This window comes from Enhydra lutris, unplaced genomic scaffold (genome assembly GCF_002288905.1).
Source record: "Enhydra lutris kenyoni isolate GAN:26980312 unplaced genomic scaffold, ASM228890v2 scaffoldscaffold21, whole genome shotgun sequence".
Classification (NCBI taxonomy): Eukaryota; Metazoa; Chordata; class Mammalia; order Carnivora; family Mustelidae; genus Enhydra; species Enhydra lutris.
The window spans coordinates 8,418,920-8,563,098 of record NW_019154105.1 but is presented as its reverse complement, the minus strand read 5'-3'; the positions used below and the strand labels follow the sequence as shown (position 1 = coordinate 8,563,098).

The 144,179-nt window shown below is 39.1% G+C and overlaps 2 protein-coding genes across 3 annotated transcripts; both read left to right on the top strand.

Moving 5' to 3' along the window:
* The first annotated feature begins 8,555 nt into the window (after positions 1-8,555).
* LOC111149086 (probable bifunctional methylenetetrahydrofolate dehydrogenase/cyclohydrolase 2) lies at positions 8,556-11,249 on the top strand. The gene is made up of 2 exons (XM_022505999.1): positions 8,556-8,712; positions 10,967-11,249. The coding sequence occupies exons 1-2, from the start codon at positions 8,573-8,575 to the stop codon at positions 11,076-11,078; spliced, it is 252 nt and encodes an 83-aa protein (XP_022361707.1). The 5' UTR covers positions 8,556-8,572; the 3' UTR covers positions 11,079-11,249.
* A 15,079-nt stretch (positions 11,250-26,328) lies between these two features.
* Positions 26,329-138,454, top strand: LOC111149085 (methylenetetrahydrofolate dehydrogenase (NADP+ dependent) 2 like). Of its 2 annotated transcripts, none has more exons than XM_022505998.1 (7): positions 26,329-26,509; positions 27,296-27,418; positions 47,618-47,770; positions 48,913-49,020; positions 66,573-66,665; positions 110,864-110,989; positions 138,134-138,454. In XM_022505998.1, exons 1-7 carry the CDS (start codon positions 26,356-26,358, stop codon positions 138,244-138,246), a joined length of 870 nt encoding a protein of 289 aa, XP_022361706.1. In that variant the 5' UTR covers positions 26,329-26,355; the 3' UTR covers positions 138,247-138,454. The 2 variants fall into 2 exon arrangements, with proteins under 2 accessions (XP_022361706.1, XP_022361705.1); XM_022505997.1 differs by lacking the exon at positions 138,134-138,454 and adding an exon at positions 111,948-112,221 and having other exon boundaries at positions 26,356-26,509; positions 110,864-110,987.
* The last annotated feature ends 5,725 nt before the right edge of the window (positions 138,455-144,179 follow it).

The window sequence follows — 144,179 nt, the reverse complement described above, 5'->3', positions numbered from 1 at the left end:
TTTTACATATATTTATATATATTGCTATTAAATTCACTATTGTTTTGAAGATCCTTGTTACCATGCTGCTGAGGTATCTTGGTCTATAGTTGGTCTTTCTTATTATGTTTTGATATCAGGGCAATGGTGGCCTTATAACGTGAGTTGGGAAGTGTTCCTTCTTCTATTGTCTGAGAGATTTGCATAGGGTTGTTATTACTGCTCTCTTAAATGTTTGAAAGAATTCATCAGTGAAACCCACTGCTTGAAGATTCTTTGTCAGATGGTCATTAAGTACTAATTTTTTAATTTAAAATTACATAGATTTAAAAAATCTACGTACAAAAAAGTGGGGGTCAGTTTTAGATGATTTGTGTTTTTAAATAAACTTGTTTATTTCAATAGTCAATATACTGCATTAAAGCTGCTTATATTATTACTTTATTAATATTTTAATGCCTTTAGCATCTGTAGTAATAACCCTTCTTTCATTCCTTATCATGACAATCTGTGAGCTTATGAGGGAGTTAATTTTGCCCTACCTACATTTACTAAGTTAGCCTGCCACAGTTGTGTGAGCACTTGCAGGAGACATGAGACTCCTGGACAGAGACAAAGAAACTTGTTATGGCAAGAGTCGTTGCTAAAAATGACCAGTCTAGAAGGGAAATGAAGAAAATAATTCCATTTATAATAGCACCAAAAAGTTCACATGACATAATAGTAATAGACTTAACTGAGGAGCACTTGTACACTGAAAACTACAAAATGTTGCTGGAAGAAATTTAAGACACAAATAAACAGAAAGACATCCTATGTTCATGGAGAGGAGAACTTAATATTGTTAAGAGGCCAATATACCCAAAGCAGTTTACATTACTAGATTTAACGAAATGCCTATCAAAGTCCTAAAGGCTTTTTTTTTTCCCCCAGAAATAGAAAAACCCATCCCCAAATGCATATGGAATCTCAAGGGACCTTGAAGAGCTAAATAATCTTGGAGGCGGAAAAAAGAACAGAGTCGGAGGTCTCACACTTCCTGATTTTAAAACTTATTACAGGACATGTTGCTAACTTGGATTTGCATATATTACTTATATCCTGCTACTGTGCTAAATTGTTGAGAAACTTGCTGTTCTTACCTACACTCCTCTGTACTTAAAGTGTTTTTTCTCCTCCTGGCTGCTTTAAACATATTTTGTTTTTCACTTTGCCATTGGTTTTGAGTAATTCGATTATGATTTGGTGTAGTTTTCTTCAGGTTTCTTCTGCTTTGGGTTCACGGAGCTACTTAGAGTTTATACTTTTCACCAAATTTGGAAAATATTTTACCGTTATTTCTTTAAAAAGATTTTTGTTCTCCATCTCTTCTCTTTTGGGAACTCCAGTTATATTTGGTGTCTTGAATTTGTCCCAAGGCTCATTGATGCACTATTATATTTTTAGCCTTTTTAAAAAAATACATTTCAACTTTGATAGTTTCTATTGTTTTCAAGTTCACTAATCTTTTTTTCTGCCACATCATTCTGCCAGCTAGAGGAAGGGACAGACCTATGGCCATATAGACAGATCATACAAGAAAGAAGTGTGGGGCACCTGGGTGGCTCAGTGGGTTAAGCCTCTGCCTTTGGCTCAGGTCATGACTCAGGGTCCTGGAATCGAGTCCCACATTGGGCGCTCTGCTCAGCAGGGAGCCTCTTTCCTCATCTCTCTCTCTGCCTGCCTCTCTGCCTATTTGTGATCTCTGTCTGTCAAATGAATAAATAAAATCTTTGGAAAAAAAAAAGAAGTGGAATTGCAGATAAGGAAGATTGAATGGATAAGTAGTAAGTGCTTTTGGTGCAACTAGTTGTACATTTTTTTAAAAGATTCATTTATTTGAATGAGAGAGAGAGAGAGCATGTGCAAGATCATGAGTGGGGGGAGGGGCAGAAGGAAGAGAACCCTCCTCATGGAGCAGGGAGCTGGATGTGGAGCTCAATCCCAGGACTCTGAGGTCATGACCCAAGTCAAAATCAAAAGTCAGACACTTAACGTAGTGAGCCACCCTGGTGCCTCGATTGCACATTTTTTAAAGAAATTTTATCTCTACTCCATGCCGTGCATTGTAATAATTAGAGATTTAAACATGAAAGTCAAAACTTCAAAAGCTCTAGAATAAACTAATAGGACTACATCTCTAGAATCTTTAAATACGGAAGGATTGCTTGAACATTACAGTGAACTCCGACCACAAAAGAATAGGTTGATCAATCTGACTGCTTGTCACACATGCAAGTGGCAAAAAAGTACTGATATTAAAAACATAAACAACTCTTATATCAATAAAAAATAAAAAAACTCTTTGAAAAAGAGAAAATTAAAATGGCTAATAAATTAACGGATGTCTCACACATTAATGGTCAAGAAAATATAAATTAATACCTCAGTGAATATTTTTTGTTACAAAGTAAACTGACTAAAATTTAAAAGACTAATAATACAAAACCTTGTGGGGCACCTGGGTGGCTCAGTGGGTTAAAGCCTCTGCCTTCGGCTCAGGTCATGATCTCAGGGTCCTGGGATCGAGCCTGAGATCGGGCTCTCTGCTTGGCAGGGAGCCTGCTTCCCCCTCTCTCTCTTCCTGCCTCTCTGCCTTCTTGTGATCTCTGTCAAATAAATAAGAAAACCTTTAAAAAAAAATACAAAACCTCGCTAAGGTTGTGGCTCAATAACTTTTATTCACTGCTATTGGGCATGAAAATTACTAAGTTAACAATAAAATATTTGTCACTAATTTTTATGTTTAAAAACTTTTTAAATTGTGGTAAAATATACATAACCTAAAATTTACTGTCTTAACCATTTTTAAGTATATAGTACTGTAGTGTTAATCACAAACACATTGTTATATAACCAGTCTCTAGAACTCTTTTCTAGAGTTTCTACTTTTTTTTCCTACTATTTTCCTACTCCCCTTTCCCCCACTACCTGGCAACCACTGTTCTACTTTCTGTCTTTGCATCTGACTACTCTGGGCATCTCATATAAGCAGAATCATACAGTATTTATCTTTTTTATGACCAGCTTCTTTTATTTAGTATAGTGTTATCAATTTTCACCCAATTATAGAACGTGTCAGAATTTCCTTCCTTTTAAAAGCTGAATAACATTCCACTGTAACTCTATACTACATCTTGTCTATTCTTTTGGGTTTATACCTGGAAGTGGGACTGCTGGATGATACTGTAGTTGTATTTTTGATTATTTTGTGTGCATACACACAAGGAGGTGGGGAAGAGCAGAGGGAGAGGGAAAGAGAGAGTCTGAAGCAGGCTCTGTGCGCAGCATGGAGCCCAGCATGAGCCTCGATCTCATGACCCTGAGATCATGACCTGTGCTGAAATCAAGGGTTGATGCTTAACTGACTAAGTCACCCAGGCATCCTTGCATTTTTCTTTTTTTTTTTTTTTTAAGACTTTATTTATTTATTTGACAGGGAGAGAGCGAGATCACAAGTAGGCAGAGAGGCAGGCGGGGGCAGGAGGGGGGATCAGGCTCCCCGCTGAGCAGAGAGCCTGATGCGGGGCTCAATCCCAGGACCCTGAGATCATGACCTGAGCTGAAGGCCGAGGCTTTAACAACCACTGAGCCACCCAGGTGCCCTGCGTTTTTCATTTTTAAAGGAATGTCCATACTGCTTCCTACAGTGGTTGTACCATTTTACCTTTCCACCAGCGGAACTCCAAAAGGGTTCCAATTTCTTCACATTCTCACCAACGCTTGCGTTTTTGGTTTTGTTTTTGTTCTTTGATGACAGCCATCTTAGTGGGTGTGAGATGCTGTGTCATTGTGGTTTTGGTTTGCATTTCCCTAATGATTAGTGTTATTGAGGTAGTGGTCAGAATTAAGCTTGTGCTTGCAGCTAAATTTAGTTTAGGAAAGAAAAATATAAGAAAGTCTGTCTTAGCATTTAAAAACCAAATCCAATTGTTTTTGATTATAGGGCCATAATTTTTCATATTCAGTGCTTTGGGGGAAAGCCTTTTCTTCAAACAATTCCTCTAATCAAAGTTGAAAACATTTTACATCCTCTGTGGTGCCTCAGATTCATAAAAATCAACATTAAGTTGATCAGTTAAATCAACATAAGTTGATCAGTTAAACAGCTAAAAATGGCAATATCACTCTTGTCCAGTGATGGGCCAGACTAATTTTCAAGGGAGTTACATTGCTGATGACCAGGGCACCATCCAGAAACCTGGGGAAAATTTCTCGTGGTACAACCCAGCTGACTGATACTAGCTTCTCCATTTGTAAGAACAGTAGGCATAATGCTCTGCAGGAGTGTTTTATTAATTGAAAAGAAAAGAAAACCAACATGTGTCAGAAAACTTATAGTCACCCAAAACCTGGCAATAACTTACATTTTCTGGTATACTTAAAATTTTTGTGAAAAGTTCAGTTATGTACTCCACATCTCTGGCAGGAGTAGTAGCTCTGACCAAATCTCCTCAGAAGTGGCACTGTGGGAATTCTTTGGGCATTTCATTCCATTCCTGCTGAGTCTAGGCCCAATTCATTCATTCATTCATTCATTCATTCAGCAGATATTCCATAAGCACTTAGTGTGCTACCCATTGGGCTAGGCTCTGGGGATAATGCCATGGAGGACACATTGAGATGAGATAGTAGGTAGCCTCGTTGGTGGGGCTACCTTTAGATGACAGGGGAGTGTCTTCCTTGGCTAGATGCAGGACACTCAAGGACACTCAAACCCTCCTCTGTCTCCTTGGATACAGAAAACAAACTTTCATATAAAAGATAGCCTCCCTATATTAAGTAGTAAAAAGACATCCTTATCACCAGAGATACTGATTTTAAAGTAAAAAAAGCTGCAGAAATAAATCCTATTACTTACTGGTCTACTACTTCAGCCCAAACATCTATTTCCTTATCCTGTGAATTCCTCAACAATTTATCATCTCTGTCTAAGACGTATACAAACTCCCTGCTTTGGTCACTTATTTATGTCTCAATTTTATAAGCAGGTCTCCGTGCACACATAATAAAACTTGGTGGTTGTAGTTGTTGTTCCTCCTGCTAACTCGTCTCATGTAAATTTAATTCTTAGTTCAGCTGGAAGACCTTGAGGGTAGAGAAAATGTTTTCCTTCTCTTCACAATGATAGTTTCTTCTGAGTGGAATGTAATTTAGGTTGCTCGTTAGTAGGAAGTATATACTGTTTATGCGTGAGGAGAGAGGAAGAGGTGCTGTCTGGGCTCAGCCTGAGGTAGAGGATAGGGAAGAGCATTGATCAATATATGTCCATAGGAGACAGTCACATATTCATCACAAGGCCAAATGATTAAAGAAAGATTTGAATCAATGTGGTTATGTTTTGAAATGTGGTGGTGTAGGAGCACCTGAGTGGCTCAGTGGGTTGGGGTCTCTGCCTTCAGCTTGGGTCATGATCCCAGGGTCCTGGGATCCAGCCCTGCATCAGGCTCTTTGCTTGGTGGGGAACCTGCTTCTCCCTTTTCTTTCTCTGTCTGCCTCTCTGCCCACTTGTGATCTCTGTCTGTCAAATAAATAAATAAAATCTTAAAAAAAAAAAAAAAGAAATGTGGTGGTGTAAATGCATTCCTTATAAACCTTCATAAATTAGTTTTCAAGAAATTACTGAACACCTACTCTTTGCTCAGTGCTATGCTAGTATAATGGGGATGTAAAAGAAATGGACTATGTGGTGCTTGACTTCATGAAGGGCATACCTTCTTCCATCCCACATAGAGCACAGAACACTGCCTATGTTGCTAGACTTGTAACTACTGGACTGGAATCCCTGGAATTCCTTCTGTGGGATGATCACTCCTGCCTGTTACCCTAGCCTAATCAGACTGCAACTGCTGGGGACAAAGCTACAGCAAGATGAATGTTAGGGTAACTGGCTCCTTGTAATGAGGAAGGCTACATACCAGAGGAACCCTGAAATGTCTCATCAATTAGAGAGATGGAAGGTTATTGTAAGATTTGAGGAAGGGTAGAGGTGAAATTTACATAAAACGGTATTTTGGTAGGCTCAACGGCAGAAAAGGGCTGTGTGTAAAGGGGTCAACATCAGGTTGTGTGGAGGCTGAGAAAAATCAAGGCCATCTCACCTCAGGTTTAGCCTTAGCATAAGTACAGCCATCTTAGCTCAGGCAGCCATCTCAGACCCCTGTGCCCAAGGGCTGAACTTTCCCCTACTTTGCTTTAGTTCCAGAGACCCCCACCCTGCTTTGGTTCCAGGAATCCCCACCCTGCTTTAGTATCAGGAACCCAAAAATACCCCTGCCTTAACTAAGCTCGGAGTCCAAGTCCCTACTCCGCTGCGTCAGGTATACTTGGGCCCAAGCTTAAGCATGTCACCTCGGGGTCCAAGTCCCTACTCCACTGTGCCGGGTATACTTGGGTCCAAGCTTAAGCTTGTCAAATAAACCCTCGTGTGATTGCAATGGTGCTTGGCTCCTTGGTGGTCTCTCAGACGTGAAAACTCGGGCATAACAGTTGGACTGCAAAGTGGACCCAGGGGCCTATTCCTTGGAATTGATAAAGTCAAGATAGATATGGAATGTATTCAGAAATCCCTCATCTGAAGCTTTTTTTAGGTAGGTTGGAAATAAAGCCTGCTTCTTTGTTTGAAATGGACTTAGATCATGTCCAATAGGAAGAACAGGACGTCTCGTTCTTATCAATATGATATTAAACAGCAACTTCTCTGACAGTTATGATTTTAGAGAAAAAAGATTCTAAGTAAGAAAGCAGTGGTCAAAGAGATTGTGATACTTCACAGCTGCAGCCTGACCATGAGAGAAATACTCTTTCCTTCATCTCTGCAGCTGGTTTGTATCTGTCTCTTATTGGGGTCTGTTATTTGTTTAAAAAAAAAACCCAAAAAACAAAAAACAAAAAAACAAGGTAACAGGTCCGAAATGGAGTTGCTTATGTTAAGCCCCACGTCATCAAGCTGAGACTTAGTGTAGAGGCCAAGGACAGGACACCTCAAGATGGGCCACTTTGGTATGAAAATTATTTTGACTTGAAAACAATCCACACACAGCCAATTGAGAAAAAGCTTTTCACTTCCCCCTCAACTGCCAGCTTTACCAGCAAGAGAGCTACTAATAGAGATTCTTCTTTAAGAAACTTATCTGCATAATATGGCACTTTGTTTTCCGAAACATCTCCTTTCACCTTCCTACTAGTGGTCTCTCTCCCTTTGTATCCTCAGACCCCTACCCCTGTCCTTAGCTCATATAAGCATCATGTTGCCTGACTTTGGAATTTCCATGTCTGTGTGGATTCTCCATATGCATGCGATTAAATTTGATTTTGATTCCCCGTACATGTGGTCCTAAATCTGATTTTCTCCTATTAATCTGTCTCACATCAATTTGATTTTAAGTTTGTCTAGAAGGACCTCCCTAATTCTTCTTCCCCATTAGTTTCTTCCGTCCTAGATATGGCATCTTAAACCAGCAACCAGGAATCACCTGGTCAGCACTAGTCAGGTATTGTACCATCCCGGAAAGGAAAGTGATTTTGCAATAACAAACCCACTTTTTTTTTGCTAGTATAACTTTCTTCTTCCTGCTCCCTTCTAGCCAGAAAAGTCTATCATTTTGCATAGCTCCTCAGAGCGCCTTTCAATCTGCTAGATTGGATGCTGCCAGATTCAAATTGATTTTTGCTCAAAGAAACTCTTCATTTTTAAAAATATGCTTTAATTTGTCTTTTAACCTATCCCAGCGTAGTCTGATTTTTATTTTTTCAAAGGGATTTGATAGTTTGCTTTCTCCTTAGTTGTCAATTCACCACACAATGCAGGCTCCTAAGCTGTGTTAACTTGGTCATCAACTCTGGAAAATGACAAACATTGGTCAATGCATATCCTCCCATAAAGGTGGAGCCACCTAAATCCAGAAATTCAGGCCTTCTTCAGCTAGGTCCCCCTCCTCCCTCCACACACTCACACCTTTTTTCCCTCTCCAGCTCCCAGGTATCCCGAGGGCAGCAAAGGAGTAAGAAGCAAAGAAGCGGTTAACGTGCTTCTGGCTTTAAATCAATTCCACAGAGCGTCGGGGGTGCTAGGACAGCTCTGGCTCGGGTGAAAGGGGGCACGGTGCGTAGGCTGATCAGTTCAGACGCCGTACCTGCGCCCTCACTACAAGAAGACCAGAGGTGTATGGGGTGGGTGAGAAGTCACGCCGCTAACCGGAGTCTCAGGGACACATTCCCTACCCCCGCCAGCCGTTCGCGTCCCGCTGGGCGAGCCCCACCCCTCTAATTTCCCTTAGGCCCTGGCTCCGCCCCCAACAGGCCCGGAATTTCTTCGGCCCCGCCCCCGACCGGTTCCGAGCCTGTTTCCTGGCCCCGCCTCCCGGCGTCCTCTCGTCTCCGCCCCCAGGCCTGAGGTTGGCTCCCGGCCCCGCCCGGGCATGGCGCCCGAAGCCCGCTGCTGGAGCGACCGGCTCTCCAGCCCGGCCGGCTGGGGGCGGAGCCCGGTGTGCAGCGGCGAGGACGCCAGCGGCGGGAGGTGGAGCCTCTGCCCGGAAGCCGGCGATCTGCGGCCATGGCAGTGCCGGCGTGCGGCTTCTCGATGCTCGGTGGCCGGCTTGGCCGCGTGCGGGCGCAGGGCGGGAGCGCGGTGCTGCCGGGGCTTCCGGGAGCAGCCAGGCGCGTGTTCCGGGGCTTTCGGAGCAGCGGCGTGAGGTACGGGCGCCCGGGACGTTCACTGCCCTCGGGTGTGGTTGCGGGCGCGTGCGAAGCCGCCGGCTGCGGGCGGGTTGGCGGGGCGTGGGCCGCGGGCGCCCGCCAGGCTCTCTCGCGTCGGGCCCGAGGCTAGGCGGCCGGCGGGGCGGGGGGCGAGGCCTGCATAGGTTCCGGACTTGGCCTTGAGGGCCTTGCGGGCGGGTCGCGTCGACCTCAGTCGGGCAGCTGGGACGCGGTCGGCTTTGAGCCGAGGCGCCAGAATATTCCCACTTCGCCGGAGGCGCAGTGAGTGCTTTAGCGGGACGGTCGCGGCCCGGGAGAGACGCCGTGGAAACAGGTGGTCCGGTTTCGGGCAGCTGCCTCCGTTTGGGTTACGGTTTGTTTCCTAAGCAAAGGAGCGAGCGTGGTCCCGATGGTTCACGAGTGTTCGAGTTCCTGAGTTCCTTTGTTGATTCTGGGGTCTTTTCTAACTCTAAAATTCGTGATGATTTCACAAATTCAGATGCTGATCTTTTTAGGTTTTTTTCTGTATGGCGTTTCCAAAACCTCTTCAGTCTAAGATTGGAATAGTCAATCCTAGAGTCGTTGCATGTCTTTGGACCCTGTTGCTGGCCAGTGCACTGCACGGACAGAACGGGGTATGGTTTCACTCTTCCGCACGGCGGTGGCCCCGAGCTCTTCGCCTTTCCGCCTTCTGCTCGTTGGAGTTGCAGACTCAGACTGGAACATCTAAAAATACATTCCCTTGACCCAGAGTCAGCGAGTCCAGAAGAGATGCTGTTTTCAGACTCTCTGGGCTTCCAGTAACACGTGTTCACTGCAGTTCTGCGCGCTCAGAGATTGTGTCTCTTTCATCTTTTTGTATCTCCAGTGACCAGCGCAGTTCCTGGAAGAAAGTAATAATCAGTAATGTGGAAACGTGGCTGCTGCTTATTTAATTTAAATTGATTAGCTCCCATTTTATACACGTTTAGTTCTCAGACTTGAGTGACTAAAATAAGAAAATATATTATTCCCAGTAGTTTCTGTTGATTTGGTCTTCCACGAGGATATAACTGATTCTGAGTTCTGCTGAATGACTCTCCGGTGTCTGAAAGAATTTGCCGGTTGGTTTGGAACTGTACTACCTAGGAAAAGCAGATTCTGTAGATTCTGTTTGAATTGCAGAATTAAAGGTATTATAGTATATAATATACTATATAATAGTATATAATAGTATATTGTATTATAGTATATACTATATAATATATAATAGTATATTATATAATAGTATATAACTATAATATAATATATAGTATATAGTACGTACTATATACTATATATAATATAGTATATAATAATAATAGTATATAATAGGGACTATAGTATAGTCACTTTTTTTTTTAAGGAAGAATTTCTTTCTTTCTTTCTTTTTTTTTTAAGAGTATTTGATAGAGAATACAGCACCAGGCAGAGGGAGAAGGAGAGGCAGGCTTCCTGCTGAGCAGAGAATCACTCTTATTTTTTCAATTTCAGTTGTTTTAAGGCTTCTTTTCAGAGTGAGGATAACCTTTTCCAGATTGTATAAATTGATGAATTTCCCTTTGTCATCTTGATCTAAAGAACCCATCACCCATCCTCTCCATGTACATTGAATGGGGAGTCCAACAGTTACAACCCAAACATTTCCTGGAAGCCACTTGCTTCATACACATGTGCAGGAGCAAAGGGATAATTCAGATCTTTTAAATTGTATTAATGGTCTCTTTATAATTTAAAATAGTTGAATGCAACAATTGGAAAGCTATTTTTTTTAAAAAGATTTTATTTATTTATTTGTCAGAGAAAGAAGGAAGGAGGAGGCGAGACAGGGGAAGGGGAAACACACTCCCCATCCAGCTGGGAGCTATGCAAGGGACTCCATCCCAGGACCCTGGGGTTATGACCTGAGCCAAAGTGAGCCACCCAGGGTTCCCTGGAAAGCTGGGCTTAGTATAAAGAAGTATTACTTCCAACTCAGCTGCTTTGACCCCCCATTTGATATAGGTTATGACTATAAAAATAAATAATATTTTTTGGTAGTTTTTATTTTCTTAAGGCAGTGCTAATCAAGTTTGGATAGGGTGGTGGTTTTGACATCCTCTTGGCACTGAATACTATATATGAAAGTGAGGTTGGCTGTCAGGTAGAAAAACACCTGTGGACTGTTGGGTCTCTGGTGGGGAGGAATTCGGACAGTGTGTTGATGCTTATTGGTGTCTCTTTTCTCTTCTAGGACCAGCAGAGAGAAGAGATTCCATCTTCCAGAGGTCGCCACTGTCTGCCTCCCCACTTGTCCCCATCCTCAGTCATCTTTTTTAATATGTAGTTACACGTTAGTTGTCTAGTTCTTCATAGTGAATGTGGTTTAATCTGACATCAATCCTATTGATTTGAAATTTGAGCCTTAGTGTTATTTTTATTGAAAATTATCTTTGAGTTTGATAAACTCTTTCCCCAGTATTGACTGTTCTACATTAACAGATTTTTTTTTTAAGATTTTGTTTTTATTTATTTGACAGAGATCACAAGTAGTCAGAGAGGCAGGCAGAGAGAGAGAGAGAGAGAGAGAGGGAAGCAGGCTCCCTGCTGAGCAGAGAGCCCGACGTGGGGCTCGATCCCAGTACCCTGGGATCACGACCTGAGCCGAAGGCAGAGGCTTTAACCCACTGAGCCACACAGGCGCCCTACATTAACAGATTTATTGCCAGTTTCTGAGCTACCTAGAGCCTTAAATGAAAAATGAAAAATAATTTTTTATTATTTTTCATATTTTTGTTTAGATACCTATACCGAGAGAACATACAAGTACTTCTTTAGTGAAGTTTTTTCTTTAATTGGAATTTTAAGAAATAAGCTTTGACAAAATTTGAAAATTACAAAATGTCGAAGTATTTAAGTTTTCTCTCATTTTTAAGATTTACAGTGAATTTCTTATTTCCTCATGAGAAATTAGATCTTATTAATTGGAAGAACATATATTTACTGTCAAAGAAATAAATAAGCCCTTACATTTGTTGCAGCTTATTGTTTCATGAAATAAATGATTTGAACAGCTAAAACATTAAAAATAAAAAAAATTTAGTGATTAAAGTTTTACTATTTTTGCCTTTTTATGTGAGTTTACAAATCAAAATGTCACTAGATTACAAACATCAGTGCATCTTTGGCCCAGTGCTTTCAGGGTACACAGCTAGGGAGCAGCCTTTCCCATTTGAAAGGGAGGTTACGCACCTTGTACATTAATGCCATGGTCAAAGCAGATTTGCAGGTATCCTACAACAGGGACTTTCCAAATGCTGCTTTAGGTCATCCTGCCTGAACTCATTTTCAATAATTAAATGGCTATCCTAAGCATTGGTTCCATGTTTATCCTGTTGGAAAGTGATTCCTAAAGTCATTAATTTGGCAGATCGCTTTTGTCCCCTTCTCCTGCTATGATGCCTTAGTATTTGCAAAATTTTGTGTCCAGCCTACAGCTTTTTTTTTTTTTTTAAGATTTTATTTATTTATTTGACAGACAGAGATCACAAGTAGGCAGAGAGGGAAGCAGAGAGAGGGGGAAGCAGGCGCCCCGCTGAGCAGAGAGCCCGATGCAGGGCTTGATCCCAGGACCCTGAGATCGTGACCTGAGCTGAAGGCAGAGGCTTTAACCCACTGAGACAAACCTCACTTTTCTTTATGTCTCATTGCCAATGGCTTTATAATTTTTGCAGGTAGACCAGCATTAAAAAAAAAAACAAATGTACAATTTTGGAGATATTAAGAGATAATGATTTATCTTAATTAAATATTCATGTGGAGGGAGTCGTTGAATTTTATAATTGAAAAAAGACCAAATTTTATTAGTAAAGCTGTTCATTTTTATTCGGACTCTCCCCTCTAGTACTCATTCAGTATTTCTGACTCTGCAATAGAATTATTTGATGTAAAGATCCTTTTATCCTCATGTGAAGCTTGAAGGATTCAGACTCCAGTTAGGACCATTACTAAAGCTGGTTTTTTATAGACTGATTTCAACCAAGATAAGAGTTAGTTCCAATGAATAGCAAAAGCAGTTTCTCAAAATCATATTTTGTTAGGAAATGTGATAGTTTGGTTTTCCTATCTTAATTCCTTACCTATCTAAGGAGATAGCTGTCTGATTATAATGTTGATTTCTAAGCATTTTTTTTTTTTCTAAAGATTTTATTTATTTGACAGACAGAGATCACAAGTAGTCAGAGTGGGAAGCAGAGAGAGGAGGAAGCAGGCTCCCCGCTGAGCAGAGAGCCTGATGTGGGGCTCGATCCCAGGACCCTGGGATCATGACCAGAGCCGAAAGCAGAGGCTTTAACCCACTGAGCCACCCAGGCGCCCCTCTAAGCAATTCTTAATGTCACTTTAAATTTAGAACCTACATGTTTTACCGTTTAGTATCTATATCTGAGTTTTATGTCTATGTCCCAGCCGTTCAGCGATAATGTGTTCTAATGTAATGTCTTCAAAATAAATTTTGATTAAAATGGGTCAGTAGATGAAAAAGGACTAGTAGTAATCTCAGATCTTGTTACTCAGTCATGATGTTTGGAATAATTAAGCAGTTTCTTTAATGACCTGAATCTTTGTTTTTCAGATGTTATCTTTTCATTTTAAAACCTTGATTGGATGATTAAAAGCAGGAAAAAACAAAAACACTAATAATTTTCCATGGTAACATACTCTCCTAGGATTCTGTGGAGCCCAGTGGTAGATTTTTAAGTAGTTTGGCTTGGAAATGATTAAGTTGTAGAGGGAGGCTTAAGAGCTTGGCACTTTGGAGAAATTTGAACTGTCAATGAGTGGGATAAATTAATGATTAGTGATAAATGAGATTTGCTGTTAGGTGCCATTTGGACCAGATTAAATACTTAAAAGATAGAAAACTTTGGGGCGCCTGGGTGGCTCAGTGGGTTAAGCCTCTGCCTTCAGCTCAGGTCATGATCTCAGGGTCCTGGGATCGAGCCCCACATCAGGCTCTCTGCACAGCAGGGAGCCTGCTTCCCCCTCTCTCTCTGCCTGCTTCTCTGCCGACTTGTGATCTCTCTCTCTCTCTCTGTTGAATGAATCAATAAAATCTTTAAAAAAAAAAAGATAGAAAACTTTGTGGTCAGAATGGAACATATAAACCTAAGTTAGTGTCAAAGAACTCAGGGTTGGGTGTTCTCCAAGAACACTTTTCCAAGCTGCGCCGCTTAACATTACATCATGTCCGTTTTCTATGTTGTTGTTTTTACTAACATTTTGTTGGCTGCGTTCTCTTACATTAAGTCAGTTGGTCATAACTTACGTAACCATCTTGGTATCATTCAGGTCTAGTTCTTAGAACATAGGAAATATTTTACTCTCAGATTCAGGTCATGATTTGTCAACATATCAGCAAGGTTGTTTGTTCACTTAATGATCTGAAAATGATCAATGATCTATGTTGCTTTCTGTAATTACTCACAATAGAAAGTGTACCTAGAACCAAAGACTATCCAGAGGTTCATAATTCTAAAGTTAGGGCATATATAGTTTGAAATAGATGTCCGTCTCTTCTCCTATGATCCTCTTTTGTTTCTTAAATTCCACATATGAGTGAGATCATATTAAACAAGACAAAATCAGAGAGACAAAACATAAGAGATTCTTAATTATAAGAAACAAACAGGATTGCTGGAGGGGAGGGGTGCAGCAGGATTGGGTAACTGGGTGATGGACATTAAGGAGGGCACATGAGGGCACTAGGTATTGTAAAATGTTGATGAATCACCTCTGCCTCTGAAATTAATAATACATTATGCATTAATTAATTGAATTAAAAAAAAGATGTGCCCTCCCTGCTTTGATTATTTATGAGTAATTGCAACAAATATTAATTGCCTTTAATCCAGTTGTGTTGTTGAAAAATAAAATCTTACTAGTATTCAGTGAACCTTCATTCTGCTAAATTCTTTGCTGAGATTTTTTGCATTAGTGTATCATTTTACCCTTAAAACAGCTGAAGTGGACTATTACTATTCCTAATAGATTGGGTGATTGAGGCTTGGAGAAACCAAATAACTTGCCCAGGTTAACAGAAAATAAATGGTGAAGGCAGGATTTGAACCTTAATGATCTACACAGTGCGTTGCTCTATAAGCAGTTTTTAATTATTGATGTATCTCACTATTGTTCCTCTTTTTGAAAACATTGAATCTCGTAGTACTTCTCTGAATCAAGAAAGCTAATTTCGCATATAAATCTTAAAAATTTTCTTGTCAGAGTCCCTTAATGAAGGGTACTTTTTTCTTTTTTTAAAGATTTAATTGATTTATTTGTCAGAACAGGGGTGCACAAGCCGGGGGTGCAGCAGGCAGAAGGGGAGGCAGGCTCCCTGCTGAGCAGGGAGCCCAACATGGGGAGTCTCCTGACCTTGAGATCATGACCTGACCCAAAGGCAGACGCTTAACCCACTTAAATACCCAGGCATCCCATGAAGGTTATTTCTTAACCCGAGACTTTATGAAATGTTTTAGGGGATCCGTTAACTCAGATAGGAGATCACTAATCCCTAAAAAATTTAGCATTTTCTTCAGTTGTAAATGTTGGCAACAAATCACAGTAATTTTAGCAAGTATTTGAGATATTGCCAGTAAAAACCACAGATACTTAAATATGAGTGTTTAGGTAGCTTCCAATGTTCTAATTTATAGGTTAGGGACCTGAAAGAGATAAATTGCAAAATTGAATAACAGAATTATGCAAAATGAGAACTGGGCTTTAGGTTTTGTTTATATTGGTTTACAGAAGTATAATTTCTGATAAAATAACTTTTGAGGTGTTACAGTGTAGTATTTAGGATGGGAAATGAAATGTTTTTAAAATTACATAAACTTGATATTCCTAAGTATTCGTTCACTTTCAAAAAATTTATTTCAAAAGGCTCCCTAGTACTAGTGATTGGTTTTATTCAATATATAATTTTGCCCTGGTTCCCTTGGGTTTCATTTTGTTGTACTAATCAGACTGAAAATCTCTAGGTGAGACTGTGAAATACATGGTGATTAAGCTATGGTATGACCTGCAGAGAAATTTGAATTGCTAATGATTGTATTAGACTTTTTTTTTTAAATCTTTATAGATCATAAAACAATCCATTGCAGCTCTAAAGTTGTGGTTGAAAATAATATTAAAACCTAGATGCAGAAAAAAGAGCCAAGTATATACATTAAATGTACTGCAGAAATTGGGTAGATTTTATTTGTGGTTATTTTACTCTTTTTTATGAAGGAGTATTTTAATACCCAAAAAAAGTAGTTTTTTTTTTTTCCTTCTATTTGCTACTTTAGTTAATTAAATACTACATTTTGTTCTAGTACCCATAGATTAGGATGGTTATGGTTTATTTCCTAGAAAATACAGAGAAATAAACAGGCTCATGCAAACAACACGAAATGATGGCTCGTTGGTGGTTTGTGTATGTCACCATCTGTCACTTAGGAGTGATTTTTACAGATCAGCAAGTGAACATTTAGCCAAATCCCTTTCTATAAGTTAAACAGGGAACATTTCCATTACATAGATAAGGAAATTGCATTCCTTTCAGAGCAGTTGAGAGACTGGTCCAACCTCATTATAGCTTGCTATGACCAAGAAAGAATTCACTGGATATGTAAACAAAGGCATTTTTTTTGGCAATTAAAATTGCAGTTTGGGAGATCCAGATTCAGGTAGAAATCTGACTCCTGTTCTGAGGGAGACAAAGAGGGGACAGAATTATAAAGGCTAAAGGTCACAAGTGCAGTTCTCATTTAGGTCCTCAATGCAAAACAGATTGAAAGTAGGTTAACTGGGATTGGTTGGGTTAACAAACAAATAAGGGATTTGAAGTGAGGAGGTTAAAGGTTAAGTCTAGGCTGAGGGCACGTAGCTGGCAAAAAGTTAAAAGAGTTCCTCCAGTGAGGACCTGCTAAATTCCTCCTATAGCCTTTCCACACAATTTTAAAGAGACTTTCTTAGGCATGCTTGCTCCATTTTGAAATCTCCTTTTACACTATTAATGGTGAAACGGTTGATTTCTGGCTGGAGGTAAGTAATTTGTAGTGCATTATCCTGCCCTACTACTCATCCCCACCACCCCCTACTGTGATTTATTGCTTTTTGGTGAAGCCACATTAGTGCCAGCCCAGCAATGGGAGGAGAATACTGAAAGGGAGAGCTCTTTGTTCTGCCTTTTTTGGCGGTCACTTGCAACATTACCTATTCAGGAAATGTCACCTGAGCTAGTAATGACAGGGGCATTGTGTGAATCTTAGGGGTCAAATTGACTGCCCTTGTATTAATGGCAATGTGACTATATAAGTTTTATACCAAACCACATTTTCAAGAGTAAAAGATGTTAAAATAATGAAAATTTCATGGGGCACCTGGGTGGCTCAGTCAGTTAAGTGTCTGCCCTCCGCTCAGGTTGTGATTTAAAGGTCCTGGAATCCCACCCCACTGTTGGGTTTCCTGTTCAGCACAGTCTGCTTGTTCTCCTCCCTTTGCCCCTCCCCCTGCTTGAGTTCTTTCTTTCCCTCTCTCTTGCAAATAAAACAAAATTCTTTGAAAAATAATGAAAATTGCATATTTGGAATATTTTACTTATATTTTAGGACCTATAAAAGAGTCCTGTTCAAAGCTGTTTTCAAAATTAACATTTTAAAAGGTAATTTATATCCTTATACATTAAAACAATTGAGAAATTTTGATCTTTCTATTATATTCAATTTTTTATGTTAATTACGTGACCACTAAATTCAACACACCCTGAATTCTTGCTACATATTCTTGAATCAGTTTCTTAGCTATATCTTTAACACCTTGACACTGATCATTTTCTGGAAAAAAAAAATCTTACGCTTAATGTAAAAATTAAATTTGCTGCTGTAGGTTTTTTTAGAAGTTTTAAATATTCTTTTCTTTAGACAGTGTATTTTTAGTTTTCAAAGTATTTTCTCTACAGATGCCAGACACTCAGAGCAAGCTACTAAATGGAACATAGTCTCAATTCTAGTTTTTTCATGCTGGAATGTGAAGATATTTTAGCCTAAATATTTTCACAATTGCTGTCTTTGTGTCTCCTTTCAGGGTCTCCTTTGGCAAATATTTACATTAAATGTCATCACAGAAGTTGTTTCTTTTTAGGACTTTTAAAATATTTTGTCATGTTTGTTTATTTTTAAATTTTTCCATGTTTAGATGCAGTAAAATTACACGTCTTCTCAGTTATATGCTATTACATTCCAAAATATAAATGCATTCCACGAAAAATAGCTCCATCAGAAGATTCTTCCCACAAATTAGAATATTTTAAACTAGGATTATAGACGTATTTGTTTACTAAGGCTGCCATAAACACAGCACCACAAAGTAGATGGTTTAAAGCAACAGAAATTGAGCCTCACACTTCTGGAGGCTAGAAGATAGAAATCAAGGTACAGAGCCTTGTTCTCCTCTCCTCTCCTTGCTGGCAGTCCTTAGTTTTCCTTGGTCTGTAGCAGCAAGGCTCCAATGTCTGCCTCTGTGGTCACGTGGCCATCTTCTTGTGTGTCTTCACGTGGAGTTCTCTGTGTTTGTGTCTCTGTGTCTTTTCTAATAGGGGTGACAGGCATGTTGGGTTAAGGGCCCACTCTACTCCAGTATGACCTTGTCCTCATGCTACATCTTCATTATATTCGCAGATACCTCATTTCCAAATAAGGTCACAATCATAGGTGCAAAGAATGAGGATTTGGGAGACACAATTCAACCCACAGCAATAGACTTTCAGAATTGCTTTTGTATCATTTAAGCCATTATTGTTCAATTAGTTCTCATATTGCTTCTCATGCTTTTAAAGGGATAAATTTCTTCCCTTGCTTTTGAAGGGATATGATTTCTGTTTGTAAGCTTTGGTTTCAGTGACTACAGTTCAATTCTCTAAAAGTTACAGATCTCAAGTCCCCTTTTTTGGTGTATTTTTTTAATGTGTTTATTAGCAATTTTCAACAGATTTTGAACAAAATGAAACAATCTTAGGCCTTTTAGGCTAATTCACAAAATAAATTTTCAAACATTTTTAAAATCTGACACAGGCAGTGAGGAGAGTACATTCTGCCATGCTGAGGTTTTCTTTCTTTTTTTTTTTCTTTCTTTCTTTCTTTCTTTCTTTCTTTCTTAGAATGAACCTAATAAGGCTTGCAATTGAGTTACAGTATCTGGGCTTATGTGTACATTTTTTGTTAATTTTGTTTTTGATTCACACTTTAGTTAGTACTAGTTTGTAGCTTGTTTGCACATAGCTCTAAGGGTTTCGGGCTCATATGCTTCAAAGGTTTCTTCATATTGAAAGGGACTGACCCTCTGTCAGAATATTAGAGTGGGCACTCCTGCTCTGAGAGCGATGGGGTCCTAAAGAACAGGCTCTTCACTGAGACTCCAGAATCACTTTACCCTTGAATACAACACTGTGGGATTTTACTGTGCTTGAAAACAACGCTGTGGGATTTTACTGTGCTTGAATACAACGCTGTGGGATTTTAAGTAGTAGTTTATAGGGAGTGTGCTTGGCAGTTTCTTAGCTGGTTTTTTTCACCAGCTGAGGGTCCTATCATAGAATCATGATGGGAATTTGTCAGAGTTTGTACCTTTTGTGCAGACCCGAGGCAGAAACGGTTGAGTTTTTCATTAGAATTAAGAACTTTTCATCCCATGTAATCATAAACTGAATGAAAAGACAAGGTGCATAATGGTGATACCTGATACAAAGACCTAACTGATAGAAGATTGTGTTCAGAATGTGTAATTAACTCCTACAAATTAGACACAGGTTAATAATTCATTAGAAAAATGGTCAAAAGTGATGAACAGTCATTCCATAGAAGAGGAGCCCCAAATGGCCCATTAGCCTGTAAGACGTTCAACCTCTAGTAATTCGGGAAATGGATATTATTAGCCCAGTTAAATGCCATTTAATTAGTTAAAAATTTTGACAATATCAAGAAAGCAGAACAACAGAAACTTTTATACCCACTGGCGGACCTGCGAACTAGCGCAGCAGCTTTAGAAAACAAGTTGGCATAAATTGAACACACACATGTATGCTATAATCAGCAATTCCATTCTGGTGCGTATACCTTTATGGAACATATGTATATATTTTACTTTATGTATCATGTATGTTAGTGTATCTTTAATGTTTAGAGTTACACACATTGGGTGATAAAGGAAAGCAATGGAATCATCAACCCGCATTTCAGGATTGTGCTTAACTCTGGGAGAGGCTAGGGTTTGGGTAGGAGAAGGTTACAGAACGATTTTGGTAGTTATGGTGATACCGTAAACTGGGTGGTAAGGTTGTTAGTTGTATTATTATTTTTCCTTTTTATATGTTTTATAGATATTTTCTATCTGTTCTTAATGTAGTTCAAGAAGATCTCTTTGGATAACATCTAAAAAACATTTTAAGATGGCTAAATATCCGGAGTACTCCCTCCCACCATTTTATGTTACGTATTCCTTCTTCATCTTTAGCCATATGTGGCACATTTTAAATTAAAATTATGTACCTACAACTTTTCATCTCATTTTTTCACTTTATGCAGAATATTTTCACTGCTGTAAACAACAATACTGCTGTTTTTAGAGTTACTCTTTTCAATGGCAGCATAAGAATTCCAACAAATTATAATACAACGAACAATTCAATTCTGATAATTCCATAAATATTTAGTAAACACATACATGTGCAAAATACCCTTTGGTGTTAAGAGCATTGTAATTAATGTCAACTTCCTGCCCCGCACAGCTTTGAGTATAGTGTGTGCGCATAGGGGCCTGGGGCACTGGTTTCAACAAGGATTTGCCACAGGACAGAAGGGTCAGAGTTGGGTGCTGTGGGGCCTTATAGCAGAGGCAGTTCCCCGGGGAGAAGGGGTCAGAGAACATTTCCCAGGGGTCTTTCTAAGCTGTGACTTGAGGAATATATGGGAGTGAAGGAGGAACAGATGTGCTAGGATGTTGGGGAGGTCAAAAGGAGAAGGAAGGGTGTTTTGGGAAGAGGGAGTAGCACATGTGAAGGCCCGGAAACAGCAACCTGGCCCAGTGGATAAGTTGGAAGGCAGCTTTGTGTCATGCGGGACTTGGCGAGTGTAGTGTTCTCTAGAAGTGAGGCAAGAGAAAGCTCATGCAGGGGCCTGTGAGGTACAGGAAATTTGGATTTTAGTTAAAACTGCCTTTTCTCAGTTTTTCTGGTCCAAATTTTGGAGTCATATTTGACTTCTTTTCCTTGTCCTCTGCACCTACTTTCAGTAAATCCAGTGGCTCCATGCTCCGAATTAACTCAGATTCAGACTACTTTGCACCTACACTCCTACCCTCATTGTCCAAGGCCCCCTCATCTCTTGCCTGGGATACCACACTCGCCTCTTACTGGTGCCCCCATTCCCATCTTGCTCGCACAGTCTGTCTTCCACAGTGTCTTCATTCCAGTGATTGAATAATGAAAATCGGGTCATAGCACTCCGCAAAATCACTGAATGGCTTCCTATCTCACGGTGGAAGCCGACATCCTTTTGAAGGTCTGCGGGACTTCATGTGATCTGATGTTCCATGACTTCTCTGACTTGTGTCCTGTCCTGGTACATTTGTTTCTACGGCAGCCACTAACCTTCTTGCCATTCATCAGCTGTGCCAGTCACACTCCTGCCTAAAGTACTGCTCTGTACTTCCTTTGGCCTAGAATTATTTTGTCCAGATAGCCACATGACATATTCTCTCATTTCCTTCATTTATGATAAAATATCACCTGTTTCATCTGAGAAGAGACGCCTAACCCATCCATATAAAATGACAATTAAGCCTTGTGCCTGGTTAAGCGTCCAGCTCTTGGTTTTGGCTCAGGTCATGATCTCAGAGTCTTGAGGTTGAGTCCTGAGTCAGCTTGTGCTCAGCAGAGTCTGCTGGAGCTTCTCTCTATCTCTGTCTCCCTTTGCCCCTCCCCCTGCTCACACTTATGCCCACTTTCTCTTTGAATGAATGAATGAATGAAATCCTTAAAATGACAACTCTGGCTTCCAGATATGCCCTTTCCCTCTGTTTTTCACACATGAAATGTTAAATATTTGCCTTTTAATAATTTGTCTTCTTAAAAAAAAAAAACAACTGTCTTCTTCATCTAGACTATAGTTCCCATGAAAGTGGGCAGTTTGATTTGTGTACTGCTATTTATATTTCCTAGAATAGTGCCTGGTAGATTGGATGTTTTCAGTTGGTATTAATTAAATTAATAAACAAGGAGCTTGAAGTAAGGAGTTTTAACAGAGAACTGGCATGATTACATTTGGAAAACCACTCTGGCTGCAGTGTGGAAAGTGGATTGGCAGAGATTGACTTGAGCCAGAGAGAACTCTTAGGAGCTGTGTGCTTCTGTGCCTGAATATTTGCACTGTTATTGATAGTCAATATTTTTCAACAATCTTCATGTTGACAAATCTCATTTTCTTATGCACTGAAGACTATGAGAGCCAGATTATATGTGTGTTTGCTGGTCTTCCAGCATGTGGACTGATATGGGCATCCACACTTTGGGCCTCCGCTAATGCCGGGTTGCTTCGTTTATCCTTATGTCTTATCTCCCCCGGAGCCAGGCTTGCCGAGGCTCTGCAGGGACTGAGGAGATTGATGGGCTGAGCCAGCTGCTACGAAAAATCCTCAAAGTTCCTATTTAAAATTGGGTGGCAGTCTCCTGGGTGTTTGCCCATAAACACCAACTCAGCCAGGCTCTAACATGTCAGCTATAATTAGCAAGCTCACTTAGCACATCAGTGCTATAAAGTAAGCCCTGTCATTCTCTCAGATCCCAACGTACAGGGTACGGTCAAATTTAATCTGTAGTAGATTGTCTCTATGGAAACGAGGAATGAGTTTATGCCATTGCCAACTCTGACATTTTCAGGGTCACACAGCTTTTTAATATTCTAAGGCATAATCATCCTGGATTTTGTTTGTGATTGCCAGTTTCACAGTAGCCTATGAACCAATTACTGTGTGTAACAGAGAATCAGCTAATAAAAGATGTCAGCAGCAGCATTTCTATGCATGTGCTATAAAATGTAACATAGAGCTCAGGTGATTTTGTAATTTAAAACACAAATGCATGTTTTTAATGATAAAAGTGAATTCTAGTATATTAGCAGATAAACCTGCTTCTATATAGTATTTTACCCCAACTGAATATTGTTGACACAATTTAATTTATGGAAAGTATTTATTTATTTATTTATTTATTTATTTATTTATTTTAAAGATTTTATTTATTTGACACACAGAGAGATCACAAGTAGAGAGACAGGCAGAGAGAGAGAGGGAAGCAGTCTCCCCACTGAGCAGAGAGCCTGATGCGGGGCTTGATCCGAGGACTCTGAGATCATGACCTGAGCCGAAGGCAGAGGCTTTAACCCACTGAGCCACCCAGGTGCCCCAGAAAGTATTTATTTTTTACCACCTCTTAGAAATGAGTCATGCTGGAATAGGTTGCCATATCTGCAGCCTTTAGTATTTTCTAATGTAAGAGGACCTAGTTCTCTTAGAATTAAAAGGTCACTTAAATAAATTAGTAAAATATGGGTACTAGAAATTCATAGTAAATAGTGAAAAAAGTTTGTTATTTAATCTTGAAGATAAAAATTTAAACTCAGAAATAAGTATTGTATCTTGATTTAGTCTATGATATAATTGTGCACTAATGATTAGAATGTACAAAGACACAAATTATAAAAGTTCACTCAAGAAATAATAGATAACCATAAATAGCCCTCTATATTAAAGAACTTAAATTTGCAGTTTTAAAACTTTCCACAGTGAAAGCTCCAGGACCAAATGGCTTCATGGGTGAATTCTACCAAACATTTAAGGAAGAAATAATACCAATTCTGGATGAACTCTTGTGGAAATTTGAAGAAGATGGGATATTTCCTAACTCATTCTGTGAAGGGAGCATCACCCTGATACCAACACTGTACCAGAGACATTACAAGAAAAATAGACAAACACCTCTCGTGCACAGAGATACAAAAAATTTTACAAAATTTTAGGTTAAATCCCCAATATCTAGAAAGGATAGATACATTATGGCCAAGTGAGGTTTATCCCAGGAATGCCACATTGATTTAACATTTGAAAATCAATGTAATTCATCATATTAACAGACTAAAACCAAAAAAACATGTGATCTTATAATTATCTCTATAGACACATAAAAAAGCATTTGACAATATCCTGATATAAAGTCCCATCAAACTAGTGATAGAACTAAGTCATAGAACTAAATGTGTAACCTGAACCCATAAAACTTCCAGGAGGAAACATTGAAGAAAACCTTTGTGACCTTGAGTTAGGCAAAGCTTTCTTATACACATCACCAAAGGCATGCTCCATGAAAGGAAAACTGAATGAAAAACATCAAAATTGAGAACCGATCTCCCAAAGACACAATTAAGAGAATGAAAAGACAAAGCACAGACTAGGAGAAAATATTTCAAATCATATATTGGTAAAGGACTTCAGCCTAGGAGGTATGAATAACTCCCAAAATCAGTAATAAGGAAACAACCTATAGAACGATAGGCAAAACATGAAATTACACAGTTCACCAAAGAATAGAGGTAGGTGATAAGTAAGTACCTGAATAGGTGCATAGCATTATTATTCATTATGAGAATGCAAATTAACAGCACAATGAGATACCACCACATAGCCCACTGAATGTCTAAAATTGGAACGACCAGCCTTACCAAGTTATGGCAAGTATGTGGAGCAACTGGAACTCTCATGTACTGCCTGTACAAATGTAAAATGGTACAACCACTATGGAAAACAGATTGAGAGATTCTTAAAATGTAAACATACCTAACATACGAGCCAGCCATTCTGCTCCTAGACATTCGCTCAAGAGAAAATATGTGCATACAATGGCTTGTGCATGAGTGTTTATTATAGCTTTATTTGCCATGAATAAATACTGGAGACAACCCAAAATACCCATCAGTAATTGAGCAGATAAACAAATTTTGATATATCCATGCAACGGAAAACTACTCAGCAATAAGAAGAAATGAGCTGTCAATATATGCAGTAACATGAATGACTCTTAATTATGCTGAGTGAAAGTAGCTGGATGAAATGGAGCATGTAGTGCATGATTCCATTTTTGTAAAATTAATGATGATTCAAACTAATGTATAGTGACAGCATATCAGGGGTTGCCTGGGGATAGGGAAGGGGGTGTGGCAAGGATGGTGGAATGGTGAGATTACAATGGAGCACCAGGATTCTTTTGAGGGTTTCATTTGCTTGATTGTGGTGACAGTTTCCCAAGTAAACACGTATAGTAAAACACCAAATAGCATGCTTTAATATGTGCCATATATGTCAGATACTTCAATAAAGCTATTATAAAATTAGGACAGTGGAACAAGATTGATACACTGAATTTGCCATAATTTTCCTTGACTTGAAAGCTATGGGATTTTTAGTGAAAAGTAGATATATTAGAAACAAAATTCAGTTTACCTACAGTATTGTTTCATCAGTTTACTTCCTCAATTGTTTACCTATGGGAATGATTATTTCAAAACTATACTTTTGTGTTGAAATGAAGAAGTGGTTTTCAAACACGGTTATGCCCAAGAATGTCTGGGGATTTGTTAGACTTGCAGATTTCTAGACTGTTCTGAATCATGGGGTAGGAATCTGCAAGTTTATCAAGCTTCTCAGGCAATTTTAGTGTATGTATCTATAGACCACATTTCAGAATCACTTCTTGGTAGAACAATGTTCATGTCAAAATTGTCGGAACTTGGATGGACACTATGGATCACTGGTGTCAGACTGAAATGGAATATTCTTGAATATTCTTGAGACTGAAATGGAATATTCTTGGTATACACACACACATATATACATACACACACACATATATACATATACATACACATATACATATATGTATATATATACTCCAACCTCTTAGGACAGTTGACTTATTTGAAAGGGGTAGCAAATTTGCATTTTGTTTGTGTTGGTTGATACTCATGATGCCTGCTCCCACTAGAAAATAAAAACTGTACATGTGCTGGAAAGAATTCAGGTGCAATAAGGTTTCCTTTTCTCCTTTTCCTCTTCTGCTTCTTCCCCTTCTTCCTTTTCCTTTCTTCTTGATATTCGTTGATCTGCCTTTGGTGTTTGTGAAATAATCATGTGCTACATACAGATGTTGCTTTCACCAGACCTTTCAATAGTGAAAGGACAGGGGCAGGAGGAAGAAAGAACCATCTTATACTTTATCAGGTACCTTAAAAAAAATGAACACATAGTAAGAGTAACCTGAATTCACCACTTTTAACTTTGAGATCACAGAGAGCAAGAAAGCCTTTTCAGTATATGCATTTCTTTGTGCCTTTCTGGGACTGATTGATGGCTGCTCACTTGAACAGTCATAGATGTGTAGTTCACTCTTGTACCTCTTACCTTGATGTGACTGAAAGTTCCTTATTGTATTTTTAGTACTGTACTTATTCTTTTGTTTTCCACAGACACAATGCCGTTATTATCTCAGGAACTGAAATGGCCAAACAAATCCAGAAAGAAATACAGGCAGGTGTGGAGTCATGGATTTCCCTTGGGAACAGAAGACCTCACCTCAGTATCATTTTAGTGGGGGATAACCCGGCAAGTCATACGTACGTCAGGAAGAAGATCAGAGCCGCCTCCGCTGTAGGTGGGGATGCATTTTCGTTGTTCTTGTTACTAAATCATGTGTTCTGGAAGTATCACACTTCAAATGTGATAATTATCAGTGATAATTATCAAATAAGTGCTATTTGAATAACATTTACTGTTTTTAACTATTATTGTTAGAGATTCATTACCAAAGTTTATGTTCATTTCTTAATCTTTTTCTTCAACTTTCCTACTGAATTCACTTAGCGTGACTTCAGATCCTATGGTGACATGTCAGGAGAACACTGCACATTTAAAGGGCCCATTTTTAGGCACAGCATAAGAAATTTGGTCAATGGTATTTTAATAGGGTTGTCCGGTGACAGGTGGTAGCTGCACTTGTGATGAGCACAGCAAAATGAATAGACTTGTCAGATCACCAAGTTGTACCCTAGAAAAACCAATGTAATACTTGTATGTCAACTATATTGCGATTATTTTTAAAAGGCCCATTTTTATTATATCTGGTTGATCAGATAATAAATCTGGCCAGTTCACTCTGCTGTATTGGTATCTTTACTGTATTCAAATCCACTAACACTAGTTTATCACCAATAAATGCAGTGGGCTACTGGGCCAAAAGAACCCATGTGAATCATAAGAAGACATCTGAGCTATGTGAGAAATCCCTTTTAATGGTGCTTTGAGCATCATTTTGTAGAAGGGCCTTTCCTTCCAGTCGGACGGGAGGAGAGGAAACCAATTGCACATCATGTAAGATACCATGAATGGAAAACCACATCTTTGTTAGTCAAGTGACTTTCTATATTTGTTTTTCTTCCAGGGATCTGTAGTGAGATCATTCTAAAACCTAAGGATGTTTCTCAGGAAGAACTTTTGGACATAACTGATCAACTGAATATGGACCCAAGAGTCAGCGGTATATTAGTTCAGTTGCCACTACCAGGTACCTAAGGCTCTTCTACATGTCTGCTTTGGTTTTAGGTTAAAAGGCATCTTTTGACATTGTATCGTGACACCACAAGTAATTTAGAAAATACATTCATGAAGGGACTAGCTATTAGACTAGCATGTAATTGTTGACAAATCCCAAAGGACTTATGCTTACAATGACGGAAACTTGTGAAAGAAAAATTTAGGCAAAAATTACATGCAGTCCTCGCTTTACAAAGTAGTGCGAGACCATAAAAATGAGTGTGTAAGCTGAAACCAGGTGAACCGATCTTAAAAATCAATAGGAAAAATAACAGCTCTTCTGTGACCTTTGAAATGTTCTCCCAAGACATTAACTCACTGTGGTTCATAAATGTATAGGGAGATAAAAAAAAAAAAGTAAAACTAATATTTGTTCAGTATACTATAATTTAAAACATTAAAAACATTGAGGGGCTGGGCTCCTGGGTGGCTCAGTCAGTTGAGCGACTACCTTCATCTCAAGTCATGATCCTGGGGTCCTGGGATCACCTCCTGCATCAGGCTCCCTGCTCAGTGGGGGGGGTCTGCTTCTCCCTCTGACCTTCCCTCTCTCATGCTTGCTCACTTTCATTCTCTCTCATTCAAATAAATAAATAAATAAAATCTTTAAAAAGCAAAACCACACAAAACCAAAAACTTCGAGGGGCATCTGGGTGGCTCAGTCAGTTGGGTGTCTGACTGTTGATTTTGGCTCAGGTCATGCTCTCAGGTTTGTGAGATTGAGCCCCACATAGGGGTCCATACTGGGCATGGAGTCTGCTTAAGATTCTCTCTCCCCCTCTTCCTCTGCCCCTCCCCACTTCTCTCTAAAAAAAAAAAAATAAGTAAACTTAGAAACATTAAGAATTAAAGTTATTTCTTTGCAAAAAACTTGATCAGCGGAGTTGAACAGTAACTTGCCTTCTTCTCATTATGTAACTTAAAATATAGTATAGGGCAGGTGTCTTTCCTGTGCCTTGGTGGACTAGATTATATATCCCTTTCTAAGTTTGGGTCAGCTTCCATTTTGTCCTTTGTAATCATTTGCCTAGCGATCTTCCTGGGGTTTGTAGTTTTTTTCAGAGTTGTGAAGTATCCCTGAGAGTTTCTTTAATGTGATGTTTTATGCTGGTGCCACTTACTCTGGGATATTGTCGTCCTTTTTGTCACAAGAACTTTCTTCATTTGTGGGAAACAGTTGGCCTTCACTAAGCTCCTGTGGCTCACAGCCACATTGCTCCTAAGGGCACCATGTCAACATTCCAGCATCACCTAGTTCTTGGACAGTCCATTTACGCTCAACTAGAATCCTCCCAAAGTGGCTTCATCTTGTCTTCTGCGTTCATGGTCCTTACCTTCCGGTGGGCCCGGGCCTCTGCTCTCTTTGCTTTGTTGTCCCTGTTTCCAGACCTTCTGTCCACATCTCACTTCACTTCCAGTGTTGCTGCATTTTCTTTACTGCCCTGTGACCTTTATAGGTTACTCCCCTTTGTCAGTGATCTACTTTTGTGAAATGTCACATGAGCTGCTCGCTGGGAGACAAGGAGGAGAGATGATTTGCTGCTTATGTTTGAGCTGAATAACGAATGAGCTGTGACCGGTCCCCAACAGATTGGAAGGCAGTGACATGTTCTCACTGATGCTCATCTCTATTTACATAGTGATTGGAGAATCAGAGGGCTGACCGCTCTTACATAATCACTACTCAGTTAATTTACTGCAGTTTCTGACATCTGCACTGTGTTATTGGACAACTGGTGTTCTTTAATTAAATGGTGGCTCTGAAATTCAGACCTATTTCAACTGACTACAGTCAGGACTGCCAGTAGAGCACAGAAGGCAGTAATTTTGAATTCTGTATATTTTGCAAAAAGCAAAAGCTCAATGGTGCTATTGCATGAGATCTTTTTATGGTATTAACAGGATACTTTATCCAGCAGTAGAACTTAATGCCTTAGTACCTAAGTTTTGTGCTGTCCAAATTGCACCAGAAATTTACATTTCTTTTTTTGTTTGTTTTTTTTTGTTTTTTTAGATTTTTATTTATTTATTTGACAGAGAGAGATCACAAGTAGACAGAGAGGCAGGCAGAGGGAGAGAGAGGGAAGCAGGCTCCTTGCTGAGCAGAGAGCTCGACGCGGGACTCGATCCCAGGACCCTGAGATCATGACCCAGGCCAAAGGCAACGGCTTAACCCATTGAGCCACCCAGGTGCCCCAGAAATTTACATTTCTAATTCCGAGCGGTTTATTAACATGACAGATTGGTCCCAAAAAATTTGGCAGTGGCTTAAGCCCAGTTGTTTGGTTTATATTAAAAAAAAGTCTTTTTTTTTTTTTTTTTTTTTTTTTTGCTCTATATGCCAAGCAATCTTCTTATGGTTTGGTTTTTTAAATTTCTCCCACCTGGGGCACCTGGGTTGTGCTCTCTCTCTGTCAAATAAATAAATAAAATCTTAAAAAAGAAAAAAAATTTCTCCCACCTGTATTTGTATTGAATTCAAATAGTTATAAAAATGTCACAAATTTATAAATTTACAAATTTAAAACATTAGATTGAGTTTGTCTTAAAAATTAAGTTTCTGTCGGTAGAAATTTTACCATTTTTGGGCAACCTTTCACATTTGGCGAATTGCCACTAGATGGCACTGTTGATCTGTCTGTATAAATAAATTGCTTTGTTCTGTGTTCAGTTTAGATGGTAAGAAGCACAGAGGCAAAAGGACCAAAGGTAATAACAAATATCTGGGTGCTCCAAGAAAGGACAATTCTCTTTTTTCTTTACTTATTAGAGAGAGAGATAGACCACAGAGCTAGAGGGAGAGAGCACAAGCAGGGCCAAGGGCAGAGGGAGAAGCAGACTCCCCACCAAGTGGAGAGCCCGATGCCGGGGCTCAATCCCAGGACTCTGAGAACATGACCTGGGCGGAAGGCAGGGGCTTAACCCCTGAGCCACCCAGGCGAAGCAAGAAAGGACAAGTCTCTATCTTGCTGAAAAGCCACTAATATACGAAATAATACTGGCTGAAATGTATTACATTAAGCATTTGTTGTGTCTCAACACTTTACATGTTATTACTTCACTGAATTCTCACGATAACCCTTAGGGGTTGGAGTTATGAACATTTTACTAATGAAGGATTTGAAGCAAGGAGTGGTTGAGTCACTTCCCTTAAGGCCGCTGGAGCTGGTAAGTAATTGAGCTGGGATGTGAGTCCAGAAGACTGGCTCCTGATGCCATTACTTTCAGCTATTATGTTACCCCTCACCAGCACATCAGTGTTAGCCAGTGAGTAATGTGTTGTACTGTGTGGCAAGTATTCCTTGACAGGGAGAGTTTTATCTAATCCTCAAGGCAGCCTTATGAGTAGGGACTTTCTTCTGTATTTTATATATGAGGAGACTCGTCTACATTACTTACCCCACTTAATCTACAAGATACTGGGACATATGGTATGTTGGTCAACAGAAAAAGCTGGTTATCATAAAACAATGCGTATTTACCTTAAATATTGTATTATAACATAAATCATTTAAATACTCATTCATTCATCGATCTTTTGATGGGGGTCCACAGCTCTTTGGAACCTACTGATTGGAATTTTGAATCATTTTCTGGCATTAATAATACCTGCGATTCATTGCCTCTCATTTTCAGTTTGAGATGAAGCTATCTCAGTGAAAATTCATATTGATTTTTAAACTATCTCCCCATCTGGGGCTCTTGGGTGGCTCAGTCAGTTAAGCATCTGACTCCTGATTTTGACACAGGTCATGATCTCATGGTTGTGAGATTGAGCCCCACTTCGGGTTCTGCACTCAGTGTGGAGTCTACTTGGGATTCTCTCCCCTCTCCTTCTTTCCCTCTGCCTGTTTGTGCTCTCTAAATAAATAAATAGATAGATAAATAGATAGATAATTTTTTTTAAAGATTTTATTTATTTATTTGACAGACAGAGATCACAAGCAGGCAGAGAAACAGGTAGAGAGAGAGGAGGAAGCAGGCTCCCCACTGAGCAGAGAGCCCAATGTGGGACTCCATCCCAGGACCCCGAGACCATGACCCGAGCCGAAGGCAGAGGCTTTAACCCACTGAGCCACCCAGGCGCCCCAATAAAATATTTTTTAAATCTCCAAATCTTAAAAAAAAAAAAAAACAACTCCAAATCTTCATGATTGTCTTATCCGTATCTAAATCCTTACTAATTCATTTTAGTTCTTAAGAGTTTTTCCAAAATATTCAATTTAGTTTTTATAGAAATTGCAACTGTTTTCTTCTCACACTCCATTGTTATTATTATATTTTATTGTATTTTATATTATATTTATTATATATTTTTTGTTTATACTATTTTTAATTAAAGTACATATTTATTGTGGAAAAAACCAGCAAAAACAGTGTAAGAAATACACACAATTGTCACTTGAGTATCATGAAGGTCAACTGGTATGGGCAGGAGTTAAAAACACTGCTTTCTGGTTTCTTCATCAAGCCCTGAGTATCAGCTTCCAAATTTTACAGAAGAAATGGAACTCCTTTAGTCATTTTGGTAGGTTGGCTATGTGGAAGCAGGTTGAGATACCCCCTCCCATCCAGGTCTTGATAAGATGATTGCAACAAATCAGTGAAACAATGAGCAAATGAGCAAATGAGATGATTCTCGTTGATCACACCTCTAGTTTTCTATCATTTGCTTAATAATGTGGATTCTAAATTATGTCATGATTAGAAAAGGGAGGTTATTTTTCACAATTAGGCCAGTATCTTGAGTAAAAGAAATTCTAACTTAGAATTAAAATTCTGATGTTGCAGGACAAGTTTGCATAAGATTAATCAGAGTATACAAACAGCTTCCACGCATCTCATTTGGATAAAAACCAAAGAAATGAGATAGAATTCTGCCTTGTTCAGTAGTAATGAGTCTGTCTCAGGACAGACCCCCTTTTATGTTCCAAAGGGGTGCAGATTTGGTCAGGATTGGAAGTGGTCAGGATATAACTGTGTGTCTGCAGTCATGCAGCCTGACTGTTTTCCTGAAGCTGATCCACGAACTGCAGAGAAATAAAAACAGTCACATGAGATGCTTCCCTACTCCTATCCTGACTGTGTGCTGTCTGTTCACATCGTAAGTGGTCATTTTGTCAAGGCCAGAAAGATGTCTGCTATTCATGTTCTGTATATTTTTTCTCCTAATCAGGTATTTTTTGTGTTTAGCTTTTATTGAGTTATATCTATTGAAGTGATATTATGTTAAAAGTTATGTCATTTGTAGGGTATGGATCAGTATGTAATGTGAAAAAAAAGGCTGAAATAATGAGCTTTAAACATTGAGAGCCATTCTTTTCTAACTAAAACAATGAAGAGAAATTAAAATATCTAGAAGCTTAAAGTGTGCTGGAAATTTGGCATAACTATTTGTTATAGTATGGGATTTGGTACAGGAGAAGTTTGGATTAAATGGATTTCAATTATATGAACTGTATGAAAGCATTCAGATATAACCCTATAAACAGCAAGCACTAAATGATATTTTAATGTGGTGTTTTACTATTGCTTTATGACAACAACTATTACTGGTATGCGTAATTGCAAATATTTACCATTTACTATTGCCAGGCACTGTTCCAAAGTGCTTTCTATATAGTAAATCATTTAATACCCACAACTACTCTTACCAGTAGGTGCTGTTTTTTTTCAATCTGTGGTGTATAGTTAAGGATATGAAGTGAACTGAGAATCTTGTGTGAGGTCAGGGAGGTAGTGAGTCATAAAGCAATGCCAGGAGAAGGAATGATAGTGTCCTTTCAGCCATAATCATCATCCTACAACGGAGACTGCAGGGCAGGTGCCGAGAGAGACGCTTGCTCATCTCCGTATGTTTTCTTGCTTTCTGAAGTCTACTTTTCATCTATTTCTAAAACAAAATTATTAGGTAGAATGGGAAAACTCATTCCGTCTTATCTGTCTTATTCTAACATAGCTTTTCAACTGTTTCCCTTTAATTATCAAGGTTGAAGTCTTTGATATTAACATCTTCCAATTCATGTAAGAGGATTAAACAGAAAAATTAGAATGAAATCTAGGATTAAAGGATTAAATCTGGAGGAATTGTGTAAGAAAAGTTAGAGTTTATTGTGTTGATTTAACAAAGATAAACTTTTCTAATAATTAGTAAGCATAAAAATGGGGATATTGATATATGCATTGCCTAAAACTTAATTATTCATTTGGAGAAAAAAAGTCTTGGCCATATTGCTTTTCTTAAGAGATTATACAATTTATGTATACAGAATACTTATTGCTTTATTTTTTAATGTTCTTGACAAGCGTAGGAAATTTCATCACTCTGGACTTCTTCATGTTTGTAGAGCCATTTATTCTGTTTATTTCTAACTGATATCCAAATTTTGACTTGAACTTTATTGCAATATTTTCGCTCTTTCTCTAGGAAGAAAGCCCATTCTGTGTATGAGTCTTTGGGACAGTTCCACATGGAATATTTTATTACTTTTTTAGTAATATGTTTCCTCCACTGGACTGCTAGTTCCACCAAAGTAGGGAGAATTGCAGTTAATATTTTATTCTGAAATCCACTCTGTATCATGGTAGACTTTTAGTGAATGTTGCTGCTGGAATGACTGAAACCTGTAGCTTCCCAGCGACTGCTTTTTTTGATTGTTTTAATTCAAGTCTCATCCTTCTGCGTATTTTCTAAGAGTGGTGTATAAGTTCTGACACTGTTCAAGATTTGATGAGGATCTTCTATCTCTGTACCCCTGAAATCTTTCTATACCTATAGTATTTATTACATAGAAGACATGCCAGGATAATGCATATTTATTACGTGAATGGGGCTTTAACCTCTGACCTCTTAACTATATAGATTCTCTTTTAAACATACCAGAACTGACTTCTTTCTACCCTTCAGGTCTTAGCTTAAATGCCATGGTCTCACAGAGCGCTTCCCAGCTCACGTCCTCTGAAATTATTTTAATTCTGTTGTTCTTAGTTTCAATGCTGCCTTTTTCTGTGGCAGAAAAACTTCTCCAATAGCCATATGTTCCCTCACATGTCCCAGCTTCTCAGAGCAACTAGGTTGTGGCCATGTGACTACTCTCTACTGGATTGTGAGGGGAAGTGACTTTTTTGGAGCCATTTCTGGACTGAGAATGGCTAAAAGCTGTTGTGTTCCCTTGCCACTCCTCTTTTTGTTACAGTTATCATGGAAGCAAGGTGTTATGAATGATTGCAGATTTTAAGAAGGAGGGAAGTAGGATTCTTTTGGAGCTTTATGAATAAGAATTAAGTATCCTTTCATAAGTGACTCAGATTTCAGATTAAAACACACATGCACACACACACACACACAAATTTGATGACAACTATAAACTTACAGATCTAAGAAGCTCAACAAACTTAAAGCCATACAATATGAAGAAAACTATACCAGAAACATCATAATCAACTTGTTCCAAAACAGTGTGATAGAAAAAATATTAAAAGTAGCGGGGGTGAGGGGATTGCATTAACATATAGAGGAACACAAAGAAGAAAGACAGGACGTTTCTTGTTAGAAACAATGTAAGCTAGAAAGCAAGCAAATAGTTTGAGCTTTAAAGTATTGAAAAGGAAAAAAAAAACTGTCAATCATGAATTCTGTACTCAGCGAAACTGTCTTAAAACAAAGGCAAGATAAAGTATTTTTTCAGAAATTTAGGGAGAGGAGAACCCAGACAGAGCTGAAAACAATCATCAGCAGACCCATAGTACAAAAAAGTGTTAAAGGAAGTCCTTTGGACAGAAGGAGGTGATATCAGATGAAAATACATGTCTATCCAAAGGAACGAAGAGCACTGGAAATGGTAGCTATGTGAGTAAATACATATCATATTTTTCTTATCATTCAAATCATCTTAGAATTGATATTTAACCAAAAACAAAAACTATGTAATATGTGGTTTGTAACATAAATGAAACTAAAATGTACAACAATAAATAAAAGTTGGGAGAGAAGAATGGTAGGATATTAATGTTAGATTTTTATACTGTGTGGAAGTTATATATCACTTGAGGATAGACTGAGATAAATTAAAAGTATATATAATAGAAGCACAAGTGACCACTAAAAAAAAAAATCACAATAAAGTGTTATAGCTAGTAAACCAATTAAGGAAATAAAATGAAATCACTAAAAATAATTATTCTAAAGGAAAAAAGAAAAAGGGGGGGAAAGACAACAGTGAAATCACATGTAAAGATGATAATTTTAATCACATAAAATATAATGTTGTAAATAACCCAATAAAATGTCAGAGGTTGGGGCACCTGGGTGGCTCAGTGGGTTGAGCCGCTGCCTTCAGCTCGGGTCATGATCTCGGGGTCCTGGGATCGAGTCCCACGTCGGGCTCTCTGCTCAGCGGGGAGCCTGCTTCCCTCTCTCTCTCTCTCTGCCTGCCTCTCTGCCTACTTGTGATCTGTCTCTGTCAAATAAATAAAATCTTAAAAAAAAAAAAATGTCAGAGGTTGTCAGATTGGATAAAAACAAGAGCCAACTGTATGCTGCATGCAAAAAGCACACTTCGACTGTAAAGACACAGAGAGGTTATTAGCAAGGATGGAAAAGATATACCATGTTAACACCAATTAAAAGAAAATTAGAATGGTTATGTTAATATCAGGCAAAGTGTATTTTAGAGCAATGAATATTATTAGGGATTAAAAAGGTCATGCCACAGTAATAAAGGGATCCATTTATCAAAAAGAAATAACAATCTTTTTTTTTTTTTGGAAGAGTTTATTTTATTTGACAGAGACACAGCGAGAGAGGGAACACAAGTAGGGGGAGTGGGAGAGGGAGAAGCAGGCTTCTTTCTGAGCAGCGAACCTGATGCAGGGCTTGATCCCAGGACCCTGGATTTGTGACCTGAGCTGTAGGCAGATGCTTAATGACTGAGCCACCCAGGCACCCCAGAAATAACAATTTTAATCACTTACATACCTAAGAAGAAAGCTGCAATAAAAAACTAATAGAAAAACAAAAAACTAAAAGAAAAGTAGACAAATCCAAAATTATAATCATAGATTTCAATACCTATTTCTCAATAATTGAGAAAACAGAAAATCTATAAGGATTTCAGTTTGACCTAATTGACATTTGTAGACCACTATCCCAGCAAACGACAGAAAACACATTTTTTTCTTAGGTTTACATAGAACATTTACTAAGAAATTATGTATTCTAGACCATAAAACAAATCTCAAATATAAAAAGATTCACGTTGCCCAAAGTGTTTTCCCTGATTGCAATGGATTAAATTAAAAATAACTAATAGAAAAATATCTGGAAATTTCCAAATACTTAGAAACTAAATAACACCCTTCTAAATAATCCATGCATTGAATTAAAAAAAGGGAAGTTAGAAATTATTTTTAACTTTTTATGAATACACAGCATATCGAAATTTATGGTATGCTGCTAAAGCAGTATGTGGAGGAAATATATAGTACCTTTATACTTAATAATACCTACCTTAGAAAAGTAGATAGATCCCAACTTAACCTCAGCTTCTGCCTTAAGATACTAGAAAAAAAAAGCAAGTTAAAGACAAAGGAAAGACAAGAAAGAAAATAATAGAGGTCAAAGCAGAAATTAATAAAATAGAAAACAAATAGTAAAGAAAATGAATGAAACAAAAGGTAAACTGATCAAGGAAAAAAAAAGATACAAATTACCAATATCAGGAATGAGAGAGGTAACATCACACAGATTCCAAGGCAATTAAAAGGATAAAAGGGAATATTTCGAACAACTTTATGCCAAGTAATTTGATAACTTTGATGAAGTGAAAAGCTTTTTTGAGAGACACACACTGCCAAGGCCCATTCAAGAAGTCGGTAATGTGGGGCACCTGGGTGGCTCAAAAGTTCCTTAGGCATCTGTCTTTGGCTTGGGTGGTGATCCCAGCGTCCTGGGATCACACGCCATATTGGGTTCCCTGCCCAGTGGGGAGCCTGCTTCTCTCTCTTCAACATCTTGCGTTCCCTCTCTTGCTATCTCTCTCTGTCATAAATAAATAAAATCTTTTTAAAAAAGTAGATAATGTGATTAATTCTATTAAAAAGTTGACTTTGAGGGTATGTGCTATGGTGAGTGCTGTGAAGTGTGTAAACCTGGCAATTCACAGACCTGTACCCCTGGGGCTAATAATACATTATATGTTTATAAAAAATTTTTTTAAAAAGTTGACTTTGTAGTTAAAATTAGTTCCACAAAGAATGCTCCATATTCAGTTGGCTTCACTGGTGAATTCTATGAAATGTTTAAGGAAAAAATAATGCTAAAAAGGAAGAAATACTCCCGTACTCATTATGTGAGGCCACTATTACCCTGATACCAAAAACCAGGCAAAGACATTACAAAAAAGGGAAGCCATAGACCGGTATCATTTATGAACATAAATGTAAAAGATATTAACAAAAGCTAACAAAATCTAGCAATACATAAAGGGGATCATTCCTTATGACCAAAAGGGTTTTATTCCAGGAATGCAACATTGCTTTAAAATTAGGAAATCAAACATGTATTTAATCACGTTAACAAACTAAATATGAACAGTCATATGATCATCTCAATAGATACAGATAAAATATTTGGTAAGATTTATCATTGATTTCTGATAAAAGGCCATCATAAAACTAATAATAAAAGGGAATGTCCTCAAACTGATTAAGGGGCATGTGTGAAAAATTTATAGCTAACATAACTGATTATGAAAGACTGAATGTTTTCCTCCTGTGATGAGGAAGAAGTCAAGGATGTCGGTTTAACATTGTACTCGAAATTCTAAGCAGCACAATAAGGCAAGAAGAAGAAAAAAAACAAATAATACAACTGTCTATGTATAAAATCCATTGGAATCTAGGGGGAAAAAAAGGGCTACTCATACTACTAATAAGTGATTTTAGCAAAGTTGAAAGATACAAGATTAATACGGAAAATGCAACTGATATTTTGTGTATTAGCATCAAACATCAGGTATTGAAATGAAAAAAATTTAAATAACATCAAAAAATGAAATCATTAAGCATAAATTTGACAAAAGGTGAGAAAAACCTGTACATCAAAAACTACAACGTTCCTAAGAGAAATGAAATAAAACCTAAACAAGTGGATCAATACACTATGTTCATGGACTAGAAGACTAAATGTTGTTAAAATGTCAGTTACTTTTACATTGATTTGTAGATTCAAGGCAGTCTCAGTCAAAATCCCATCATACTTTTTTGTAGCAGTAGACAATCAGAGTGTCAAATTCATATGGAAATATGAAATACTTAGAATAGCTGAAACAGCTTTGAAGATGAGTAACATGGTTGGAAGATTATTAACACTTCCCAATTTGAAAATTAATCAAAAATCTTAAAAGGTACAAACCTTCAGTTACAAAATAAGTCATGGGCATATGATGTGCAGCATGTACTAAAATTAATACTATATTGCATATATGAAAGTTACTTAGAGTAGATCTTGAAAGTTCTCATCATAAGAAAAAAATGTAACTGTATAGTGATGGATTTTAACTAGATTGTTGTGGTGATCATTTTGCAATATATGCAAATATCAAACCACGTTGTATACCTGAAACTAATATAGTGTTAGAGTTTAATTATACCTTAATAGAAACAAATTTTAAAATAGACTACAAAGAGAAAATATTTGCACGGCATATATCTGACAACATAGGAATATACAGAATATATGAAGAGCTCTCAACAATCTCTGTCAAGAAAATAAAAACAACCTAACTGAGAAAAGCCAACTTCTAGCCAGAGTAATGTAAGTCCTTTTGTCCTTACCACCAGAAAAAGCTGAACAAACTGAAAATCAATCCTTTTCTTGACCATCAGAGAACTGAGGGTGTAGGGCAAACCACCATCCCAAAATCTGGAGAGAGGCGAATACAGAGTCACAACCAAGATCTACCAACATTGAACAGAAGCTACTGGGACTATACACGAATATCTTAAAGAGACTCCTAAATGGAATTTTGATGAGCTTTTGGAGGCCAAAGTATGCCAGTTTAAGAGTGAGAAACTCCTGGGCCTATAGTTTTGGGTGTGGCAGCAAAAAAATCACAAGTTGTGACAAAAGGCAAATGAAAACAGTCTGAAGGGACAAAACAAGCATCAGAACCAGATTCACTTATGACACAGATTTTGGAATTACTGAAGAGGGAATTTAAAGTAACTGTGATTCATATATTAAGGGGTCTAATGGAAAGAGTAGATAACATGCAAGAACAGATGGGCAAGGAAATCAGAGAGATGGAAACGCTCAGAAAGAATGAAAAAGAAATTCTAGAAATCAAAGCTACTCTAACAGAAGAATGCTTTGATGGGCTCAATTGTAGACTGGACAGGCCAAGGATAATATGCTTGAGAACATGCCAGGAGAAACTTCTCAAACTGAAACGCAAAGAAATATTTTAAATAAAATTAAAAAAAAAAAAAAAAGAAGAAGAAGAAGCGGGAAAAAACCCCAGAGCATCCAAGAATTGTAGGCCATTTTAAAAAAGCACTCATGCAATTGGATACCAAGATAAGAGAGAAACAGAACAACAACAACAACAAAAAAGATTTGAAGTAATACTGGCTGAGACTTTCCAAAATTAAAGACAAACACCAAACCCAGAGAACACCAAGCAGGATAAATAACAGAAATGGTCAAAACATTTGAACAGACACTTCATCACAGAAGAAATAATTACATGAATAGATACTCAATATAAGTAGTTATTAGGGAAATTCAAGTGGAAACTGTAATAAGATACTATTAAACTATTAAACAGTTGAAATGGCTGAAATGAGAAAGACTACTGATCTTACCGTATATTGGTGAGGAGGTGGTGTTGCTGATAGGAATGCAAAATGGTTCCCTTTGAAAATAATTTGGTCATGTCTTAGAAAGTTAAATGTATATCCATTATATGGTGTAGCCATTTCATGTCTACATATTTACCTAAAAGAAAAGCAAGCACATGTTAATATGAAGACTTGTATATGCATTTTCATAGGAGCTTTATTTCCTTACAATTCTGAAGGCTAAAAATCTGAAATCAGTACCAGCATGGTCAGAGTTGGTGAGAGCTCTCTTCTTTTGGCTTTTGGACAGTCCCCTTTTTTTCTTCTGTATCCTCACAAGGTGGAGAAAGAAAGCAAACTCTCTCTTATCTCTTTTTATAAGGGCACCAATTCCACCCTGAGGGTTCCATCCTGATGACCTCATCTAAACCTAATTACTTCCCAAAGGCCCCATCTCCAAATACTATTACATTAGGATTTGGGGCTTCAACATATACATTCTGGAGGGATATAACAAGTGGTTACTGATGGTTGGAGGTTAGAGGACAGGAAAAAGGAAGGAAAAGGGGTTTGAGGAAATTCCAGAGTGGTGAATGTGCTCACTGATTGTGGTGATGGTTTCACAGGTATATACATATATCAAAGCTTATCAACTTATACACTTTAAGTATACATAGTCTATTATATTCAAATATTCTTAAATAAAGCTATGGTTTAAAAAAAACAGATCTTTTAGGAATACAAATAAATGCAATAAAACTATGTAGAAAGGAAGTCAAGGGAATGATAAGCACAGAATATAGAATGAAGTTCCCATTATGTTGGAGCAGGAAAAGGGATGGCTTAGTGGATGTATTGCGTGCTTGAATAGAGATTGCTATCAAGGCCATAACTTCTGTTTTGGGTGGTGGATTTGCATATGCCTAGCTTATTATGAAAAATAATTAATTATTTAAAATCAGACCATGCTTGAACCAATACTGAAGTTGTGTCACAAGCCGTGAATTATTATGTAACCAATTTCTGTATTTGAGGCTCACTCAAAAAAAAAGGCCAGATTTCAAACAGTATTTTGTTCAAATCGTTTGGGACATCGTTTGAGTGTTTACAAAGAAACAAAGCTATCCCTGTGATAGCATGTTCTCACTTAAAAAAAAATGTTTTTCTAACAGGTAACATTTTTATCAAAGAAATTATATGAAAGGCAAACAAAGTAGAAGATAATTCTCCTGCATGTGGTTATGTTAACCAAGTGGTGGCAGCACTGAGCAGTTTTTTTTTTTTTTTTTTTTTTAAGCCTAATAGTTTATAGTGGAAGCTGAGTAAATTATTTTTATTTGATTTACATATTAGTAGTATTGGTTGGTCCAGGTAGCCACGTATGTATCTCCCTATTTACTCCCAGGTGGGAGCCATCCCAAGGTCACTGAGATCTATAGAATTACCTCTTTTTGAGCAATTGCTCTCATAACCAGGTTACATCATGTAACTCAAGATGCCTGACTACTCAAAGTATCTTCAAGATCCAGAATTTCCTGGAACCACTGTGATTACTTCTTTTTATTTTCACCTTTTTTTAAATTTTTCCCTTACCATGATATTCTAATTTATTTTTTGAGTGCATTCTGCATTGATAAAGAATTTACCAAAATCAAAAGGCCCTTTGAAACATCTGAATATTTCTTCGTTGAAAGTTTTTTAAAAGATCTGTTTGTATGACTGCCTTCTGACCCTCTTTATTCATTTACCAGTTCAAACAAGACGTAATGATCTGCGTATAACTCTGTGCCAGGCACTAGAGGAAAGAGGTAGTTAGGACATGGGTGAAACCAGCTGCTCTTGTAAAGTTTGCAGGCGAGGTCCCCCAAACACATCTCTTCTTTTCCCTTGTGTGTTAGAGAAGCTCATCAGAGCAGACGTGCTCGCTCATCTGAGTGTTCTGCTCTGTAGAATATACACTGCTTGGAGTGTAGTGTAGTACATTTGACAGAAGTCACTGTGTCTAGTGCCTAGGAAACCAAGGGCTTAAACCAGGGCAACTTTTGGATCTCCATATACTCTTTAGGTCACTTAAGAGAATTACGAAGGGCAAAGGCAGCAACCTTTGTGTTATGTATAGGTTCCCACTTCCCATTAATTTTTTTCACAGGCTTTAAAATAGGTCGACCTAGGAATGTCCTGCGAATTTTCTGTGGCTATAGGAGAAAGAGACTAAGGAAGGGTGAAGGGCCAGCCAGGTCCACCCCTTTCTGGCCTAGACAACACCTCCCACTCCACCTCTAAGCTCTACTAATTCTCATATTTGGGGGTGGAGTAGCAAGTGAGATTAGACTCAATTCCCATTCCTTTTTTGTCCCCTCGCTCCTCAATGATGAAACAACTCTTAAATGATGTTGGGCAAGTACTTAGCACCTGATAAGTATTTTCTGTCTCAAAACCTTGATGTGGAACCCAAAGGATTTAAATATTTCTTATTGGCTTGAGAACAGGAAACACGGCTTCCAGAAGTATCTCCCTTATTTACTTCTACAAAATAATTAACTCATTAAGAGACAATAGCTAAATAATTTGATTAGGAAGACATTTATTCCATTAGAATATACGCTCCAGGGGGTAAAAATTTTGTCTTTTTGGTTCGCTATGTATCCTAAATCTTTAGAACAATATTGGGCACATGGTAGACACCCAGTAAATATTTATTGAGTGAATAAATGAGCACATTTTCAAGGGTCTATATTCGTCTTCAGAGTGTGGACTTTGTCTTTAAGCATAAAACTTTGCCTTAAATTTCTGACTTTTCAAGTCCTGAAAGGAAGAAATCAATAAAGAACAGACAAACATGAGTCTTTTACTTCAGCTTTATATTGGAAGATGTAAAAATGCCAGTTACTTAACAATGTTGACACAAAGATACTGACAAATAAAGATTTTAATGAAAGCGACCTTTGGTTTTTTATTATGTTTTTAAAGGATGGATGTCAGAGGTTTTAGAAGGATCAGACATCTTTTCCTTATGGTGGCCTGTTCTAATTGTTCTTGGTTATCCCCTGATTTTGTCTAGTTTTTTTCTATGAGTCAATAATAATAGTAATCATTTATGCAACAAATGTTTATCGAGTCCCTCTTGTCTCAGGCCCTGTTCTTTGTGGTAGGAATACATCAGGGCAAGAAAGACAAAAAGACAAAAATTTCTTTCCTCGTGGAGTAGCAGGAGAGATGGACAATAGAAAATAAATGTAATAAATATCCGTTTATATTTATTAGAAGTTGATGTGCTGTGAGAAAAAGAGGAGAGCATAGTAAAGGGGATCAAGATGTTGGGGAATGGTTGTATTTTTGTTGTAATTTTTGGTTGTAATTTTTCAACATTTTATTATGAAAAACTTCAAATGTATAGAAGAGTTAAAAGAATGGTACAGAGAACACCCATATAATCTCAACCAAGATTCCATAATTGTTAACATGTTGCTATTTTGCTTTGTCATGTATCTACCCATTTGTTCATTTATCAACCCATCTTGTTTTTGAAGCATTTAAAGGTGAGAACACACAGTGTGTCCCTAAAACTTCAGCGTGCATATCATTAACTACAGATCAATATGCATGTTTTTAGGTGAAATTTATGTTGCATTGAAATGCACACATCTTAAGCGTACTATTTCTTAAGTTTAAAAAAAATGTAAACTCTCATGTAACTTAAACCCCTATCAGAATAACAAGTGTTTTGTTTTGTTTTGCTTATGAATTGAGAGAGTTTTCTCATGTTCCTTTCCAGTCAGTCCCTGTACCTACCTTCATCCTCATTCCTAGGGAACCGCTGGTCTGTTGTGTTTGTTTGTTTGTTTGTTTGTTTGTTTGTTTTCCCACATGCATGTTTCCCATATGAATACCTTCCTTTGTAGAATGCCTGCTTGTGTATTAAACTCATTTTAAAAAATTGATTTATTTTCTTTTTAAGATTCAGTTTTGAGAGTTCTTTATATAACTGGATGCAAGTTCTTTGTCAGGTACGGGTTTTGCAAATATTTTCTCCCAGTCTTTGGCTTGGTATTCGTTTTGTTAATGGTGTCTTTTCATGGGCATAAGATTTTAATGTTTCTGAAGCTGAATTGATCAGTTTTTTTCTTTTGTCCTTTACGTTTTGTATTCTTAGAAAATTTTGCCTGTATCTAGCACACAAATTAAAGTTTTCACCCAGAAACTATTCAGTTTTAGCTTTTATGTTTAGATTTATAATCCATTTGTAATAAAATTTTCTGTATTCTCTGAAGTAGAGATTACTAGGGTTCAGTTCCCCTCCACTCCCCAGTATGGCTGTCAAGTTGTTCAAGTGCTTTTTGTTGAAAAGATTTTCCTTTCTCCATTGAATTGCTTTAGCATCTTATAAAAAATCAGATGACTGTGTAAGTGTGAATCTAAAGCTGGGCTCTTTATTCTGTTCCACTGGTGTATATGCCTATCCCTACACCAGTACCATGCCATCCTGATTGCTGTTATCTGTGGAGCGAGTCTTGAAGTCAGGTGTTGTGAGTCCTCCAACTTCACTCACTTTTAAGATTGCTTTGGATTTTCCTGTGCCTGGTCATATAAATTTTAGAATCAGTCAGCCTCTACCAAAAAACCTCATAAAATTATGATTGAGATTACATTGAAGCTATTGATCAATTTGGAAGAATTGACAACTTAACACTATTGAATCTTTCAGTCCATGAACACAGCATACCTTCCATTTACTTAGGTCATCTGTCAGTGATGTTTTCTAGTTCTCATTGTAGAGGTCACCCTCAAACTTTAAAAATTTACTCCTAAGTGTGTTATGATTGGTTAACTATTGTAAGGTGTATTTTTAACATTTCATTTTCAATTAGTCACTCCTTATATACAGAAATACAATAGATTTTTTTTTTTTTTAGGATTTTATTTATTTACTTGGCAGACAGAGATCACAAGTAGGCAGAGAGGCAGACAGAGAGAGAGAAGAGGAAGCAGGCTCCCTGCTGAACAGAGAACCCAATGCGGGGCTCCATCCCAGGACCCCGGGATCATGACCTGAGCCGGAGGCAGAGGCTTTAACCCACTGAGCCACCTAGGTGCCCCTACAACAGATTTTTTAAAAAAAGATTTTATTTATTTATTTGTCAGAGAGAGAGAGACAGGGCACAAGTGGGGGGAGCAGCAGGTAGAGGGAGAAGCAGATGCCCTGCTAAGCAGGGAGCCCAATGCGGAACTCAATCCCGGGACCCTGGGATCATGACCTGAGCCGAAGGCAGAGGCTTCACTGACTGAGCCACCGACGTGTCCCAATAATTGATTTTTTTGTATTGATTTTGATTTTGTACTCTGTGGTCTTGCAAAATCCACTTTATCAGTTCTTTTATTTTTTTTTAATTTTTTAGGATATTCTGCATTAATAACCATGCCGTCTGTGGCTAGGGTGTTTCAGTTCTTCCTTTCCAATCTTAGGCCTCTTTTTAATTTTCCTTGTATTATCACATTATCTAAGATCTCCAGTAAAACACTGGATAGTAATGGTGGGAGTGACACTCTTGTCTTCTTTTCTTGAGGAAAAAGATTGAGTATTCCATTATTAAGTATAAGTTAGCTATAAGTTTTGTTGTTGTTTTTTTTTTAAGATTTTATTTATTTACTTGAGAGAGAGAGAGAGAGAGAGAGAGCAAGGGAGAGAAAGAGACCAGGGGGAAGGGTAGAGGGAGAGGCAGACTCCCACTGAGTAGGGAGCCCGACGAGGGACTTGATGCCAGGACTCTAGCATCATGACCTGAGCCAAAAGTAGATGCTTAACTGACTGAGCCACCCAGGCACCCTGTAAGTTTTTTTGTAAATGCCTATCACATTGAGGACTTCACGTTTTGCTTTGCTTTTGCTGAACTACATGTGCAATCTCTGTGTAGTTCTCTGAGCCTTGATGGGCTTCTTGGAGTTTTTCTCATGTGTATGTTGATTAGGGGTCAGAGAATTGGGCAGAATTTATAGATAACACTTTGAGGCTCTACTCTGTACCTTTCTCCTTTTCTGGATATATCCCTTCAATTTTCAGCTCCTGTGATAGTCTCAAACTTTGTGCCTTGATTCCTTAAGCACGTAGGACCACAGATGTCTATCCAAGTTCTAGCTGTCCTATGTCTAGGAAAGCCTCCAAAATGGGCAATTCTCTGAGTGCCATTCCTGTTTTTCAGATGTCCAGATCTGTCTGTGTCTAGTGACTCCCCAGTGTTTTCCGGATAACTTTTTTTTAAATAGCAGCAATAGGACTATACTTTGAGATGCATTTTGTGGTGCACCTGGGTGGCTCAGTCGTTAAGTGTCTGCATCGACAACTGTTGATTGTTCACAAAGACCCAATTTCTGTATGAACATAATTCAGATTACTACTGGTGTATCTGTAAGAAACTTTGGAGTTTCATGCTGGCAAATTGAATTTAAAGTAAAATGGTGGCAGTATCCCATTTAGAATACAGAAGATCTAAGGTACAAGGCATAGCTCTTTGAGAACAATTTTAACTTGGGCTTTGATAATGTTCTTAAAAATTATATCTAAATGACATCCATTGTGTGATGAACAAAGAAACTTCTATGTAGCAAATAATACCTTTATTTCAGTATATTAGGCACATGGGCTTATTGTAGGGTTTGGGGGAAGCTTTATTACTTCTACTTACTACTTTTCAAAATGAAATGATGGTTGGCATTTCCTGTCTTTTTTGATTAGTTTATTACTCTTATTATTTTTTTTCCTTCCAAATAGAAAACCAAAATGGTATTTTTGGATATCAGTGTGCTAGTGCTTCAGACAAAGGAGACCTCTGTGTGTGTGTGCGTGTGTGTGCGTGTGTGTGTGTGTCTGTGTGATTTGCTTTTTTGTTATGTCATTTGGGAGGAAGTTAGGCACATTAATGATGTTATGATTACTTTAATACCAACAAGACCCTTTTAATCTGTAATGCTGGAAATATTTAATAGAAGCCTATTCATGGAAATGTCTTGTATGGGAAAAACATAGATTTAAACCGCTAAGTAGGTAAACTTATTGAGGCAAAGATTTAGGACCTGGCTGTTTCCAGTTTTCATTGGCTTTGTTTTATTTCACACATTTCCCCTCTCACCACACCAGCCCTAAACTCTTGCGGTGGTTAATTACAGCTGTCAGCCAAGCACACTTTGGCTTACCGTTTTGGTGGAAGGGATAAGAACAGAGTGATGATTTTATATCTTTCCTGAAGCCAAATCATAATGTGGTCTTCAGATTTCAAGGAAAGACTTCCAAATAAATGACCATTTTAAAGTTAGACCAATTTTATTTACGTTTCAGACCATGTGGACGAGCGAACCGTGTGCAATGGAATTGCCCCTGAAAAAGATGTGGATGGATTTCATATCGTCAACGTTGGAAGACTGTGCCTTGACCAGCATTCTCTCATACCTGCCACTGCCAGTGCTGTCTGGGAAATCATCAAGAGGACAGGTTGGTAACTTGAGGTCCACGGGACGCATCTGTGCAGCGTCCCGATAGAACCGTTTCCCTACTGAGAAAGAAAGAAAATGACAAGCCATAAAACCTCAGTCCGTAGAAAGCTGTAAAGTTTTAGAAGTCAAAGAATAATCCAAAATTGAGTAAAATGAGGAGCGCATGCCAGGTTACAGGTAACTGCCATTGTACCTTGTAGGAGTGAGTTTTCCCAAGAGTAGGTTTGTCTCCCTCCTTTTAAATTATACACTTAATGTGCATTTTCCAAAATGAATTGTGGTTTTCCTTACCTTTAAAAACAAAATGTGATGAACATATTGGAGCCATCTCTAATGACCTAGGTTTTTACTATAGGCATTTACATTTGAATTATGCTCTAAATACATTAATACTCCCTCAGACCCTTGAGGTGTATGGAGAGACGTTTGTCTCTACTTTAATTAACTTATACTGCCTTTATGTTTGTGACTGTCCTGCCTCTCTTACTGTCCCTTCTGTTTCTGACCACATCTTCTCCTTTTATTTTCTAGGATGGATTCTAGCACCATCCTCTTAGGACATTACTACTTATAAAAACTTTAATTCTAACTTCTTCATTTTATTTACGAATCAATTGTGCCCAAACCAAGTAGAGTGTGTTATATCTAAAAATTTTATCTTTCCTAACTTTTTGAGTCCCTGAAGTTTAGTACCTCTTTCAGATGGGGTAAAGGGCATGAGCTTTGTTAAAAAAAAAAAAAAAATACACTTTTCCTCCACTTCATTTTGTTCCAGATTTGCTGAAAGTTTGATTGCCAATTAAGCTCAACATTGTTGTACTTTGCTTACTTTATAATTAGTAGTTAATATATTTTAAGTCTTTTCATGTCTATCTCTTCATGTGAATCTCCATGTTTAAAAGCAGTTTAATGGCAACTTGAAAGTGTAGTTTTTTAACAAGGACAATTACAGAGGAAGTGACAAATCTGTGAAGCGTAAAAAGAATATTCATAAATAACGAATGTGGCACATTATAGAGAAGCCACACAATAATGCAGATTTAATTAGAAGTTTTTAAAGAATGTTTTAGTTGGCTGTTCAAATGTTTAATCTGCTTCTTATTGTTGATTCTTCATTTAAATCAAACTCTATGTTTTAAGGAATTGAAACATTTGGGAAAAATGTGGTTGTAGCTGGAAGATCCAAGAATGTAGGGATGCCCATCGCCATGCTTTTACACACTGATGGAGAGCACGAACGGCCGGGAGGTAGGTTGGGCCTTGATTCCATATATTCTTATGATTTTCTTTGTTCTTAAAATCGAGTCAGGATGTTTGGAAACGTGACTTGGTATATTCGTGGATTTATGCAAATAAAGGCTTCCCTCCTCCTTCATCTAGTGACATGAGCACCTTGAAAGTGAATAAAAGAATTGCTGGAAATATATGGCCCTTTTGTCCCCATTACTATTATTTTGGCCATATACACTTCCTTTAAATAATTGACAATATAAACATAAAGAAAAGTGGAAAGCCACTAAATACCTAACAGTCTATGTTGTCAGTAGACTTCTGCATGCTCACACATGCACACACACACACACACGGACACACTGATGTATAGAAATAGAGATTTCTTATCATTATTAACCTTGGTGAATTCCAGTGTCTTGATCTTAAATTTTTAAGCATTCCTTTTGAGATCTTTGTTGACATAAGACACCTGAAATAATTTCTTAAAGTCCTATGGAAAGAGAAGGCCAGCAATGACATATCACTTACCTAAAATAATGAATGAGACTTTTGAATATTTCTTTTCCTTCCTGGGCCTAAGGATTTAAATATTGCCAGTAATCAAAATGTATGTGCGGATCACAGTAAATTAGGGCCTGATGATGACGCCAGGTAACTTCAAAAAGCTTTAGTCTGGAGGAGCTCTTTGAAAGGCCAAATCCAGTAGTATGCACAGAGTTTTCATGGTGAACATCGACAGCCCTAGCGTTACTGTTCACTTCCAACATAATCTACTAGGGCTTCTCTGTCTCTTAGGAGGTAATATATTGATTCGTATTTGCCTTTATGCAGTAATTTCTATGGTAAACAAGTTAAAACAACCAGAGATATTTACCTAGGTATACCGTTTTTGTTGGAAAAAAATTTTTTTTCCAAAGATTTTATTTATTTATTTGACAGAAACCCAGTGAGAGAGGGAACACAAGTAGGGGGAGTGGGAGAGGGAGAAGCAGGCTTCCCATCAAGCAGGGAGCCTGATTTGGGGTTCAATTCCCGGACCTGAGATACCAGGACATGGATCCTAGGACGTGGGATCCCAAGACATGGGATCATGACCTGAGCCAAAGGCAGACGCTTAATGATGGAGTCACCCAGGCACCCCTGTTGAAGGTTTTGACTCTATGTCAGTGTGCAAATTTTACTTCATTTTCAACATTTTATTTTCTTATCTCATCGATAACATAACAAGCAGCATTATGTTGCTCCACAAGTTGTATGGTACTTTCTGGTAAGTCCTCTTATTTCATTCTCAGTCATTCTGGCATATATTAATATTACTTGCATTTTGCAGCTAAAAGAAATGAACTTTAGAGGGTTCGGGTGACTTACCCAAGGCCACACAAGGAAATGCTGGAACCAGAGCTGGCATCTGGATGCTATCTGTGTTTAGGAGGATAGACTCAGGGTCAGACCCACCTCCTGCCATACCCTGTGTCCTTGGATGAGATATTTATGCCGTGCAAGTCTCTACTGCCCATATCCATAAAGCGCAAATAATATTAATATCTCCTTCACTGGGTTAATGTGAAAATTAGATGAGATATGAACGTAAAGTTCTAATTCTGGTGCTGACATAATAAGTTAAGTACATGCTGCTCAGTGTGAACCATGGCTGTTACTATTATTTCTGTTATATGCTTAACTCAATAATCTGTGGACATATTAACCATAATGTTTTGAATAACATGATCCAAGGCTAAGGATGTATTCCTCACCTTGATTTGAAACTTTATTGTCTTTCTCTGGTAGGTTTTATGTTTCCTTTTTTGGATCAAATCTAGTCTTTGCTGCAATAATTTATGTAAACATAGAATTTATAAAGTCTGTAAAGTATTTGATTGGAAATATGACATCATACTCTTCCAAATCATACTTTCCATTGTACTTTTTCTTACAGATGTCAGTATATTGTATGCTAAGTTCTTGATAAGTTTCCATTGTCCAAAATTCCTAAGTCTAAGAAAATCAATTTATTCCTTCTTTCCCTTCTTTATGCAATTTTTAAATTAGACATCCCCTGTCATAATACATTTAACTTTATAAATACTTTATATACTTCATATTATAAAATATTCTCATGAATGCATGTTGAAAATTGAATTAAAGTGAAATTAGTTATAATACTGGTTACTTACAGGTCAGGTAGTTAACTTTCCATTTATTATAGCAGCACCTAGGTGCCGTTATAATTACAGTATCTAAAACGTAACAAATTATATTAAAAATGATGTTGGGCCGTTTGCAACATGAGTGGTGTTTAATCTCATGCATATTTAATGGGAGTGTGGCGACATATATGATTAATATAATGAATTGTTGAGAGCTGCTTACTGAAGATTTGGAGTCTGTGGGAAAGTTAATATTTCAAACGTCCCTGTCTGTTAGAGCAGTAATTATGTGCCGTGACTACATATACATTGTTAGCTAATGGAGATAATGAAGGGGGATTACCTTGGCAAATTCATATCTATAGAACTGTTCTGATGACACTCTCAATGTTGAGCATTCAGCTCACGCTGTCTTTCTTTGCCAGAAGAGATTCAGAACCCCAATGATTCATTTGTGTCTTAAAGCCAAAGATAATCATACAAGAAGAAAAATGGCCATACTGTAATTTAGCTTGATTAATATGTGTCTACTCTTGGCTAGCTTTGAGTCCTGATTATTTAGGACATCAGTCCCAGCTGTTTGGTGAGAAAGAGCTTCTTTTAATTCCTCAAAGGCTTGAAATATTTAAAGGGCTGAGAATGTGCTCAAATCTTGAGGTAAAGAGTAGTGCTAATGCTTGACCCAGTGGGGTTCTGCAGGGAGATTATCTTCCATTGAGGATATGGCATCACAGAAGGCTTTGTGGAGGACATGGCATTTGAGCCACTGTGTAGTTTATAGAGAGCAGGTGAGAGATGGTTCCTATCTTTCAAGAGCTCACAGTCTTGGTGGTGAAGGGGGACGTTGATACAAAGGTACACAATATACATGTAGGGGTGTTTTAAGTTATAAATATTCAATGGCATGAAATAAAATTCACCATCTCTAAGCAAACATTGCATTTGCTTTGGGAAGCCTGTGGTTAATTTAGGGGATATAAAGATATTGACATTGGAGAATCTCTTCTCTTGAGCTCCACTTCTTATAAGGATGTTTGAGTGCAGTTGTGACCACCTACCTAGAGGACACTGTGTCTTCTTTTAACTTCATTGTATGTGGCAACCTACCCAGGTTCACCTTTTTTTCAGAATGGAAACTGAATGCCATTGGTCTCAGCCCAATGTCTTTATTTTTAGCTTTACTGTGAGGAAATAAGAAAGACATTCTTGAGTTTCTCTAACACAGAAGTCCCTACAAGATAACAAAGTACCATAATGACCAGGTGTTAAGATTATTACTTGTCACCAAAAGAATACAGAATCTAATTTTATTTCAAGGTTTTTATAGAGTCGGTGTTTTTCTGTATATTTTATATTCTCATGTAGGACATCGCATCTAGACAGATTCCCCCCAAATTGTCACGACATGTAGTTACATGCTTCTCCTTTGGCTGAAAGATTGTGGTATCATTGCAGTTCCTACATTGATGCAGGGACTTTTTCTTTTTTTAAAGATTTATTTATTTATTTGAGAGAGCCAGAGAGAGAGAGAATACATTTGTGTGAGCGGAGAGGCGGGGCGGGGGGATGGGCAGAGGGAGAAGGATAGAGTCCCAAGCAGATTCCCCGCTGAGTGCGGAGCCGACGTCAAGCTTGATCTCACGTCCCTGAGATCATAACCTGAGCTGAAACAAAGAGTCAGATGCTCAGGCTCCCCTCTACAGGGACTTTTTCAAATAGCATTTGAAAGGGACAGCAAGCCGATTATGCTTAGAGTTCTATGGGCTCAGGGGTCTTCTTGATTTCACTCAGACAACATGCATTCAGTACTTAATTCTCTTGTGAAATGCTGCGGGGAAGACTGGTAGAAAAGACTCGGCTCTGTGTGTCTGGAAGATGGCAGTCCGTATCTGCAGAGTTCATCTCCAGACACCGTTTTCTCCAAATGCGGCTTCTGCATTGGGGTTCAGCTTTTGAATTCCAGCTGCCCTTCTGCTGCACCTTTCTGTGTATCAGGTCATTTCTGTTCAAGGGGCAGGCTATGTAAATGGAAACCCGCAAGACGTTTTGCCAAGAGAATGCCCTTCCTTTGTGAAAATGGGCTCCAGGTGTGAAAACGAACACCTGCCAGACTGGGAACATCGTCTCTCCCCTCCAGGAGGTACCGTCGGGAGGTAACCCTGGGAGCAGACAGTCCAGCAGTGCAACGTGATCTGAGTGGTTTGTGTGATTGAGCTCAGCCCAGTGCTGGGTTGGGCCAGGCACTCTGAGGTTTCAAAGAGAGGAGCCAAATAGGAATGCCTAAGAATGCAGGAGTCATGCAAAGGCTCACACCACAGACACTGAGACTTCATCTTGTTGGCAGCGGAGTGGAGTGGGACGTTTGCTACCTTCATGGAGTGAACCATTGTCAAACTGGGGCAGGGAGGATGGCAGGCATTTCCTCTCTGTTCCTCCCATCCCACTACCCCTAAGTTAGAAGGACCCATGGTAAGAGATTGGAGATAGTATGTCTTGTGATGCCTCTGTGCCCATGAGAGACCTTACTGAATTCCAGCACTGAGTTTGCATAGAAGAAAGCAATAGGAAATAAAATGATTGTTCTATTCTCCTTTTCTAAGCTGAATGATAAGAGTACTGCTTCATTGTTTTAAATTTTATTTATTTGACAGAGAGAGAGCACGAGCCAGGGGAGGGTCAGAGGGAGAGGAAGAAGCAGACTCTCCATTGAGCAGGGATCCTGATGTGGGGCTCAATCCCAGGACCCCTAGATCATGACCTGAGCTGTAGTCAGACACCTAACTGACTGAGCTGCCCAGGTGCCCTGAGTACTACTTAATTTTTAACATCTCCTAAATGCAACCAGCTCTTATCTGGAAAGCACTGTACTTGGAAAATAGCATGTTTTCTTACCTCAGGAGGCTGGGACTATAATATTCTTGCAACCATCATTAAACATTATTTATTGATTCATTTCTTTATTTCTTTAAGATTTTATTTATTTATTTGAGAGAGAGAGAGACAGAGACAGAGAGAGAGCAAGTGAGAGCAAGCACCAGCAGGGGGCAGAGGAGAAGCAGGCTCCCCTCTGAGCAGAAAGCCTGAAGTGGGGGCTCCATCCCAAGACCCTGGGATCATGACCTGAGCCAAAGGCAGGTGCTTAAGTGACTGAGCCACCAAGGCACTCCTAACCTTTAAAAGGTAAAGTAATGTTCACATCTTTCTCTTTCCCTCTCATTTTCTCTCTTTCCCCATGACCTCAGAGTATGAGACATTTATTTTATGACCAGCACAAAGCAGCCCTTTTCTAGTGTCTCTAAGCCTGCATGTTCAAGGTTCCACTCTATAGCTACATTCTATTACAGAAAGCTCAACCTCTTTTGCAGCTCTTGGCACAATTATGGTGATTAATCATTCATTCCTAACTGTTTACTGGCTGGCTTTCCTACTAGACTGCAAGCTCAGGAGGACAGAGAAATAGCTGATTTATTCACCATCATACTCCCCACCTCCATGACAAAGAAACCAGCCCCTCTGTAAGAAGACAGCAGCATCTATTAGCAGCTCAGGGGGAAAAAAATTTTCTAAAGAAAAGGATAGATCCTGAGTGTTTTACTGGAAAAACACTGTGATCTCTTTCAATTAATGTTGCCAGCAGTACCCTCCCCTCCATTCGCAGTGTCCTGAGATCTCCTCTCTCCTACCTCTGACAGTCATAATCTTAAATCACTTAATTTGTCATTTAATTTAAGTGTCATTTAAGATTTAAAGTCTGCTACTGTTCTTCACTTCAGACCAAAAAATCCCACCTATTAGGCAAAAACAAAACTATCTTCTACTTGAAATTAGGAAAAATTTTGTCTATGGCCATACCGCCCTGAACACACCTGATCTCATCTGAAATTATTAGAAATTCCTAAAATCTGGAAGAAAACATTTCACTCTCTACAAAAGAAGTAATTCATACCATAAATATAAATGATGATTTAGTGATTTAAAAACATAAAGTCAGGGGCGCCTGGGTAGCTTGTCGGTGGAGTTCCCAGCTCTTGGTTTTGGCTCAGGTCATGATCTCAGGTCCATGAGACTGAACTCTATTGGGCTCTGCACTCAGCGGGGAGTCTGCTTGAAGATTCTCTTTTTCCCTCTCTCTTTACCCCTCTCCCCACGTACTTGCTCTCACTCCAAAATAAATAAATAAATTTATAGAAATAATAAATAAAGTCAGTGCCAAGAGTGTTATTATATAAAGGTACTAAATATACTTAAATAGTGTGGGCTGTACTCTGTTTAATCAGTAAATTATCTCTGAAGTCTCTTCTTTTTTTTTTCTTCTTATAATTTGTTGCTTTTCGTATTTTGAGGTCTTTTTCTATTTCCCATTGTGAATCTTTCTCTAGACTTTCAGGGCATCTCAGTGCTGCTCCTCTTCGCCCCCCCCTCATCGATCTGTTTTAACCCCTTACCTGTCATTCTTCAGCCTCTCAGGTAGGGGCACGTCCTCTTACTCATGTCTTGTAATGTCAGCTCAGATATAAGCCTCAGGCGGGCTTTTCTGATAGCGCGTCTCACCCTCTCACACACACCATCATGGATGCACTGAAGAACTTTTCCTTCACATCATTGATCAGTTTGTGATAACCATTTCTTAGTGTCCTTATTAAATTACTGTTCATCCACACTCACTAGACTGTTAACCCCACAAAAGCGAAGACCACATCTGCTTATCTTCTCATTTTATCTCCAGCACCTCACACAATAGGTGTCCAGAGTCTTTGTTCAACAAATGAATGGGTAAATTTACTTTACTCCTAGAAGAGTATCATGAAAATTTTAATAAAACTATTCATAAGCTGTATTCTTAGCAACACCGATGTACCACAAAATCTTAAATGGGTTTGATTTTTTAAAAAAGGGGGAAGAGTTGTTCAAATAAATTTGGGAAATCTGGATTAAATAAATCAATCCAGGGGTACCTGGGTGGCTCAGTGGGTTAAATCCTCTGCCTTCGGCTCAGTTCATGATTCCAGGGTCCTGGGATCGAGCCCCACATCAGGCTCTCTGCTCTGCAGGGAGTCTGCTTCTCTTCGTCTTTCTGCCTGCTTCTCTGCCTACTTGTGGTCTCTGTCTCTGTCAAATAAATAAATAAAATCTTTAAAAAAATCAATCCAATCAATCACTTGACTGTGATATTTCTCAGAGACTTTAATATAGTGATAGAGTATATAGTCTTTAACGTGGTAAGCACTGTGATGGAAGTTGGTTTTCATTTTTTGTTTTTTGTTTTTTTTCCCTAACAAAATACATATCTCTGTATTTATATTTGCTGTATTTGCCCCTGGATATATGCTGTGTTTGCATTAGCATGCCCCCAGAGGTCTAGCCTTTTTCCACAGAGAGGTTGACTAGAAGGGCTGTAAGCAGCGCAGTGTACTTCAAGAAGCCTGAATATTTCACTCTCAAATGCAGGCAGAAATCTTGGGTAACTTATTTAGTATTTGTGTATGATCTTTTAAGCCATGTTTGCAGAATCAGACATTGTAGGAAGGTCCTTGAGTTTATTTTTATCTGTTAATCTTGGAGAGTAGAAAATAAGTGCATAATTATATAAAGCTGAAACAAACAGACCCCTCCCCTACGAACATACACACCCCCCCTCTAGTCAAAGCAGCTAGAAAGGAAAGAACAATACTTTGGCTCATGCTAGCACCCCTTGTCCCGTGCCTAAGCTGGCTAGCTCATTTTGGCTAGGATTTGGAAGAGTTTGATCACTTTATTTGTTTTTTGGTTTTTTGGTTTTTTTTTTTTTTTAATAGCTTAAAATCTGTTTCACAATCAGAAATTCTATCAGTCCTGACTTGGCAACTTCGTACCGTGGAGAATTTGGTCACCTGCAGAATTGATTCATGTCAATGACTCAAAACATTTCATTCCTATTAATAGGAAAATAATCCTAGAAATAGAAGGTTTCAAAACCAATATCTTCATTTATGACTGCCATACTGTTCACACCATAGCTGCAGCCTTGAATGGCAAAGATCGACTCCTGGAGCAGGAGAATCTGATGTCAGTGAGCATAGACTCTTTGGTCCCATTGCCTGAACACATATTCTGTTCCTGCATGTCCCTGTGAGATCAGGGTATGCATGGTTGTTGGGAGAGTTAAGTGAGCTGATACCTGTAAAGGATTTAGTATTCACACATGGTGAGTATTGAGTACATGTTAGCTATCACAGTATACTTATTCTAAAAAGTATTCGAAGTGGGCCACAACAGTATATGAAACACCATGCCAATGTGAAATAGTTAAAAGGGAGAAGCAAGGCCTGGAACTAAGAGCCAAGAATAAGGCTATTAAAAATAAGCCTGTCCTTAAATCTTCACGGATATATTACCACTGCCAAGCACATTGCTATTTATGTACTAGTGCTGAATATATGTTGGGTGAATGTGTTTGAGTCTAAACTATACTTTTTGATTAGGTCACTAATTTCATTTTGAGAGCTCCTTCATAGGAAAAAAATGATCGGTTGTCCAATTACATGTCTTTAGAATTAAAAATAAATACATGATCAGGATAAATAAAATGGGTTTTGGTGTTAAGACTGAAAAATAATTTCTCCTGAGGGTTCTTATAAGCAGGAAACTATGTAATGAACTGAGTAATATTCATAACAGGCTTTTTAATTTGATGAAATGGCCGCATTATATAGGGCTATTTCTGTTATTGCTTAAGCACAGATTAAAGTTACCACTGGCATGCATTTCCTCTATGTCACTAGATATTTCTTCTCATTCTCTGTTTCTGGGTCATTCTTTTCTTCCCAACTTCTAAACCAGTGCTCCTCAACTTTAGCTTCCCACTGAAATCATTGTGGGGCTTTTTTTTTTTTTAAAGATTTTATTCATCCACTTGACAGACAGAGATCACAAGTAGGCAGAGAGGCAGAGAGAGAGGAGGAAGCAGGCTCCCCGCTGAGCAGAGAGCCTGATGCGGGGCTCGATCCCAGGACCCTGGGATCCTGACCTGAGCCGAAGGCAGAGGCTTTAACCCACTGAGCCACCCAGGTGCCCCCATTGTGGGGCTTTAAAAAATACGGCTGCCAGAGCCCAACGCAGAACAATTAAATCAGAATCTTCCAGTTGGACCTATCAGTATCAGTATCAGTATTTTTTAAAATGCTCCATAGAGGATTCTAATGTGGTCAGGGTGAGGACAACTGTTCAGAACATGGAATAAGCCCAGGGCTTCGCTTGTCATTCCAGAGCCTTTCCTGGGTCATCTTTTCTAGTCCCATAGCCTTAAACACCTTCTGTATTTCCTATGTGTCAAGACCCATGTAACCACTGTCCACTTGACACGTCCACTTGGATGGCCAGTAGGCACTTCAAACTTACATATGCAAACCTTCAATCTTAATTTTACTCCCCATAGTCTGTCCTGTTTTCGGAAGTGGCACTGTCACTTCACCCCATTGCTCAGGCCGCCCTTTACCACTCTCTCTCACACCTCTTGTCTTACCCATTAACAGTCTGTTGAAAATATACCCATGATCACCTCCACCAAAGGTTCTAGTTGACAGCCATTGTCTTTCCCTCGGAGCACTATGAAATTTATAAACCAGTTTCTCAGCATCCATCCTTGTCCCTTCTCTCATGTGTTCCACACGGTGGGTCTCAATCACCCGCGGCTTCCCATAATACTCAGCACAACATGACATCAGAATAAAATCCAGAGTCCTTCACGTGATATGTGAGACTTACAGGAGCTGGCCTGGGCTGCGTGTTTTTACTCACTTCCTACCGTTCTCACCCTCCATCACCACCCTCCAGCCACGGCTGCCCTTTGCTTCCCTAGAACACACGTCATACGTGCTTGTGTGTCAGGGTCTTTGACTTGGTTTTCCTTCTTACCGGAATGTTCTTTTGGGAGGTTATTTACATAAAATATTTTTCTGATTTCCTTTGGGTTTCTCTCCAAACGTCACCTCCTCGGGCTGTCCCCCACCACCTTATCAATATATCACCTGTTCTGTTATTCTGTATTCACTTAGTCTGCATTCCTTTCTTCATAACACTTATTACTACATAGAATTTTATTATATGTGTATTATTATATATTCTCTTTGTTGAATAAATGAATCTGTAACTTAAATAATTTTTGGCCAAATAAAGGGGCGGATTTTTTAAATATCTAGAGACACTGGTGATGAGGACTTAGTCCTCCCTAATACTCTTTGTCTCAAAGGTAGTTTGAGATGGTTGTTTAAAAGGAGTGAGCTTGAAGTGGTATTTGACTAATCAAAAATGAAACCATATTCCTTAGCTGTCATCCACCTAGTAGTCCAGGGTGTCTGGAAGATAACTGAAGGACTGATCGATAGCAAATCAGACCAAACAGGTCTTGACCAGATACAAACGCATTTAAAGCCTGGCCTGTTTTAACCCTGAAAAGCAGGCTTAGCTCTGAGTGCTCTGTAACTCTCTCTAAAATTATTTAAGCGATTTAATCTAGAAAAAAACAACCGAAGTTGAAATAGAAAACTTACAGGGTCACCTGGGTGGCTCAGTGGATTAAGCATCTACCTTCAGCTCAGGTCACCAGCCCAGGGTCCTGGAATCCAGCCCCATGTAGGGCTCCCTGTCAGCGAGGAGTCTGCTTCTCTGCTCCCGCTGCTGCTCCCCCCGCTTGTGCTCTTTCTCTCCCTCTCTAGCTCAAATAAATAAATAAAACATTTTTTTTTAAAGAGATTAAAAAAAAGAAATGGAGACCTACAGTAAATGGAATTCAGGAGTTGGGAGAATGCAGTACTGTTTCATACTATTTCAAGATCTGGAAAATGGCCTCTTGATCATTTTACAAATGGTAAAAAGTAAAGCTAATACCTTTTTGTATTAGAGGCATTAGCTGGCCCCTTATCAGTGTTTTCTGTCATTAGCTGGCCTCTTATCAGTACTACTGGTACAGGCCAGGTGGAATCTGAAGGCAGAATTTATCCCAGAGGAAAAAGACATGTCATCCGAGATCCCTCAGTGGCTTCGCAAAAGAGGCAGGACGATTGTCCAGCCATGCTGTTCTGCCAACTGACGTGACCATGTCATGGTTGCCGGCTCTGATGTTATAACTGTGAACCCAGGCAGTGTTGCTTCTGTCTGCCTGATGCAGACGGAGGCTGTGGCTTGTCATGATTAGAGCTTGGGCGCTAGTGCCAGACTTAATTAGTTTGAATTTGGGCTCTTAGATGGTTTGTAGGACTTTGGACAAATTACTGGACTTCTTGTGTCTCCTCAGGCTCCTCATTTGTCAAATACAAATGACATTAGCTTCTACCTCATAAAAAATACTCTCGCGGTGTCTTATGAAGATTGTGTGATAGGAAAATGTATGATAATCTTGTGTAAGGTGCTAGAACAATGTTAGATGTGTAGCAAGTTCTTACATAAGGGCCATTGTAATCACGCATATGTAGGCTCTGTCCATTTAGCTGCTACAGAGAATTTCTCTGTAGAGAGGTTTTTGTTTGTTTGTTGTGTGCTACAAGACGCGATCGCAGCTTACGACGAGGGTAAGAAACACATATTTCCAGTCCAGAGTCTTTAGACCTCTAGAGGCATTTGTCCAAAAACAGAACTCAGGCCGCTTTTCTCCTTTGGATGCTGTTCTGGTGATGAATACTGACTTTTCCTGCCTATAATTTTCTCAGTGTTTTGCCTCTATTTTTATTTTTATTTTTTTAGAGGGAGAGGCAGGGGTAAGGGGCAGAGAGAGAGTGAGAATCTTAAGTAGGCTCCACACCCAGCACGGAGCTCGACACAAGCCTCACGACCCTGAGATTGTGACCTGAGCTGAAATCAAGAGTTGGATGCTCGACGGACTGAGCCACTAGGTACCCCTCCTTTAAACCAGACCATTGTATGAGTTAATGTATCAGGAATGACTCCGTTTTCTCTTATCCAGAGAAAATGACAAAGCAAATGCCTAAGTATAAGAGTCAAGCCCCTACTGGATTGGGCATTTTGCTTTATCTGCCAATGCAGGGATTTAAAAATTTGCCTCATGGAAAAGGACGTTGAGACTTGTTCTGTGCTGCTGTTGAAGACAGATCTAGGATCATGGTAAAAGTTGCAAAAAGTGAGACCTCGGCTCTTGCGAGGAAGAAGTTTCTAACTGGGCTAAATAACGTGCCCTTCTTGCATTTTTATGGGAAATAGTTATCGATGGGCATGGATGGTGAAAACATAGGGGGAATGAAGCAGAAGCAAAATAAATTCTACTCACATCAAGAATCTTTCTTCCCTAAGACCTTTAACTCCTCCTACACTGTTCTCAGCTAGAGGAGATGGTAGTGCTCGGTGCCGACCCTGTGCTTATACCGCCTTTTAATGTGGAACTGACCACACTGTGTATTCTCATCCCAATTTACATAACTGTTTCTCCCACGAGCATGTGGGATTGTCTGTCTCCGTTGCTTAGCATGGTTCTGGGATTATTTCCTGATTATCAAATAAGCGAAGCCAGGAAATGACCTAGAAACATCCAACAAAAATAAACTCCTCATTTCGAGTCATTTAAACAAACAAAAAAAAAATGCTACTCAAAAATGAAGCATATTGTGCTGTTTGTTCTAGCGTCTTTTTAAGTAGCAAATATTTTTTTCCTCAAATTGGCACTCTGTGTTAGTTGCCAAAACTCTTTGCCACAATCTGCAGTTTTGCATAAATTACAGTGTAATCATAGCCTAGAAAACTGCTCAGACAGCTCCCAGTAGACAATTCTTGATTGACCGTGGACTTCTATACGGCAAGAAGCCTATCTTGCCCAGCAGTTAATTATTAAGTTCTAACAGAACTCTCAGATTCCAGGAGATAGGTCCTAAGTTTTTTTATTCTTGCTGTATCTTACAAACATGATGTCAAACGCCGGGTACCACGAAATTGCTTAAGACTCTGCTTATAAAAGTTTTTATCTGGGTCTGTGCAGTAGTTAGAAAAATTAGGCCCTCGCCCAGCTGGTATCACATGCACAGTCAGAGGATAAAGCCGAGTGTGGGAAAAAGTCATCTGAGGGTCAGAGATATGCATCATTCTGCCAAGTAGGTGCTGGGGCTTGTCGGTACTGGTCACCCCAGGGAAGAGTTGAGGAGTTAGGATTAGGGGCAGCGAGCCAGAGGATTCGCGGAAGAAAAGTAAGAGGGCACCAGACCTGAAAACAGGAATGACGAGAACTCTCACAGCTTAACTAAGCAGTGTTCGGGTTCGCTGGCTCGCAGCCCCAGGAGCAGGTACCACAGTTCTTAGCAGCAAGGGCCAAAGGCTGAGAGACTGAGGCATAATTTAAACACATTTGCCTTTAACTCCCTTGGTTTACCTCTCTTTTGCTGTCACCCTTCGTCTCCTGAGTTGTAGGCTGAAAGCCTCTCTGTGGGTTGATATCATTTAATCAGAAACTCATCAAGGATGGGGGGGTGTTTGGTTTTGATTTTTGTGGGGGGGGCTCTCATGCAGCAGGACATTCTCGAAGGGGTCACTAAAGTCTAAGGGGACCTTTCCGCACACAGGGGGACTGTACTAAGGGAGAGATGGGAGGATGCTTCATAGGTTTGCCGTGGGGTGGTTTGAAACATATACTCGACATTTATTGACGGTGTAGAGCAAGTGAAGGGGAGAGGAGACAGAAGGGAGCCTCACAGACTCCTGCCCGGGGTAGCTGGGCGGAAGGTGGTACCATTGACCGAAATACGACCGCTCTAAAGCACTACTAGGTCCGTGGCCTCTCGTCGTTCTTCCTTTTCAAACCTGTCCTCGTTATTCTTTTACTTGTCCTTACTGACTTTAGGATGAAATTATATTCTTCCAAAAAAATGCACAACTACCAGTTTTTATTGGAATTTTGTTAAATATGTAATGAACATAGAATTATGAATCTTTAGGATATGGAGTCTTTTATCCAAGAATATGTTTTTTTTAATTTAATTAATTAATTAATTTATTAACATAGAATGTATTATTTGCTTCAGGGGTACAGGTCTGTGCCTAGTTCTTCAGTCTTGTGTCTTTTGGTGTTGTTCTGGAGATTTTTCTTTTTTCAGATGGATTTTGCACATTTATGTTAAGTTTACTTATTTAAGACACATATTTTATCTTTTGTATTGTTATTATAATGGAGTCTTCTCTTTCACTTTTTCTTCTAAAGTGTTGTTACATATGAAAGCTATTTATTACTGTATATTTTCTACTTGGTATTTTGTTGAATTCTCTCACTGCTTATGAAAGTACAGGTCTTAGACTTACTTAATTAACATTAACACCTTACCTTCTAATTTCTTTTGTTTCCTTTTTGTTCTTTATCTAACTTTTTTAAGTTGAGTTATTGATTTTCTTATTTTATTTTATTGATATAATAATTTAGGTCTATGAGTTTTCCTCTGTGCTTTGTTTTATCTTTATTTTATAGGTTCTAATATATAGTAATTTCATTATAAATGTTTCTAGAAATCCTATACTCTTATTTTGTGTTTTCTTTCTGACTCAAGAATTATTTATTTATTTTTTTTTAAGATTTTATTTATTTGAGGGAGAGAGGCAGGAGAGAGAGAGAGAGAAGCAGGCTCCCTGCTGAGCAGGCAGCCCAATGTGGGGCTCCGATCCCAGGACCCTGGGATCATGCCTTCAGCTATAGGCAGACATTTAACTGCCTGAGCCGCCCAGGTGCCCCAACCCAAGAATTATTCAAAATAGGCCTTTAAAAAAATTCCAGTGGAAGAACCTTGTAATTTCTGATTTTTTTCAATAATTATAACTTTATTGATTTGTGATCAAAGGAAATATCTGAGGTTTATGTAGCTATTTTTTTTTGGTATTAATTGAATTTTCTTTATATCTGAAATCATGTCACTTAAAAAATATTCGATGATCGCATGGAAAAAATATATGTTCTACTTTCAAAATGTGATATATTACAATCAGGCACATAACATTAATTATATTATGTACATTTTCTATATCTTTGATCTGTTGTGCATTGAGAAAGATGAATTAAATTCAGCAAATACAATGTGTTTCTTTTTCAGTTTGTAGCCCCTGTAATTTCTGTGCATGAACTATGTTTCTCTTTTATATATTATATGTTTGCCATTGTGTGCTCATTTGAATCATGTCTTTGCATTATAGTGTGTACTTCGTTGTCCTATTTAATGCTAAATTTCTCTTTATTTGACAATAAGAACATATTACCTTTTTTGTCATTTCCCTGCTACACATTTGCCCAGTTTTTATTTTTAACATTTCCAAACAGCTTTGTTTTAGATATACCTTACATAAAGTAAAGAATTAGATTTTGTTTTTGCTTTGTGAGCCAATTTGGAAATATTATTCTTTTAAATAGGTAACTTAGGAAACTTTATTATGATGATAAATATAAAAGATGTGAACTGTAATTATTTTCTGTTCTATTTGTTTTTGTGGCTTTTATTATTTTTTACATTTTTTCTTTCTTGTGTATGGTTCTTCTGATACTTAGGGAGGTTTATTTTTACTCTAATAGTTTTAACTTTACACAGTACTCTTAGTTCTCTTTTCTTCATATGGTATCTATTGATACTCTAATTTTAAAAAATGATAGAAATACTTTCTTTTTCTTCCCTGATTCCATTTCTTTTTTCTCCTACTTTATATTTGCCGATAAAAATGATCTCTTAATGTTTTACCTTATCCTTCTAAATATTCTTATACTTCTATTATTTGATTGATCAACTTTAAATGTTTTCTGTTGATTCTAGCCCTTAGATAGTAGGTGATCAGCAAACTTTCTCATCTTTGCCCTTCCCATTCTAATTTTTTTATTATGATATGTTAGTCACCATACAGTACATCATTAGTTTTTGCTGTAGTTTTCTATGATTCATTGTTTGCATATAACACCCAGGGATCCATGCAATCCTTGGGTTTGCCATTTTTAAAATGAATTCTTTTATTTACTTTAAAAATAGAGTAAAATTCACTCTTTTGGGTGTACAGTTCCATGAATTTAGACAAACACATGTAGTCACATCACTACCACTAGAATCAGAACGGCTCCATCACACCCCAGATTCTCCTGGGCTGGTTTTCAGATGGCATCCTTTTACTAATTCTGTGTCAGATATTTTTGTTGTTGTTGTTACTTACCATTGAATGAGGTGGGTTTCTTGGATCTGCTGTTCTCAGGGTAGTTCTTCTGGGGGTTGGGGAGGAGGTGCCGGGCCTCCCTCAGATCCCTCCTTCACCACTTAACACAGACTCAGACTGCTTCCTGCTGAAGTGGCTCCTCCATGGGAGCTCTCCGTTACCAGCCACCATGAAGTTGACTGGATCCAAGAGGGCTTCTTCCGCATTTATTTCTCTCTTTGCTACAGATGAGAGATTGACCTGAACCCTCCACCTTCACACAGTATGTTTCTGCGCTCATTTTCAGAGACCAGCCGCTCCTGGCCATCTCACTCTCTGCATGTCTTTGCGGCCTGTCTTCCTGTGTGGTGTATGCTAGCTGTGCCAGTCCTGGGTAACGCTCAGACATTTTTTGGAGTCTGTGGAAAATATGTCTTCTAGTTTTGCTGAAAATGAAGATCATGGAGTTTTGTTGTTGTCATTAAATGTGTAGCATTTGTATGTTCTAGGAGAAGAGAGAAGGCCCTGACTCACACAGCTGGGTCTTCACCGGAAGTTCTTCTTTGACTTCCCTCTCCCAGCTTGTCTTTCACTCCTCTTCCTTGGCTCACTCTTGAAGTGCTGCAAACCCCTCAGGCTGCTGAGCTCTCTTATTCACATGCCAGTTCCTTAAAGCCTGTACAAATACTTCCTGTTCTATTTTATACCTCTTTGTCATTTCCTAAACGTACAACTTCAAAATTAGTCAATTTTTTTCTGGTTATTCTGTTGGCTTGGAATGCCCTTTCTTTCTTTCTTTAACTAGTATGCCCTTGCTCATACTTTGAGACCTAAAAAAAGGATACTGTCTCCTTTAGGAACCCTTCCTAGATACCCTCAAAAGAAGACGCAGAATTAATCTCTCAGCTGTGCTCCCACAATACATTGCCCCATTTTGGGTGCCCTTATCTTGCTGTTTTCAGTATTTATATACCTTGTTATCAGACCAATGAGTATCCCCTGCATTTACGTATTAACCCATCAATACAGACTTTCTGATGCTGTGTTTCTAGAACCTTACTTTTAGCTCTCTTATGATGGTCAGCACATACTCTCATATGGTCTTAGCTGATTTTCTGCTGGTTAATTGAAGAGTATGATATTCTGGGTCATCTAGGTTTTCTTTTCTAGATTTGTTCTTAATTTCAAAGCAGTTTTCCTGCTCTTAGGCTGTAAATGAATCTCCTCTAGAATTGGAGCATTCATAAATTTTGAAAAAGCTCAGTAACCATTAATGGACATTCTTCTCCATTCCAGGTGATGCAACAGTGACCATAGCTCACAGATATACTCCCAAAGAACAACTGAAGACCCATACTCAGCTGGCGGATATTATCATAGTAGCTGCTGGTAAGTCTTCGGTGGCTGTTAATTTGGTGAAATGTCATCAGCAGAGCAATTCCTGCCCTAATTGCTGACATGTCCGTAAAAACAGTTTCTTGGGAGAGTTAGGCATACATATGACTAACTTCCCTCGACCGGATCTTGTCTCTTGGCAATTATTATATTGGCTCGTTGTGCCTACGACTTTTGTCACTTCATTTTGGAAAACCCAAATAGCCTTTGGAATGACAGATTAAGCACAAGAATGAACATGCATGTTGTCAGTTCCTTCAGAGACACGGTTGATTCTAAACGTGAATGAGTTATGGGGAGACGGGTAGGAAATGCTCTTGAAAAGATAGCCAGGGCTAGCTCATGTAGGGCCTTGGGAAGGACTTTGATATAAGCCAAGGATGGCTGAGAGCAGGAGATTGACATGGCCTGGCTTATGGTTTTAAGAGTGCTTAAACTATGTCAGAGTGTGGACTTGAGAAGGAGGAACAGAGAAGAGGTATTGGGTTTTCATTTATGGGATCAAGGATTTTTCATAATTTGTTTTATATTTGAAGCATACAAAATAATCCTACCCTGTACTTCTACCTCTACTCTTGCCACATAATATTTCTACATTGAAGACAATTGTGACTCTTCTTGCTTTATCCAGGGCTTGAATGAGAGCCTTTTTCATTTTGTTTATCAATTAGATATTATTGGTGATTTCTAGACTTTACATTTGAATTGCTGGGTGGTTATAAACTGTAAAGGAAGAGTAGAAGTTCCAAAAGAAATTGAGTTTGATGAAGAGAATGATAGCTCAAATTTAGTTTACTTTCTTATTCTGATATAGGCCCTTCTCTGGAACTCAGAATATATGTGTGATGACTCCAGGTAGAGTAATTTGCATCCTGATAGAGTAAAAATACAAATACTCTCTTTTTAGGAAGTCCCCAATAAGCTGGTACATCTAACCACATTTCCAGTTTTTCTGAGTAACTGTATATTCAGGTGATATTGAATGCAAATTTTTGAATGGGATTGACAGAAGGAAGACAGACATTTAGAGAAGCAATAAACTTTTTCGTACCCCAGATAACGTTAAGTGAAATACTGCCACAGCAACTGATATATTCATAGAAGATGAATATTAAACTGACTTCTTTTTAGAAACACTTGGATTCACATGCCAGAGTCAGAATCTGGAGAGTAGAGGGGCGTTGGGTCATTGTTGTTCATCTCAGACTTTAGACAGAATGAAATTTACATTATCTTAAGAAGGTGCTACTTGACTCTAATGTTAACAACTTGTAAAGAATATTTCACAGTTGATCTTAGTTTCTGTTTCTCTGTTATAATACTGAATGGATATTTTCTTCTAGTGAGATAAAAATCCCCCGATGTGCGTTCAGCTTGTGTTTTCTTGTCGTGGGAAATGGAAGATAGGCGATTCTCTCTTCAAGCACTGCGACATTCTCTTGGGATTAAAGCAAGCTGTATGTCCCAGTCATTATGGCCACCCCTGTCATCACACTTCAGTGTCTCCTCTACCCTCACCATATGCTCCTCTGTAAAGGCCTAAATCAGCACTAAGTACGAGGTGTTAAACAATAAAATGAGAAAAGAAAAAGGAAAATGAAGGGAAGAGAAGGGAAGGACCAAGCCTATATCGAATTAATAAAATAGAAGCCAGGAGGTACTCAAGCCAGCAGGTGCAGAGGCAGTACTGAGGTTCTGTCTAGTGGCCATCCCAGTCTGGGCATCCTGTCACCACCAGAGGGCGCCAGGCAGGTGGCTGCTGACGTAGACAGCCATGGTGGATCAACATTCCACGGGTTTCACCACACTCCCTCCGGGTGGTGGCTGGAGGACATTTTGAATGTAGTGTGAACAGGCCTTGTATTCCAGTCCTAATGCCAGTCACTAGACACAAAGATATGCTGAATGCTGGAAGACAGCCCCGTAGATGACCCTGCAGTCGTCCTGAAGAAATAAATAAATATTTGGATAATGGGAAATTGGGGGGAAGAAAATTGAGAGCTTATAAGAAATAACTAAAGATTGCTCATTTCCCTGCCCTTACTAATCACCTGTAGAATTTAAGGATAAAGTATGTCGATATCGGTAAATTACAGTGAAATTATAAAGAAGGAGCAAGTTAACATAAAAAAGAAATTCCATATCACCAGACAGTAGGACTGAAATCTTACTAAAATGAAGCACATCTCGCATTCTGTGTGGGAAATAAACAAATACAATTAGCAGTGGGTATTAAAGAAGGAGATAGTGATCTAATGGCAGAGGTAGCTGGAAAAGGAAGGGCTGGATCGTTGGCATAACTAGAATGTCAGCATATATGGAAGTAGTCCCATCGAAGAGTCAGGTAGAGTAGAAGGAGGAGTGGTGCGTGATGTATCAGAAAGATTGATAACGTCTGAGGGATGACAATGAAGAATGTAGTGATGAAATCTCGGAATGGGCTTGCAGAAGAAAAAAGCAAAAAAGGAAATCATTGTGTAAAGATCCTGAGGCATAAATAAAATTAGCATATGTTAATATTCAGCTCACCCCTCCAGTTTCTCAAATTCCCATGGTCCTGTCCTTATAGGTTTAACTATGTATCACTTCCTTTTTAAAACAAATCTCTGCACATTCAGGATTTAGATTAATTTAGAAGCTCAAATTTGAAAATCAGATTCTGTCAAACTATGCATTTAGAAGTAAGAAACTTCAAGTCTCTTCTCAAAACCTCTGAGTTCACAGAGAGAATGAATCTGGGGGACTTTCCTGGACCATGGTTATGGCCCTTAACATCTGTTTATGGTTGTCCGTCACCGTCACTAGACTGTAGTAGGGACGGAACTGGTTTTTGTTTTTTTAATGCGGTATATAAGTGCCTCAAACAAAATCTGACACACAGTGAGTACTCGATTAACGTGTGTTGTATTCATTTTGAAATTACAACTGGAACAAGGACTTCAAATTGATACAAATTTAGACGATAAATTTTTAAGCATATAATTTTATAAAGAACCATTCTAGCTACTGATTGATTCACATAGTGGTAGCATGATTTTTTGTAACTACTAAACATTCCTAGCTTGTCGTTATAAAGTAAGTTGAAAAGGTCATAAAGGTGAAAGATTTGTACATACAAGAGCAGTTTGTATCATAAAGTGGATAACTGAACTGATTTGACTTGAAATAATGAGCTTAAGAAATTATAAGAAGGCGATGATGAAAGACACTAGTACAGACATCTAAAATATAGTAAGAATATTAAATGGTTGAATTGAAAGGAATGGTTTAAGGGAAGGCTGTGTTGGCTTTGTGTGAGGCTACTGATAAAGAAGGGAAAGATGGGGTGCCTGGGTGCCTCAGTTGGTTGGGTGTCTGCTTTTGGCTCGGGTCATGATCTCGAGGTCCTGGGATCGAGTCCCACGTCAGGCTTCTTGCTCAGTGGGGAGCCTGTTTCTCCCTTTCCTCTTCCCCCTGCCTAGGCTTTCTCTCTCTCTCTCTGACAAATAAATAACTAAAATATTTTTTAAAAAGGAGAAGGGAAAGCTAGCCAGGATAGGGTACCCATGCTGAGAGAGTATGAGAAGACCCTTTGATTCACTTCTCTCTCATGTTTGCAGGACACTGGGGGATATCCTAAGTCTGTAACAGTTCTAGGGATCCTCATCCTTCAAGCAGGACAGACAGGTTTTTTCCAGACACGGTCTGAAAGACCCTCCACCAGTATGAGTGAACTGTGGAACTAGCTGCGTTCGGGAGATGAGCTGCTGAGTCAGTGCCACTTGCATATTAACCTGCGGGTGCAGAGTGTCATAGCTGGTGACAGCTGGCATTTGGGCCACTAAGCCGTCCCCTCCGGCAGGATGAATGAACTCTGCAGCCGTAACTCTCGCGTCTCTATTGCAACACTTTTAATGATAGACACTGTAATACAAAACAGGATAAAGAGGCAATTCAGTAGAGTAATTTGGAGTATTCCTACTTACTCGTCATGAAATAAAGGTGACCGACCAACTTCTTTCACGACTTCTCCCATTGTATCATCAAGCTTGGACACACTCCCATCAAACATCATCTTAGGTTCTCAATAGAGTTTTCCTTCTGCTGGATTTCCTCTTCCTTCGAGCGAGTGCCAGGACACTGAGAAATTCCCAGGGTGAGGCCTGGAAATCCTCGGTTCCACCATCCACCGCTCGTGCCATTGTCTTTTGCATATCCCAATTCTTATTCTCTGTCTTGCCATTTCAGCCTCTGTTTCTCCACTTAGAAGTCCTTCCTTCATTCCTAAATGTGTCATTTGTCTCAATTTTATTAGTTATTTTACAGAGTAGTGTAAATGCCCAGGCCTTGCTAGAGCAGAAATTCCAGAATTTAGATTCCAGCTCTGCCACTTGCTAATTTTGTAACCTTGGTCAAGTCATCCCATCTCTGAGCCTCAGTCTCTTTGATGGGAAGAATCATAATCTCTAATGTAGTGTTGTTAAAGCCAATCCTGGCAAAGAACATTGCACAGTGGCTAGCATATTGTAAACACTCAGTAAGTATTATATGCTAATATGTTATATGTTACTCCTTCTTAGGCCACTGCACATGAATTTAAACAAAAATTTAGAAACAATAAATCAGTTGGTTGTTAACCTACAACTTCGGTGTAACTTTAGGCATATACCTTTGGTCACTTTGATATTAACATAGTATGAAAGTGGACTGGTCCTCATAAACATAAAAAAAATAAAGGAAGTGACTTACCGATAAGAGACTAACTTCATAAAAGCTTTATTTTTTACTTAAGATTTGTGGCTTCTTGGGATGATACCTGCTTTTGCTCATAGCTGTGCGTTCTGTTATCCCTGGACGCGCCCCTCGTTCCCACCATCTTTTGAAACAGTCTGACTTTGTGAGGGGTTATGGAGGGGAGAGGTACTTAGGGGAAGGGGTTTGTTCTCACAGACCTTTTCCCACCCTCTCAGTCTGTCACCCTCTCCCTTTCCCCACATCCTCCCCCTCCCCAGTTGTAGCCCTCCCCAACCCATCCCTAGAGCCTCCCTAATCCACAACAAATAGGCTTCATCAATGTATGACAGGGTGCTTAATTATTGTTATGTTCCTGAGTATTGGTTATTTTCTACATCCCTACCATAAAAACTCAGCAAACATGCACAATAATCTAACCAAAGCCAAGCGCAGTTAACAGTGTGATAATGAGCCTTCCCTTATTTTATACTTCCATGGAAATATACATATTTACACATTTCTTTTCACCTTGCATGGACAATTTGCATTTTATGGCTCTACACTGTCTATGTTTCCTCATCAGATGCGTCCTTCTAAAGCATGGTTTCTACTGATTTTGTAGCATTCTCTGCTGTAAGTATAATTTATTTATTCAGTTCTTGATGGTTGGACATTTAGGTTGCTCCCAGTTTTTTACTATTATAAACATTGCAGTAAACAACTGGGGACATCTTTGTAAACACCCAGGATTATGTGCACAAGGAACATGTAATATTTATTAGATTGGTCTTTAATTGTTTGCTAATGAATGGTTACTTGTATTCTCCAAAACAAAACTGATATTTAAAGCTTCGTGCATAATCCACAGCAGGCTCCCTGCTCAGTGGGAGTCTGCTTCACCCTCTCCCTCTGCCCCTCCCCCACTTGTTCTCACTCACTCTCTCTCTCAAATAAATACAATCTTTAAAAAAGAAAAAAAAAAAAAAGACTTTCTTTCCCCCTCTGTCTGTTCCTACCCCCTCCCCTGGAAGAAATAAAATCTTTAAAAATTTTTTAAAAGTAAGGACGATCTGGGTGCAAATTGAGTTTTAATCTTAAAAATCACATTTAATTCTCTGGGCTGCATTTTCAACTATTGTAAAAAGGAGATACTAATACTAGTGGTACAGGCTGCTGTAAGAACTGGTCTGAAATAAACATAGTTTCCCTTCCCTTCAGTCTGACATTGTATTGTGACCCTCTGACTAAAATTACAATATGTTTTAAATGAAAATACATGAATTTGTCATCTAGCACCAAAAGGCTTATTTAAGTTGCCAGTAATTGGATATGTGGATTGTAAAAGTCGCGTATGAACTTGTACATTTTTCCTTGATCCATGTTAACCTCCAATAAGCAAAAACACCCCCCCAAATTCAGCATCTAAGAAGCATCCCAAGGCTTTATTTCTTTTTCTTAACTTGCTATATATATTTTGTTCTTAACTTGTTATGACTGCATGGACTGTGAAAAAGGGGTTCTTACCTTCTCGTCACCCAAGTGTTTTTACTTGTTATCAAGTAACCTCTGGGAAGCAGAGGTTGATTTTTTTCTTTGGAGGGTCTTCTCTTTACACATGTATCTACTTCCTTTCTTGAGTAAAGTAAGTGTTCAACAGCAGTATCCCAGAGAACTTCAGTAAAGAGCAATTAGATCAAAGATCTGTCTTTATTATGAGGAAACATAGATATTTCCTTTGAAATATATATGTGTGTGTGTATATATATATATATATTTGTTTGTTTTTAAAGATTCTATCCATCCATTTGACAGACAGAGATCACAAGTAGGCAGAGAGGCAGGCAGAGAAAGAGGAGGAAGCAGCTCCCCGCTGAGCAGAGAGCCTGATGCAGGGCTTGATCCCAGGATTATGACCTGAGCCGAAGGCAGAGGCTTTAACCCACTGAGCCATCCAGGCGCCCCTGAAATATATTTTAAAGTGTTAAATGATATGTCATTTATGGCTAATTCTACTTGATTGTGTATGTGTGTATCACAGGGAGGAAGAACCTTTTCAAGACAGTATCTCTAGCTATTGGCATGATCTTTGTGATGTTTTTATGGCCAGGTCTTTACAATTTTACATGACAAAATATCAAAAATGCACATAAAACTGAGCCAAAGAACAATGTTACCCCCTAGACACCAGCAACCAGTTTGTCAGATCTGAATATCATTATCGATGTTTTTAATTTCTACATGCTGTACATTTCTGCAAACTTATTTTGTTCTGGTTAACATTGTGTTTTAGAGATGTATTTATGCAAATACATGTGGCACTGGCTGTGTAATACTCAGCTGCCCGAGTGTCCATTTTCTGTCGATAGACACACATGCTGTTTCTCCTTTACTGCTACTGTAAGCAGTGCTGTAGTGAGTTAAGTGTGATTTCAACAGATATTAATTTTGCCACTGCTTATATTAGACCCTCCATCAGGTACTGAAAAACAAAGCTATGTAAAATTTGGTTCCAGAACTTGAGAAGTTCAGAGTCTAGTAGAGAAAAAGATGATGTACAAACAGACTAGTGTAATGTGGTTCACTAATACAGTATTAGAGAGGTGTGTGTGTCTGTGTATGTCTGGCTGTCTATCCATCATTTAGAAAAAGGGAAACAGAAAGAGAGACAGAGAGGCAGAAACCAAGAAGGACAAAAACCGAGAAAGAGAAACAAAGACAGAGACCAAAAGAGATGGAAACTAAGACCAAGAGAGATATATAGAGACCAAAAAGGATGGAGACGCACCCAAAGAGGGAGAGAGACAGACACAGAGGGACTGAGAGCAAGAGAGACGGGGAGCGAGCTCCACAGAGGAGGGATAACCACCCTGCTTCACCGCCCCTGATGAAATGGTGGAGCTGGGTCCCAGCCCACGGAACAAACAGAGAGTCATGGGGCAGAAACCCAGGGAAGGGGTCTTCTGGCAGATTGGAGGGGTTAAAACGCTACACAGGTATCAAAGAAAATATTAGATGCCTGTTGAAATGATAGATGCCTGACTGTGGGTGGTGAATGATGAGGCTGAGTCTTTCGGAAAGTCCAGACAGCAGAGGAAATGAAGAGCTTTCGGTTCTATCCTGTAGGCCAGGGGCAACTTTCAAAGAGTCACAAGCACTGGAATCACATGATCATATTTAAATTCTAGAAGGGTCCCTCTGGTAGCCTCTGGGGGGGGGGGGATGAGGCTGGAAGTAATGCTGACGTGGCTCTAAATACAGGGGGCATTGAAAGTGAGATGGAAAAACAGAAAGTAGACTGGAAGGATGTTGTCGCTTCGCATCCTGGGTGTACGGTGTGAGCACAAGGAAGAGCCGGAAGAAGGAAGCGGGTGTGGGAGGAGTCGAAGACAGCTGCATGCGAATTTTGAAGTGTAGCAGAATAAAAGAGGAAAAGCAGAACGGAGAAACAGAGGTCTGTGTTGGGTACAGAATAGTGAGAATTACAGGGACAGCATCAAGGGGACAGCCTCGAAGAGACTCCCATGGCACAGTGCCCTGCCATAACCAGGACTGTGCCCTGTTTATCGTTGTACTTTTGTAAGAACCTGGCTGGCACTGGACACTAGAAAACTCGCTGCTGAACGAACGCGCTTCCTTCTTTAGAATGCAGGTGCTTATCTTGGTTCCAAGCTTTTTTCTTGGAAGTTGAGGAGGCCCTTCAGAGAGGCAGATGAGCTCCTCCAGGTCCATTCAGCCCTCGACTCTCCATCAGGCCTTGTTTGGGGCTGTTCCACTTCAGAGTGGCTTCCTGTGGCATTGCATCAGCATCATTGACTCAGAGCTCGCACCTGCAGGGTTCAGAGGCGAGGCAGGGAGGCGGCAGGGGAACAACCGAGAAACGATGACTGTCTTCAGTGAGAGAACAGGAGAATACCACAGCTCTCCTTCCTAGTGTGGGTAAGAAGCTGAGCCCTCCTTTGGTGAAGTCATCATTCCTGCGGTAGAGTCAGAGCGTGTGGTGCTGTGGGATGTCTCTTCCGAACGTGTGTTGACTGGCAGAAAGTGAAATGATTTCATTAGATCTGTAGCCAGTCGTTATTAGTTGTGGCTTTGCAGTAACATCCACTCATCTCATTAAACTCCAGAAAAACTGAAAATTAAAAAAAAAAAATGGGGGATCAAAATGTCACCTATCAACCCTTGTGTGATAATCTGCACAGAGGCGGTATTTGAAACGCTCTGTGTGGACTCTGACTGTGCCCCAGCTCACTGCATCAGGTGTGGCTCTGGTTTTGAAGGAGAGCCCTGAGAAGTAAGGTGTGTTGGCACAGATCTCCTCAGGTAGCTTTCTATGAAAGTCCTTTCTTTTTACCCCTTTCTGCTGTCAGAGAAAGGTTTCTGGCTTGGCCCTTCATCTTAAGCTTAAGTCCCTTGCCCCCAAACTGATTTCTGATTTGGCTCATTAATAATTGCTTATTTTAGAATGACTTACCTTTGTTACAAAACCCGAGAATTAATGAGGACTGTGTATGAATGTGGGCTTTATGACTGTGGTTGGAACAAACTCAATTAATTCATAGTTCTTCTCTGAGTGTGCGGATTGCCGGCAATCCAGTCTAGGAGCCCAGTATGTGCCCTTCAGTTCGAGATGGTGCTCAATATCGGATCAGACATTTCAGTAATGTTTCTATTGAGTTTCTATTGTGTCTTATAATTCCCACTTACACTTATTTTTAAAATTTCCAGGATGATTCCTTTTCTTTAGAAAATACACACACATACAAATGTGAACACACATGGCACATAGACACTCACACGACAAAGGATACTTTTTCTTAAAAGATTTTATTTTTTTATTTGACTGAGAGAGACAGCAAGGGAGAGAGAGCACAGGTGGGGAGGGGCAGAGGGAGAGGGAGAAGCAGACTCCCCACTGAGCAGGGTGGCCGATGTGGAACTCGATCCCAGGACCCCGGGCTCATGACCCGAACTGAAGGCAGACACTTAACTGACTGAATCACAAGGCCGCCCCCAAAGGATATGTTATAATATATGTTCTTCTCAAGATAGTTGGTCAGGATATTTGTGGTAAAATAATGTGGCATACCATGTCAGAATGAATGAGAATTCCTTCTTGTATACTAAGAGTACCCTAAGTTCTTTTAGGTCATTAAGCTATCACCTCAAATTTACTTTATTTGAATAAAAAACTATTTGAAGGAGTTTCCTCTTCTATGATAAATTTTCTGACTTTCTAGTGGGAGCTCTGCAAAGGCAACTGGATGGTTTGGACAGAACTCAGAAAATGGCATTAGTTTACCACAGGCACTCGATTAGTTAGTAAACTAGCTTAGTTACTAATCTAGTTAACTAGATTAGTTAGTAAATTTCTTCAGATACAAATAAATACATTTAAAAACTTGTTTTGGATATAAGCTTATCAACAGACATTATGTCAATTCCCAAGATACTACATGTAGGAATTTATCCTAAAGAGAATCATAGGGGCACCTGGATGGCTCAGTTGGTTAAGCATCTGACTTCAGCTCCGGTCATGATCCCAGGGTCCCGGGATTGGAGCCCCCTTCTAGTCCCTGCATCAGGCTCCATGCTCAGTGGGGTGTCTGCTTTTCCCTCTGCTCCTCCCCCCACTAAAGTATACACTCTCTCTCTTCCAAACAAATAAATAAATAAATAAAATATTTAGGAAAAAAAGAATTATAAGGAGGTTTACAGAGACTGTATTCAAAGATGTCCATCACAGATTCATCTGTGATAACAAAAAGTTGGGAACAGCCTAAACACCCAACAATATGGGAACATTTACTGTGAATGATGGTGTAGTAATCAAAAGGAATTCTTATGGCCCGTTGTATTTGAAAATAATTATATTTGATTGCATCTATGGTAGAAATCCAAATAGGCGCACATGCGTGCACACACACACACACTCATTGACAAACAGAAAAACAAAGAGGGAAGAAAAAATACAACTTGAGAGGAGTAGTTACTTCTGGCTAATGCATAATAGATGATAGATAAATGTTGATTCCTTCTTCATCTTCCTCTGAATTCTCCAAGTAAATTCTCCAAGAGATATTTATTTTATAATTACAAAATAAAATAAAAAATTGTTTAAGATGACTCATTCCCTGTTCCTGGAGAGATTTTGCCTGCTGTCCATTTGTCTTCTGAGGCTGTTGACTTTTTAATGACAGAGAAGTGAAGGAGCATGGGAGATGTTTACTAAACTGAAATGGCTCATTTCCTACCAGGCGCCACATATGCTAATTAAATGGCTGTTCTTTTTTCTGTTGGATATTTTTTCCTGGTTTGTCAAAGATTAGTTGACCATAGAGTTGAGGGAGTCTCTATTCTGTTCCATTAATCTATGTGTCTGTTTTTTTGTGCCAGTACCATACTGTCTTGATGATTACAGCTTTGTAATAGAGCTTGAAGTCAGGCAACATGATGCCCCCAGCTTTGTTTTTCTTTTTCAACATTCCCTTGGCGATTCGGAGTCTTATCTGGCTCCATCTTACACCATACACAAAGATAAACTCAAAATGTATGAAAGACCTCATTGTCAGACAGAAATCCATTAAAATCCTGGAGGAGAACACAGGCAGTAACTTCTTCGACATCGGCCACAGCAATTTCTTTCAAGACATGTCTCCAAAGGCAAAGGAAACAAAAGCAAAAGTGAAGTGTTGGGACTTCATCAAGATAAAATGCTTCTGCACAGCAAAAGAAACAGTCAGCAAAACTAAGAGGCAACCCATGGAATGGGAGAAGATATTTTTAAATGACATTACAGATAAAGGGCTGATATCCAGGATCTATAAAGAACTTCTCAAACTCCACACCCAAAAAACACATAACCCAGTCAAAAATGGGCAGAAGACATGAACAGACACTTCTCCAAAGAAGACATACAAATGGCTAACAGATACATGAAAGAATGCTCAACATCACTAGTCTTCAGAGAAATACAAATCAAAACCACAGTGAGATACTACCTTACACCAGTTAGAATGGCAAAAATTAACAAAACAGGAAACAACAAATGTTGGCAAGTATGTGCAGAAAGGGGAGCCCTCTTACACTGTTGGTGGGAATGCAAGCTAATATAGCCACTCTGGAGAACAGTATGGAGGTTCCTCAAGATGTTAAGAATAGAGCTACCCTATGACCCAGCAATTTAACTACTGGGTATTTACCCGACAGATACAGATGTAGTGAAAAAGAAAGGGCATGTGCACCCCAATGTTCATAACAGCAATGTCCACAATAACCAAACCATGGAAGGAGCCAGGATGCCCTTCAATAGATGAATGGATAAAGATGTGATTCATAAGTACAATGAAATATTACTCAGCCATCAGAAAGGATGAATACTCACCATTTGCATTGACATGGATAGAACTGGAGGGGATTATGCTGAGTGAAATAAGTCAAGCTGAGAAGGACAATTACTGTATGTTTTCACTCATATGTGGAACATAAACAATAGCATGGAGGACCATAGGGGAAGGAAGGGAAAACTGAAGCAGAGAAATCAGAGGGGGAGATGAACTGTGAGAAACTATGGACACTAGGAAACAAACTGAGGGTTTCAGAGGGGAAGGGTGTGGGCAGATGGGGTAACAAGGTGATGGGTATTAAGGAGGGCACAGATTGTGGTAAGCACTGGGTATTATACGCAACTAGTGAATCATTGAATAATATATCAAAAACTAATGATGTACTACACAGTGGCTAACTGAACATAATAAAAAAATAAATGGCTCTTCTTGGGAGAAAAGAAGAAATGAAAAGAAATGTGACTAGATGAATTGTATGGGGTATAAATTACATCTCAGTAAAGCTTATTTTAAAAAAGAGAGATGGGAAATGGAAAGACCTAGAGATGCTGAAACTGAGGGTAATTGTGGCTCTTCTGTTCATTTTCAAAAATATAGTAGAAAGAAATCATCTAGATTTCAGTTAGCACCGAGAGAATGGAGCAGGGCAAGAATATGAGGGAAAGAGATAGGAAAGGGAAATCTCTACCTGCTCTCCTTTGAGCTCCTGACCTCCACCTTTGCCCTGCTGTCTGGAACACTCCTTGTTGCTGAAGCTCTTCTTGCTTCACGCTCCAGGGGCTATACCCGTGTCATGAATGCCTCCTTCTGCTTCAGTCAGCTAAGGGCAAATCCGTATTTGAACTGTAACAGGCTTTGTAAGAAATAGGAGCACATTCTTTTTTTTCCCCTTACACAAATATTTTAAATGTTAGGGAAACCTATTTACTTTCAAATTTATCTCCAGCACTAGCTAGTTCTTGATATCTCTTAAAAAGCATGTACAGGGATATTAACTTTTTTTTTTTTCTATAACATTAAATAATTAACACATTCTCATTTCTGAGTATGATTTTTTAATGTAGTGATTATCAAACAGATTTAAAATAATCTTTGAATAGAGTTTTCAATATAGGCATTTCATTATTTTATTTAAATATCAGTGTTCCTTATATTTATTTTAATTATTTTTTAAGATTTCAAGTAATCTCACCCAAAAAGTATACCAACGTGGGGCTCGAACTTATAACCCTAAGATCAAGAGTCATGTGTTCCACCAACTGAGCCAGCCACACACGCCAATGTTCATATTTATTTTAATAATTATTATGACAAATATTTATTAAGCAGTTCTGAAACATTGTCTTATTCAAATCTCACAGCATCCCTAAGAGGTCAGTTAGGTTACTAGCCTTATATAGTAGATGCGTACGGCACAACTGTTTCTCAAGACATGGTAGTTATGTTGGTCACACTCTGCATTTTATTAATAACACTTTTTAGTAGAACCAAAGGAACATATTGGAGCAAGAAAAAAACTAGCATGAGTTTAAATTTGCAAATCTTGAAGAGTTGTGACTACAATTCTATAACTCTCTGCCAGTAAATCACATTTCACAATCGTGTATTCAAAAAAAAAAAAAAAAAAACTTGGCATTTCCCCCTGCCAAGTAGGGTATCACTGTATCTTTATTCCAGTTCTGCTTTTCTAAAACACGGTCTACCATGTATGTCCCTTTCATAATGTGTGGCCATGATAAAGAGCATACTCTCCCTGAGTGATGCTGACATTCTTGAGGAATTAATAATCTGTCTCAGAAAAGGCAAAATTGGGGCGCCTGGGTGGCTCAGTGGGTTAAAGCCTCTGCCTTCAGCTCAGGTCATGATCTCAGGGTCCTGGGATCGAGCCCCGCATCGGGCTTTCTGCTCAGCAGAAAGCTTCCTCCTCTCTCTCAGCCTGCCTCTCTGCCTACTTGTGATCTCTGTCTTTCAAATAAATAAATAAAATCTTAAAAAAAAAAAAAAGCAAAATTATCCCTTCATCTTCATTGCTTTTGGTCATAGACCCATATTTGTTTCTAGCAAAATACATGTTTCAATTGGAAAAACTTAAAAAAAAATTTTGTATGACTCTGATGGCCAAGGATTTAATTTATAAATCAAATCCAAATTTTTTTTTTTTTTAAAGATTTTGTTTATTTATTTGTCAGAGAGAGAGAGAGAGCAAGCACAGGCAGACAGAGTGGCAGGCAGAGGCAGAGGGAGAAGCAGGCTCCCTGCCGAGCAAGGAGCCCGATGCGGGACTCGATCCCAGGACGCTGGGATCCTGACCTGAGCCGAAGGCAGCTGCTTAACCAACTGAGCCACCCAGGCGTCCCCAAATCCAAATTTTTTAACCTAATGTTTATTTTTGCATATTCATTAAATATTTTCTTATCAAATGTGTCTCATTAAGGATTCTGGTCTATAAACTTTAGATGGAGACTAGTTGGTACCTGCTAATCCTAGAACAATTACATAAAGAAAGGAGAACTTCCCCCCCCCAAACCTCAAAGAGACAAAAAAACAATGATTCACTAATTATGACATTGGTTTCCTGGAACTAGCTGGAAACTAGTCACATAACAGTAGTGGCTAAAGCAGGTAAAATCAGGTCAATTTTAGTTCATTTATATGTGTTCTTTCAGCCACATTTGTTTTTCACCTTACAGTAATAACTAAAGATATTCATAAACTAAATTCAATTGCTAAAATTGCCAAAAGGAGATTAACAATGACATTTACTTGTGAAAATTAATTATATCTTGATTTTTTTTTTTTTTTGGAAAAAGAAAAGGTTTGAAGTGTTTGCTACAAAAAAACAGGCATTTTAGTTACATAGAAAGAAGGTCACTTACAAGATTCCTATTGTGTTTGAGATTTTATTTAGCAAACTAAGAAGCCAAAGGCAGTTGTCATTCATGAAATGCTACTGTATGCCAATCACCATGCTCTGTGCCTTCCTCTATTTAATTTTGCTTTTACAGCAAACCTAGGCCAAGCGGTAGGAAATGTTCTTGTGTTTATTTTTGTATATGTGGGATATAATCTTACTATTAGTGTGAGATCACACAATTCATCGTCGTCAAGGTGGAGATCTGTTTGCCTCCAGAGTCCCAGTTCTTCCCAGTGAGTCAGATGGCATGCTCGTGCAGACCAAATGGCAAAGCTGCCTACCCGATGGGTTAACTCCGAATTCCCAATGGAGAGTTGCCACTATCGTTCTGTTTTTCCATGTGAAGAATTACTCAGGCTGTACTTAGTCCTGTCCTGCCACATGGGTCGGAATAACTGGTACATATCCAAGCTTCCCCCTGGGATTTGGGATTTGGAACTCATAGAATTCCTGCTCAGTTCTTGTCTCCTCCTGCTATCCTTGCTTCCGCAGCCAGGTCAGACACTCCCAAGACCTACAGAGGCACGTAGGGCTGTCTCGAACCTTCTTGTTCCTTCCCTGCGGCCCTGCAGTAGTGCCAGCCAAGCCAATCACATTATAAGGCACAAATGAGAGGAACTGCTCAGGTTTCTCTGTTCTCTTGGAGGCTCTTTCTTCTGCACTAGCAAGAAAAAAGAGGTTTCTCTCACAAAAACTATTTCAGACTCGTTGGTCAGAATTGTAAGCATTTACCTGTTACCTGAAGATTTCCAATGTGTGATTGCCGACTGGATTTAGTTGCCTTCTCGTATTAACTCCTCTTCACCAACTTCAAATACACAGAGCAGAAGCCTTGCTAAGTCTCCTGTTTTCTTATGGGACCCTCCCTTTTGTCTTTCTCCCAGTTAGATTACGGGGCCGCCTCTAAGGATTGACACATCAAGCTGGTCTAAAGCTGCACGCCACCTCCCTCACTTTATCGACCTCCACTTTTATTGAGCACCTGGTAGGTCAGGAACTGGGTTAAGCGATGATTGTACTGTAAGATTTACTTAGTTTCGACCCTCGTGGAGCTTATGGTGTAAATAGCTACTAATCATGGAGCAACATGCAAATGTAATGGCAGAATTTGAAAATTGGTGAGGAAGTGCAGGGCCACAGATGCATATAGAGAGAAGAACCAGTCAGAACTGGTGCGGGGCCCTTGTGACCTCCCAGAGGAAGTGGATGTTTGGCTGACATATGCTTTTCAAGGGTTTGTAAATAATCAGCAAGAAAGACCCTTTACCACTTTTAACTAGGCATCTTGTATACATCTGGTATATCTTTACAACAGTGCATTTCAGTTTTACAAGCCTGTTCCACACAGCACATTTGAATTCCCCAAAGACAGGGGCTCCGTCCATCAGTGACCCTCAAACTTGCAGATGTCAGTGGGCCGCCTCCTTACACTCCTGTTAGACTATGTGGGGAGGGTCTTGATGGCAGGACACAGACTCTACCAGGAAGTCTGAAAGCTTTCTCAAACCTACTTTTGTGGATTCCGTTCATTTTTTAAAAATATGTACTGGCCTTTTTTGGTATTTGGTGTCATTTTATTGGTTTTCAATGAGCATTTAAAAAAATCATCAGAAACTGTTCCTGTAATTTCCTTGCTTTCATCTCAGGCCTCTTCAGAGTTCCATGTTCTGAATATTTTTGATGTTTCCAAATGAATATGAATGTGTTGCCCTTATTTTTTGTTTGGTTCTTAGATTGCAAAGCGTGTTATAAACAACTAGTAATTCTCCCAAAACCAAGCTGTAGGCAAGATAACAGAGCCTCCCACTAAACTTTATCCCAAGAAAACAGAAAACTTTCTTCATTCCCTCAAAATGCCCCTTCTTTCCTGATTTTGGCTCACACACTGAGCTCTTCTATGGCAGTAGACTCTATGAAGTTTGGCCTTAATCATTGTTCAGTAATATTGTTTTTATGCTTTATGGAGGACCAAAACTAGAAGTAAAACCGTTCAGTTCATTGATAGGTGTGACAGAACAATCTTCTTGTTACTATTTGTTTCAACGGTTGTTATGTGATTATAAGTTCAAGGCCACTCCCTATTTGTGGGGGGTGGGGTCTCCGGTGAAGAGTGAGATCATTCGTTGTATTTATCACAGTCTTTCCAGTCTGCTGGGAAGTGGTATTATCTTTAGACAGAAAGATGGACGGGGTGGGGGGGGATGTTGTGCCTACTGGTAGAGTCAGATCCTTCTGCTGGCTTTGAAGGAAATGAATTAGTGCTCAATGATCTGCTTTTGTCAGTGGGAAGGAACATATCAAAGCAAAGACTGGTAGTGGGTACAAAAGGCGTGTGGATGAGTTGTGGTAGCATGTACTAGCCCTCCATGTTAGGCTATCGTTTGATTTCAATCAAATTTCGAATTTTGCAAAAGCAATGTTTTCTCTGTAAGCTTGACAGCTTCCCAGTACTAACTTCTGTTTTTTCTCAGATCAATGGTGATATTAACAGATACAATTTTCTTAATTGTATAATGATAGGTGGTAGCATTTGGAACATCTGCATAACTCAATGAAGAGATGTTTTCCAAATAAGCAATATGTGATGTTACCAAATCCATTCAAAATTCCAGATAGACCAATATTGGACTATAATATTACAAAATATGGAAAGGTCATTGAAATGGCTTCAAATTCCACATTGCAACTAATCTTTGAGAAATTATTGCTTGTCAAGTTTTGGTGTAGATTCAGAGAAAGATAACTGCAATTATCTTAGAAGGCTATTACAACATTTCTTCCTTTTCCAACTACATATATGTGTGATGCTGGATACAGAAGCAGATTTGAGAATCCAGCTGTGTTCTACTAAGCTGAACATTAACAGATTATCAAAATTGTAAAACAGTGCCTCTCTTCTCACAATTTTTTTTGCTTTAGAATAGTTATTTTAATTAAATTGCATTTTTTATTTTAACATGTAATAGATTTTTTATTGTTTTTCCAAAGAATTAAATAGATATTTAACAATCTGTCAGTTTTAATTGCTTAATAAGGTAAAATCAATGGATATAAGTTGCATAAGCAAAGCTCTTTGGGTCTTCAATAATTTTTAAGAAAAAAAAAGTGGTCTTGAAACCAGAACGTTTCTTAAACCACTCATTTGCATAGTAACACTCTTTTTCATTCATGTCTCTATTCAAATGGCATATGATTAGAGAGAGGCCTATCTAAAAATAGCAGCCATTTATTTTTCTTTCTGGCACTTACCCTTATCAGACATTGTATCTATTTTTTTTATTAGCTATCTTCTCTATGAAAATGTGGGCTCTGTTAGGAAAGAGATTGTTGTCCGTCTTGTCCATTTCTTTATCTCCTTCACCTACTGTAGTACCTGGCACGTAGCGGCTATTCATCAATTAGCTCTTGAAGGAATGAAAACATTCCCACGTGGATATTTTCCTTGCAGCGCTAATGCTTTAGAGATTCCATGTGGAATTCTTTGTTAATTCTGCCTCACACTTTGGTTATTATTTTTGAGTCTCTCATAGGTTTTTGTACTACCGACCACATCCAGTCAGTTTTCACATAATGTTCCCCAGCACCTTCTCCCAACGACACATTCATGTGGGTATCAGGTTCCATATTTCCTGCCAAGAGGAAATTGGCACCATTTTCCTCTGCTGCCACCATGGCCAGACACAGTCTCTTAACTACACACCCCATCCTAGGTGTGCTGGAACCCTCAACAGAACTGCAGGAAGGTCTACTGCAAAACGGGAAGGAATACCCCTTCGTGGTATTCTCTCTTAGAGGGTCACAGACCATGCTCTAGAATTTTTAAGGAAAGAGCCCTTGCCATGGTTTATTTATGACTTGTGCCTCTCTAGCGATCCTGAATGTGGGAGAATGTAGAGCCCAATCCAAGTTAAGATCACTACAATCTGCTTAGACTCTCTCTCCCCTAACAATAAATACTATGCTGGTGTAAGATCATTACATACACCTGACTTCTTTCATTAGAGCAGGATCTCGACCTTGGCTACACATTTGAATCAACTGAGGAGCTTCAAAATGCCAATGCCTAGTGTCCCACCCACTAAAGTTCGGACTTAGTTGACCTGGGTTGCAGCCTAATCAATGAGACTATTCAGAGCTCCCCAGGTGATTCTAATGTGCAGACCTGGGTGAGTTTCCCTTCAGAGACTCCTCAGTCCTCCCCACAGGGACTTCTGTCTTGCCCATCCCTCTAGATCATCGCTGACATCCAGCCTTAATTTTTTCCAAGAATTGAATGTCACATGAAACTAAGCTATTTCTAATTTTTTTCAAAGGAGGAATAAGTCTCTTGTAAATGTGGAATGTATTGGAACTGTAATGTGATCAATTGAATGAGAATCAGCCTTTGTTTTCTCCTAAGTGCACAGTGGGATATAAAATATTTTCTCCACCATTTGGTGGTTGTATTCAGACTCCTGATGCATCTCCAGCTGTTGCCCTCAATATGCATCCTAGACTAACAATCTGAAACTCTTTTCAGTTTCCTTAAACCTATGCAGTTAATTGAAGTCCATATTTATTTGTAGAGTTGAGTTCCCGTGTTTAGAACAGCTTTTCTTACCCATTTACCTTGTACATTTCAAAGCATCTAAGAATCATCACAGTCATCTGGAAAACAAGCCATCACCACCACAAGGCAGGTTAGCTTTGCCCTCCCTGATGGAGTCCTCTCCTCATCCTACACATTTCCACATCTCAGGGCCGTATTCTGTTATAGTTTTCTGACTCTCCATTTGATCATGAACTCCTAAAAACAGATCATGTATTCTTCTTAATTTTTGCACTATCAATACCCAGACAGAGCGTAACGCATAATAAACCATCAGTAAGTGCCTGTTAAGGAGAAGAATAGACAGATGCATTAAGTGTATTGTGTGTTGGGAAAAGTTAGTGAATATTTTATGAAATATTTATATTTGAAGTGTTCTTAGGGAGTAGATATCCATAGCTTTGACTTTATATGTGATGTCCAAATAGCCATATGATTTATCTTGGATCACACTCCTAGTCATTGTGTACCTAGTCCTGGAACTAAGAATTCCTGACTTTAATTTGGTGCCCTCACTGTTTAGAACTTTCTGTAGGTTTTTTATTGTAGGTTGTTTTGCTTGGCTTTGATTTCAGTTGTGTGAAAATGGTTTAGGTGCTGCTATGGGAGAAAGCGCTTTCTTGAGTATCAGTCAGATATTTGGGGGGAGTGCTTAAATTCCTAAGCTGCTCAATCACCACAGCTTATGCTCTTCTCTAATGGTTGAAACCATGGCCATTGACATCCTATGGTAAATGCCCAAATAGTCCCTTCAAAATACATGAGATCATTAATATGTCATAGTATCTGATAATGTGAACTGCACAGTACTTGCACTTAACCTAGATAAATTTTTAAAGCAACAGTAAGAGCATAAAACAAGAGTGAGAAATAGCATTTTAAATAATGCAGGCTATGTTACTTGACATTCTATTTAATTAGGTATGCCCAAGAGAGAACACAGAATAGAAATATGAATATGCTCTATCTTCAGACAGTCTCTGGTCCTATGTGACTCTTAGAACTCAGGCATCATGCTGTAGTGTGTGTGCCTGGAGGTGAAAGATAGGATTTATTTTTCATTCAGCATGGCCCTTAAACTGAGCCAGCTACCACCTCTGGTATCAACCGGAGAAACTAATCTGACCAAGTAATGGAGAGAAAACCAGCCTTGTTGGATTCACTGAGAGACAGTAATTGTTCTCCAACATAGTACCTTCAAGAGCAATTTTCAAAGTCTTTAAAACCTATTACCCCATTAGATAGGATGTTTCTGTTTCTATATGTATGAAAAAATTATATTTCTGCATATTTTATGATAAATGTTATATATCACATACATTGTCTATATTATTGATAAAAAGAACATTTTATATAGAGAAAATATTTGTATGATTTCCTGTTCAATAATGGTGCATTGTACACATGCTGAAACATAGCTCATTCTATCTGCTACAAATTCAGATATCAGAGCAAAATATTTATAATATTAATAAGCATCAGGTGCCTGGGTGGCTCAGTTGGTTAGGTGACTGCCTTTGGCTCAGGTCATGATCCCGGAGTCCCAGGATCAAGTCCCTCATCGGGCTCCCAGCTCTGTAGGGAGTCTGCTTCTCCCTCTGACCTTCTCCCCTCTCATGCTCTCTCTCACTCTCTGTCTCTCAAATAAGTAAATAAAATCTTTTAAAAAATTAATAAATATGGTTATTCTAGGAAACAAAAAGAGATCTCTGTAGACTGGAGTAAGGATATTTCCTTAAAAGGAAAAAACAATGGGAGAACAAATAAAGTTCAGAGCAGTCTGAGCTGTGAAGACAGTCTATAGACGGGAAAGCATTGGGACCCAGGTGAATGCTGGGAAAAAGGTGCTGGCATCTTTATGCCCACACAAGTTGTGTAGTAGCTCGGAGGCACATCTGTACAACCTGTGTAAAATTGGGTGCTGGGAAAGATGCTACCGGCTTTCTACTCCCAGCTGAGCCAAGGACAGCAGTATCTCCTGCCATTTAGCTTGGGGCTCTTGCAGCAGAGCTTGAATAGTTATGGGAGTCTGGAGCTGGGACCTAGCAGGAGCAGGTCTGGAAATGGAACTGTGAGGAATGCAGCCCTTCGTGCCAGGCTTGCAGAGGAGCCAGACTCCCAGTGCAGCCTCTGCAGAGGCCCCCACAAACTTACTGTAAGAGATCAGGATGCCCTCATAGGAGATACCCTGTGGAAAATGAGTATATAGGAACTTCACAAAGACAATAAAGGATAAACAACAAACCTGGTAAACAGAAAAGCTGACAGTGAGAAAAAAAGGAAAAAAAAAAAGCTGACCGTGAAGAAAATAGACATGCTAGTACAATCAGAAAAGGACTTCAATGTAAGCACTCTTGATGCCATTAACAAGGTAAGAGATTACAGCCATGAGAGAAGAATGAAAGTTTAAAAATAAGAATACAGGGTTATACCGCAAGAACAGATAATTATGAAAACTAAGTAATTAGAAACATTAGCAATAAAAAATATAGTTATTGCAATTAATTATTATTAAAAAATAAAACTTTAAAAACAAACAATAGCAGCGAGCATAGCAGAAGAATAAACCTACTGGAATAATAAAATGAAGTTGTCTCAGAATTCAAAACAAAAGATACAAAGAGCTAGAAAAAATGCTTTGGGATATGGATGATAATTTAAGAAGCTCTTCCAGAAGAGGATAGTAGGCATAATATAGACAGCACCTTAAAGGAGGATCACTGATAATTTTATGAAATTAAAGAGAGATATGGGTTTGAAAAAATTCTCTGTGATGAGAAATACTAAGCAAAATAGTTATATTTAGACACATTGCATTAAAACTTCAGAACATTAACAATCCTAACATTTATAAGGGTAAAAGAAAGTATCTGCAAATGAACAAAGATCAGAGTGAAGACTGATTACTTATCAATGGTTTTGGATGCCAGAGAACAAAGGAGTAATGTCTTCAAGAATTTAAGGAAAAACCCCCTTAATTTAGAAGTTCATACCTAGCCAAACTATCACTCGGAAGTGATGATGAAACAAAGAAATTTCCAGATTCATAAGGACTCAGAATGTTTATCTCCTCTAGAATGAGTCCCTAAAACAGTAGTGTAGAAGGCAAGATGTAAAGGTGAGCTCTCCCCCAAAAATATGTGTCTGTCCGAGTAGAGACTGTATAAAATAACATTAGTAATTCAATTTGACATGGTCAGTAAGTTGGAAATAAAATTTTCAATCAACAACACTATAGGATCTGTGTGAAGAAAGATTGTGGAGGGTGAGTAAAAGTATGAGACAAAGAAAACCACATCAGTTGAGACCTTCAGAGTGTCTGGCTCTTCTTTGAAAGTTATTAAAGCTATGGACCACTGCCCCCCACACTCAGGCCTGGAGAAGTGGCTCAGAGTTTTTGCCTAGGGGGACAGACAGCCTGTAAGAACAATGGAGCTCTTTCTAAGGCAAATGACTTTATTTGGAGAGATTGGAGGGAAGTTCAAGCCTAGAGGCACTTTTAGAAATAATGGAGATTTTGGTGGTAGACAACTAAGAGGAGGCGTAGAGTCCTTGAGAACAACATGCTAAAACCACAGGTCAGCTATATGTTTAACAGAGAGAAACAAGGAAAAATGAGCTAAGACAACACCTGCAGGGAGTGGAACAAAAGACTAGCCTCAAAAACTATACCTGTAAAGAAGCTTAAATCTAACTGATTCAGACTACAGAGCAATTTATTCCCCCAGGTCCTATTAAAACAATAGAGCAGTCAATTGACAATTAGTGGAGCCTGAAAGCTGGGTATAATAACAATAGAGGAAGACTGACTAAAATAAATGTACAATTTGTATTAGAATACACCAAAATTTTCATGAAGATATGTTGCCAGGAGCAAATTTAGGGGGTGAGGGGAAAGGGAGAAAAAAAAAGATGGCACAAAAAGTAACATCAGAAAATTTTAATTGCATGTAACCATGAGATTGTGAAACATTTTACAATAAAAAATTGTATAAATAATTTATGCTACTGAATTTTAAAACCTAGATAATATTTTAAACCTAAGGGGAAGAAATGACCAAATGTGACCCAAGAAGTAGGAAATCTGATAAAGATATTAAATATAAAATGAATCAAAATGGTAGGGTTCTTCATATTTAAAAAATATAAGTGATAGATGGTTTTGAGATAATTTCTATTAATTCTTTAAATAATAAATAATTGTGTCTTATACAAACTGATTTCTGGGAAGAGAAGAAAGAGAGAGAAGGGGAGAGGAAATTTAAAGACCCAGAAATGCATACATATGTATTTATGAAATGAGGTGTTGTCATTAAACATTGAAGGAAATAACAATTCAGTATATAGTGTTAGAACAATTGACTTACCATTTAAGAAAAAGAAAAACTCCAGTTAGATTCCTACCTCATACCATACATAAAAATTAATTACAGATGGAATAAAGAGAATAAAGTAAAAATAATAATAGTAAATAAAATTTAAATTATTGGAGAATTTAATAGAAAAATATCTTCCTGAATTTGGAGCAGGTAAAGCTTTCTTAGAAAAGTTACCAACACAGAGATACAAACACAAGTGAAAACTCAATAAAAAAATTGACACAATTAACACATCAAATTTATTTATTATTTTAGAGGGAGCTATGAGCAGAAGGTGGGGGGCGGGAGGGAAAGGGCAGCAGGAGAGGGGAGAGAATCTTAAGTAGCCTCCATGGTCAGCATGGAGCCCTATGCTGGGCTTAATCTCACAGCCCTGAGATCATGACCTGAGCCAAAATCATGAGTGAGAGCTCAACCAACTGAGCCACCCAGGTGCCCCTAGCATATTAAATTTTTAAGACCTATAAACAAGGTCCCCATTAAAGTTAAAATACAAAAAAAAAAAAAAAAAAAAGTTAAAATATAAACATTATATTGGGACAAAAATGTTTTCATTGTATCCAGTACGTATAAATGCATTTTTAATTTTATTTATTATGCAAACAAAAGGTCTCACATATTTACCACTGAACCTACCTACTAGTGCAGAAGTGAGATATGGAGGAGAACCGTTTTCCCACTAAAACATGTGTATTGTTGAGGTAGACATGATGTTACAGCCTGATGTGGTAGGAGCAAGGAACTTTGTGCAGCACAAATACAAGTGCCAGCTCATGTGGGATTCATGGTAGACCCAGCTTGGCTCTTCTCCTAGGTCTCCTGTTGGAGTGGCACCGGATTATATTACTAATTTCTGTCTGAATGCACTGGGGAATGCGAAAATTGTGCTTTTATTCCTTGGCCAGGAATCCCGTGACCCTGCAAGTCTTATGAGAATACAACTTAGTGGGTAGGGCCAGTGAGCTTGAGGAGCCCTCAGCTCTCAAGGGAAGGTACGCTGGAGCTGATTGTCCCATCTGACTAGCTTGACTGTGCCATGGGATGAGGGTGACCCTAGCAAAGCAGAATGGACTTTCTGAGCTGAGGAGAATGAGCTTTGAGTCTGGGAAGACCATAATGACTGAAATTCACAGGACACAATAGGGAAGAGGAGAGGCTACACAGAGAGACTTCAGATGGGGGGAGAGGGGAGCTCTTGAGTACTCAGTGTGCACATATATGAGGAAACTATCCATGGCAGAGAAAGAAGCACCTGAAGGGAATAGAGATAACAGTGCCCAGCACCTACACAGTGCCACAAATAGTGCTTATTTCTACTATCCAGACCAGAAAAACTCAAGATTCACAAGGTTTGGGTAGAATATGTAGAAAAAGTATGTACTTGACATACTTCTAGCCAGACTGATTAGGGGGAAAAAAAAAAAACAACCAGAAAACACAAATTACCAGTATCAAGAATGAGAGTGTGAATATAATTATACATTTTTCAGATGTTAAAAGGATAATAAAGGAGTATGATGAAAAAATTTATGCCAATAAATTTAACAAGTTAGGTGAACTGGATGAAGTTTTTGAAGGACATGAAATACCAAAGCTCACAGAAGAAGAAATCTAGAACCTAAATAGCCCTCTATCTATTAAAGGAATTACATTTATAAAGTTCCTCCCACAAAGAAATCTCAATGTCTGAATGGCTTCACTGGTGAATTTTACCTAGCATTTAAGGAAGAACTGTAAGCCAGTTCTACACCAACTCTTACAGAAACCTGAAAAAGAAGGAATACTTCCCAACTGGCCAGAATTGCTCTGATACCAAAACTAGACTAAGATATTACAAGAATAGAAAACTTTTTAGGGGCGCCTGGGTGGCTCAGTTGGTTAAGCATCTGTTTTTGGCTCAGGTCATGATCTTAGGGTCCTGGAATCAAGCCCCACAATGGGGCTCCCTGCTCAGCTTGAAGTCTGCTTCTCCCTTTCCGTCTGTCCTTCCCTTCACCCCACTCGTGATCTCTCTCTCAAATAAATAAAATCTTAAAAATAAGAAAACAATAAACTGCTATCTCTTGTGACTATAGAGGCAAATATTCTGACCGAAACTTTTTCAAATTTAGTATAGTGAAAGGATAATGCATCGTGACCAAATGGAGTTTATCAAAGGAATGCAAGATAGGTGTAACTTTAGAAAATCAATCCATGTAATTCAGAATTTTAACATACTAAAATCAAATAAAAATACACTGTTGGTGGGAATGCAAGTTGGTGCAGCCACTTTGGAGAACTGTGTGGAGATTCCTCAAGAAATTAAAAATAGAGCTTCCCTATGACCCTGCCATTGCACTACTGGGTATTTCCCCCAAAGATACAGATGTAGTGAAAAGAAGGGCCATCTGGACCCCAATGTTTATAGCAGCAATGGCCACGGTCGCCAAACTGTGGAAAGAACCAAGATGCCCTTCAACGGACCAATGGATAAGGAAGATGTGGTCCATATACACTATGGAGTATTATGCCTCTATCAGAAAGGATGAATACCCAACTTTTGTAGCAACATGGACGGGACTGGAAGAGATTATGCTGAGTGAAATAAGTCAAGCAGAGAGAGTCAATTATCATATGGTTTCACCTATTTGTGGAGCATAACAAATAACATGGAGGACATGGGGAGATGGAGAGGAGAAGGGAGTTGAGGGAAATTGGAAGGGGAGGTGAACCATGAGAGACTATGGGCTCTGAAAAACAATCTGAGGGTTTTGAAGGGGCGGGTGGTGGGAGGTTGGGGGAACCAGGTGGTGGGTATTGGAGAGGGCACGGATTGCATGGAGCACTGGGTGTGGTGCAAAAACAATGAATACTGTTACGCTGAAAATAAATTTAAAAAATTTAAAAAAAAAAAAAAAAAAAAGCAAGTTCGCTAAGCACACACAGCCAGGAAAAGGCAATCTGGTGTGATTTAATAGAATAACTGAGGGCAAGAATATTGGACTGTCTAAACAAGTGAACTGAAATAAGATATATGTTCATATTTGTTTGGAAATAACTAAACCAGAGGAAGCTTTGCAAATACTGACCTAGTTCCTGAATTTTGATTTGCACTATGACTTTACTTCAATGACCACAGTTGGCAATTTGAAAATAAAAACTCAGTGACAAATGAAAAAAATAATAATAATAATTAAAAAAAAAATCTCGATAGTCCCAGAAATGACATTTGACCAAGTCCATCATTCCACCATCAGTTCACCAAAAACTATCTGCAGAGTGAGAAAGGGACTCCTTCAACCTGACAAATAGCATTTATGAAAACCTTACAGCTGACATCATACTTCACCCCCTAAGATCAGGAACGAGACCAAGACCACCCTCCTAGTACTTCATCTAACCTTGTACTGAAAGTTCTATCCAGTGTAACTGGGTAAGCAAAGTGATAGAATGTATCCAGTTTGGGAAGGAAGAAGTAAATGGTCTTTATTTTCAGACAACGTGATTATCTGAAAATCTGGTAGACTCTACAAAAGAAGAATTCATGAATCAGTTTAGCAGGTTTGCAAAATATATGGTCAGTATAATAATATCATCATGAATACCTATGTACTTATTCCTTCCCAAGAAGTAGAATATTACCAGTAACTGACAGCTAGCATGTGCCTCCTATTCCATCCCTATGTTCTAAAAACCCCTCAATGTTTCATGTATAGTTGATATGCATGAGCACATACATGTAGACAAAAGAACGAGAAAAAGATTACAAGATTGGGAGAATACAGAGCAGTCTAGCAAGAGGATGAGAATGGAGATTAAGTTTGAGTGATACTTTACCTAGCCCTACAGTTTTAATATTTTAAAGGGCAATAAAGTATAAACTTAAAAAAAAATATTTGCAATAAATATGCCAAATGTTGATACTTGTTGACTCTGAGTGTGGCAGTGGGGGGGGGGGGTTTTTTTTTCTTTACTTTCTGTGTTATTTCTTTGTTGTTTATGTATCTTTCTATGTTACTTGTCTATGTTTTTTAAATTTCCAGAAACAAAAAGGAGGTGATTGTTATATAACAGCATAAATGAGAAGTCCTGATGTACAGTGATTTGAAGGAATAGTAGAAGACCTTTCATACTATCTACATGGAGATGTTAGGGATCCACTGGAAAACAAATTCAGGGCCCGTTGTAACTGGTAGACTATATGTCAATTTCTAACCTTCATCTTTCAAGTATTTTAGTTATGGCCAATTTGTTTGTTTTACTTTGTGCGGTTGTAGTGCGAACCATGCCAAAACTCTTGGCTTAAAATAACAGTCATTATTATAACTCACAAGTCTGGTTTGCTGGGAGAGCGAACTCCCGGGCTAGGCTGAGCCGATCTCAGATTGATTCATTTGTGTATTTATAAGTCGACTGGCTTACGTATGTGTCTGTGAGTCCGCTGGGGGCTCTACTCTGCTCTGGGCTTGGCTGATGCACTGTAGCTGTACCTTGTGCGTCTCCTTAACCTGGGACCTGCACACAGGCCCCGATGGGACCCCATCATGAGTGGGGGTTGCCAAAGGGCAAGGAGAAAGAAGCAAGACCTTTTGAGGGGAGGTTTTGAACTGGCGTATTGTCATTTCTGCCTTATTCTATTGGCCAGATGGATTACCACCGCCAGGTTCAGGTTCAAAGCATGGAAAAAAGACATCTCCTAAAATAAAGGAAGTGCAAAGTCCCATGGTAAGGAGTTTGACTACAGGGGGAAGGGGCATAAAGAATCAGGGCCTTTAATGCAACGTATCATACTTAATGATGTATTTGACTTAATGTATACTTACATATACATGCATAAAGTAAGACCAATTTTTGCGAAGGATTTTTCACTATGTGTCTTGCTCTTTGATTTATGCCGTGCTACGTCCTGCTGTGCTATTCCTTTAAAAAGAAAATGCTGGTTGCCACTGGATTATTTCAGGACTCATTAGTGGGTCACAACTCACAGTTCGAAAAATAACCAGTGGGAGCGAACTGCGTTGTGTGAATGGGGGTTTCAGCTCCTCGATTTCCACAGGAAGGATCTACATGAGGATTTGTGCTCACAAAAAGACAGCCAAAAGGAAAGTAGCGAGCACAAAGCCATCTTTGAAGAACAGTACATGCTCAAGATGGGAGAGCTGGCAGCCCAGAGGGAGCAGTGCCCTGAGGCCACAGGAATCCTTTCCTTTTTTGTGAGGGGGAGTGTCTTGGGTCATGGATGGCTAGTCTCTAATGAAGGCTGCTTCCAGTCATCTGGGGCCATCCTCCCGCAGGTTGGAAAGGGAAGTTTTTGATCCTACAAGGTTTGTACCAGAACCGTCATGGCAGCCTTCCCCCGTGGTGGTGGAGGGGGGTGGCTAAAACCTCAGTGCAAATGTGTTATAATGAGTGTGGGGGTTACCTTGGGACAGAGGTGAAAGAAGAGAACATGTGTTCTGCCCCTGTGGCTCTTGATCTATTAGCCCGGGGTCTTGGAAGCCACAAGGCCAGGATGTTGTGGGTCTTAGAAGCCCCATAGTCTGGGTGAAGTGCTCCCACACTTCTAAGTTGTGACTTTGTGCTGCTTGTGTTTGTCACCGTCCTTGCCTCTAGCCCCCATCTAACTCACTGCCTCCTCTATCAATACATTATAACAGAATGACAGAATGTACGCAGGTACAGTATCTTTCTCTTCTTCCGGTTTTTTTCTCCAAGGTAATACGTGAATGACTCTGGCATATCCTAAGCAAGTATTGGGTATTTTCTAGATGCCAGACAATGTGCTAAGCACTTTATATACATCATTTCATTTACTTCTCTGGCCATGTTTATGATGTTATTATTCTAGATATATAGGTAAAGAAACTGAGACTGAAATAGGCATTTCTCCACAGTTACCCAGGTTTTAACTGTACAGCCTGAGATTTGAACTGGAGTCTTAGATATTGACCAAGAAACAGAGGAGGCAGACAAGCACTTAAAACTTGCCAGGGCTAGGATTTTCGTCATGGATAATCCTAGATATACAGGTCAGTAAAATCGTAATGGGATACATCGTACAACCTGTCAACTTTAATCTTCTCTTTATCGAGGTTTGTCTAGCAGCAATATTTCTAGAGCAGTCCTTGTCTAGTAGAAATCCAGACAAGATTTCTGATCTTGTGTGGTCAATGAAGAAGAAATGCAGTTCACCCAATTTGCACATGTGGAGGCTTTATTATTTTCTTTTCTTTTAAGAAGCATCGCACTGTTAAATTGTCTTTCCAACACACCTTAACTGTGAAAGACGGAAGTCTGTTATCTGTGCTTGAGATTCTGGTAGTCGTAGATCTGATTTAATTCTAGAAAGTATTTCAGGTGTTTGGTGACCAGTTATCTAAACCATTGTATCCTTAAACATCCGTTAGACTCCCTCCCCCCACCCCCAGTCTCTATTGACTTTTTCATTAATATCTTTGAGAAGTTAATTCAAAGTGATAGAAACTTGAGTTTCATCTATTTGGACTCTCCTTCCACCTTCCCTGAGGGTGTGTATAAGTACCCCGGCATGGTGGGGCATTTAGTTCCCACTGTTATAAATTCCTATTTAGTTCCCACTGTTATAAGTTCCTAACCTGGCACCCAGTGAGATATCCTTCATCTCATTAGGTCCTTGGCCATCTGTCTGCCCATGTGCTGGCCCTTTTGTTTCCAGTGGCTTTATCCCTGTGCGACATGAAACTCTAAGAAGGTATCTGAGGCATCTGCCTAGGCTCTCCTTACATCCACTTAATTATTTGGGGCCATGACACCTTCTCAGTCTCCACCCAGATGATGAGGAAAATATCCCTTTGTTTTTGAACATCTCAAACCAATACTGGGTTTTTTGCCAGCTCTCCAAGACAAGCCCAAGGCACATTGCCTAGCAACCCCTCCCTGGGAACCTCTCAAGCCTAAGCTCTCACCACCTCTTCCAGTCTCCTGACTTTATATTTAGCCCTTCCATTTTCTAGCTTGAGTCCCTCTGTCTTTCCTAAGTGTTGGTCTTTTGAAATCCAGGAGCCAGGGAGTAAGTGCTTTTTCTCTGTTCTCTTGTCTGGATCACTTCTCTGAGTCAGTAAGCACAGAGGGTCTCAGCCCCTGCTTGAAGGCTTAAAAGGAGGTGTGTGTAGTGTAAGCCCCGACAGGCAGGCTGGCTTTCCTTTTTGTAATACGATGCTTAATAAGTTAGGCCTCAGAGCTTTGGTTGCTGAGGCATCCACTTCAAAGAGGCGTTCATTTCAAAGATGGTTATCTCCAGTAAACACCTCTCCAGCTGCTAGATGAAGAGTCAGGCCACCTCTCCCTGCCAGACTTCTTTGTTTTAGAGCTCTTGGTTGGTTTTTGATAACTGAGCACTTGGGCTGCTTGAGTTTTCTCTTGCACCTTAAATTCCCACCCTGAACTGCAATAAAAGCAGAATCCCAGGCCCATGCACTCACTCCCTACCAGTGACCTCACTGGGTGCTCCTTGGTGTGTAAGTAATATCCCAGTCATATAAATAAACTTTTCTTTTTTCTCAGAGTTCCCTGGTGGTTATTGCTGATGCTGTCTTACAGTCATCATGAAAACCACAAGGGCCAATCCAGCCACAATATTGGTTACCAATAGTCTGAGACCAGCACACAAGGAGGTGGGTGAAGGGAAGGTCTAGGACTATAGACAAAGGGAGTTATAGGGGTTATCAAAAAATGGTTTGTGTTTCCTGATTACTGGGTCTCGTTTGTATGCATTATCTAGACTATCTGGCCTTTAGGAGCTGCATCCTTAAAGCAGAGAAATTGGGGCTCAATTGTTTTCAAATTTGACTTTGGGGAACCTAAGGGGCTGTTGGCTGGCAGTAGAGCATCCACCACCCAACCCCATCTTCTCTTTGCAGCTAGTACATCTCTCCTTGCTTTGATCATGTTACATATTGAGCTTGGTAGACATTTCTCCTTTTTTTTTTTTTTAAAGATTTTATTTATTTACTCATGAGAGACAGAGAGAGAGAGAGAGGCACAGAGGCAGAGGGAGAAGTGGGCTCCGCATGGAATAGGGAGCCTGATGCAGGACTCAGTCCTAGGACCCTGGGATCATGACCTGAGCCAAAGGCAGATGCCCTACCAACTGAGCCACCCAGGTGCCCCAGATATTTTTCCTTTAAAGAAAGGGTTAAAAAATGTTTGAAACCCATTCCACTTGACTTTAATACTCTGTATATAGCATGGTGGTTAGTAATATAGACCCTTGCCTATGACCCCACTGACCTCCAACCTCTCTACTCATGCCTCAGATCCACCAAAGTCTATTTGAAGGGAACAAGGTTGGTTGATGAGAGGAAGAAAAGAGAAGCATGCATCTAGCCCCCACAAGGTCACTGGAATTTGCAGAGGAAAGATTCAAGTCAGAAGTTGATAGTGAGCCTGTGAATTTCTGAGAACAAGGGGATTCCATACTCCTAAATGATGAAATATGGCACAGAGCAGGACCCCGCTGGCCCTTAGCTCTGTAAGGAGCCTGGCACTCTTCTGGCACCCAAAGATTAGAAGTATTGGAGGCATCCAGAGATCGTCCTTGGTATGGACAATATATTCTAATGATACACAGAGTAGCCAAACAAATACCTGATAGGAACCAAAGAAGCCCGAGAAAAAGAAGATATGCTCTGTAGTCATTGCCACTGACTCATTAGTTTATAAATACTTCTTGAGGATTCCTAGAAATAACAGGGGGACTTTTGGGGAAGACACTGAAGTATAGGTTCTGTTTAGCTGGGATACACTTAGCCATCACAGGACTGTCTCCAAAACAAATAATGCTGAAGAAAGTTTTTCTAATCTAGAAAGAAACATATACATTCATACAAATTCCACTGCAATTACTCTTGTTATTTATGTAGTAGGACAACTTCCAGCTGAAGGAGTAATCCACCTGAATAAGCATTTCCATGGTGTTACTTTTATATCTGAACAAGAGTTCTGGTTTTTTTCCCAGCCTCCCCTCTGACTCATCATTGTGAAACTAAGAAATCATTTAGCCTCTCAGCACCTCAAAATCTCTCTTCTGTGAATGAGGATAATGGGTAAACCTTCTCTTGCTTCACTGAATTGTTGTGAAGTTTAATTAGATAATGTTTGTGCAGCCCTTTGAACTCTACTAATTAAATTGATGTGTAAATATGGTGCTTCGTTTTATCAGGATGCCTTGACTGAGCCATTTCATAAAGACTTAAAGATGACCGTGATAGGAGGATTCAGAGGAGAAGGATTTTTTTTGTTTGTTTTTTGATTCATGTGAACTCAATTCTGAGATCCTCAAATAGGCATCTGAAAATACTCAGTTGGAGTTCTCGCTAAGAGGAGTAAGGATATAGCCTCATACTTGCTCAAGGGGTAATGGTTACACTTTCATATCAGGGTAAACTTAGCACCTAGGCTATACTTACTGTGCTCTGTGTGTGCTTTAGGTGTTGGCATTGTTTTTGTTTTTGTTTGTTTGTTTTTTTAAATTTTATGTATTTATTTGAGAGAGAAAGAGAGAGAGACAGAATACAAGTGGGGGGAGGGGCAGAGGGCCAAGCAGATGCCCCACTGAGCAACGAGACCTATGCAGGACTCCAACCCAGGACCCTGAGATCATGACCTGAACCAAAGTCCGATGCTTAACTGAGTGAGCCACTCAGGCACCCCATGTTAGCATTGTTTTTAAGGTGTTATGTTTATTCATTGTATTTTACGAAGAAAACACTGGTGATTTATTTCATATATGTCATATAAGGATTCACACAATAACAGATTTGGAGTCACCTAATAAGAAATTCATAGCTTTTGAAGTAGCGTGATTCAGTGTAGCTGGCACATGGCTTAGCCTACTTACCAATCAGAGATTTCCACCCACAAGAGAGAAATCTTAGACATGTCAGAAATCCTCTTACTAAATTTTCTGATGAGAATAGTTTACCCTAAAATAATTATCCCAATTATTTCTGAAAATGTTTTAATAATATGTCTTTTTTTCTGTCAGAAATAAATTCATAGGTGGATTAATTGGCTTGGGGAAAAAACACACAAGCCTTCCTCTGTAAACCTGCCTTGGGCTTTAGTATATAATTATATTTGTAAGCTGGAATTTTTTAATGATGATATCATAAGTATATGGCAATTAAATTTCATATGTTACTGAATATCCCAGAATATAGAATTGAAGTGTTTTATCAGGAACCTGGACAACTGATAAGAGTTTTGAAAACTATTAAATATTAAGGTAGGGGTTCACAACAGCAAATGCCTCTGTAAACTCTAATAGCTAGTTTATTAAACTTGTAATGTTTCTTCTGTCATATGTACTTCAGGAATATATCTGCTGCTGGACCAGCATAACATAAAAGCACTTTGAACTGTTAGAAACTTCAAATTCAGCTTCTGATTCCTATCTTCTGAAATGGGTGTTCTGCTCTGAATCCTCATCTGAATGAAAGTGTAGAATTCCTGGGATTCTTCTCTAGGCCCTAGCTGAGGGCTTGGGAAAAGTGCGAAGTGCCTTGGTAAACTCTGGGCGTAATGACCCAGGTAGGTATAGTGTTGATATCTTAAGAAGAACACAAATAAGTATTGATTATTATGACCTAAAGGGACAGGAAAGAAAACAAATTAGAGACCTAAAAGCAAAATATATTGCCTTGGGAGGCACAAAGACAAAATAGAATTTGAGCTTGCTACTATAGGGAAAGGAAATGGACATTCTATTTATGGCTCTAAAATTCTGAATGAATCTATATCCTCACCCACTGGGATTTTTAACTAGGAGGATGAATGTTCTAAGAAACAGTCAATTCTCTATTAGTTTAAGTCTAACTTTAGCTTATTTTGGAAAACAAAACTTTTCCAGGTATCGGAAAATCTTTAACACTGGCTTTCAGCTCAGAACAAGACTAGATCTTAAAGCCAAAGCAGTTTTCCGTGTACTGTGGGGGATTTAACTTTGTGGGGTTCTGGCCAGCCAGGAGCTAAAAGAACAACTCAGAAGGAAATGGTGGAAATAGCTGAGGGAAGAGGAATAATAGGATGAAGGCTGTTAGGGTTGTGTTGAAATTTGGAGGAATCTAGAGGAGAGACCTTTTTTAGGTTTTTATCTTTTGTTTGCCACGGCCAAAACATCTTTTAAGGGAACAGTTACAGAATCTGAATCCCTATGAGTACTTCTGCAAAAACATTAAAAAATGCAGATGACTGGATGGGTGGAATTTTATTCCTTTAGGTCCTAAAATACCTCTCCAACGAACACTTTTGTTCACCTCAAAATTTCTTTAGAATGGCTGTTATAATTTTCAGTTATCTTTGGTGAAATGATGCCATCTAGAAAGAGTTAATAAGGATTTGGGATATGGTATAAATGCATGTTAGAAGCAGGAGTCTGTATCAGAGGGGAGAATGGTGTTGGTTTTTAGAGTGAGGCAAATCCAAGAGAGTCTGGGGCTGGTCAGTTGAAAGTGCTATTTGCACACCTTGTGCCTCACACCCCCACATCTAATGGCTGGGCCCTCTCTAGTTGCAAACCTGGTCAATTTGCGGTTCTCCCCAGACACAAAGGTTTGGGGAAATTTCACAGACAAAACAAGGTTCTTGTTTTATGAAGAAAGTCCTCATGAAATTTAACTTAGCGACCTGAGGCACAGTTCTTCCACACCGAAGTTCAAAAGACACTCTCTGAATTTCTCAGTTCTTAGAGCTGATTTGAAGAATGGATTTATCCAGGTTACTCACATCTCCTCCCTGTGAACTTCTCCCGTGTAGAGATACAACAAAATGACAGGGACATAGACAAATTTCATTTTAAGTAGTAAGACTGATCTCTACTAAGGATAAAATATTTTTAACTGATTAAGTAATCAAAAGATTCTTAAAAAGGGTTCCTTATTCTTGGAGACAAAATAAGTTCAGCATTTGGGGAGCTTTCATAAAAGAAACCAAAGTTCAGACTCAATATAAGACTTAACTCATCATTCCAGAGAGACCAATAGTTCCCTATCCCAGCAAGAGGCTCAAGAGGCCACAGAAGTACCCATGGTTTCTGAGTTGAGATCTTGAATCATGGCCAAGAGTGGTTACTGATGAGATCTTCGTGGATCCCACTATTGTTGAATTTTGGCTCTCCCTAAATACCCAAACAATCCATTGATAAAACTATCTGAGCTTATGGTTACAGAGATGTGGGAAAATACTATCTTGGTGGTCTATTAGGAAGAGTGGTGGCCTGTACCTTCCTACAATCATCAACCCTGTGAAGGTTAATTCTGAGCATCTCTTTCTAATTCCATGTTCAGTTGATGTCACTTGCCATCTTGAGGTCCTATGGTAGAGGTATTTATGCCATAGAAGAGTATTTATACCACAGAAATCATCAAATTCCACAAATCAGGGATTTCCGCCCCTCCCCCTTCCCCCCAAAAAAAACTCCCTGGGAGCCAGTTTACCTTAGTAGTGTCTTGGGGTATGGAAGTAAAGTTGGGATCTTTAGATGTTGGAATTTGTTTTAAGGCAAGTCTTTCAATGTGTAGGCTTGCATAGGATTGGGTAAGGAGCATAATACAAAAGTTTAGGATTGGTGGGTACAACAAGGTAAAGGATTTTTTTTTTTTCCCTATAGTATTATTGTGTATTGCTCCTATTTGATTGAGTTCATACTTACTGAAGCATTTTTTTTAGTTTTTTTTATTTTTTTTTTGTTTTTATTTTTTATAAACATATAATATATTTTTATCCCCAGGTTTACACACTTCACAGCACTCACCATAGCACATACCCTCCCCAGTGTCCATAACCCCACCCCCCCAACCCCCTTCCCCCCATCAACCCTCAGTTTGTTTTGTGAGATTAAGAGTCACTTATGGTTTATCTCCCTCCCAATCCCATCTTGTTTCATTTAAGGTAAAGGATTTTGAAGCAAGGATTTTTCAAGGGTCTTGGAGAACAAATAGTCATGTGATACTATCTACTGAAAAGTTAAATAATTAGATATTAATTAAAATGAGTTTTTTAATAACTTCCCAGGACAGTGAAATTAATTACAACTTCAATCTTTCTGAGCAAGAGTTTCCTGGAATAATAGTCATGTTGATGAAGACAGTGGAATAAGTAAAGTCATATTAATGTATACAGTAAGCTATGTGGGTGTGGATGGTTTTGGTTCTCACATACAATGCTTGAGCCTTCAAATTATATAAGAATTAAGGATAGGTTTCCATGGAATTATCAGCAAAAAATAATAAATAAATACATACATAGATAAATAAATCTCATAGGAAATAGTTATTTGAAATCACTATTCATTTTCAACTTAAAAAAAAAAAACCCTCTGACTCCACATCCTAATAGCATTTAAAACCTGTTGGTGTTTAAATATTTAGCAAATATTTAAATAGCTTTTAATTCTATTTCACTGTCATCAAATATAAGAATTTAAATATATCACATTTGTATACTTGGGGAACTAAGTACATCTTGTCTAAGAAATTTCTTTTCAGTGTATTTAAAAATATAATTAATGAACAACTTTATACTTCCAATCATTTGCCTCTACAAGACAACAATGTAGATAGATGCCTTAGAGTATTTATAATATCTGAGACAGATTTTATATGTCCATTTGTTATAATTTGAGCACTAAATATGGTTTATATTATTTTTTTCTTTTCTTTAATAGAATGATAGGATGAGAATCAGATCCTTGATTCTGCAAGGATCAGAAATGAATTAGTTGAGAGAAAAAGAAAGGGACATTTAATTTGACTATACAACAGACAATGTTTGAATCATAGAAATGGAAGACATTACTAACCTTCCCAGATCAATTCCTTCTTTAACTGATTGTGAATATTTCTAGTGATGAATAAGGGCATTATACAGTTTCTCATTGTGGAGCATTTCCTTTCTTTCTTTCTTTCTTTCTTTCTTTCTTTCTTTCTTTCTTTCTTTCTTTCTCTTTCCTTCTTTCTTTCTTTTTTTCCTTTCTTTAGGTTTATATGATCTATTTACTTTTTAAATTAACATATAATGTATTATTTGCTTCAGGGGTACAGGTCTGTGAATCATTAGTCTTACACACTTCACAGCACTCACCATAGCACATACTCTCCCCAATGTCCATAACCAGCCACCCTATCCCTCCCCCAACCCCCCAGCAACCCTCCATTTGTTTCTTGAGATTAAGAGTCTCTTATGGTTTTTCTCCTTCCCAGTTCCCATCTTGTTTCATTTTTTTCCTTCCCTACCCACCATGAACCCCTGCCCTGCCTCTCAAATTCCTCATATCAGAGAGAGCATATGATAATTGTCTTTCTCTGACTGGCTTATTTCGCTCAGCATAATACCCTCTAGTTCCATCCACGTCATTGCAAATGGCAAGATTTCCTTTTTGATGGCTGCATAGTATTCCATTGTATATATACACATCTTTATGTGGAACATTTTCTTATTCTTAAAATATTCTCTGTAATGAGCTGAAGGCTATTCCCTGTGTTCCCTCCTTCTTTCATTCTTACTTCTGAAAACATTTAGAGTAAATCGACTCTATTCAGTTTAACCAGTTGATGACACTACCACAATTATTGGGCTTTGCTTTTGTTTTCAGTTGCTTGGTTTCTTTGTTTGGTTTGTTTTTCCTGAGATAAGCAGCCTGAGTTTGTTCAACCATTATTCTATTTCAGAGGTATTCAGTGTGTGGACCAGTACTGGTCCATGACTCTTTCTTACCCTCTGGGAACCACAGGTCCACAAGGAGATAAGGCTCCTGAGCCCGAATATACATCAACATCCTGCTTCCTTCACTGAGAGAGCCTTGCTATGAGAAAAGAAAGCTCGCTGAATTAAAAAGTGTGTTTAGTGAGAGAGTTGTTTTACATCGTGGCATGAGCTTGTTTATCCTGTTGCAGACTGATAGTAAACAGTTAAACCAACTAGTTCGATAGCACTTGCTCCACATGACATGAGTTCTGAATCCATTCTAATCATTCTTCTCTAGAGTAGCCTCTAGAATACAACCAGTGCTTCCAGAGAGAGACTGCTGAAAACATAGTGGAAAACATTATACCCTTGTATCTGGACTCTGTTTGCCTTAGAATAGCCTAATTGATTGATTGATTGATTGATTTTTCTTTTAGAGAAGGAAGGGGGGAGGGGCAGAAGGAGAGGGATGGAGAGAATCTCAAGCAGACTCTATGTCCAGCCCAACACCTGACACAGGGCTTCATCCCACAACCCTGAGATCATGACCTGAGCCAAAATCAAAAGTAGGATGCCCCACTGACCGAGCTACCTGGGCATCCCTGTTTTTTTCATGAATTTTTATTTATTTATTTACTTACTTATTAAAGATTTTATTTATTTATTTGACAGACAGAGATCACAAGTAGGCAGAGAGGCAGGCAGAGAGAGGGGGAAGCAGGCTCCCTGCTGAGCAGAGAGCCCGATGTGAGGCTGGATCCCAGGACCCTGGGATCATGACCTGAGCCAAAGGCAGAGGCTTTAACCACTGAGCCCCCCAGGCGCCCCGTTCATGAATTTTTAATCAAGTGCAACACCTGGTCAGAATTATACATTTATCTCCTCTTTAAATTCTTCTTGTTACTTATAGTCCACCATCCCAAAGTGGGCTACGTATTAACTGTTCTGATTTTGTTCATTTACATATATAGGCTGTGCAGCTACTGCTGTGTTCAAAACCAAAACCAAAACATCTCAATCACTTTAAACAGCCACCTTTTTTTTTTTTTTTAATTTCTCATTATTTTGTATTCAGCTGGTCAGTTATGGTGACCTTGGCTTGTTTCTTCTGATTTTGACTGAGCTTTCTCTAGCATCTGCCTTCGGCTGGTTAGCTACAGTCTAGTCTAGGATGGCCTCAGCTGAAATGTCTCAGCTTTCCTCCACAGGATTTGTATCCTCCAGTAGGCTAGCTGGAGCTTATTCTCATGGCTGTCACAGGGTTCCAAGAGATATCAGAAGAACGCAAGACCTCTGTAAGATTAGCCCCAGAATAGAGTAGAGCAGAGAAAGGCAGAAAATAGACCTGGAGGAGAACAAAGAAGAAATCACCATCATGGTGCCAGTGTGTTCTTCCAAGTTCTTTATAAAAAATTTTAAAAATGGCACCAACAAATACTTTTCATGGAAAACCTCTATAGAACTTCTTAAAGATGCATTGATCAACAGTTTTGGAAAACATTATTTAACTATCCATGACATACCAATAGGAGCTTTTATCCAACCACGTTTCTCCATCATGTTAATAAGGGCTTAGTGAAAAATTTTGTCAAATTTGATGCTGCAATTAAGAAATCATCCAGAATCTTGGAACACTGAAAAAAATAAAATAAAATAATATCACCAAAAAAAAAAGTTAAAAGTTAAAAATAAATTAATAAATAAATAAATAGAAATCATCCAGAGTTTTCTGAACAGAAATGATCATCACTGCATTTAATTATAATAGCAAAATATTAGAAAAATTTCAGAACTGTATAACTTATTATGGTAATCCATATAAGAAATTATTTCATGTGGGTTTTAGGTTTCAAATAATTGATAAAATGGGGAGATGCTCACAATTTAATTTTAATGACAGAATGGTAGGATACATAAACACAATATTGGCAAAGTTATAGGTATCATATTTTATATCTAATATATAAATATTTATATATCCTAGAAAAACAATAAAAATATACTTACTATCTTTGAATGTCATGATTATAGTGATTTTTATTTTCATCCTAAACTTAAGATATTCTCTAGATTTTTCTAAAATGGACATATCTGATGTCATCCTCAGAAAAAATTAATCATATATTTAAGGTTTTTCCATTTTGTAATTTTCCTGAGAACTAAAATCAAGCATACATTTCTTTCTATTTTGAAAATTGTACATTTGTTTATTGTAAGTCTGATATTCTCTGAGAAAACATAACGAACAACTACAGCTGGGAGGGAAATTTGAATCTTTCTCAAAAGCATAGTAACTGGATTTTAATACCTATTTCATCAACGTTTTCATCTTTAAAATATTTCCTGCAGCTATATCATATGTCAATATATATGTCCTTTTTTCTTTTTAAAGAAAATACTTACTTTTATTAACCATCTGTACAACTTCCATTCAGATCACTACAGCTTAAAATAGATCACTACCCTTTTGGATGTCTGCAGTAACTAAGAACAATGGATAAAATCCATACAACAGTTCAGAAAAGTTCACATCACCCTCAGTTCAAAACATGATTCACCAAGCTTAGAGTATATAAAAAGAATAATTAGAAATTAAATACCTCAATAAGGTTTTTTTTTTAATTTGTCAGCACTAAAAGTCTGAATTTTAAACTGATTCTTGGACTGGTGGCTCACATCCATCAGCTCATTCAACTTTAGCACTGGTCTCATCCCCAGTCGCTTTTCCAGAACGACTCCTTTCATCGTGAAGCTCCATGAGCTTTCCCAACTCAAACTTGGCCTTCTTCAGCATTTTTACTTTTCTAACAAAGAAAAACATCATGCAGTGAATAAATAGATTGACAAGGCCATTCTGTGTCTTTCCTGAGGCTATCTGGAATCAATTTCTTGGCCACTTCTTTCAAGTTGTTTGTCTGCACCTCTCAGGTCATGATTTCCATCATCTTTTTCCGAATTTGGTGTGCCTGTCGGTACTGAGTAAAATCTGATTGTTGTGTTTTTCAGTAAAACCAACACAAAATAGACAAAGTAGTCTTGACATCAACATAAGCTTCAGTCATGGTCTGCCGGTTTTTGACCATGGAGCACATTCTGTCGTGGGTAAGATCCATGCCATGGAAATTAGTAAGGCAGTTTTTACCCTGAACATCCTCAGTAATTAGCTTGAATTTTCTAAGTACAATTTCACCATTCTACGGATCAGCAAGGCTCACTTCAAATACATGGCCCTTGAGGCCATCAGATCCTATTTTGGTTCTTTGTGTTCTCGTAACTAACGTTTTTCCAGAATCTCTTGTGTTGAGCATAGCTGGTGCTTTCACATCATACCATTTCATTTCAGAAATGAAAAAAACATTTCACATAGTTTTCACTTCAAAAATGGATCAACCACTTTCTTCTTGGCTCCCTTTTGCCACCTTTCATAGGTGCTGGTTCTTGTTGACAGTCGTGGCACTGCTCAGGGAGCCAAAAGGCTATGTTTTCTTTTTCTATTGGATTCCAAGAAGAAACAGGACTTATGACTATCTTTAGAATAGTACTTAGTATCTATGCTAGACCTGATAAAAAGGAAGAAGTTCTATGGGCGAGGATAAGAAAGCAAGAGAAAAAACATATTTCAAACATCAATGCCTCATTGGTTATATTATTATGTGGTTGAGGAACCTATCAGATAGCTACATCTATTTTAGTTCTGATCATTTCCTTATGGCTTTTAAATTTTTTTTAAGATTTTATTTATTTATTTATTTATTTGCCAGAGAGAGAGAGAGAGAGAGAGAGAGAGAGAGCTCGAGCAAGCACAGGCAGGGGGAGCAGCAGGCAGAGGGAGAAGCAGACTCCCGCTGAGCAAGGAGCCAATGTGGGACTCTCCTGGGATTATGACCTGAGCTGAAGGCAGACACTTAGTCCACTGAGCCACCCAGGCATCCCAGCCTTTAAATTCTTATTTGTACTAAAAATCGTATGTCGACAAGGTGACATTTAAGCCATCTGAAATGTTTATTGATTTTTTTTTAAGGTTGTGTTTATTTATTTGACAAAGACAGAGAGATACTGAGAGAGGAAACACAATCAGGGGAGTGTGAGAGGGAGAAGCAGGCTTCACGCTGAGCGGGGAGCCCGATGCGGGACTCAGTCCCAGGACCCTGGGATCACGACCTGAGCTGAGGGCAGCTACTTCATGACTGAGCCACCTGGGCACCCCATGGAATGTTTAAATTAATAGTTTAAATGTAGTAGAAAGCCTCTGACAGCACAGCATGTATCTTTTTCTTCCAAGGGATGTAGAATGTGAAAATGAGTAAATCACCTCCTAGACACAGTGGTTGTAAAGATGGCCGCAAAATCTTTGATTTTCCTCTCACTAAAAAGTGGACTCTCTGTTCTTGAAATCCAAGTGGATTCTGTCACTGCTTAGCTGATAGAATATGACAGAAGTGATACTGTGCCAGCTCCCAGTTTCCAGCCTTGAGCTAGTGGCAACTTCTGGTCCCCTTTTCTTGGAACACTCATTCTTGGAAGCCAGCTGCCAGGAAGCCCAAGCCACAGGAGAGGCCGCGTCTGTGTGCTCCAGTTGATAGCCCCCGCTGAGCTCCACCAACCACGAACAGCAAGTGCAGCCGTGTGTGAGTCAGCCATCTTGCACAATCAGCCCAGTCACATCTTGGGGTAGCTCCAGCCTTAGCCACTGTCAGATTCCAGCTCTATGAAAGACCCCAAGGAAGACCCAGCCCCTGAGCTCAGTCAACAGAACCGTGAAATGTAATAATGAAGTGTTGTTTTAAGACACTAAGTTTGGGGTTGGCATCTTAGTAATTAACAAAAATAATTGGAACATTAACCACTATTAGCTGGCACTGTCCTACTTCAAATAAAGTTTGGAAAATAGTTCTAGAAAATGAATGGCAACATAGGACGTAAGTTATCTTTCACTGCAGTGGAGAAATAGTGAGTAGAGCTGAGTATATCTTATACCTTTCCAAGTCATATAGAAACATAATGAATCAAAGAAACCAAGAAAAAATAAAAAGGAAGTCCAAGGTAACATTGTGTTTAGAGTTGATGTGACACCATGACGTGTGCAGTACTTGACCATTTACTACAACCCTGAGAATTCAAATTATTATCATTGTTTTCTTTTTATTCACCCTCCCCCACCCACTCCACCCTTCCTTTTCTCTACCTCCAATTTCCAAATAGTTTTCACTCCACCCAACCTGGATAGGAGGCTGCTTCATATCCATAATGTCCCCATGTTATTTACAGTACATGAAATATGAAAGGATGCTACTCCACTGGGTGCCCATCTGGAGAAATCTGGTAGCAATCTCAGAGGTGAAAGGGTCAATCCAGGTAGGATTTCGTGCACAGAAGCCACCATGTGCCTTTGTTCTTCTGCTTGATCAAGAAATGATCAAATGATCACATTTCTTCCTAGGAACAGTGTATATTGTACATGTTTTAAAGCCATGACAACAAAACATCAGATATATAAACCTTTGCTCTGCTCAAGGATGAAGGTGAAGTATTTTCCAACTCTGTTTTGCTTTCAGGTATTCCAAAGTTGCTTACATCTGATATGGTTAAAGAAGGTGCTGCTGTAATCGATGTGGGCATCAACTACGTCCATGACCCAGTGACGGGAAAGACAAAATTGGTTGGAGATGTGGACTTTGAAGGTAATAAACTCTATCTTTTTTTAGGAGTGAAGCAAATGAAAAATTCTATTTTGCAAGTTTTGATAGTGGAGAGAGCACCTTTGTATTTGATGCAGGCATTACTACGTTATTAATCACTGCACCTCTTTCCTCTGAGGGACAAGAGTGTAATCATCACTTATTTCTAACTTTCCTTCCTCCCTCTCCCTTCCCTCCCTCCCTCTCTTCCTTCTTCCCTCCTTTTCTTCCTTTCTTTGTTCCTTCTTTCCTTTTCTCCTCTTACTTCTTGGGAGGAAAATATAATTATACCATTAATATTTAGTTTTAAGATTAAAGTCCTTATAATGCAGGTTTTTAGTGAAAGAACTCAGCTGGCCTTCTGTACCAGGCATTATTTTGATTTTTTGAAGTGTGTCTCTGTCCTTTGCCCTCTGTGCTATATATTCAGCCATTCACTCTTAAAGCCAGAAGGCATCTTGGGGTGTGTTTGCTAATCCTAACAATATTTCAAATCTAGAGAGTTACCTGGTTAATTCAAGACAACATTCTTTACTTGTGTTTTAAAGGAGATGAGGAAGAGGAACTAGATTAACATTTCTGTGGCCATTGAAGGAGATAAGGCATCAAATGTATAGTAACAAACAATTCTAACTCCATGCCTTATCTCTACTGAGCCCCTGCAAAGATAGTTTCCCCCTAATCCAATTTTACTTCCAATATCTTCATCAAATGCTTATAGGCATTCAGGTTTTCAGTATAATCTAGGAATCTTAGATGTCCAATAAGATATGAATTTAGTCAAGTAAATGGAGATATTTTCATATTAGAAATACTATATATATTGGATTGATCATCTGGCCGAAAAAAGCGAGGCCATGTCAACAACTGTATCAGCTATACCTGTGTCTTTATAGACAAACTGAAAGGAATAATAGATGATGCCCCTTTTAAAGTAATTCCAGATTTTACATTTTGTCTTGGAATCTGGTCATCAGCCAATGGTGTACCCAAGTTCTAGCATCATGGTATTGAATGAAACCAAACACACAGGCACTCAAGCATACTGCCTGAGCCTGGTGCTTAAAAAAAAAAAAGAAGAAACTCCAAGGACACTTGTGCTGCAATACATTGTGGGGACAGAAGCACGAATAAGAAATCGTAGGGAGAACACACTGCTGTCCTCACAGGTTGTCATTCCCGCAGTCCCTGCTAGGGATGGAGCTTCCCGTGAAGAAGTGTGGCTCTCCATGTAACCATGGGCACTTGTGTGTATGTGTGTGTCACGTGTATGTGCCAAATTCTTTAGGAAGTGACCTCATTTCTTTATTTCATTTGTCATGTCAGGTATCAGTAATGTCAGGTATCGATAATTTATTTGAATTTCTCAACACGAAAAGAGTAAGGGAAACATTTCATTTTAAAACCTGACCTTATTTTATTTCTTATCCTTGCACGGTCATTCTGCTTCCTGATAACATTACAGTTACCACACGCTTATTGCAAAATCACTGTACGCTTATGATGTACCCAAGTAGCATAGGCAGAACCCAGCATGAGGCAAGAAAAGCAGATATTTGCAGTGCACAACCTTGACCATGCTGGTAGGGCAAGCTTCCCCAGCAGTTCAACACATCTTTTAGGACCCTTCTCTCATGTGCTTGCCCATGGGTCTCAGACAATTTCCATGCATTCTTAGGTGTAGCCCATAATGTTCTTTCGCTTTTGGGGGTATTAAAAAAAAAAGTGGGCATTTTGGGGTGTGTGCATATGATCATATCTATGTGTGACTATTCAGTCACACATAGATAATATACCTCAGATTGCATATCCCTCCACTTGGTAGAATGTATTAAACTGAATGGCAGTTACGTTTATCTAAATGTATAATGAAATTTTAAAAAAAGGAAGTGGCAAAAAGAAACAAGGATATAAGATAACCGGGAAAGAACACCAGGCTGGGAGACAGGGAGGTGCTTTTAGACCTAGGAGCTTTACGTCCTCTCTGGTTGTTGGCGATGTTACCAGTTAAATGGCAACAGTGATAGCAGAGGCTCTTCCCAGCCCTAACGCTTGGTGCATCTTGGACCTTGGACGTTTAGCTGAGTGCTCCCGAATGATTAGGTAAAAACACAGCCGCCTTTGGAAGGTCAGGGTCTTCTAATCCTGTCATAAGGTATGCCCATCTGCTGGATTATATTACTCCTGCTCCCCGCCCCTGGTTCGTAGACCCAGGACCCTAAGAAGACCCAGACTTGGTCAAGAAGGCCTTGCCAGCGAGGACATGACTCAGGCACCCAGAGGGGCAGGCGGGTGATGGGTTTTGACAAGTTGCTCTTCAGGTTGTTCATCGGGACTTCACCTGAGGTGAGGGATGATCCCTCTGCTGAGAGGGAGGGACTTGAACTTGGCTTATGCCACAGAGCTTAGAGGGAGCACTTGGCTGCAAAGTGCCCACGGGAGAGTGTGGTTGCTTTGTGAGTATCGGTGAGCATTTTGCTCTAACCGTACGGCCAACAGAAACAAGTGGATGCCAGTAAAGTCAAATGCGAAAATAAGTCGTCCTTTCAGAAATGTGCAGCTCTCTAGTAAAGGGAAACTTTGGTGGGAACGATTTTTAAAGAATAATTTCATTAACTGACCCCCTTAGGGAAATAGCAGAAATAGGTAAATAATCGCAAATTCAATGATTTGCAAAACCAGGAGGCATTTTGTCTTTTTTCTTTCTAAGAAAATGTGGATGCCTACCAGTAATCTGCTTTATTATTAGATGTTTCGGCCTCACTTTTGAATCAGGCTCCTCATTTATGAGTGATATTTTATATCAGACACAGCATGAGAGCTTCCTTACCCTATACTATAGTTCTTGACCAAAGGTGACTGAAATCACCCTAAATATTTCTTTATGATGTTCATGTCAGGAGTTTGTTTTAATTTAGATATAATGTGCACCAGACGCATCTTCCTTCATCTACAAGTGTTTCTCATTCTCATTTTTTCCTGTGTTCCATTCTCTGCTTCCTTCCCTCTTTGTTCTCCAGAGCCCAGATTAGAATCTAGTAGCCCTTCTTGAGCTGGTGGCCTGGTATGGGGGTCACGACTCAAGGTGGCCTAGGGAGAAAGGATTGTCCCTCCCTTCAGCAGTCCTCCAACAATCGTGTGCCACCTCTGCCATAAAATTGCCAATATTCCTAGAGAGGAGGCAGGCAGATCTAGTAGAAAATTATATGGAGGGTAAGGAAGCTGGGAGAAGCTTTCTGACATGGGGACACCCTCTTCTCAGATCATTTGGAATTATTTTTCATTTAGTAATAATGGTGTTTGAAAGGTGCTTACTGTCCTTCCTCAGCCTTTTACCTGAATTATTCATTTAATCCTTATGATAACCCTATAAGGCATTGTTATTATCCCTCGTTTTACAGAGGAACATGGAGCCTGGGCATCATCCCTGAACTGACGCATGATGGGACACTGTGGGTTCATAGCCAGGCACTTGGAAATTCAACCCTGCGTTGTCTCCACTATTCTGTATTTCACTGGGTTAATACTTTCGTTTTGAGACACAAACTTATTTCTTTTATGTTTCCCCCAGGACATGTGTGATAGCAAGTTCTAAAAGTGCCTAGATAACAGTATCCACATCCACCTGTCCTCACTCTACGCAGTCTGATGTACCCAGATTTCAGTTACCACAGTTTAGGGATAGAAGGACAAAGCAGTTCAGAGTTCAGGGAGCGTGCCGTATTAACTGTAGCCACAGGCAGTGTAAACTCCTCTGCTCGCTCTTCCACCTGCTAATCGTGATGCAAATAACCAATGTGCCCTGTGACCGGCGGCCGATGACGTCCCTTCCTTCAATTTACATTCGTGGTTGGTCATGGCACACCTTTACTCGGTTCAGATGACCCCCACTAATAAACCACGTGACATTTTGCAAAAACAGATCCCAGACGGAGGGAAGTGCTAGGAGAAAACGGAAAACGGTGATGCGGACGGTAGAGTTTGCAGTAGGTGACATGGGATGTCGGGATCACCACCACTTGCCCTTTGCGAGATTCCGGGTACACAGCTGGAGGAACTCAGAGAAGGTGAGCTCGCCCACAAAAACGAGGAAAGCGGTGCTGGCGTAAATCTTCACGTTGAAAGAACTCTCTTTTGTGACGTTGAAAGGTCAAGTACAAAATGGTGGAAGCAGACTCAGATTTGGAAAGGAATCCAAAATTCCCCAAGGAGTAGGGAAGATACTTACCCAGTACTGCATGGTGTATAAGCAGAAGAACACAAAACACTGTTCAAACTACTCTTGATAAGTCTTTGAAAATAAACAGAACACATTAATTCTCAATGTTTCTAATGTTTTCAATAAATTATGGCATACTAAATACATGTTTTCCTACTATTTTCAATTCCCTATACATGTACAAACCATAGGAAGAGAGTTTTTAATATTATGACAAACATTTTTACAGGTCATTGAACAATACCAACAAAACCATTCCTCTCTGCGTGCCTTGAGGAGTTCATAGGGCCTTGAAGTTATTACTAAATTGAAATGCTATTTTGGTTTAAGTTGTTCCTTAATTATAGAATTCAAGATAGTTCATCATTGCTTCCAGCATTTGACAAATGCTCACCCTTTCCCTTCTATTACCTGAACGAGCCTCTCCCCTCTAATTTAAGGCATTGCATGAAGAAACAGTATTTAAAAGCATCCATGATAAAATTATTTTGTGTCTAAGAATTGTTTTCCTTACTAACAACACACAATAAATAATCTATCTTGAAAAATTTAGATTTGCTATACAGATTTAAAAAAATAGCAACAAAAACAATTGGACCTATCTACTTTCACCTGGTCATTTTCTATTAGTAGCTTTGAAAGAAACTTCATGCATTTCTCACAAAGAAGAGTATCTTCATAAGTTAGAAACAAGAGATTATGTGGCATGAATTGTAAATCACTTCTTCTGACTGGGAAGCCGTCTGGAGCACTGGACGAGCTCATAACTATACTGCTTTTATGACAGCAATTCGCTGAATGGATGCGGTGAGCCGAACAATCTAATTACTGACTTCCCGTGCTGTTAATTCAGCTAACTTCATTCATGCTGGCAAATTCTCAGGCCTCATTTGCACCTCGTGGCTACCACACAGATGTTTCTACAATCTTTAGCAGCTTTTAGTAGCTTCGCTTCAGTTTTATGATGAATTCCTCAGGGATTGCAGTGGAATGAAAGGAACTGGAATGTCTGGCTCCTTATTCCCTCCCATCTCTCCTCCCTGTGTTTTGTCTCTGAGCACACCTCCACACTCCTTGGTCTGTACCAAAGCCGGGAATAAGATAATGCTGGGAAGAACTGCTGAGAAGGAGGGAAAGAAGTAGGAACAATATGTAGCTTTTCTCAAAGTCAAAATAGGTGAGGCTATGTCTAAGAGCAATTCTGTCTGCTGACTTAAAGTTACAGGAATTCATAGAAATTACTGAGATAAGTCTAAAGGTACATTACAGTGTCGATGAAACATTTAAATTATAACAGTAGAGAAGCCACATTATTTGGAAAAGAATGTCTACTCTGACGCAACTTTTTTTTTTTTTTTTTTTTTTTTTTGTTAACTGTACTTGCTTCCAGATATCTTGTGTGCCTATTTTAGGTAGTTTGAGGAATATGTGACTTATACCCTTAGATTTTTATCAGCTGTTTTCCACACTGAAGCCCTGGTTCCTGGTTATGTTTAGCGAATATATCATAGTTTGCCTCACTCTGTCTCTATTGTTAAATGCTGTTTCTGCTTTCCCCCCTCTAAGTATTTTACTAGAGGATAGGTTAAGTAGCCATTACAAAGGGACCCCAAAAGAGATGAGCTTCAACAAGGTAGTTTCGCTCTCTCCTGCCAACGTCTGGAGTTAGCTCTTCTTCCTTCAGGGATAACTCTTTTATCAAACTGTTTGTATTCACTTGATAAAAGTTCCATAACAAAGTACTAAACACCGTGTGGCTTAAACAACAGAAATTTATTTCTCACCATTCTGGGGGCTAGAAGTCAGAGATCAAAGTGTCACCAGCGTTGTTTCTCCAGGACGAAGAGGTGGCCGACTTCTCCCTGTCTTCACATTGTCTTTCCTCTGTACATTTCTGTGTCCAGTTTTCCTCCTCTTGCAAGGACACCAACCGTATTAAATGAGGGTCCACCCTAATGGCATCATCGTAATCACCAAATGTAGCCACATTCTGAGGTACTGATGGTTAGGACTTCAACGTATGAAGTTGGGGGAGACGCAGTTCGGCCCACAACACTGTTCCACTTGAGCGTTCTTCTTATCTACACAGCTGAAGTTGAATTGCCTCCTTATCCATGTTTTCTTCCACTGAAAGGTGAAAGAGAGATGAAGACAAGTGACTGCTCTTTAAGAAAATTGACCTGAATATAGCCACATGTCCACTCTGCATGAGAGTGAAAAGGATGTGGAATCCATCCAGAGTCTCTAGATGGGAAGTCATGCTTGGATGAAGAATGATCCATTCTGTACATGAGAACTTGAGAACTGATCTCTTACTCAGAATAGAGAGAGATTTCTTCATCCAGCCCCCACACACCATTCAGTCTACCCTTAATTCATTTGGCTGTGAAAACCTCCATATATAATCTCATTGCTTGCTTTTTAGTCAGTTTCAAAGCCTGATCCACTTATCAGTTCTTTCCTGTGGAGTTAGTGGATGCCTAATGTCAGTGAAGTCATACCTTGGCTCAGATCTTCCAGTATTAACCATGAACTCTGTAGATAAAGTATATGTAGATTTGTAATATGTAAATAGTACAATCTCACCACAATGTCTTCAGTTCTAAGTAAACTTAGTTTTATTATTCAATCATTGCTAAAGACTAGACACTTTTTTTTTTAGAGAGAGCGTGCATATGAGCGGGTATGGGGGAGTGAACAGAGGGAAAGAGAGAGAATCCCATGTCTCCATGCCCAGCACAAAGCCTGACGTGGGGCTCAGTCTCACAACCCTGAGATCATGACCTGAGCCCAAATCAAGAGTTGGGTGCTTAACCAACTGAGCTACCCAGGAGCCTGAAAACTAGACGCTTTTTGGCAACTTCATGCCATGTTGAAAATCAAGTCCCTTTGTGATTTCCAATTTTTAGGTCTCTTTACTGACCTTATTTTTGATCTCTTGATCATTACTGATGTTTTCTGTGCAGCCCTTCAAATTCACTAAGCCATACTTTTACTGAAATGCATGCCATGCAATATATTCAGGAGTCGGAAAAATAGCAAGGGGAGTAGATCTAGGTCTCACCCTGACTCAGACGCCATCGACAACTGGTCCTGAATAGGAAAGGCATATGAATTACCACCTATTGTGACCAAACAAGAAAGAGAAACCCACACAGTGAGATGTGTCAGGAGAGCGTGAGGTCTGCTTTGGGCAATCTGCTAGGAGCGGAGCCAGCTGAGGTCACCCCTGAGCTTCCTTCTGCCCGGCTGGTCTTGCTGTGACACATACTGGCCCCAGGTGACCTACCTCTTGAGAACAGGTTCCCAGAGTTCCAAGGTTAGATCAGAGTGGGTGAGGCGAGGATCCCAGATACATAGAATAACAACAGAGGACAGGCCAGCCTTGACTGAATTGGATCATTTGGCCAAGAAGTGGGCTGGAGACCTCAGATGGGAATCTGCAGAGGATGCAGGACCCTCCAGCCTCAAGAGATGGGGCTGTTGCTACTGCTATGAGGCTCTGCTGGAGATCAAAGGCCTGGGCCAGGCACTCCCCAGAAACACTCCAGTAGTGAGGACAGTAGTAGTAGGTCTAGGCAGCTTTGGGTAAGTACGCTCTGGGCAAACCTGCAGGAACTAGGGACAAGCCTATGAGAAAGCCCATCTGCTGATCCCCACACAGACTCTGCATGTCTCCTGGTTCAAGTCCTGAGGTTTTTGTGTGTATGCCCTGCCAGATAGTTCCCTGATGATGGCTGATGTTGAGCATTTTTTCGTGTACTAATTGGCCATTCAGATATCTTCTTTGGGAAAATGTCTATGTGGTCTGTCAATTTTTAATTGGATTTTTTTCCTTTGTTTATTAGTTGTTACATTCTTCAGGTACTTCTAGAAGGTATTTTGGATAATAACCCCTTATGTGATACATGATTTGCAAATTTTTTCCCATTTTATAGAGTGCCTTTTCATCTTGTTGATCATTTCTTTTGCTGTGCACAAAGTTTTTTTTGTTGTTGTTGGATGTAGTCCCACTTGTTGATTTTTGTTCTTGTGTCCTTTGCTTTTGGTGTCATATCCAAAAGATCATTTCTAACACCAGTGTCAAGGAGCTTTCCCCCTATGTTTTCTTCTAGAAATTTTATGGTATCTGGTTTTATGTTTAAGTCTTTAATTCATTTGACTTAATTTTTGTAAGCAGAAAAGATAGGGGTTCAATTTCATTTTTCTATGTATCATTCTTTAGTTTTCCCAGAACCATTTACTGAAGACCGTATCCTTTCCACATTAAGTGTTCTTGGCTCCCTTGTCAAATAATAGTTGACCTTACATGCAGCAATTTATTTCTGGGCTTTCTACTTTGTTCCTTTGGTCTATGTGTCTGTTTTTATGCCACTACCATACTGCCTTGATTACTATAGCTTTATAGTATAAATCGAAATCAGGAGGTGTGATGCCTCTAGCTTTGTTCTTCTTTCTCAGGATTGCTGTGACTATTCAGGGTCTTCAGTGATTTCATTCAATTTTTTTATTATCTCTCTGAAAAATGCCATTGGAATTTTGGTGGGAATTGCACTGAATCTAAAGATGGCTTTGGGTAGTATGGACACTTTAACACAATTAATTCTTCCAGCCCATGAGCATGGGATGTCTTTCCACTTTTCTGTGTGTCTTCTTCAATTTTCTTCATCAAAGTCATGTGATTTCCATTGTACAGATCCTTCATTTCCTTAGTTCAATTTTTTGTAAGTATGTTATTGTTTTTGATACCGTTGTGAATGGGATAGTTTTCTTTATTTCTTTTTCATTTCTTTCATTGTTAGTGTATAGGAACAAAACTGATTTCTGTATGTTGATTTTATGATCCAACAATCCCACTTCTGAGTATGTATCCAAAGCAAATAAGAACAGGTTATCATTTTTTTATGTGATTATCTGTTTTGTGTGTGTTGAGTTTGAGGAGTTCTTTATAGATCTTGGATATCAGCCCTTTGTCTATAGTGTCATTTGGGAATATCTTCTCCCATTCTGTGGGTTACCTCTTTGTTTTGTTGACTGTTTCCTTTGCTGTGCAGAAGTTTTGATCTTGATGAAGTCCCAAAAATTCACTTTCACTTTTGTTTCCTTTGCCTTTGGAAACATATCTTGAAAGAAGTTGCTGTGGCCGATGTCAAAGAGGTTACTGCCTATGTTCTCCTCTAGAATTTTGATAGATTCCTGCCTCACATTGAGGTCTTTTATCCATTTTGAGTTTATCTTTGAGTATATTTTAAGAGAATGGTTGAGTTTCATTCTTCTACACATAGCTGTCCAATTTTCCCAGCACCATTTATTGAAGAGACTGTCTTTTTTCCACTGGATATTTTTTCCTGCTTTGTCAAAGATTATTTGACCATAGAGTTGAGGGTCCATATCTGGGCTCTCTACTCTGTTCCACTGGTCTATGTGTCTGTTTTTGTGCCAGTACCATGCTGTCCTGGTGATCACAGCTTTGTAGTAAAGCTTGAAATCAGGTAACATGATACCCCCAGTTTTGTTTTTTCTTTTTCAACATTTCCTTAGCAATTCAGGGTCTCTTTTGGTTCCATACAAATTTTAGGATTATTTGTTCCAGCTCTTTGAAAAATGCCAGTGAAATTTTTATTGGGATGGCATTGAAAGTACAGATTGCTCTAGGCAGTATAGACATTTTAACAATGTTTATTCTTCCGATCCATGAGCATGGAGTGGTTTTCCATCTTTTTGTGTCTTCTTCAATTTCTTTCATGAGTGTTCTGTAGTTCCTCAAGTATAGATCCTTTACCTCTTTGGTTAGGTTTATTCCCAGGTATCTTATCGTTCTTGGTGCTATAGTAAATGAAATCAATCCTCTAATTTCCCTTTCTGTATTTTCATTGTTAGTGTATGAGAAAGTCTGTGCATTGATTTTGTATCCTGCCACGTTACTGAATTGCTGTATGAGTTCTAGTAGTTTAGGTGGTGGAGTCTTTTTGGTTTTCCATATAAAGTATCATGTCACCTGTGAAGAGAGAGAGTTTGACTTCTTCATCACCCATTTGAATACCTTTTATTTCTTTTTGTTGTCTGATTGCTGTTGCTATGACTTCTAGTACTATGTTGAGCAAGAGTGGTGAGAGTGTACATCCTTGTCGTGTTCCTGATCTGAAAGGGAAGGCTGTGAGCTTTTCCCCATTGAGGATGATATTCGCTGTGGGTTTTTCATAAATAGATTTTATGAAGTTGAGGAATGTTCCCTCTATCCCTATACTTTGAATCATTTTAATCAGGAATGGATGCTGTATTTTGTCAAATGCTTTTTCTACATCCATTGAGAAGACCATGTGGTTTTTCTGTCTTCTCTTACTGATTTGTTCGGTCACATTGATTGATTTGTGAATATTGAACCACCCTTGCATCCCAGGGATAAGTCCTGCCTGGACATGGTGGATAATCTTTTTAATGTGCTGTTGGATACCATTAGCTAGGATCTTGTTGAGAATCTTAGCATATTCATGAGGGATATTGGTATGAAATTCTCCTTTTTGGTGGGGTCTTTGCCTGGTTTGGGGATCAGGGTAATGCTGACTTCCTAAAAAGAGTCTGGAAGTTTTCCTTCTGTTTCTATTTTTTGAAACAGCTTCAGGAGAACAGGTATTATTTCTTCATTGAATGTTTGGTAGAATTCCCCAGGGAATCCGTCAGGTCCTGGGCTCTTGTTCCAAAGAAGACATACAAATGGCTTATCAGACACATGAAAAAATGTTCATCATTAGCCATCAGGGAGATTCAAATCAAAACCACACTGAGGTACCACCTTACACCAGTTAGAATGGCAAAGATTAACAAGACAGGAAACAAGTGTTGGAGAGGATGTGGAGAAAGGGGAACCCTCTTACACTCTTGGTGGGAATGCAAGTTGGTGCAGCCACTTTGGAAAACAGTGTGGAGATTCCTTAAGAAATTAAAAATAGAGTTACCCTATGACCCTGCAATTGCACTACTGGGTATTTACCCCAAAGATACAGATGTGGTGAAAAGAAGGGCCATCTGTACCCCAATGTTCATAGCAGCAATAGCCATGTCACCAAACTGCGGAAAGAACCAAGATACATTTCAACACGAATGGATAAAGAAGATATGGTCCATATACACAATGGAGTATTATGCCTCCATCAGAAAGGATGAATACCTAACTTTTGTATCAACATGGATGGGACTGGAGAGATTATTCTGAGTGAAATAAGTCAAGCAGAGTCAATTATCATATGGTTTCGCTTTTTTTGTGGAACATAAGGAATAACACGGAGGTCATTGGGAGATGGAGAGGAGAAGTGAGTTGGGGGAAATTGGAGGGGGAGACAAACCATGAAAGACTGTGGACTCTGAGAAACAAAGTGAGGGTTTTGGAGGGGGTTGGAGGGTTAGGTGAGCCTGGTGTGGGTATTAAGAAGGGCACGTATTGCATGAAGTACTGGGTGTGGTGCATAAACAATCAATTTTGGAACACTCAAAAGAAATAAAAGAACAGGTTATCAAAAAGATACTATGTAACCATGTTTATTGCAGCATTATTCACAATAGCCAAGCTGTGGAACAAAAGTATCAGTCAATGGATGAGGGGTAAAGATGGGGTATATATATATTCAACTGAATATTTTCAGCCATAAGATAGAAGGAAATCCTGCCACTTGTGACAGCATGGATGGACCTTGAGGGGATTATGCTTAATGAGATAAGTCGGACAAAGACAAATCCTGTGTGGTATTACTTATATGTGGAATCTGAAAAAACTGAACTTGTCAAAGCAAAGTAGAATGGTAGTTAGAATGGCTGGGGGATGGGGGAACTAGGAAGATGTTAAAGGGTACAAACTTGCAACTAGAAAGTGAGTAAGTTCTGGAGCTCTAATGCATAGCATAGTGATTATAGCTAACAATACCATATCATATATTTCAAAATTGCTTAAAAAACTAGATCTTAAATGTTTTCTCACAGAAAGAAAATTATAATTATGTGGTGTGATAGAGGTGTTAAGTAAAGACAGGATGGTAATCATATTGTAATATATAAATGTATCAAATCACCAGGTTGTCCATTTTAAGCTTAAATAATGTTTTATATAAATTATATCTCAATTAAAATTTTTTAAAAAACACAGTGTGGGGGCTCTAGGTTCAGGATGGGACACAGTGGGTACTGGGGCACAGGCAGGGCCTTTCCCTCCTAGTGTTATTTGTTTGCTCTCTGCTCTTCAGTGTCTTGCTTGCTCTTCAGAGCCTCCTGTGGGGTCCTCTTGTACCCTCCCATGGATAAGCTGGGAGAGCAATGGGACCAAATGCCCTCCTGAAGCTGGGTTACCTCACCCTCTAGGCTGCAGAAGGATGACACAGGACCAACAGCAGTTCATTGAACTCATGAGAAGAATAATTTTCATGATGTTCAGTGCTTAAACTTGGAGAGGAGTATGTGGATAGGGAGAGGACGGTCCTAGGGAGGGAGGGAAAGGGGACCCCTAGGCCAACTGCCATAGATAGTAAGGGAGAAAAGAAGGCCCAGATCCCAGCTTATAACTTGCCCTTTTCTTAAACTATGCCAAGGATGGTCTTTATCAGCCTTGCAGGGGTTACAACAGCTGAGCCCATTTCCTGCCAGTGATTTTCTTCCTGGCCCATGATTCCCAGCACTGTAGTCCAAGGGACTTCTCTGGTCCCTCACAACAACCCTTTGCCAACAGAGCTAAGGAGCACAGTGGGAAGGGAAGGAGCCTCCCTTGGCCCTCCCAGGAATTCCTGGAGGCCAGAGAGAGGCTGAGGCTGGAATGCAGAAGGATTTGGAGCAATGTTATTTGTCAGACATTGTGATAGGCACTCGAGGCGCGACACTGATCTGAAGAGGCGAAGTCCTAACCCACAGGTAACTTACATCTGGTGGGAGAAGACAGATAATAAACAAATACATACATATCCATATAATATATTAGGAAGTGTTTGCTGTTACAAAAACGAAACAAGATAAGGGAGGCTAGAGAATTATAGAGTAAGGTTGCTTAAAATGGGTGTTCAGGGAAGGCGCACCACCAGCCTAAGCAAAGTGAGGGAGGGAGCCATGTGGATATAGGAGAGAGGACTAGTCCACACACACGGAGCAGCAAGCATGAAGGCCTTGAGGGCCACGGAGCAGCAAGCATGAAGGCCTTGAGGACCAGCATGCCTGCTGGCTATCATGAGCTGCCATAAGGCCATTGTAACGGGCTCAGAGTAAATAAAGGGAAGAATCATGGAGAATAAAGTCAAAGAGGCAACAGCAGAGATACCATATCATATAGGGCTGTGGAAAGATATTTGGACTTTACTTTAAATGCATTGGAAAGCTATTAGAAAATTTGGGGCAAAGAAATGACATTTGACTTGCGTTTTAACAGGATTACTCTGGCTACTGATGGCAAATAGACCTTAGAGAGGTTAGGATATAAATAGGGTACCTGTTAGGAGGCTATTAAAATTATCCAAGTAAGAAATTATCCAAGATGAGAAGTGGGCCAACACAGTAATGGGTGACGGTGTTAACAGGTTTTTAGATGGTAGATAGAATTTAAAGGACGAGTTGGAAGGATTGGCTGAATGATTAGATATAAAAGAAAGAAGAGAATCAATTATGACTCTTAAGAGTTTTCAAATAAGCAAGAGTGAAGGCGCCAGTTCTAGAATCCTTTTGAGATGAGTCTGAAAAGATGAATTTTACCCAAGTGTGTGTGTATATAGGGTAGAGAGTGGACAGAGAAAGAGAAAAAGGGGCTCTTTCCAGGTGAGAAATAGCAGACCAAAGGCAAAGAAGAAAAACTGCAAAAGGTCTTTTGGACCCAATAGTAGGCTCACCATTGTTGAACAAGGGAAATGAGACATTGTAAACAGTCGTGAATTATGCCCCAAGTAGCTGGAGGCTTACTTTGCATTCTTCAAAGCCATGAAAGCCCTCCTACAACAAAAGGGACTCTATAATTTGGGACTCTAGCCGGTCAGAATTATTCTGCAAAATTCTAACCCAGTAGTCAAAATATGAGGACAAAAGAGGTCTAGAATTATTATAGAAGCCCAATACCATTTTCTAAGAAACTACTAGATGTGGAACTAAAACCACAGTCACTTCCAGATGTCTTTGTACACACAGTATCTCACCTTTGAAACCTGAGATCTACCTTGTCCCTCCTTTCTCTTTCTATATTGTGTCCAATCTTTCTTAAAATATTATAATTTGCAGTCAAGCTGACTTAGTTTTGAATCCTAGTTCTGTTGCATAAAACAATTATGATCTTAGGCAAATCACTTCACCTCTCTGAGACTTGATTTTATCATCTGAAAAACTGAGATAATGCTATCTTATAAAGTTGTTACGAAGATTAAATGAAATAATCGCCTCACATGAGCTAATGTATGTGACTTGCTGAGCACAGTGCCTGGCAAAAGACAGAGAGTGTGTATGTGTATGTGTGTGTGTGTGTGTGTGTGTGCGCGTGTGTGCACTTGTACGCTCACATGACTCACCTCCCTCTCCATGCTCACTTCTGAACTAATCCAGAAGTATGTAACTTTGCATTACCACCCTGTCCCTCATTGCTCTTCTGGCCTCAACTTTGTTCTGGCCAAGTCTGCTCTTCACCCACAAATCATGCAAAGCCACTTTAAAACTCTCATGCTTATCCCCACCTTCTCCAAGTTCCTGTAGCAGGTCCCATATGCCTTGTTCATTTTGTTCTTAATCCTATACTACCTTACACTTCTACTCAGCTGTTGTCTACTGAATTATATGTCGCTGTACAGTGAGCTTCTTGTCCTATATTTCTTTTATCTGTTCATCCCCACAGCAGGTCTCAGCCTTCTTAGTAATACCCTTGGTCAACTGTATGATCCTCCTCTGTACTTATAAATCTCTAATGTGACTCTTCCATTACAGAAGTAGTTCCTTCAAGCTGCCTTAATGGGGACAAAAGCTGCCACTCAAGGTAGCATCAAGCATTTATTAACCTACAACAATCCAGATCCAGTAACAATACATCCATTGAGTCATTCTTTGATTTACTCAACCCGTATTTCTCATGCAGCACACCTTCAAGGTACTGGGGCTATAGCCATGCACAGGATAAAGTTCCTGCTTTCATGGAATTTATATTCTCCAGATTACATGTTAAATTAAGTTTCTTCTTCTTCCTCTTTTTTTTTTTTTAATGTTTCAAGCTTTTATTTAAGTACTAGTTAGTTAATGTATAGTGTAAAACCAGTTTCAGGAGTAGAATGTAGTCATTCATCACTTACAAGTAACAAGTAACAGTGCTCATCACAGGTGCCCTCCTTAATGCCCACCACCCATTTAACCCATCCCTCTGCCCACCTCCCCTCCAGCAGCCCTCATTGTGTTCTCTATAGCTAAGAGTCTGTTTTATGGTTTGCCTTCCCCTCTCCTTTTTTTTTTTCTTTTCCCTATGTTCATCTATTTTGATTTAAAGTAAGCTTCTTTGGGAAGGGATTTTAGTATTCTTTACTCCTAAGTACGTGCTCTACAAGATGGGAAAGTAAGAGAGTGTTGCCAGTTTCTAATGAAATGGTACTATCTTTGACGTAGATCACTTATACAGAACTATTAGTCTGTGATATTGTAAAACCAACAAACAAAACCAACAGAAAAAGTTAAAGAGACTCCCCATCAACTCAGTATTCAGTGTTAATCATTTAATTTGATGGCATGTGTCTTAGTTCAGGCTGCTTTAACAAATTTCCACAAACTGCAGCTAAAACCATAAGCATTTATTTCTTTTAGTTCTGGATGCTGGAAGTCCAAGATCACAGTGCCACCATCATCAGATTCTGATGAGGACCCTCTTCTGGGTTACAGCCAGCTAACTGCTCATTGTATTCTCATATAGTGCAAAGAATGAGGGAGTTCAATGGGGTTTCTTAATAGAAGCATTAACCCATTCCTGAGGTCTCCACCCTCGTGACTTAATCACCTTCCCAATCACCTTCCAAGCCCCCACCTCCTAATACCATCACATCCCAGGTTAGGATTTCAACATACAAATTTTGGAGTGACACAAATATTCAGTTCATAACAATATGGTCAATTGGCTCAAAATATCAACTTTTTGCGGTAGATGATTACAAGGTAGCCCAAAAGTCCAGCTTTAGGATAAGGGAGGAGAGAACCTAACACTTTATCCCAGAGGTGATTTCTTCCTATCTTTTTTTTTTTTTTTTTAGATTTATTTATTTATTTGAGAGAAAGAGAATGAGCAAGAGGGGGAGAGGGAGAGGAAGAGAGAAACTGAAGCAGACTCCATGCCCAGCATGGAGCCCAACACAGGGCAGGATCTCATGATCCTGAAATCCAGACCTGAGCCGAAACCAAGAGTCGGACACTTAACAGACTGAGCCACCCAGGCTCGTCTTTTCCTGTCATTTTTAAAAAGTAGATGGAATGTTGTTCCCCCTGCTTGTGCTTTCTTTCTCTGTCAAATAAATAAATAAAATCTTGGAAAAAAAAAAAGTGAATGGAAATTTGCAAACATCTCTGTTAGAGAGACTGCTACCAACACTGTGGTCTAGTGCCTCTACAGGTCATTTCATAAAACAAGTAGTCATGGTCACCGTGAGATCCTTCTCAGAGGGCCAGCTACCCTACTGTGGCTCACTGCACACTTATATTTTACAACACGGTGCTCATTGTGAAGTCTACGTTCTTTGAAATCAGATCAGCTTTAAAGACATTCTTTGTAGATGAACATATTTGAAATTGCACAATCTACCTTCACAGAGGAGGTAAAAGTTGAAACACAGAGAGGACATCCCCAGGAACAAGAGAAGGGCTGCTGCCTCTGCAAGTCCTTCTTCTTCTTTTACACCTAAGGATGCGATTTTTTTGTAGTTGTTTCCCAGGGCTCCATACTAAAGTACAAATATCTCTAGATGGAGATTTTATCTCCTAGCATCTTGGGTTGATAATGGCAGGCTACCAACATTGAGGCCTTGCTAAGAGATTGGGAGAATCCTCCAAACAGCCTATCTAGTTTACACATTTCTCACTGTTTGATAGGAATGTTCAGTGGCTTGAGGAAAAAGGACTAGGGGGGAATGAGATGAGTACATGATGATTATGTTTTTCTCAAGAAGTAATGAAAGGGAGATAGTGTTAGTCTTTTTGGTAAAGTACTAGAAATATACATGGTGGTAATCCTTACTCCTGCCTACTGAAAGGGAAACGGACACTGATAGGTGATACCATCCATGGTCAGGAAGGAGGTTCCACAGAAGGATCATAGACATAGTTCACAGAAAGCAATTTCAGATTTTCATTTGGTGATTGATTTGCTATTTGACTCCATTGAATGTGTTCTGAGTGGTATGAGCATTCTCTGTTGGTGTTCACATCTATGAGGCAGGTAGCTGGATATATGGAGATTTGATTTAATGTAAGGAGAACATTAGAGGGAAAAAAAGGCTTAGCCATCTTGCACATACAGCTAGCACAGTAAATAGGTGAAGAATGTATGTGTAAGTGCAACTTACAAAGCTAATGAAACCAGCACAATCCATCTAGAAATGTGGATCAGAGTCTCACTCTTTTACTCCATTAGGGGATTAATCCTGTCTGTCCTATTACTGCCCCAAAGGGTGCTGAGATAATGAATGTCCTAATATATGTAGAAATCTTGTAGAAACCCCAGAATCAGGCAACCAGATAAATGCAAGAGGAAGCAGAGTGAATTGCCATTGGGGTCTCTGACTCCTTGTAGCCTTGCGAGAGTTCAGCGGTGAGCCATTCACTTGCCAAGGAGCCCTTTACTCTCTCTGGTTCGTCGTGCTCGTAAGTGTCATTTTTATATCAACCATATGAGAAAGTGGAGTGTTTTCCATCTTACCTCCTGAGTCATACTGTTTCTCCAGTCCTAAGCCAGTCAGGTTTTTCTGGTTGTTATTCATGTACTTCATTTTCCTGAAGCTTGTCTCCACTTCATTATAGTGGATGTATTTGAGAGGTCATGTCTAAATGGCCTGTGTTTAGAAGCATGGGAAAATTCTCCAAGCATTTAATTGAGACAATTACACTTGTATACGAGAATGCTGAAATTCATATGAGAAAAACAGGAAATTTTCATCTGCTGTTTTGCCACACGTAAGGAACCATTCCTTTTCCTTTGGGGGATGGAAGTTTGTTTTAAAAATTAGTTGCAAATCTGACATGGGTCATGGAGTACTTCCTCAAAAGTGGCAGAAAACTGGACAAAATGCAAAGAGAAATACAACAATATTACAGGAACTTAAGACATGAGTTCCTCATCCTCTACCTGAAACTACATTTATAAAGAACAAATATATTCTTTGACTCTGCCGGAATAATACAACTTCCAAGGCATACCAGAAAATCAATTGTTTCGGTACATCTGGAAATTCCTTTTGGAAACTTTGGCGTAATATGTAATGTAACAAAGCAGAAATTCACTGTGTGCCAAAGAATTATTGAGTCTTCCTAATAGAGTACCTTAGGCGAGAGTTTGAATTATTATTATTATTTTTTTTAAAGATTTTATTTATTTGACAGAGAGAGATCACAAGTAGGCAGAGAGAGAAGGGAAAGCAGGCTCCCTGCGGAGCAGAGAGCCCAACACGGGGCTCGATCCCAGGACCCTGGGATCATGACCTGAGCCGAAGGCAGAGGCTTTAACCCACTGAGCCACCCTGGCGCCCCGAGAGTTTGGATTATTAGGTCCAGACCCTAGGAACCTCAAATATAAAGTTTCCAGAGGAAATAATGGCACAGAACACACCAGCCAGAGATACCCTGTCATGAAACATGGGTTGCTGTACCAAAGGTCAATGGTCACATATGTTTTTCTTTCATTCTCACCCTAGTTGTTAAAAGACGTTTTGTTGTCTCTTATGTTGCTGTTAGTATCCTTCATGAGTAATCTTTCCACACCTTGTGATCACATGTCACCCCTGGATTTTTTTGAGACACATAGACTGGACACCTCCTTTCTTCCATCATCCCTGTCATCACCTCAAATTTTAAACATGAAATAACCTAATCACTTCTGTTCTATACTTCTTGTTTTAATCCTGACCGTGACACATGGTTGTCTTCAAGTAAGAATGTTGGAAAATCTGTCAAGCCATGCCCATCTGAATTCTCTACCCTGGACTGAAGCTAGGTACCAAAAGAAAATAGTCATCCACAGAGTGGAGAAAAGGGAACATGACAGATTGGCCTCTGGATTTCAGGGTAAAAAAGGATTTCTTGGATAATAATTTAATAATGTTCAAGGACCTGAAACTTTGTGAAAATACAACATGAATTTCTGTGTCATTATCTGGAAATTATTAAGCAGTATACATTTTTCACTCCCAGTTTCTCATTTTGTAAAATTGGTTGTTCTTACAGATAGAAATAACCAAGTTTATTCACAAAAGACTTTCTTTACAAAGTCACCAGGACACAATAACTACAGCTGCCATCACCCAGCCTAAGTGTCCTGCCCCCTCCCTGAAGGGTCATGGGACCCCCCCACCCCCACCACCCCACATCTCATTCTATTCTGTTTTCCTCCTGTACTTAGGTCATAATGAACTTCTGTTAACTCCTTCATTGCATCAACTTCATTGTCAGATCAAACCTCCTTGCTTTTACTATTTCCTTATATCTGCATTGTATTCTCGCCTTTATCTTACCCCTCAGGCATCCATCAGATCTGGAAGCTTTTCTGTCACTTTACCGAGCTTTCTCTGATGCCCATTTCTGATTCCTGTTTCCTTCCTTGAGCTGCAGGAGAACTAGAATTTACTACCATCTTAGCACATCTTACCTTATGTTCTTACTTTCTGTTTATCTCCCTTTCCTCTGCCCCAGATGATAAACTCATTTCATTAGAGAAATATGCCAATCCAAAATAGTTTCTCCATTTGACCTTATCTTGCTTCAGAATATATATATTATATATCTATATATAGAGATATATATAGATATATATAGATATCCCCCCCCCCCAAATTTTAAAAAAATACTTTAGCCATTGCTCTTAGGTTAATATCCAGAATTTTAACATATTCTTCTGGGCTCTACAGGAGCACGACTCTTCCCCTTCATTCTTGCACAGACCTTACCTCCCCTAACCAAGAACACTGGCTGCACACCACCTCTTTGTTTCGCGGGAAAGGTTGGATTTATCCTTCACATTTCTGGGCCCGGCCTAGATAAACACCACCCACATATGCAAGGCTCAGTGAGGGCCTTATCACATTCACACGTGTGGCACATTTCATAGCCAGAGTTCAATTATTATTTGGGTGATTATCTTTTTAATATCCATCTCCTAGCTACACTATCCCCTCCAAGGGATAGTGGCTCTGGCTGTCTTCCTCAAGAAACATTTGTGGTGACTCTCTCTGGGCCCAGCTGGAGCCAGTGTGGGAACAGTGAATAAGTTAGGAAAATATGCAAGGGTTGGGAAATAATGCCAGACCCGGGTGGAGGGCCAGATCCTAAAAGACCTTAATTGCCACAAGTATAAACAGTTTAGACTTTATCCTGAAGACGGTGGAGATTCATCAGATGTTTCAAAGCTGAAATGATCTAATAATCTGTGTTTAAAAGAATGAATCTGGCAGCAGGTTAGAGATTTTGTCTCTAAACCGAAAAACTATTATAGTAGATTATTTTAAAAAATACGACCAGGTATTTCTTCTGTCCCTATGCGCACGTCCCTTTGGCTATGTGGCTTTACCATTCTTCTTACCCCAAGACTCTCAGTGTGAGTTTGACCGCGTGACTTGCTTTGACTGATGGGGCATTAGCAATTGTGACTCAAACATTTGCATGTTGGGGTTTGCCTGGGGCCTGACTGGGAAACCAGAAATCCCCAAGTGAGGTAGCTTAACGAAGCAGTGAATTTCAACCATGTTTTAAACTTCCTCTTTGCTGCTGTTAACATGCATAACCCACTTCCCCTCACACCCCATTATTAGAAATCTCACTCTAGCAAATGATTCTCAGTGGCGTGCACCAGAATCATGAGGTGGGAGGAGGCATATGTCGTGTGACTACATTTCTCAGGAGATTGGTTCCAGCATACACTATGGCTGCAAATGGAAAATCACTGCTGAGTTTCATGGGTCAGTCAGTGAACCGTTAACTCAGCCTGTGGAGTTACTGAGCACCACGAAGGAAGTCACATTTAGCCAGATCTGAAAAGGAAGAATAAATATTCATCAGGTGGAAAAATGCAGGAAAGGTATGTCAAACGAAGAGTAGAATGTGCAAAGGCAAGTCCTGTGTTCCCAAAAATGACTGATTTTAAGTGGTCATCTCTTTTCTTTCTGTACAACTGAACATACTCTTTGATATTCTAGATCATGCTGGCAGAACTCTATCACCCTCAAGGAAATCTACAGAATTTACTTTGCAGTGTCTACAGTGTATAGAGAGGTCATTGAAATAAATTGTCATGATAATCGTTGCCTTTCCTCAAAATAGTCCTTATTTGCAGAAACCTGCTTGAAGCATGACCAAGTCATTTTCCTCTGAATCTCTTTCCCAGAGCACATTCCATGCAGATAACAATAGGATCTGTGATGATCGTTTTATCTGTGTTCACTGTCAGTTTCAGTAGCTCTAGAATCATGTTAATTCAAGATCTAATACATGTTCCCCCATTTTTTGGAAGTTCATGTTGTCACTTTGCTTTTACCAAAAAAACTACGTTAGTTTCTGTTTTCGCTAAGTGAAAGACATCTAAATGAGGATTGTAGCTTTTCTGAAAAAAGAAATAAAGAAAAGGTACAAAGCAAAAAGCGTTAAGTATCTGCTTCACAGTGAGCATCACAGAGGCAGTGTACACCCTAAGCCGTGGCGGAGGAGGTGGGACACCAAGCTCCTTCCCTGGGACCTGCACTCAGCAGATCAGCCTCCAGCCACCAGAGCTGGGAATGGTGTCTGTGAGCCTCTATGCTTAGCCCCATTTATTTTGTGCATCTGTTAGCAAGAGATGTCCTAAGATGTCAGGAAAGCCAAAGCGAGGTTATTTTTTAGATCTGGGCATGCTCAACATTTTTTCCATATAAATTAATGGCATATGCTTCTTTGATTACACTATTTTGGCTTCTGAAAGGCTTCCTAGGAATGCTCTTTCTACTTTTGGATAGCAGGATGGAGCCTCTACCTGGTTCTCATCCATACAGAATTTTTGGCATTTTCCTTCACACACACACACATACTCCCTCACACCTGAATGCAAAGTAAATAAGTCTTTGAAGGAAATTTTGCCTTAAAGTGCTTCTGTAATTCATTTCAATAAAGCATCTAGAACTCTTTCCCCCACATCTAATAGGATTAATCTTTAAAAGCATCATCTTCTCCAAGCAGGTGCAAACCTTTGAATGCCCTCAGGGAAAGACCAGCCAATGAGAGATTATTCTGGTGACGTAATGCTTCTTAACTTACTCTCTTGCAGATGCAATTGGGGAAGATGCTTTTCAGAGCATCAAACGTATTGAATTTAACTCTTTCTCACCTGACTAATTACAGCTCACAAGCCACTTCTGCTGCTTCGTAAACATGTCATGTAGGACAGCCCTGACATAGTTATGCAAAATTACTAGACTACAGAATTTCTTTTGAGCATTGACATCTGTACCAACTGGCATTCCCTACCTTTCTTGGGAAATCATTACTTCCATATCCTGGTTCTTATGGAAATAAATGATACATTAACTCTAGCCAGCAGCAGATAAACTTCTAGTTCTTTCTCAGATACAGATTCCCATGAAAATCAATTCAAAAGGGATAGAGAACTTTATATATATTTTTTCTTTCCCATCAAAATCACAGTTGAGGGCACCTGGGTGGCTCAGTGGGTTAAGCCTCTGCCTTCTGGGTGGCTCAGTGGGTTAAGCCTCTGCCTTTAGCTCAGTTCATGATCTCAGGGTCCTGGGATTGAGCCCCGCATCGGGCTCTCTGCTCAGCAGGGACCCTGCTTCCCCTCTCTCTGCCTGTCTCTCTGCATACTTGTGATCTCTCTCTCTGTGTCAAATGAATTTTAAAAAATCTTAAAAAAAAACACAGTTGACCTCTTGTGACTGTGTACTAACTTCATTTTTCATATTCCTCCACTTTATTTCAAAGATTAAAAAAACACTTGAAACAGCATTTGAATGGCCAGATATGTTCATAGTGACATAATCTTCTGCTTAGTGAGCAGTGCACAGGACTCTCTTGATGCAAATGAATGCTTCTGAGTATCTAGAGAAGCCCTAGCCAGGGTAGGTGAAGACCCACTACCCATCACATAGTGTATTTCTATGAAATGGTGGGCAAGACGAGATAAATGTGTATTACTTTCTACTAGTAAAGAGTGCAAAAAAGCAGACACCAGCTACAGATCTCAGGCAGGTGTGATTTCGTGCACCAGCTTGTTCCCATCCCTCTCCCTCCACCCCAAGCCTCACTTTTTTGAGCCAAAGAATGCAATTGTAAGCATATTGTGAAAAACCTAATTTGAAAGAGGAGTGTCATGATACCTGAGCAGACTCATGGTTTATCTGATCTGACACCCAGGAAGAAAGCAACTCCGACTGCTCAGCTAGCTGTGTAATCGGAGGTGCTGGATGTAATTCGGAGATGATGAGCTGTGAGTACTTGGAGTAAAAATGTTGGAAAGTTACTTTGCTAGAACTTCCCTCCTTGTTTCCTTTTTCAGACTCCCCTCCAAACCCTTTGAGAAAACTCTGTTAATTTTTGGCTCATGAGTCTTTCTTGGGACTTTTCTACTTATTCAGGTCATGGTATTCCGGTTGCATTGGGCTGGGATGCAATTATGGAACCGTAGAATGTTTCAGACCTGGCTGTAAACAGTGTCTCTACCATATAAGGGAGTGGTAGGTCACTCTAACTTCAGGGAGACACACTTTCTCTGTCTATTAAAATGAAATAATAATCCCATAGGTGTTATTTAAATAGTATTTATAAAGTTCTTGGCAAGTCGCAGGTATTCAGTCAATAGTAGCTATGGTTATGACTAGTTTTATATATGTATAATTCCAAGCCCCTTTACCTTTCAAAGTTGAAAACTGCATTATATAAAATGACTACTTGCCCACAGCAGACTCCCTGACATAAATTTGATCAACCTTTTGATTGTGAAATGAACCATTCTGTTTTCCCTTGAAGATTTAGTTGTACTTAATTCTTCATTTACCACATCATCCAGTTGTCTTTTATTTTTGTCCATTAATATTTCAGAGTCAGAACTTTACAAATACATGATTTTAAATACTATCAGAATAAAGAATAGTAGCATAGTATATTTCTTCTAGAGATTCATTGATATTTTAAGGCCATGGCTTTTCCAATTCTATAGTAAAGTTCCTGGAAGGCACTGGTCATGCAAATTAGTAGTTTGAGGTTTTCAAGCTAATTTTCAATTAGCTTGAACTAAACTGTTTGTATCCACTGACACATTCCTGCAAATTGATTTCAGATTTTAAATTGCAAGGGCTAGGGGCACTTGGGTGGGTCATTCGGTTAAGCATCTACCTTCAGTTCAGGTCAAGATCCCAGTGTCCTCGGATCAAGTCCTGGGTCGGGCTCCTTGCTCAGGGCAGGAGCCTGCTTCTCCCTCTGCCTGCTGCTCCCCCTGCACGTGCACTCACTCCGTCTCTGACAAACAAATAAAGAAAATCTTTAAAAAGTAAAGATAAAAATAAATAAATCTCAAAGGCTATTAAGTTCACGTTATCAGAATTTACTGAATGCCTGACCTGTACACGGAGAGACTCTAAGATGAACCCAGCGGTGACAGCACCCAACTGTAAAGGCTTGGTTGCTACCACCCAGGCACGGTGCCTGGCAAAGGGGCAGACAGCACAGTGTGTTAGTTTCCATGACAGAGTTGTGTATAAAGTTACCGGAAACACAGGAAGTGCGGCTTTTACTTGAACACTGGAGGGGTGAGTTTTTGAGGAAAATTATAGCCGGGTAATATTGGCTTTCAAAGAATAATAAGGATTCTCTTATTTGGATAAAGTAGAAGAGTATTCCGGGTGGAAGGAATAGCCAGGGTAAAGGAGGAAAGGATTGCGGACTCATAGCTATTTGTGGGATGGCTACTGACCTAGCCTACTGTTTGGTATTGGATGGATGTGTGGTGAGGGAAAGAAATGTTCATGTGTAGAGGGGCTTTTTGGAAAACTAATCTGTTTTCTTCCAGATCATAAGTATTCTCATCTTATCTTTGTTACATACCATGAGAAAATCCATAATACATACTGGATTTTTTTTTTCTTTTTTGTGATGTCTTTAAGCCTATTTGTGCTTAAATGAAAGAACCCTATTCCTTTTTCTTCCTATGATTTAAAAAAAAAATTCTGGTGTACTACTAGACTTCAAATAAGGTAAGTGTAAATTTTACAAACCCTATTTCAAGAAAGCAATATAAATTGTACAAAAATAATACTTGAGATCTAGATAACATCTGTTAGTTTTGATTCTTGTAGAAGCATACATGAGCAAACTTGTAAAAGGCCATACATCTCAATAACGTGACTAATAATGTCAGAGTATGCATTAGAGAAGTATTGTTGATGCTAACTTTGTGTAAGACTTACCTGGGAAAACCTCATTGTTCATATTCACATGGTAAAGCATAAAACCATCGGGTCAAAGCATGGGGCCATTCATGTGTGATAATGTGGGTGTGAAACATTCTTAAATAAAACTTGCTGAAAGTTCTCTGTCATTTTCTTTGAGTTTATTCACTGAATAAGAAGAAGTCTGCATACCTTAGGACAGGACTATGTGTATATGCTCAGTAATTCAAGTATGTTCGGTGATTTTTATTAGAGGTGCACTGGAACGTATTATTCACACATAAGTGATGCTATTGTTAGAATAGGAATTCATCAATTTAACAAATGGTGTGTGCTGAACTGTCTATATCCTGTTCCTCCTTTGTGACCAATATCATGTATTTTAGAAGTAGATCACCGGAATTACAGGTAGTCGAGTCCCTCCTGGGTTATAGGTTTTCATCATGTAAAAGCAACTGCGTGGAGATTCAACCCACCTCTGAGGCTGATTAGATAACATACACAGGATTATTTGTCTAAGTGCGTGAGTGTTTATAGGCTACCTCATTCTGAAGTATTTAGAGGTTCTTAGAGTTATATGTGTAATGCAGGAAAATCCACTATAGTCTCTTAAATTCATGAAACAAGGAGGCTGGAACAGGACTCTAATGGCATGACAGCCTATGTAAGCAAACCAAAATCTAAGCCTATAAATGCCTCAGGGTTACACAGTCAAAATCTGAGGACAACGGGTCGCAAGAAGCCAGTTGGGCTTTAAGTGATAGCCTATCCACAACAACCTTGTTTTATTTCAACCTCTTCTCTTAGGAGTCTCTGGCCAGCTCCTCACTGGTGGAGCACTCCTGACCACTTCCAGGTCGCTGCTGTCCAATTCAGACTGATAAGTGCTCAAATAAACTCTAAAAAACTTTCGGAGTGCCTAGCTGGCTCAGTTAGTAAAGCCTGCAACTCCTATTTTTTTTTAAGATTTTTTAAAAATTTATTTGAGAGAGAGAAAGACAAAAGAGGGGCAGAGAGAGAGGGAGAAGTAGACTCCCCACTGAGCAAGGAGCCCAATGTGGGTCTCCCTTCCTGGACCCAAGATCAGGAGTTGCAAGCTCAGGGCACCTGGGTGGCTCAGTTGGTTAAGCGTTCGCCTTCGGCTCAGGTCATGATCCCGGGGTTATAGGTTTGAGCCCCATGTTGGGTATAAAAATTACTTTAAAAAAAAATCTTTAAAAAAATGTTTTATATGCCTCAGTTTATCTTTTAACTAGTTATTTAAAAATACGAAATTCTCAGGAAAATTTAAAAATAAAGATGGCTTTCTGTTTTCTCCATCAGCTGTGAAGAAGAAGGCTGGCTTTATCACTCCAGTTCCAGGAGGTGTGGGACCCATGACGGTGGCAATGCTTCTGAGGAACACTCTTCTGGCAGCTAAAAAACTCATTTACTAGGTCACATGAAAGAATAAAAGAAAATGAAATCATGCTCTTTATTTATTTGACAAAGGCAAACACCTTTATATTTTACTACAAAGCTATTTATTTCTACATCGTATTTATTTTTTCATGGATGGAATCGTCATGGATCAGATGATTCATGCAACTTGACGCAGTTCCTGCTCACGGATTTTGAATTTTAGAGGAAAAAAAAAAAAGAAAAACAATTCCAGTGAAAACTTTGGTAACAGTGGTTTATTTTGTGAATAATATTTGTTCATAATATTAAACAATAAAGGGCTCATAACAAATGAATATATTTTTGACACAAATATCGCGCACAGTATGCTTTCAAGAGATGTCTTATCAGCCAAATGGGTGCCCGTGGATAGTATAATTTAGGTTTTGACATAAGCAGACTCCATTTTTATATATTTTATGTTTATTACATGCTGAAAAAGAGCTTACGTGCTAAAAGAAAGATAAAATATTAAAAGTAAAATCTTGGTCTCATGTGTCTCCCAAATGGATGCTGTGAGGCATCTTAATGAGAAACGATACTCCATTCAAAGTAAGAAAAGTAAACAAAGGAGGCAGAAGAATGCGTGCTGCTTAGAAAGGAAGTGATCATTTCAAACTGTGAGTGACTACTTGCCATAGTAAAATGTAACAAGATTATGTTAGGTTTACGTGTAATTGATAATACCTTCCTTGAGGAATAATGGAAGATCCAAACCAAACATACAAAACAAAACTGTGGTTGTGTCCTCCCACAAATACTAGAAAAATATGGTATAGTATGAGCGAGGACTTCATTAAAGAATGAAGTCTGTTCATAGATTCAGAAATTAATAGGAAAATAATACATTTACAATGTGCCACGCTAAACCTTAGACTATAACTGAAAATCTACTGCTTTGTTGCCCACAATCCTTCCCTCTTCTGTTATGGCAGTTGAGTTGGTTCTCAGAGTAGATGCCACATTTCTAACACAATTTAAATTAGGAAATAAACCTGAATGTCACTGGAAGGCTATTTTGAGACTACCCTAGTCACTTAATTGTATTGTTTTCGTGCCAAATCCCGGTGTGTTTATGTACCAATAATGATTCTTACCCAGTGCATGTTTTTATCAGTGTGTGCCCCTGATCAACTGTGTGAAAATAGTCTAGATACTTATAATTAATCATATTTCAACTGTATAATAAAAGCAATTTGAAGAATACCTGTCTTCTTTCTTCCTTAAGATATTTATGAGATTTTTTTTTCATGTATTTGTTACCTCTTTCTTTTTTCATGGTTTCAAGTTTTTATTTAAATTCCAGTTAGTTAACATATAGTGTAATATTAGTTTCAGGAATAGAATTGTTACCTATTTCTTTACCGTCTGCTGGGGAAATGTACAAGTTTTTTCAGCATGCAAGAAAAGGTTCTATAGCCCATTCCAAAGTCAGTCCAGACCTATCTTTGTGTGGTAACCTCGACAGAAGTTTAAATTCAAAGCTCCCAAGTAAACATTTCAGAAAGGGCCCCAGATTCCCCCAAACAGACAAAACTGACCCAAAATACATGTACATGGAAAAAGTAAAGTCTGCAGTTTCGAGCTTACCATCCCCAACCCCCGAAAGTACAGCAGGAATTATTTTGGGAAGATTTCTGCCCCTTGGCTAAGCTAAAATTCAGGAGGGAATCTTTCTAGAGACTAAAACACTGGAAAAGAAAATTTGTTCTGACATTTGGTAAAAGCGGTAAGGACTACTTTATCCAAGACTGTAGCAGCGGGATCAAGGCGACTGCAATAGAAAAAATTGAACTCAACTCCAAACACAGCAAAGATGGCTGTGGATCTATATCCAATGAGCAGAGTAAGGGGATCAGTAGGTGGGAAATTACTCTAAGAGGAAATTGATTATATTTCAAGTGTAGGAAGACTCTTGCAAAACTAGCTTACCAGGATTCTTGCTGAAGGCAGGCCAGATATCAAGGGTAGGACAAGAGAACCTGATCAGATATTGAGGAGAAGGTCCTCCATAAACTGACTTAGCAGCATTCTTTGCTAAAACTGGGTTCAGCAGGCCTAGTCAAGAAGACGACTCGGAGTCTGACTGAAGTCCAGTCAAGAAGGAAGCCTTTGTCAACACATAAGGGAGATAAAGTTGGTTCATTGGTACCATGACTTCATTTATGGATATTTGGGGTGAATAAAAGGTAGACATCAAAAAGATGACAGCCAGACGAGGCGCCTGGGTGGCTCAGTGGGTTAAAGCCTCTGCCTTCAGTTCAGGTCATGATCCCAGGGTCCTGGGATCAATTTCTGCATCGGGCTCTCTGCTCATCGGGGAGCCTGCTTCCTCCTCTCTCTGCCTGTCTCTCTGCCTACTTGTGATCTCTGTCAAATAAATAAATACAATCTTAAAAAAAAAAGATGACAGCCATGCAGCAGGGATTTGGAGAAGTAACTTTTCTTCTCCTGCAAGTCTCTATAAAAAGAATGAAGGGGGATTGAACAATAATACAAAGATATGGAGGTGAGAATGGGTTTGGCAAGCATATATGAAAGCGAGAGTCAGACTGAAATGAACGGTGTGTGTTGGACAGTGATGGAAATCCAGCTGGATAGGTAAGCAGAGATAGATTTAGAGCGTGCCTAGATAATTGAAGGCCACGTTTGGTGAATTAGGAGAATTGCTGTTAGAGCCTAGAAGATATTATCATTGATTAACACGAGAAAGTTACAAAAGGGAGCTGATTTTGGAGAAGAGATTATGTTCAGTTTAACAGTGTCACGTGATGAAAAAACACATAAAGTCTTGGTATAACATCAGTCTGGGAAGAGACTAGTGATGAAAATTTAGGACTCAGTACCATGTACTAACCACTAAATCCCTGACCTTGTTGGCCATTCTACACACCCTGGGCCTCTACTCTTGCTCAGTAGCAACGGCTGTCCTTAAGAGAGCACCCAGCATGTGCTAAATGCTTTACTTTTTGTGTTGTTATGGACAATCTACATTTGATAGATGAGGAAATTGACCCTTGTGGTTATTAGAAAGCCTTAGCCAGGGCCAGATGGATAGTGGATGTGGAGTTAGAATTCAAAACAAGGTCTGGGATGATGTGAGTCAGAGCTCACTCTCTTGTCATTACAGCACGCTGCCTCCCTCACTGCCTCCCTGACCTGGAATCCTTTCTCTTCTTACATACCTACACCTTCCTTGTTATTCCAGGTTCCCTCCATGAAAACTGCCACAAGAATTTGACGAAGTCCCACCCCTGAACTCTCACAGCCATTTCGGCACATCCGTGGCCCTTCTCAGTTCCTACCAAGTTCTGTAGTTATGTATGTGCTTTCCTTAACTCCCTTCAGTACCTTGAGGGCAGAGTCCATGCGTGATTTGTCTCTTTGTCTTCCTAACACCACATCCAGCCCAGGGCCCTGGATGTGGCAGGCATTCGATATTGACTGAAGGAATGGCAACTGCATACATGAGAATTACAGAATAAGTTGAGAGAGAGAGAGAGCAATGGACCGATGATCATTTCCTGCCATTGTCTAGCAATGGATTTTTGTTGAGTTACTGAAAGAGTAAGAAAGAAGGCAAAGAAAGAAAAGGAGGGCAGAAGGGTGGGTCGGGGCTGGGGGGAGGGAAGACACTGTCAGAGATGCTTATGACCAGAGGAGAGAGATGAGTAAATTAGAAAAACAGAAAAAGTGGCAGAAGGGAAGATAGTGGAGGATTTTTAGCCTTCTTTCCCCTTTTTCCAACATGCTCCAATGTGTCTCAAGAAAGAAGGTATCAGTAAGGCCACCTCGCAATGCCCATTCCCCTGTTCTTCAGGATTGGGTAAGGGCCTTTTTGTGAGAGGACTGAAGAAATGAAGGCAGGGGATTCTCTTAAAGAGTGTGTAAGTGGGATCCATTAGTAGGAGTCCCAGAGTAAAGACGTGCGTGAGCTGACTAGAGCGATTTTCTGGTATGTCTTCTGGAAAGTGGTAGGTGAGTTTCTGTGTTATGTGGCGTAATTTCACCAGAGTGGGGAAACATCAGGAAAGAACAGAGGCCATTCCTCTCAGCCCATATGTGAGTGAAAGCCACAGTTGATTTAATATTTAGATTCTTAGGATAGAGGTAATTTATTTAAAGTTTGATTTTAAGAGATCCTTCAGAGAATTCCTCAGATCCGTATATGGATTTCTACCAGAGAACAGAGCTGGGGAAGTAAAAGGGACATAAGATCTGGAATCCGAATACAGATTTAATTCCTGACTATAGGGGATTTGGTACGTCACTCTTTTGAGCCTCTATTCCTCAGTTTTCATATGCCTTAATAGAAATAAGACCTCTTGTTTATTTCTTCGTTGACTCAAGTTGGATTCATTAGGTATATACCATATGTTAGGCGCTGGATTCGTTGGGGCCAGAATTACTAAAGAAATGATGGAGATGTGCAATGAAGTCTTTGGCAAAATGCAAAGCATTATGCAAACTCCACTTAGCCATTAATAACCAAGATGGCTGTTGTACTATGTCCCAGCCTTACAGATAAAGATATTCAGAATTAGTCATAATATCTCCCTTCAACAACTGCAATGATCATAATAGTTTATTTAATCTTTTGCAAAGTTTTTCTTCTTAAATTCACAGCAGTGGTGCGGAGGATGTTATTTGATTTATAATTCAAATAATATTTGCCTGGGAAAAATATTATCCAGAAATTGTTTTAATAATGAACAGTTAAAAAAAAGACCTACAAAAGTAGAAATACAAAATGTAGGCACATTTGAAGTAAGCCAAGTGTTGTATATTCTTTTAACTTTAAAATGATGACTCTTGTGGTGATTGCCCAACTTATAATGAGTTCAACAAGCTCATTCTTGTGTGATTTCTGAAGCCAAATTCATATTTCAATAGTGAAAGAGATCCTTTCTGGTAAACCAAATTTGCTAGATGGACACAATGCAAATGATAACCTATCTTAATTTAAACAGGTTTTCAAGGTCCAGAAAATAGGAGCAATTGAAATTCCTGGTAGAAAGACATGCCACCTCAGTAAAACATATTTATATAGGTTCTTTATAATAATCTGGGGCAAGTGAAAATTTATGGGAACCTCCTACACTCACAAAATCTAATAGCAATCATCACATCTTGGCCTTTAAAATGGTACTTTCGTAATCATAACTAGATTAACAGAAACATTTGAATGTCGTGTTAAATTTAGAACTTTCCATTCATTAGACATACCAAACTTGAATATTTTAATTTTATCTTAGTGGAAATGACATCATCATCATCACCACCATCACCATCATCATTATCATTTTGGTACCTCACTGGTTCTCTCTAGCCAAAGCCCTTTAGCACAGATTGAAGCACAGTAGCTCTAAGGAAATTGGGAGCCTATTCCATTTCATCAGAAAAATCTTAAATGGCAGAATCACATAAAGGCAAACGTTACGCTCTTCAAAATAATTATTTTCACAGAACTTGTAGTAGCAACACAAAGTAGCAAACAATTACAATGGAGTATGAAACCTCTGCTTTTACCCAAATTTCATTTTCTGCCCTGCTTCTAAATTCCAAGATATCTTGATTTGCTCGCAGTCTGTACGGAGAGGCGGCGTAACTGACAGCAGTTTCAGGGGTGTTTGAGTTACTGCCTGGTGATGCTGTTTCCTGGTTTGCAAGTATCAGAGCTCTCCTGGGTTGGAATCCTATGTAGGTCATTAGCAACTTTGGAGCTGGTACCAGTGTGTTCCCAGCAATGGGGCCTTTCCCGGATTTCAATTCTTTTTTGTTGTTTTAAGTACTTTTAAATACACGATTATGCCCACAGGTAACAAGAAACCAGTGTTTCAAAAGAAAACCTGATCACATTGCTAGATAACACAGGTATCCTAAACAAGTGTGCTAGCGCCTGGAGGGCTCTACCTGCGGCTGCTGCCAG

What these genes read in the sequence shown, in the direction of transcription:
- LOC111149085 (XM_022505997.1), top strand. Translation starts at nt 26,356, where the DNA reads ATGGCCAAACAAATCCAGAAAGAAATACAGGCAGGTGTGGAGTCATGG. An exon ending in CAGAGCCGCCTCCGCTGTAG is followed by an intron (nt 26,510 to 27,295) that starts GTGGGGATGCAT and finishes TTTTTCTTCCAG; the next exon opens with GGATCTGTAGTGAGATCATT. An exon ending in TATTATCATAGTAGCTGCTG is followed by an intron (nt 66,666 to 110,863) that starts GTAAGTCTTCGG and finishes TTTTGCTTTCAG; the next exon opens with GTATTCCAAAGTTGCTTACA.
- LOC111149086 (XM_022505999.1), top strand. Translation starts at nt 8,573, where the DNA reads ATGGCAGTGCCGGCGTGCGGCTTCTCGATGCTCGGTGGCCGGCTTGGC. An exon ending in TTTCGGAGCAGCGGCGTGAG is followed by an intron (nt 8,713 to 10,966) that starts GTACGGGCGCCC and finishes TTTCTCTTCTAG; the next exon opens with GACCAGCAGAGAGAAGAGAT.